The sequence below is a fragment of the Sphaerodactylus townsendi genome, linkage group LG08, assembly GCF_021028975.2.
Source record: "Sphaerodactylus townsendi isolate TG3544 linkage group LG08, MPM_Stown_v2.3, whole genome shotgun sequence".
Lineage (NCBI taxonomy): Eukaryota > Metazoa > Chordata > Lepidosauria > Squamata > Sphaerodactylidae > Sphaerodactylus > Sphaerodactylus townsendi.
Window position 1 is genome coordinate 19,543,702 of NC_059432.1, and position 131,979 is coordinate 19,675,680.

The following is a 131,979-nucleotide window of genomic DNA, read 5'->3' on the forward strand; positions in this document are numbered from 1 at the left end:
ACGCCCCAGGAGAAGGCACCGCGTGCATCTTAGATGAGAAAAGTATCCACCAGAATGATAAATGTAGCGTCAATCCCTATTCATTAATATCAGAGGGCCCAAATACAAGAGGGAGACAGACCATGCCTTAGAGCATAGGTGTCAAATTCGCGGCCCTCCAGATGTTATGGACTACAGTTTCCATCACCCCCTGCCAGCATCATGCTTGCAGGGGATGATGGGAATTGTAGTCCATAACATCTGGAGGGCCACAAATTTGACACCTGTGCCTTAGAGACTGACAAGGTCTGAAAAGCGACCCCGTTCACGTCTTCTTGGATGGCAGCAGGGTGTGAATTCCTCAGGAAAAATGAGCTGCTGTGAGACTCAGGCTCTTGTTTACAGGCCAACTCGCTTTTTGCGAGGCGTGAAGTCAACTTCCTGGAATTAGTGGAGCCTGCGGTTAGGCCTAGAGGCCTCCAGAGTACACTGTGCTGACCATCCCAGCTACTCACTCTCCTGGAGTCTGGTTTGGACAGGAATAGCTTGTTGCAGGTGGTGCCAAGACCGAAAGTCCTGCTTGAATCCAACCAACAAGAGTGGCTCTTCTCTCAACAGGCACAGAGGAAAGCAAGGCTCTTTACCTAAATGCTAATCCAGCTTCACCTCTGAATCCAATGTGCTTTCTACAGAAAAGCCTGCCAGAAATCCCGTGCGAGCCCCAAAAGTAAACAGAAAGAACTTTGGGGCTGATTCAGCAATGCCATTTGAACTGGCTTGTTACCTGGAAGAGGAATCTTGAATTCCCCCCCCCCCCTGCCCCCAAAGGTCGTTTACTGTTCACAGGTAAATTAATTTTTCTTGAGACCTTTCACGAGACTTCCACAAAAGGGTGGGCTGACACTGACCCAAGAACTGAAGAGAGAAAATCTGGGGTTCCCCATTTAAAGGCCTGCACTGTCCTTTCTGTATTTTAAGTACCACTGTAGAAATAACATGAAAAAGAGCCTCACTGGATCAACCCAGAAGTCCATTTATACCCAATCCGCAGCCCGAGGCAGTTGAGGATGGCGCTGTTGCAGTGCCACCCCACCACCACCCGGGGGCTTTCCAGCAGCATGTGGAAGCAACCCCCCCAAAAAAACCCCACCGCTGGAAAGCCCTCCCTAGGGCTTAATTGATTGACGCCACCCCAAAGGATGTTGCATGCTTAAGCCCCAGGCTGTGGCACAACTGCTTGCATATCCAGGGGGAAGGGAGCCAACAAACATTGGTTCCAACTCGGGGAATCCCGCTCCTCCTGCGCAGGCATCCAATTGGACGCCAGTGCAACTCCTCAGTGACCTGGCCTTCTAGGTTTTGCCACTGCAGAACAGAGAGGCAGCAGCTGCTGGCATCTTTACCTCCTCATTGGCAGGGGTGCCCCTTACATTGTTGGACGAGGCAAATACATCATCACAGCCCTGCGGCGCCTCCACGATAGAATCCACCCCCCAATGGGATTGGGCTGTTAGTCCAGTAGCCTGTTTCAAACAGTGGCCAGCCAGTTACCCTGGAGGAACAAGGCACAGAAGCCGAGGCCTCCCCTGCTGCTGCCTCCTGGCACTGTATCCAAAAGTTTGCCATCTCTGAATGTGGAGTTTCCCCCACATTACAAACAGAATGAACTGACAGGATTACAAAGGGGTAAAATGGGCATTACCACTTCAGATGGTAGTTGGTGAGAGTCAAAAAAAATGCATGGGGGAGAACATCTCTAACTTAGTCCTTACCACGGGGTACCTGTTTTCCACATGCAGAGTAGTATTAACATATAGGGAAGTGGGCACAATGTAATCCTTTACCTACAATCTGAAGCGGGGAAGTCCCTTCTATCACCTCAGAGTTCTGCCGCCTCACAAACCCCTCAGTTGCTGCACCTCTAGGCCAGGACACCATTTGCCTTCAGAGAAGAGCGTTGAGTCCAAAGGGTGTTTCCTTAAACTAGCTTCCTGAATTTGCATAAGGCTGCCCGTTTTTGGCTGAGTGTAGGACAGCGCGATGGGTGACAACGCGCAGGTCAGAAGCCAACCTCCCCACCCGCGCCCTCCCACCTGCTCCGACTTCTCTCCTCAGCCGGGGGACAGCGACGTTAATAAAGTGCATCCGAAGTTCGGGCTGTTGTGCCGAAAGAACCAGCCCCACATCGTTTTCGCGATTCTTCCTCCCAACCTGGGAGCTTTTTGCTATTGCAAAACGCCGGCAGCTTCAGATGGTTTTGGAAACGTCGTGCTTGCTGATGAGAACTTCCAGCAGCCGGAGCTTGGCTTTGATGTGCTTGTACTCGGAGTACTCCTCCGACATGGGGATGCGGTCTTCCCTTTGGGGACTCCTAGGGGAGCGGCAAAAAATAAAATCAGTGTCACTGAACAGGCAGGAGGAGCCAGGCTTCACGGAAAGCTATCCAGCCTCTGACAAGCTCAGCCTTCTTTCTTTGACTGGTTCCTTCAAATTAAGAAGTTCCCACAGGCAGCAAAAGAAGAAACATGATAATGCAGCAACAGCATTAGGAGCAGAAATTGAAGTATCGAGCGCAGATGTGGGACCAATTATGTTGGGACAGCCAGTTGTGAGGAACACTCTGATCCACAATGAAGCGCAGTGAAGGAAAGTGTAACACAACATTCAGCCGCCTCAAATGGAATCCCTAAAATAGTTCTCAGACTAGAACAGTGATGGCGAACCCATGGCACAGGTGCCAGAGATGGCACAGAGCCCTCTCTGTGGGCACACGCAAACAGAGTGCCTCCCCACACACACATCTAGGCTGGCCTGGGCCACTGGGCTCGATTATTAGCATTAAACGTAAGACCTAGTTTTGGGGAAGTAGTGTAGGTAACCCTGTTAAGTGCTGTTAAACTAAAGCACAATCCCTTACCTGGGAGTAAGCTCGGTTTCTGGCAATGGGGCTTGCTTCTGAGCAAACCTTCCTAGGGTCATGATTCACCCGTTGAAAGAGTTGCACAGTTGCTTCAAAGCAAAGCCACCGACTACCACCAAGCTTACTCCTGAGTAACGCTCGCCTTGGAGCCAACCGTTTTTTCTAAATAAAAACCTGAGTATTCAGGTTAAATTACCTTGTTGGCACTTTGCAATAAATAAGTGGGTTTTGGGTTGCAATTTTGGCACTCGGTCTCGAAAAAGTTTGCCATCGCTGGATTAGAAGCAGACTATTAAAAACAGCTCTAAAAGATAAGGGCTCCTTACCTAAAAGTCTGAGTAAAAATAAAAGTTTGAGCCTGGTGTCAAAAGGAAAATAAGGTAGGTGCCAGGCAAGCCTGAGCAGCGTTCTAAAGATGAGGTGCCACCACTAAAAATGCCCCGTCTATGAAGCACCCATTCCATTTGCACCATAGCTCTGGTTCACGCATCCACAGACTCTTCATTCCAGGACAACATTAAAGGCTGGCAAGGCCTCATCAATGCTTGAGACCCATGGCCTATCAGGAAGCCCACTACCAACCAGAGAACAGAAATTCAGCCCCAAGGACCCAGCAAAGTCATAGCAGCATGCATGGCTATCGCCAGTGGTGGATCTCCCATTTGGCTGCTGGTACAGCAGAGTGTGGGGCATGGTTTTTTCAGCAACTGTCCTCTCCTCCAAGAGAGTGTGCACAGATGCAGGAAAAAGTATTGCGGGGGGGGTGGTATCAGAAATCATTGGATGGTATACTTCTCAGGCCTCCCAGAAACCAGAGCCAGCCATACTTTAGCCAGCAAACATCCTGAGCTAAATAATTCACTTCTTGTGATGTGTGGGGGTGCACATTCCTGGGGTAACCAAACGTAAACACACCCAGGCAACGGGCTTACCTTCCTGTCTGTTTAAAGAACTGTTCCTCAAACTCTCTCAGCACTTTCCGTAGTCTTTTCTTGTCCGCTCGGGTTTCACGGAGATGCTCCAGCAGCACAGGCCTGCCAAAGGAGAATTGGGATTTGAGAACTATGCGGTATTGAAAATGCTCAATGAAAACAATGGACGGAAGGCAGATTTGAAGTCACAAACTGATCGTTGACAAGTGTTACTGCACCCAGTGCGAGTGTAACTATAGAGTGCCTCAGAGTGCATCAATCTCCCATTGGAATATTTTTCTCTTCAAGTACAGAGTGAGACAGCGTTCCTCACTGTTTTTCTTCTTAAAAATACAGATGAGGAAGTTCTCCCAACCCGAGTGATAACTCATTGTTTTGAGAATTCCCAAATCAATTTGTGCTAATATAGCCACAATGTCATCTATTTCTGGCCCAGCAACTTTCCTAGTCCTAGGCTGCATATTTCAGACACTCATGTTACAAAAGGTTCCTTATAGCTGCACAGTTAAACCAACTATGCTGGTTTAGTTGGCTCAGAACTAGGCTTGGAGATTTGTGTGCACCGAATCTCAGATTCGGCCTGAATCTGGGCGCATTCGGGCATATTCAGGTCAACATTGGCCGAATATGTCCTGTCCGAATATGAACAAATCCGAATGCAAGGCATTCAGGCTTGTTTTGGTATTTTTTGGTGGTTTTAGCATTTTGGCCTGCAGAAGGCACATTTTTTAATCTAGCGGCACCAAAAATTCAGGGTATCATTCATTTTTTAAAAATAAATCTCCCCGGCGTGGGTCCTACGTGCAGGTCTGAAGCTTCAAGCCAGAAATGATACTTTGCTCTTCTTCCATTTGAAAGCAGGGGTGTATCTGCCTTGGGAACATAGGGAGTCAAATGTCCCCAGGCACCCCCCACTTGGTCACGGGGGTGGGGGTGCAAAAATTTCAGGTTCGTTTGTGTGTTTTTTGCAATGTTTGGTGTTTGTTCAGTTTTTGGCCTGCAGGGCTGTTTTTAGGCTAGCAGCACCAAAATTTCGAGGATTTTTCAGGAGACTCTCCTGATGATACCACCCATGTCTGGTGAGGTTTGGTTCAGGGGGTCAAGAGTTATGGACCCCCAAAGGGGGTGTCCCATCCTCATTGTTTCCAATGGGAGCTAACGGGAGATGGGGCTATCCCTTTAAGGGTCCATAACTTTGGACCCCCTGAACCAAACTTCACCAAACTCAGGTGGTATCATCAGGACAGTCTCTGGATGAGACCCTGAAATGTTTGTGCCACTAGCTTTACAAATGCTTCCTTGACAGGCACCCCAGGAAATTTGCCCAGATTCTCTGCTCCACAGTGCCTTGGCTCCATTGTAGTCAATGGGGAATTTCTGTATGTGTAAGTAGGCTGCACATTTTTGAAGATAGAGGTACCAGACTTTCAAGGTGGCTCCAGGAGGCCCTCCTGGTAATAGCATCCAGGCTTGGTGACCTTTGCTTCTGGGGGTTCATTTTATGGGCCCCCAAAAGGCTTATTTTGTTTCCCCACTCCTATACATGAAGTCTGCTGGCTGAGTCCCTCAGAACTCTCTCAACCAGTCCCCCCCCCCACACTGCCCCCAGAAGCAAAGTTCACCAAGGCTGGATGATATTACCAGGAGGGCATCCTGGAGCCACCTTGAAAGTCTGGTACCTCCAGATGATACCCTGAAATGTAGTGCCACTAGCTTTAAAAATGTGCCGCTGCGGGCCAAAATGTGAAAAACCAACAAAAAATACCGTCTCCCATCACCTGCACCATGCATGGAGCTCTTCCTCTGCAGCTCAGCCCACGTGCCTTCAATCCCTGGAAATGCACTGAGTGAATTCAATGACTGTCCTCAGTGGTTTATAGGGATTTAATTCCTCAAGCTTTTCTGTTTTCTTTTGGGAGAATCAAACATATGAGTTTTTATTTTTGTACCACCATGTGCTTCCTTGCCCCACACATGTGCACTTGGGGTGTGTCAGTCACCCAGCATTATACATATATTATATACAGATAGTCTGCATTGTACAGATAACCAGCATGTGTGTATTGTAAAACAAAATCAGCATGCAAATTAATTTACTTGATCAGCAGCAAGAAGCAGAGAGCCAAAACTCTGCACAGGAACGAAAACAAATGTAAGCAAACAGCAAACCCAAACTAGGTAGATTTACTTGTTCCTAATTGCTAGTTATTCACTGTAGATTTGTGGAAGGATTCTGCTGGTTCAATTCATTCTGTTAATTGCTCTTTTGTTGCCAAGGCAATTTCCAGTTCTGGCTACAGTTTAATGTTTTTTTTTAATTGCAAAATTCCATGTCTATGTCTTAAGTTTTTTTTTTTTAAAGTGAGTACGATCCTAAGCAAAGTTGGTGGTGAAAAATTTCATCAAGTCACAGCTGACTTACAGCAATCCTGTAGGGTTGTCAAGGTCAGAAGTGGTGAGAAATGGCTTGCCGTTGCCGGCCTCTGTGTAGCAGCCCTAGATTTCCTTGGTGGTCTCCTCCCATCCAAGTACACACCAGGTCCGACCCCACTTAACTGTGTATGTGTTTCTAAAGTGCCATCAGGTCACCCCCAACTTATGGCAACCCACTATGGTTTTCAAGACAAGAGACAAGCAGAGGTGGTTTGCCACTGCCTTCCTCTTCACAGCAATCCTGGTATTCCATGATGGTCTCCCATCCAAGTACTAACCAGGGACACCCCTGCTTAGCTTCCCAAGCAGCGTTAGACCCTTCTGGATCCATGGAAGTTCATGGGCCTTGAAGGATGCAGCTTTGCTTGGGAAAGTAATATTAGCAGACTTTTGTTAGCTATTTTTTGGATTGCTGATGACAAGGTGAGAGATGAATATTTTTCAGAATACATAAAAAGCTGGAGACTCACATGGTGGCTTCGTGCAGGTTGGACATAGACAAGGCAGGCTGTTTCATTCCCTTTTTCTCATCCAGGGGTGAGACAAAGGCAGGTTCGTTTTCCTCATCCGAGTGGCACAGATGAACATCAGCAGGCAGGTTGAGGGACGAGGTGGCTGAAGACAATTCATAGCTACTCTGGGAATGGTCTTCATCAGAATCTTCTTCCTCCTGCTTATAACAAGGAAGTCAGGTTCTCAAATTAACTGCCTGTTGCAATCTGCTTTGAAAATTAATGGGGAAGACAATGGGGGGCGGGGATTTAGATCGGCACCACAAAGTTATTGATGAAGAGAGCTCCTCAAAGTAGTGTTGTATGAGCCAATTTATTATTATTATTATTATTATTATTATTAATAATAATAATAAGAAGAAGAAGAAGAAGAAGAAGAACATTAACAACAACATTAACAACAACAACAACAACAACAACAACAACAACAATAATAATAATAATAATAATAATAATAATAATAATAATAATAATAAATTTTTGATCTAATATACCGCCCTATCCTCGAAGGGCTCAGGGCGGTGTATAATATAAAACGTCATATATAAAAACATAAATATAGTATAAACAACAGTTATATCCTAAAACAGCGTCCCACGAAACCCTTACGTCACCCTCCCAAGAAAGAACAATGGGTCCCGATGGTGTTAGGGACCCACAGGAAGCAGAGGAAAGGAGGCAGACTGATTAATCTGGACCAATAGAAACTCTGCCCTCAGGGCACAAGTTTCGTATTCTTCATCAAAGATGCAGTGGTCCTTTCCAAGCAGCTTTGCTTTAGAGTCAGTTCTCAAAAGGACAGTAAAATGGGATGCACATTTCCACAGAAAAGAAGTGATTCACCAGAGCAGAGGGCACAAGAAATCCAGCCTGGGGCAAAGTATCTATCTTCTTCTATTCAGATTATTTCTTTCTGAACCCTGACCCCCCAAAAAAGTAATTGTCCCACATATAGTGCAATGCCTATATTTGTGGTAGATACATACTTTCTCAGGGAGGGGGGAGAATGGTACAGAGATTCAGCCCCTACATGGGATACCTACTCCCCAAAGCCAAGATAAAGGCCCACTCGGGATTTAGCAGAAAGGAAAAAGTTAGCTATGGAAAGCAGTGGCGTTACATGGTTGTTTTTCACAATAAATGTTTTTAGAGCGAAGCCAGTCATGGGTATATGTGCAAATTTAAATATCTATGTATCCCCTCTATCAGAACACTGGGTCTATTAACCTTCCCAGAATTCATGATCACTCAGCCACTATGCTTTATGCATCTTCACTGCAGAAAATTCCTGCAGCAATTCTTATGCATCACACTGCTCTCTTTTGTACCATCTGCAGGAAATAGCTGTTGTACACAAAAGCAGGGCTGTTTTATTGTCAATCTGCATTGTCAATTCAGGCTCTAAAAAACCCCCCACAACAATAGGAAGAGCCAAAATTAAGCTTGAATGAACACTACATAGAGCATTCCAATTGCACATTCTAACAATGACCATAGAGTGAGAGCGGGTACAACAACATTAGCCCTTCTGTCTCAATGTAATCCCCAGACTGGGAGGACAGAAAATGCACGTGAGTGAAGCGTACAATCGCACAAATATTCCCCAAAGCATAAGCTAAACAACAGATCGGCAACACAGATGACAAGTCTCAAAACAATAACAAAATCATGTAAAGGCTAAAGTAGGCAGCATGTATCATCCAATTTGTGCCAATTAACTAGTACACAGAAGATGTACACAGAAGATGCCAGCCACAGATGCAGGCGGAATGTCAGGAGAGAATGCTGCTAGAACACGGCCATACAGCCCGGAAACCACACAGCACCCCAGTGATTCCGGCCATGAAAGCCTTCGACAAAACTAGTACACATTTTGTTGTGACACTACTCTTGTATTAAAGATCGTTGAATGGAATTATATATCCTATTATTCATTGAATTTATACAGCAATTAAATATTGCCACAAGCGTGTCATCTTACTTGCCAAATGGACACCTAGCAAACCAATCCAGCAACTATTAGATGCAGCAAACCTATGTTTGCCAAACACATCAAATCAACACGCTCATAACCTGAGACATTTATGGTTCAATCATTAACCCTAACACAAAATCTGCCTAGAAGTCAGAAGTAAACATTTGACAAACAGAGGTTTGCTGCATCCAACAGTTGCTGGATTGGTTATGTTACATGTCCATTTTGCAAGTAAAATTTCATGGTGGTTGTAATATTTAATTATTTTGCATCTGATTTCATTCAATTATCTTTAACACAAGAGCAATGTAACATCAAAATATGTATTGTTTAATTTGCACAAATTGGCTTATACATGCTGTCTTGTTTAGCCTCTATATGGTTTTGTTAGTATTTTGGAGACTTACAAATACTCCCCACCACAGGGCAGAGCCTATGCATGTAAAATTTCCCTTCATGCATAAATGCCATGCTCTTGAGCTGGCAGTCATGTGGATGTGGAAGGGACAGCCCACACACTTATATCTCCTCACCTCCACAAAGGATTCAACCAACACACAATCAGTAGACATGGCATGGATTGTGGTAACATCCCAGAGGACTGCGCTGCAAATGGAACAACAGTTCAGAGAACACAAATGGTGATTTACACCAATCTTCTTTGGACTTACAATGGTGGTGATCAAAGTCGGTGTCGACAGAAGCTGCTTGATAATCCTGTAGCGTTCGTACAGAGGCTTCATCAGACTCCTATCTTGCTTGCTGGCCTGAAAGAAAATGAATCACTGTGTTGACTCGGCAGAAATGAGATGCTCTTAAATGCTCTGTGCCATAGGTGTCAAACTCGTGGCCCTCCAGATGTTATGGACTACAGTCCCCATCATCCCCTGCCAGCGATGGGAACTGTAGTCCATAACATCTGGAGGGCCGTGAGTTTGACATCTGTGCTCTGTGCCAAAGAAGTGCATTTGTCCTCATCCTATTGATGATTTGACTTGCAGTGGGATAAAAAGTAGCATTCATTGTAAAAAAAAACCCCAATGTGATTAATGTTTTAAAAAAACCTTTTAATGCTGCCATTTTTCCTACGGAAATATAAAAACCTTTACATGAACCCTATATAAATAGGTTGTTGCCTAATGGGCCAGATTTGTCTAATCATGACAAAATTGATTTTTGTTGTTGTCTGGTACTGATCGCTATGAAAGAATAGCATTAAAATCACCCATTACCACTACATTTTTGTTTTTGTTGGCCTCTCTAATTTCTTTTTCCATCTCAGAATCCTCTTGTGCACTTTGGTCAGGGGGACGATAATATATTCCTAATATTAAACTGGGGGGGACGATAATATATTCCTAATATTAAACTGTCCTTCACACCTGGTATTGATATCCACAGTGATTCTGTAGGGGAACCAGCTCCCCTTGCATTGTCTATTTTATGTGATACTATGCTCTCTTTGATGTAAAGGGCAACTCCACCCCCAATGCGCCCTGTCCTATCCTTCCTATAGAGCCTGTAGCCTGGTATAACAGCATCCCACTGGTTCTCCTCATTCCACCATGTCTCTGTAATGCCCACTATATCAAAGTCCTCCTTCAAAACTCTGTACTCTAGCTCCCCCATTTTAGGTCGAATGCTTCTACTATTAGCATAGAGACACCTGTATACCCTGTCTCTGTCCTTAACCTGGGATTTATGTGCTTTACCCTCAAGTCTTTTGTAGACACTATCCCTTGTCACATGCACATTGCTATGTTCCTCGCTTGTATGTGGTTGATTTAGAAAAACCTCCCCCTCTGTCTGCATCCCCACAGATACTGTATTCCGAACCGAAGTCACCTCAGCTCCTGTCGGCTTTCCCCCAGTGATCAGTTTAAAAGCTGTTCTGCCACCTTTTTAATGTTGAGCGCCAGCAGCCTGGTTCCTCTTTGGTTAAGATGAAGCCCGTCCCGTTTGTACAGGCCTACCTTGTCCCAAAAGGTTCCCCAGTTCCTGACAAATCTGAAACCCTCTGCCTTACACCACCTTCTCATCCACGCATTGAGACCCTGTATCTCCGCTTGCCTAGCTCACCCTGCGCGTGGAACGGGTAGCATTTCTGAGAATGCCACCTTGGAGGTCCTGGACTTCAACCTATTTCCTAGCAGCCTAAATTTAGCTTCCAGAACCTCCCGGCTACATTTCCCAATGTCATTGGTGCCAATGTGGACCACAACTGCTGACTCCACCCCAGCACTGTCTAAAAGCCTATCTAGACGAAGCATGACATCCGCAACCTTCGCACCAGGCAGGCAAGTCACCATGCGGTCATCACGCCTCTCACAAACCCAACTCTCTACATTTCTAATGATCGAATCACCCACTACAAGGAGCCCCCCACCTCCCCGAGGGGTATCCTCAGTGCGAGAGGATAGCTGATCACCAGTTAAGGAAGGGCTCCCATCTAAGGGAGCATCTTCCTCCACCTCAGACTGGCACCCTCCATCCCCAAGGCCTTCATTCTCCATGACATCTGAAGAGATGTCACCTTGGGAGTGGGACCCGACTGAGTTATAGTTTTAATGTGTTATGTAATGATTGTGAAGGTCAATGGTCAATACAATGATCTAAATCTACATGAGTTTGGGGCGAGGCAGCATCTGAAATATTATGGATAAATGGGAGTGACTGAGCTCCTATGAATTAGGACTACATCCGGACACCGGTCTTTATTGGAATTGTTTGGACTGTTTGGATTCCAGTTTTCCCAGAACTGACCTTCTGCAGCTCCAGAGACTAGGACCAGGAGTAATGGATTCAAGGTACAAGAAAAGAGATTCCACCAAAAATTAGGAAGATTTTTCTGCTGGTAAGGGCTGTTTGACAGTGGAATTCACTGCCTTGGAGAGTGGTGGAGTCTCCTTCTTTGGAGGTTTTTAAACAGAGGCTGGACAGCCATCTATCAGGAGTGCTTTGATTGTGTGTTCCTGCATGGCAGGGGGTTGGACTGGATGGCCCTCATGGTCTCTTTCAACTCTATGATTCTAAGGCTGATTCCACATTGGCCAAAAACAGCGGTGTGAAAACGGTGTGAAAACAGTATAAACCCTTTTACACTGTTTTAAACCCTTTTACACCATTTTCACACCGTTTTCACACTGCTGTTTTTGGCCCATGCAGAATCAGTCTAAGATTTTGGGGGTATAAGCTTCCAAGAGTAAGAGCTCCCACTGTCAGAAACCTAAGGTAATACTGACTAGCTCTTCTACAGGAGGCCGACGCAGCTACCTTCTGAAATACCAAAAAGGAGAGAGAGACAGAATTTGAATACTTAATTGTCGATACATGTTAACACCAATAATCAAGGAGGTAATTAATATGAACATCACTGGATTGCAGAGACATGTGTATAAAGTGAGAGATATTCCAGATTTATTCCATCTGAACTTCTTTTCAGATTTTCATTTCATATTACCACCCTTTTCAGCAAGTACAATTCTGGCATTCCTGTCATATACACCAGGACATCAAGCTGCATGCAATTTTCTCAACACTGTATTCTCACCATTTGGTGCAGACAGGGCAACATCAATCAATCAAACCCTTTTTCTATTTTTTTAAATTTACCAACCAATGTGATAGAAAAGGAAAAGAAGATTAAAAGAATAAGAAAGCAAATGAACATAGACACACATAAGAATAACGTAATTTTATCAGGAGGAGTAAAAAAATAAAATAAAATAACTGGAATAATAGAAAAGGAAAAACAATACTTTAAAAAGTGGGGAGGTTAACTCTCAAAGCTCACGGTTCACACAGACTTGCTGATCCTAGGTTTTCTTTGAACTAACTAACTATTAAGCCCTTTCTTGTCCACCTGTCGAATTTTAGGTCCCCAGTGACTGAGGAGCTGAGAAAAAACTCACTCTACCAGCCAGCAAAATTGCCCTTTCAGCAAGAATGGCCAGAAGCCCCCAGAGGCTCGATGGGAGTGAAGTGCCATTTCCCCGGAGGTCCATCAGCCGATCAAATCTTTATTACAGTCATAGACTTGCATAATGTAAAAAAGGGCAATGTGCATATTTTCCATTTACATGAGAGGATTTTTCATGGCGCACGTTCACATGCACATTGCCGCATTCATGCAAAATGGCAAATACACGCATCTGGAAGATCGTGCATAACTTGGTCTCCCGTTATACAAAGTAGGCGAACCAAAGCTGCAAAAAGTATATACCACTTACAAAAAATGTTAGCGGTCAAAATATAATAAAATAGAACCAAACCAACACATATCTACTTACTCCAAGCCTCAAGCCTATTAAAACTCTTTCTTCAGTGGTTTGCTATCTCCTCTTTCACAGGTTGTCAAAAACTTTTCAGATCTGACTTTCCCTAACCTCCTTACATGCTTGCATATCCAAACTATGTATGAATGCATGTGCAGAGACTGGAGCACGTGCAAAATGGTGAGCACGATCCAGCCCTCTCCCCAACATCTCTCTGATATTTGGCTTCTGCTTGCACAATTGGGGCAGGTGGAAAGACCCAGATTGCCAGGCACTCACAACCAGAATGACGGGATTCTAACTGCAGCTCACATTGAAGACATTAGAAAATGCTCTATGCCACATAATAGCTTCCGTTCAAAATTCAAAGTGCAAAACCACCAATAGCCCAGGTAGATCCTTGGAAATAGGCAGGATGCGAACAAGGTCAGTAACAATGACTAGGAATATTCCTACCATTCATACAGGAACTGTATGTGAATGCAGAAGGAGGGGGAGCGTATTGCAAAGACCCATGAGGGATGCCCCGCATGACACCATCTCATTCAGTAATAGACAGGCAATCCATGGGGAACAGATATGATCAGACCTCTCGGAATACAGCGTTTTACTATTCCTCACGTGAGTGAATGACTACTTACATGGGAGAAGCACACTTAAAGAAACCACTTCTGGGCACTAAACATGATCCCTGCCCCTGGTAATGCTTAGGGATTGGAAATCAAGCTGCCCCCAGTGGTATGTCCTCAATTGTGTTTTTTACAGTGAACTCCTAAGAAATGTTGCACCATTCTAAGTCTAATGTCAACAGGATCTGCTTAGGAGTCTAAGCATGGCACAATGTTACAAACTGGCTTATATATAATTAATACCATGTTTCCCCGAAAATAAGACAGGGTCTTATATTCATTTTTGTTCCAAAAGATGAGTTAGGGCTTATTTTCAGCGGATTTATTTTTTCCCCAAGGTTTGACCAGACCAGTTGTGCCGGGGAATCTGTAACTAGGGCTTATTTTTGGGAGTAGGGCTTATATTTCAAGCATCCTCCAAAAATCCTGAAAAATCATGCTAGGGCTTATTTTTGGGGTAGGTCTTATTTTTGGGGAAACAGGGTAGCCCATTGTTGGCACATCAGGTTTTCAGTTGGAGTCACCAAAGTATTGCTATGAGGCTGGATATCAGTAATCGGCCAGATAATTAACAAAATCCTGTCCCTTGACAGCTAGAGATCTCCATCCCGTGTGTTTTGAAGGGATTGAGAAACAGTCTAAAGCAAGTATGATCTGAGATACATCAGAGAAAATCAAGGAATTTTGGATGGAGTTGGCTAAAACTGAGGCCTATTTAAGGCACGGCTGCTATGCAGGAGAACTATCTGCTGGTATTTATTTATTTATTTATTTATTGTTTAAACTTTTATACCGCCCCATCCCCTAGGGGCTTGCATTCAGTAGGCTCTGCATAGATACTTTAAAATAAGCAAATGTTAAAGATATCCTGCAGAGCTGTCCTGGACTTTTCTCCAACCATGAGGAGTAGCTCATCTATATCATCTATTGTTCCACAATCTGTATAATTTTTTGCATACTTGCAGCATATCTCTGTGTCACACCCTCCCTCTGAGCCACACGACACTGCTCAGTTGTAGATAACAATAATGAAACAGCAAGAAAGGAGACTGATGCCTTAAACTCAATCCATACAGTCTGTTCGTCCAGACCAGCTACATTTTTCCACCTGCCTTTACCAGGTAGCTGAGCTGATCATGCAAATACTGATGCCACTTGCTGAACGTGGCAGGCACCTACACTTGGGACCAATCCCAACAAGTTCAACAGTTGACAGCATGGCCCAATGAAAATCCGCAGCTGTCACAGAACAAAAAAGCTTTCTGAATTTGCCCTGAACCACTAATGACAGTTGAGGACTCATGGCAACCAAGTTCTGGCTTCTTTATGGACTAATGATTGGAAGAACTGGTTCACACAGGCATGGATGCCACTATTTATCACCAATCGATAACCTGCAGCCAGTGTGGTGTAATGGTTAAGAGCAGGTACACTCTAATCTGGAGAACTGGGTTTGATTCCCTGCTCTGCAACTTGAGCTGTGGAGGCTTATCTGGTCAACCAGATTAGCTTGTGCACTCCAGCACATGCCAGCTGGGTGACTTTGGGCTAGTCACAGTTCTTCAGAGTTCTCTCAGCCCCACCCACCTCACAGGGTGTTTGTCGTGGGGGAGGGGGAAGCAGAGGCATAGCTAGGAAAAATGGAGCCCGGTGCAAAATCTGAGTTTTGCAAAAAAAAAACACCCATGGGCAGCCGCTGTGATGCTGGAATCCACCCCCAAACAGCATCACTTTCAATGGTGTTTAAGCTAGGCAGCCCAGATTTGCCTTTTAAATCCACCTTAAAGGGAGAATCTGGGATACCCAGTTAAAACAACATTCTCCAGATTCTCCTTTTAAATCCACCCCCTTCAGCATGGATTTAAAGGGAGAATCTGAGGTCCCCAGTTTAAACATTGAAAGTGATGCTGTTTCAGGGTGGGGGAGAATCAATTTCAGAAACATCTGAAGGCTGTTTCACGTTCCACTCAGAACCTCAAAATGACACTCGGATGTTTAACGAGTCATCTCAGAAGAAAGTGATACAGTAATGGGTAATTTAAGACGTATCTATCTTCTCGTGGCATACTTACAGGTCGTCCATGAATACTTTCAAAATACAGTAGGCTTTTCTGGAGAGTGAGTTTTTCCAAAGCCATTTGCTTTTTGGTCATGGCCTATTTGAAAAAAAACCATTTATTAAAAAAAACCCCTGTGAATCAAATTATCACCTTCTAGAGGTTTATGCATGTACTATATTAGTACAGAAGCATTGTTTCCCCACCACAGTCCTTCCCGGCAAGTGGGAATCCCACTGAAAGCCTCACTCACCACAGTGAAAGCAACATCCAGCTATGCCTTTTTAATCCTATTGGTCTCAACAATAGAGGGATTTAAATAATTATATCTAATGCTGAACATGGTGAACAATGCAGATTAACAAATCCACAAAATAAGGCCATGTACAGATAGGGGGGATTGGGGGGGGACGCCTCCTTCAGCCTGCAGAAATCTATAGAAAGTTTTTAACAATGAAGGAAGGTATGTTAAATTGTACCGGAAAACAAAGAATGTTGACTGAGCTCTCACTAAAGTATGTGAAATCACACTTGGCACTATGGGGTTGCCTAGCAACGGAGGCAGTAGCACCTGGGCCTAGTCAACTTCTACCTGGCTTCAGCTCGGAAGAAAGCAGCAGAGAAAGCGAGGAGGGGATTGCTGGAGGTGTTGAAAGAGAACAAAAACAAAGGTGCTGAAGGCAGAGACAAAGGTGTTGAAAGAGAAAGTAAAACTGGGGCGGGGCTATTAAGAGAGAGGGAGCAGTGTGAAGGGTGTGATATGAATATGCTAAGCTTATAATGTTTTAAGCCATTGTATTTAATCATACAAGTTATATGAGTGTAATTCACAGGGCACCAAGCACTTCAAAAACTTACTTTCGTTGGAAGAAACGAAACTCATAGAGCAGCCTGACACTGAGCTTTGATTTGGGAAAACAGGGCCCCTCAGTAGAGATAAGAAGTTAGCAGAAGCTCACAAATACAGATAAAGATGAAGTAAAATCTTCGTTAGTATAGAAACCAGTAGTTGTTATAGAAACCTTTTACGTAAGGTGTTTTTGACTTAAGTTTCACTAAAAATGGGAGTGGGCAAGGTGTATAAGAGGTGGGATGAAATGACCAGGTCTGTACGTCTTCTTGACTCAAACCAATGAGCAAAAGACAAGGTGGTATGTTTTTACAGCTATAAATTATGTTACACAGACGGCAGCACTCTGAACCTCCTCTCTGTCCTGCTTGACAAAGGAGAGTTCCCTCTTCTGCGCAGAATTGAAAGGAAACAATAAATTTCTGAACACTGAAGAAGCTTTGGGATGGTTATTCATAACCGGCTATTGCCTTGAGGGCAGGGCTTTTGACCAGTGCCTAACAGGTGGGACTGAGTGCAATTTCCCTCCCGTCTTGAGTTTCACATCCCCAATTTTCAGATACTTATTTTATTTATTTTGTTAGTTTTGGTACCCTGCCCATTCCTAGGCAGGGCCAGGTTCAGAGTGGCTCACACGCATAATTGAAAACATAGAATCATTTAAGTATAACAAATACAATTATAAACCTTGGGTCGCCTATAAAAACATTATCAACCCTCTCCACAGAGGTGGGATTCAGCAGGTTCCCACAGGTTCCTGAGAGTAGGTTACTAATTATTTGTGTGTGCCGAGAGGGGGTTACTAATTGGTGGTTTTGCCACGTGATTTTTGCCTTAGTTATGCCCCTCCTCTCAGCAGTAGTGTGCAGAACTTGAAGCAGTCTAGCAGGAGGTGCACCGGCGTGCGTGGCAGCCTGCGCCTGCGTGCATTCGTTTCCCGCCCAAGGACCAGCGCAGTGGCTGCATCCTTGCCACAGCCTCGCCCAGGAATGCCCCACCCCAGAATGCCTGGCCATGCCCCCGTCATGCCCTGCCTAGCCCCATTGGCGCTACGCCACAGTTTGAATCCCACCACCATGGGAACCTGTTACTGAAATTTTTGGATCCCACCACTGCCTGTCCAATTTTATCTCCAGATATTAGCTCTCAGGACTGGGGGCGTGGGGGAGGGTGGGGACAGGGTTGATAGGCCAGCAGATGGATTGGACTCAAAACTGCCTCAACTAAAGGCCTGGTGGAACATCTCTTTTTTGCAGGCCATGCAGAATTGAACCAAATCCTGCTGGGCTGTGCGTGAAGTCAGCTGGAAGAGAGTTCCACTAGGCAGGAGCCAGGGCTGAAAATGCCTTGGCTCTGGTTGAGATTAATCAAATGTCCTTGGAGCCAGCAACCACCAGGAGATTTCCTTCCAGGGGATCAAAGCCACCTTTGTGGGCAATATGGGGAGATGCAGTCCCGAAGATATGCGAATCCCAGGTTGCTCAAGATGCAATAACTTATGATTGTACCATGTTGGGACACTTGGACACATAAAACTTCCTCAAACTGAATTGGTCCATCCAAGTCAGTCACGTCTACTCAGACTGGCAGTGGTGATAGGGATGTTAGCTTATAGATGTTTTTAAGCCATAAGGGAGATATATATTTAATCACACAAGTTACATAAAAGTAATTCACAGGGCACCAAGCACTTCAGAAACTTACTTCAGTTAGAGAAACGAAACTGAAGAGGTTCACCTCAAAGGGATACTGAACTTTTCAGAAAAGGCTGGAATTTGGGTAGGCCAAACAAGGAGGCAGAGTGCACAGAAAACACAGATAAAAACGGAATAGATCTTAGTTGTTATAGCAACCCTTACATAAAATGTTTTTGACTTAAGTTTTAACCAAATACTAGAGGGCCCGGCCACGCATTGCTGTGGCTGAGTCTGGTGAAGTGGAAAAGAAAGAAAAGGGGAAGCGAACGGTTCGAATATGTGTCATTGCACAATGATTGCAAAGGAGGGGAGGGGCAAGGGACCCCTCACTCCCCTCCCTCTCTCCCATTCCCTTGCATGGCAACCCGTCCCATCCCTCCCTAACGTTCCCCTTCCTCTGCTAGGGTGGGTGGGCCATGTGCAGGTGGCTGTCCCTGTCCCTTTCACTCCCTTCCCTTGCAGGCAAATTATCTAGCTTAAAACACGCTGGGAGGCATGAGCTACGTTGTGTCCAAATTTCAGAGCGGTTGGTCCAGCAAGCCCCCGGACCCTCCCTCACCTTCCCCTTCCTCCGCTAGGGTGGGTGGGCCATGTGCAGATGGCAGACCCCATCTTTTTCACTCCAGATGGCAGTGGTTTTCAAGGAAGGCATGGTTGTTTCCTTTGTATCAGAGGGTGTTGCTTTGACGGCCAGGAGATGGCGCTGTTGTGGAACAGAACTGTGGTTCCAACTGTCACAGGTGTGGCATGTACACAATAACGGGCACAGTTGTGACATGTACACAACAGGAGGTGTGGAAACAGTATGGAAACCTGGCTGCACGCAAATGCAACGTTGTGTGAAAATTTCAAAGCAATTGGTCCAGTAGTTTGAGAGATTATCTGTCAGCAGAAAAACGCACTGATAGATTTTTATATAGATAGATAGAGGTCCGCAAGGTGGATGAAGGGTGGGGCGATGAGATGACCAAGTCTGTATGTCCTTTTGACCAGCCAATGGGCAAAGGACAAGGAGGGATGTTTGGAACAGGTATAAAATATGTTACGCAGACAATAGTGCTTTGAACCTCCTCCTTGTCTACTTTCCAGAGGAGCGTTCCCTGAGCTGCCACTTTGACAGAATAATAAATCTTTTGAACACTGAGAAATCTTTTGGATGGTTTATTTTTAACCGGACGGAGCTTTGCAGAAGCTCTGCCATGAGCACAGAATTTTGCTCTGTGCTGATCAACGGCTCTTCAGGATCTTAGGTTGAGGTCTTTCATATCATGAGGAGATGCTGGAGACTGAATCTGGGACCTCCTGCATGCCAAGTAACTGCTCTACCACAGGGCCACAGCCTCTTACAAGATCCTTTTACAAGATCCTTTTCCTGATGTTTATTATTGAAGTTTACAGTGACTATTTTTAAAAAATGGTCATCGTGTAAATTGATCCTCACTGCTTTTCGAAAGGACTCATCCTAATCAGTCTATGGGAGGAAAAACCAAAACAAATCTGTTCTGAGGATGGAAAGAAAGTTTTCCTGATTTCATTTCTGGACTATTTTATTCATTTCTTCATTAGCATTTTCTTCTTCTGCCCCAGGCACAGCTGTATATTGGGTCAGTTTGGGCATCATACAAAACGATTGCTCAACTAACTGTGGTTAGTTTGATTGTCCAGACTAAGCCCTCTCCACTAACTATAATTAGTTAAAGTCCATCAAATTAGGACCGTGGTGGCGAACCTTTGGCACTCCAGATGTCATGGACTACAATTCCCATCAGCCCCTGCCAGCATGGCCAATTGGTCACGCTGGCAGGGGCTGATGGGAATTGTAGTCCATAACATCTGGAGTGCCAAAGGTTCGCCATCACTGGATTAGGATATGAAGTTGGTTCATTAACCTTGGTTAGCCTTAATGATGGTTTTGTGTCATGCACAAATGCAGACATCCTGGTCTGAGAATCAGGGGGCATACATTGAAAATGCTGGGGGAAAGAATTAGAACTAATAAAAGGAAACACTTCTTCACGCAACGTGTGATTGGTGTTTGTAATATGCTGCCACAGGAGGTGGTGATGGCCACTAACCTGGATAGCTTTAAAAGGGGGTTGGACAGATTTATGGAGGAGAAATCGATTTATGGCTACCAATCTTGATCCTCCTTGATCTGAGATTGCAAATGCCTTAACAGACCAGGTGATCGGGAGCAACAGCCGCAGAAGGCCATTGCGTTCACATCCTACATGTGAGCTCCCAAAGGCACCTGGTGGGCCACTGCGAGTAGCAGAGAGCTGGACTAGATGGACTTTGGTCTGATCCAGCTGGCTTGTTCTTATGTTCTTATGTTCTTATGTTCTTATTTAACTTCAGTACAGGTTTCAAACATGGTCTGCTGAGAGAAAGGCTAGGTAGAAGGTGGGATCATACTGATATTGTGCTGTAGAATTGATGAGGCCTGTGTGCTGGCTACTGACACCATTACACGTGCTCTTCTTACATATTTTCCGTCAACAAAAGAGGGATTTGAGCCAATGGGAGAAAAATAAGGATTCCATCAGGAGTGAAGCTAATGAATGCAATAGTTTGCTAAGAACCAGCTATCCCCAATGAACAAGAAACGGAGTGCAAAATAAAGGCCCTTGATTGCTGGATTTTTAAGCTCTGTTAATTCCATCATTGGGTGTATTTCTTCAACATTCCAGACATGCACCAAAATAACTGCTGCCTTTTAAATGAAGTTATAATTCAGTGGCTAAAAGGCAGCTGGACGGCCAATCCCTTTTATAATTACTATTGGAGTAGCTAATTGCCTATTACTTAAAGTCTTGTTGAAATAATTGAAATATTAAGGGCCAGATGCTCCTCTTTTAACAGCCCCTTGGGATCACTTACGATCTAAACTAGGTATCTCAATGAGGAAACGGCAATGATACCACAGTTCAACAAACACCCCTCAAATGCTCCATTTTGAAAATAAATGTGTCTTGAAGGCTTGGATAGGTACTCACTGAACATTGAATTCACAAGCGTAAAATCGTCCAGGCTTAAAACACAACATTATGGGATTTGTTTTTCATTCTCCTCAGATCTGATCAGCCCCAGAATTTATTATGGCCTGGATGAGGAATAGGAAACTTAAACAAGATGGAGTGCTGTGTGGTTTCTGGGCTCTATGGCCGTGTTCTAGCAGCATTCTCTCCTGACGTTTCGCCTGCATCTGTGGCTGGCATCTTCAGAGGATCTGATGTAGGAAAGGAAAGCAAGTGGTCCACTCTGACAACCACTATGTCAGACGACACAGAGAAGCCATTGAAATCCACAAGCACATGGACAATTTCAACAGGAAGGAAGAAACCATGAAAATGAACAGAATTTGGCTGCCAGTGTTGAAAAACACTAGAATCAAGACAGCGACTAATCAGCTCCACACAAACACAGGACAACTATAGATAACAGCAATCAAAGGGAACAAAGGCCAGGTTACTTCTATTCAGATGCATTCACCTATTGACCTCACAGTATATATACTCCACTTGCTTTGCTTTCCTACATCAGATCCTCTGAAGATGCCAGCCACAGATGCAGGTGAAACATCAAGAGAGAACGCTGCTAGAACACGACCATACAGCCCGGAAACCACACAGCACTCCAGTGATTCCGGCCGTGAAAGCCTTCGACAATACAGGCAGCAACGACAGGCAGCAACGGCCCTAGGTGTCAGGTGGAGGTCTTTCACGTCAACTGTATAACGAAACTGGGACTTTCTGCACGCAAAAGAGATCCTCTGCCACTGAGCCACGATCCCTTCCCAGAATGAATAAATGACCTCACCCCTAGTTCAATAAAGTTCTTCCTGTACACATGAGCCTATCTTGTACTGCATCAGATCACTGGTCTATCAAGGTCACCAATGTCTGCTCTGATTCGTTTATTTATTGGCATTTATACCCCACCCTATATGGAGATCTCAGGGCAGCTTACAACATTAAAATTGACTGTAAACACAACAGTGAAAACATTGACATAAAATCAACCTTAAAACCATAGTAATTCCCACCCACATGCCCTCCCGCATCCCAGACTGGCAGCCTCTAGAGGGGGGTTAAAGGCCAAAGGCCTAGGTCAGGGGTCTGCAACCTGTGGCTCTCCTGATGTTCATGGACCACAATTCCCACCAGCCCCATCAGCCCTGGCAGGAGCTGATGGGAATTGTAGTCCATGAACATCTGGAGAGCCACAGGTTGCAGACCCCTGGCCTAGGTGAATAAGAAGGTCTTTTCCAGACGTCAAAACCCATAAAGTGTTAGCACCAGGTGAATTTCCACGGGAAGGCTGTTCCTTAATCTGGGGCCATCCATAAAGAAAGCCCTCTTGTGTACTCTCTCCCCGTGCACCTCAGTGTGGGAAGAGACCACCAAAACAGCCTCACTGCTTGACCTCAATGCTTGGGCAGGTTCACATGGGTGCAGGCGCTCCTTCAGATGGGTGGGACCCAAGCCATTTAGATCTGATTGGCAGCTGCTCCCCACAATCGCTGGCAGAGGTCTTTCACACTGCCTACCGCTTGATCCTTTTTTACCTGGAGATGCTGAGGACTGAACCTGGGACCTTTTGCATGCTAAGCAGCAGCTCCTCCACTGAGCTGCAGCCCTTCCTATTACACATGTGTATTCATGTGATTAAAATGAGGACTGAAAGCTGGCACAACAAAGCACTGCACGGCCAATTTCTGGAGAAAATCAAAGACACGGTGGATAACAAAAAGACCTGGCTGTGGTTAACAACTGGAACTCTGAAAAAGGAAACTGAATCCCTGATTTTAGCCGCTCAAGAGCAAGGCATTAGAACAAATTCGATCAAGGCCAAAATCGAAAAATTCCTCAGATGATGCAAAATGCAGATTGTGCAAAGAAACTGATGAAACTGTAGATCATGTCCTCAGCTGCTGCAAAAAGATTGCCCAGACTGAGTACAAACAGAGACACAACTCAGTGGCCAAGATGATCCACTGGAATTTATGCAAGAATTACAACATAAGAACAGCTAAGGACTGGTGGGAACATTGTCCAGAGAAAGTAATGGAAAATGAGAAGGTTGAGATCCTGTGGGACTTTTGAATCCAAATGGACAAAGTGTTGAAACACAATACACCAGACATCACCGTGATCGAGGACAAGAAAGTGACCATCATCGACATAGCAGTTCCCGGTGACAGCAGGGTCATTACAAAAGAACACAAGAAGGTCACTAGATACCGCGATTTGAAAATCGGGCTTCAGCGTCTATGGCACAAACCAGCTGAGGTTGTCCCAGTGGTAATTGGCACGCTGGGCGCCATCCCAAAAACACTAGGGCAGCACTTGAAACATCTTCGAATTGACAAAATTAACATCTGTCAAATTCAGAAGGCAGCCCTGCTGGGATCCACACGAATACTACGCCGATACATTATAACTTCCTAGGCCTCTGGGTGAGGCTCGAATTGTAATGAAGACCAACAACCAGCTAAAGATCTGGCAGCTGTGAAATCTACCACCACCACCACCACCATCATCATCATCATCATCCTCATCATCATGTGATTTTGTGTGATGTAATACAAAATCCAGCATATTGATCTTGTTTGCTGTGTATAACTGTTTTTGTATCAATATAATAATAATAATAATAATAATAATAATAATAATAATAATAATAATAATAATAATAATAATAATAATAATAATAATAATAATAATAATAATAATAATCTGGGTGCAGTGCCTAAAGATCTTGAACGGCACTTAAAAACAATTGGCGCTGACAAAATCACCATATGTCAGCTGCAAAAGGCCACCCTACTCGGCTCTGCACGCATTATTCGTCGATACATCACACAGTCCTAGATGCTTGGGAAGTGTCCGACGTGTGATGTAATACAAAATCCAGCATATTGATCTTGTTTGCTGTGTATAACTGTTTTGTATAATAATAATAATAATAATAATAATAATAATAATAATAATAATAATAATAATAATAATAATAATAATAATAATAATAATAATAATAGGAACTTCTAGGAACTGCACATATTCTACGCAAATACCTCTAATATCCTAGGTCCTTGGGAAGGACTCGATATTCAGAGATGAATTCCAGACACTTGTGCTGTGTTGTTATGTGTATAGTATTTGGGTTGTGAGACTCCAGCCAGAAAAAGCTGCTTGCCTCAGTCTCATTCATTAGAGTTGATTCTTTAAAAAGCTGTTGACATGCACATACTTCCAGTTGTCCCTTGTCTAAATGTTATTGTCTTTTGATACAACCCTTCCCACTGGCAAGTGCGTAGAGAAATACTGACTGACGCCTACAATTTTTTTCTCAAAGGGTAAATCACTTCCTTTCCTTTCAAGTCTTATTAAGTCAACCAAGAGCACAGGTGTCAAACTCGCGGCCCTCCAGATGTTATGGACTACAGTTCCCATAATCTCCTACCAGCATGATGCTGGCAGGGGATGATGGGAACTGTAGTCCATAACATCTGGAGGGCCGCAAGTTTGACACCTATGACCAAGAGTATTCCGTGATGCCATTTTGGATGCTACGGATACTAAAGGCCCAGCAGTTAAAGAGCTGGACCTTGGTGAGGTGAGCAAACGCAAGCGACGTACCTTGATGTTCTCAGGGATGCTGAGTTGCTGCCGTTTCTCCTTCAGTTGCCTCAACATGGCGTCCATGGTTTCTTCTACGGAAGGACTCATGGGAGCTCCAGCCGCATCTTGCTTCACGGTCTCCTTGGAGCTGTCCTGGTGCAAGTTTCTTTGGGGCGCTTTGAGGGGGCAGCTTTGTTCTTCTGACATTTTGAGCTTCAACTCTGTGAGGGAAAAAAACGCAGGCTAACAATGAGCGGCGGTTAACAAGACTTTCTGTCCAGGTAGGCAGGCAACACTTCACGCAAATCCATCCCACACTGCTCATGATGTCTCTGCCTGCCAAGAGCAGCCCTTGAGGGACCATTTGAAGGTGCAGAAGTAGGGAAGATAAGCTTTTGAACTTTTCCCAAAATCCACTTGTGTTTTTTCCTCGAATAAATAATTGCTACATTTCTTCTGAGCACCCACACACCCCTCAACCTGTTTGACATGGGTACCTCCCGCCTCCTTCAGAGTTTTCTTTACTTGGAGCTGCAAGCCCTTGGCTCCTTGTCCAAGTTACTGCTGAGGGTTAACCAGGTGAGCAGCATCCGCTATCCAAAAATCTGCAGCCAGTAACAACCAAAGGTTCAATTCCATGTTTCTGGTGAGTTTCCAGCCCTTTCCCTTCTGCTATGGCCAGAAGCACTGACTCTCCTGAGGAATAATTATTTGCCCTGAAAATGGGAAACTGAGAACAGTCTGCTGCCACCTTAACTAGAACCCTTCTCCCAAAGAAGAACTTGCTAGACAGAAAGAGATTCTGGCATTCCATCACCATTGACTGCGCTCCAGATGAATAATGCTCTTACAGCTCCATCTTTAACCTGATCAGTGCACAAGCGGAATGCACGCTGAATTGAACGCACTGACGTCAACAGGCCAAATCAGATTTAAAGTGCTCCACCTTTGCTACCCTGCAGGTTAATTCCACCCGCTGTGGATTAGGAACTTGATAACAGGCACTTATGGCAAAGGGAACATGGTAGCACTCTGATTAGATTACAGTTCTTATTACACCAAGGATGTCAAAAAAAAAAAGCCTGCCCTCTCCTTATCTTGTGGAACAAGCAGCATGGTTGGGTGAGGAAAAGTATACGGTGTTCACAATCTCCCACCAGGTAAAGGCACAGATTAAAGCAGAAACAAGGGACCCCCCCCCCCACCCACACCCCCACCCGGCCAGCCTAGTGAAACCTGACACTCACAGTTTACGGAATGGCAAAATAATAAGTTCTTGAACTCGTTTTGTAAAACAGGATCAGACATCTCATTTCATTGTTACCACGTGAAAAGTATCCACATAATAAAACTATTAACTCTGCATTACCTCCATTAGTGGAATTCTATACTGCACAGGGTGAGATCAATGATTCAGTTATTTAATATTTCAGAAGGGGGTGGGGGGAGAATTCAGTGTATTCATGCAAAACGTCATTCATTTCAGTGGAGTCTGCATGATAGCAGCACTTGGACGATGTGCCCATTAGGAATCTCTTTACTATTCATTTCCACTGGTTTAAGATAACTTTTCCCTTTCATCTAGCAAGAGTGGAGGCAGGTAGGGGACCCCTAAAGGAATTCTCAGCACTGTCTTCAAACTACATTTCCCAGAATTCTTTGGTGGCAGTCGTGACTGCTAAATTGGTATTAAGCCTATATATATTTGTCATGTAGAGACAAGGAAAGGGGTTCCCTTTGCTTTGAGGTTTCAAAATAACATTAAAGAGTCAAAGGCCTCTGAGGAAGTGCCCAGGAGAGAAGAGATAAATGATTGGGTAATCCCACCTCCCTCCTCCTTAGCACATGACTCATGACCAATAGAGGATAGACATGTAACCTCCTGACCTTTTTGGACTTAACCTTAGCAGTTCGGCACTGTGATCCAGCTGCCCTACAGTACTGACTGATTCTCAGAACTAGGCGACCTCAGCAGTGCATTATGGGGATGAAAGTATTGCTGACCCCCCTTGGCATTATGGGAGTGCTGAGGACAGGAAATTAGATTCAGCGATGCGTGTCTCTCAGATCACATTCCCCAATCCTACTGTAATCCCTACTAAAGGACGTATCAAGCTTCAAGGTCTCTAACCTCCTTGAAACTGAAAGAGTCCTATGGTTTTCCAATAGTAAAATACCAAAGGAAAACAAAAAATTCTGAAAAGAGGAATGGAAAGCAATGGAAACCCAAATCCCTTTCTTATGTATGTAGCTGTTCAGATGAATTATAATCAATTTAAAGAAACAAAGGAAAAATGACTGGGCCAGTCCACTTATATAATGTACATGATTTGCACAACGGTTTTGTCAAGAATGCTGCATGCATGGACATGTAATTGCAAAGACAGCAGAGACTTCCCATAGACCTTTTCTTTTATCCAGAAACCGGGGGAAGCCCAACCTATCAGTCTCTGTGCCCTGCCCTGTTCCCAGAAGCCAAGTGGCACAAGATGGCTGAGCACGTCCAGCCGCAATCAGATGCCCATGTTGCAAACTTAGTATTGCCACCAGAGGTGGGATCCAGCAGGTTCTCACAGGTTCCCGAGAGTAGGTTACTAATTATTTGTGTGTGCCGAGAGGGGGCTACTAATTGGTGATTTTGCCACGTGATTTTTGCCTTAGTTACGCCCCTCCTCTCAGCAGTAGCGTGCAGAACTTGAAGCAGTCTAGCAGGAGGTGCACCGGCGTGCGTGGCAGCCTGCACCTGCGTGCATTCGTTTCCCGCCCAAGGACTGGCGAATCGGCTCCTTGCCACAGCCCCGCCCAGGAATGCCCCGCCCCCGGAATGCCCAGCCACACCCCTGTCATGCCCCGCCCAGCTCCATTGGCACTACGCCACAGTTTGAATCCCACCACCATGGGAACCTGTTACTAAAATTTTTGGATCCCACCACTGCCACTGTCCCTTTGGCTGTGAGTGGCCCTGTTTCATTGCCTGACTGGCAGCTGCAGCTTGCTGAGTGTGCAGTTAGGAGTGATGGGATCTTCTTTGGAGCACTGCAAGGACCTCGCTGCTGTGTCTTAAGCTGCATTCCTTTCCACTGTTATCCATTAATTTAATGCGACACATTAGTAAAACAGAAACACTGTGATTTTTAAATAAGATATACTCAATGGATACCTTTGAGCTGTTTACGACATTTGGCCAAATCGTTCATCCATTTCATTACTTCGGGACTGGCAATTTTGTCGGCGTGGGAAGGCTGGACAGGAAAGAAGGAGGCACAGTTTTATTTAGTTAGTTAGATAACTTCTAGCCTGCTTTCCTCCCAATGGAACATGAAGCCGCTTCCATTAGTCTCCATTTCAACCTCACAGCTAACCTGAGAGGTGGGCTAGGCGGTGGGTATGACTGGCCCAAGATCACCCAGCAAGCTTCCATAGTAGAATGTAGATTCGAACCTGGATCTCCCAAATCCTACCCTGATGCTCCACCCATTACACCACATGGATCTCAACTTTGCAGCTTGGTTAGGCTGCAACACTGGCTGTTAGCTGTACAGCTCTCGCAATGTTTACTAGGCAGACTACATTAATGGGGTGGTTTGCCATTGCCTTCCCCAGTCATCCACACTTTACTCCCAGCAAGCTGGGTACTCATTTTACCAACCTCAGAAGGATGGAAGGCTGAGTCAACCTTGAGCCGGTTACTTGAAACCAACTTCCATCAGGGTCAAACTCAGGTTGTGATTGATGTACTGCAGCTCACCATTCTGCGCCATTCTGGTATTAATCTACATCAGAGGTGTCCAACTCTGGCGGTTCAGATGTTCATGGACTACAATTCCCATCAGCCCCTGCTGGAATGGCCAATTGGCCATGTTCTACATTAACCAGATTAATTTTGTCCTACATCCCTGTTTCAGTATCTGTATACTTACCACAATGGGGAAAATAGAGAATCCCTGAAGATGTGCTAGATTGTGAGAATGGCAGAGAGGGAGGGTTAAACCCCGCCCTCTCTCCCACAGACACACTTTACAGTCCCAGTCAGAATCAAGCCATCATGGACTGGTTTTAGCTTTTAAAACAACGCAACCCATAAATATCCCAGAATCACATGCATTTGAGCCTTCATACAAGCCGGAAAAAAATGATTTTTAACAGGGGAGAGTCAGAATAGCCGAAAACAAGTAACAGAATGCCAAGTAGTCAACCAATCTGTTGCACAAGGAAGCAAAAAAGGAAAAGCGTGCCCTCTCCTTATCTTCTTCTATTTTATTAAATTGGGAGGGGGATGGTAAGTTGTTCCACCTTTGATTAAGTTTTTTAGTGTCATCTGTATTTTATCAGATTATCTATTTTTTATATTGTTATTTTATCTTTTATATGGCATTTTAAGAAACTGTTCAAGTGAGATGCTCGGAGCCCACTTTGGCGGGAGACAATGGGGTATGAAATAATCAAATAAATAATTAAATAAACAACAACCCCAATAATAAATGCCACAATTTGAAAACAGAGATCCAGCGACTATGGCACGAACCAGCGGAGGTCGTCCCAGTGGTAATCGGCACCCTGGGCACCATTCCAAAAACGTTAGGGTGATACTTAAAACATCTTCAAATTGACAAAATCAACCTAGGTCAGATTCAGAAGGCAGCCCTGCTGGGATCCACATGAATACTATGCAGATTCATTACAATGTCCGGGGCCTGCTCAAATTGTAATGAAAGGCCAACAATTAGCTAAAGAACTGGCAGTTGGGACATTAAACAAAAATTAAGTAGTAGTAGTAGTAGGAGTAGGAGTAGGAGTAGGAGTAGTAGTAGGAGTAGTAGGAGTAGTAGTAGGAGTAGTAGTAGGAGTAGTAGTAGGAGTAGTAGTAGTAATAATAATAATAATAATAATAATAATAATAATAATAATAATAATAATAATAATAATAACCTGGTACGAGCACAAGCCAGAGAAGAAAATGAAGAAGCAAAAATACTCTGGGACTTTAGAATGTGGAACAAGACCAGACTTTACACCCTGGCACACAACACCCTCCAGACACATAACAGTGATAGAGAAAAAACATGTTTGGATCATAGATGTTTGCTGTGCCAGATTGACAACAGCAGGGGTTAGAGGGACAAAGAGCTGGAAAAGATCACAAGAATACAAGGACCCTACAAATTGAAGTTGAACAATTGTGGCAAAAAGAACAACAAGTAATCCCACTAGTAATTGATTGCTCTAGGAGGAATCCCAAGAAATCTCTTGAAAGTACAATCTGGAAAGCCTAAACTTGGACCAAGAACATCAGTCCACATGCTGCAGAAAGCAGCACTTCTAGGAACTGCACATATTCTCACATAATAATACCTCTAATATCCTAGGGTCCTTGGGAAGGACTCGATATTCAGAGATGAATTCCAGACACTTGTGCTGTGTTATGTGTATAATAATAATAATAAAGTGTTGAAACACAATACACACCAGGAACATCACACCAAGTGATCATGAGGACAAAGAAATTTGTGACCATCATGCGACACCTAGCAAGTCCCCGGGTGACAGCAGGGTCGTTGAAAAAAAAAAGAACATGAGAAGGTCACTAGATACAGCTGATTTGAAAATCGAAGGCTTCAAGCGTCTATGGCACAAACCAGCTGAGGTCGTCCCAGTGGTAATCGGCACGCTGGGCGCCATCCCAAAAACACTAGGGCAGCACTTGAAACATCTTTGAATTGACAAAATTAACATCTGTCAAATTCAGAAGGCAGCCCTGCTGGGATCTGCATGAATGCTACGCCGATACATTACAACTTCCTAGGCTTCTGGGTAAGGCTCGAATTGTAATGAAGGCCAATAACCAGCTAAAGATCTGGCAGCTGTGAAATCTACAATAATAATGGAAGAGTACCTTCCCTTCTCTTCATATTTACGTGTATTCATACTAGGTAAGAATAACATCTCTGTGAATACCTGGTTTCCTCTGACTTGCTTTCCTTTAAGTGCATTTAAAACTACCACATGCAATTCCATTCTTACCTACTGGATGAGCTAATGCCTCTCATACATCTTTTCTTTCTCCCTATTTAAGAGGTTAAAAACTAACCGCCCTTCCTTCCTCCCACCTCTGTCATGATCAAATATTGCTGCTCCCTAACTGTGCTAATAGCCAGGCAGTGCCCAAGATCTGGCACTCAAGAGTGGCATCTGTGGTGTCACTGTTTAACTGGCACGTGCCTCTCCAAGGTCACAGGTACTATGAGGTCACTCACTGGCATCAGCACTAGGCGAAGGACATTACTTCTACTTGTGTAGTGGCTAACATGCCTGACTAGAACCTGGGAGACAAAAATTCAAATCCCTTAATAGCCAGGTGGGGAAATTCCTGAAGGGGCCTCAGTCAGATATAATACCACTTTTCAAAGCAGCCATTTTCTCCATGGAGACAGAATTCTTTAGTTTGGAGATCAGCTGTAATTCCAAGAGATCTGCAGGTCCCATCTGGCAGCTGGTAACTCTACTAAACAGCCAATGGCTACTTTGGGGCAAATCACCCAGGGGTGTTACAAGGATAAAATAAGGACAAAGTGGACTGCCAGAGAAACGGCACTTCTGAGCCCTCAAGAGGTCCCTGCCACACCCTACTGAAAGAGATAATCTCACCAACTAGAAGAAGGAGGAGGAGGAGGAGGAGGATGGTTTGGATTTATACCCCACCTTTCCCTCCTGTAAGGAGACTCAAGGTGGCTTACAAGCTCCTTTCCCTTCCTGTCCCCACAACAGACACCTTGCGAGGTAGGTGGGGCTGTGAGAGTTCCGAAAAACTGTGACTAGTTCACGGTCACCCAGCAAGAATGTAGGAGTGTAGAAACACATCTGGTTCACCAGATAAGCCTCTGCCACTCAGGTGGAGGTGTGGTGAATCAAACCCAGTTCTCCAGATTAGAATCCACCTGCTCTTAACTACTACACCACAGTGGCTCGGTTCTTGCCTCGCCAGGATCTGGACACCTGGGGATATTCAATTCAACAGGTGGACTAGCTGAGTTCTATTAATAGACCTACCAGTTCTGAAACCGCTTTGGATCAGTAAGTATGTGCTGCTAGCCTTTGAGCTCTTAGAAGCTACCTTCTCCCCACAACCCCTCTCTTCTCTCTTCTGTCCCAGTCTTCCTTGTGTTTCCTTTTTGGTTTCTTTTTAAAATCTTTTTTTTAACTTGGATCTACATTACATGAAAAAAAAGATAAATTTATAAGACTATAAAGGCAGATCCATGTTATGTTACTTATTTTTCATTTTTCCCTTTTCTGTAATTTTTTGTAAATACAATAAAATATCAATTTAAAAAGGAAAAAGTAAGGACGGGAGAAACATGCTCACTGCCATTAGCTTCTTGGAAGAAGGGCAGAAGAAAAATAGACCAGACAGATGGACAGAAACATCACACCAGGCCCACACAACTTGCCAAACGTTCTTTCATGAACACTCCCCCAACCAACCATCTTCCCTTTTCTAATACACAACATGTATTTTACTTGAGTGCGGTTTGCTGGCCTGTTTGGGTTTCTTACCCGATAATTCTTTTCTTGCTCAAACTTTTCTTCGTATTTCCTGATTTTCCTCTTAAGACTCTGCAGGTGCTTGGTGAGTTGTGCGATCGTCTGTGGCTCTTTGCAGTCATCACAGTTACCCCGAGAAGAACTTCTTGGCCTGGAATTTGAAAAAGCCTATGGGTCACCAGAATCTAAGACCATTTCACACCACCAGCGGGATGGAGGGATTCTGCCAGTCAAAATGATGGAAAGGATTCTGCCAGTCAAAATGGAACTCCAGACCAGAAGTGACTCTAATGATCAGATCCAGATGTACAACTGAATTGCAGAAAGAAGCTGTAGCGTAGCTGATCCCCCCCCCCGCCTGGCTGCGAACCATTTCTCCCAGTCAGATCCGGCCCATCCATGCTGCTTTAAATCCCAAGAAGGAAAAGACACAGGTAATCACTTCCAACTGGAAGCCCAGTTCAACCACAATGCCCTGAGCTAGTCCATTAAAAATAGCAAGGCCAAACATTTTGGATGACTAGAGGGGACACGCAAGGACCCATTGGGGAGAGAAAATATTGATTTCCTCTTTGCTGCCATCTCTGTGTGGAGGTGGACCAGAATGCCTACAAATTATATTTGATTAAGGAATATGGAAGTTTGTATGAACCAAAGATTTCTAAGAATCAAAATGGGGTTTCTGTATAAGAGACCAGCAGGCCTGCATGTTAGCAGATGGTCAAACTGCACGTAGCAGTTATGCAGGCAAGCAAAGGTAAACATCTTTAAGATCTTGTCACTAAAGGTTAGTATGTGACAGAAGACATATACTGTATAACTTTGTTTTTGGTTAGAACTAGCTATAGGGGATAGCTACTTGAATAACAAAATCATAAAATAGATTAGAATAGAAATGAATGTGATTAGTTAAATAGGAGAAAGTGTTTATATATATATATGTTAAATGAACACAGAAATGATGAGAGATTTATATGTACTTGTATTTTACTATAATTCTACTGTATTAGAATCGAAGGTATAATTGTTAGAATCAAAGTTAAATCATTTCAAACTGGGAAAAGGGAAGTTTTATGATCTAAAAGAATGTAGGTAGATCAGCCTGCATACCCTGAGGTGTATCTCTCTTCAGGAGCAAACTTAGAAAAGTAAGAAAACAGGTTATTCTTGGAAACAAGAAAAGGCAGAAGTTAGTTTTATTGCAGCCATTTGCATATGGGTAGAGGGAGATGAGCTAAGAGCATGCAGCATTTGACACGTAGGATAGAGGTTGTCTTAATGTGACAAGGAGACAGAATCATCCAATGGGATTTTAAGGTTCATGCTTATAGCACGTGAAAGGGGTATGGATTATGTATGTGAGTAAGGGGATGAACTGTGACGTATGTATTCTTTGTATCTATAAAGATTAAGGTCTTTCGTATGGTGGGCGTGTCTCTCTTTTGAGAGCACCCAGGGCGTGCCTCTCCCTTGGGAGAGTTCACATTCTGTAACTTTCTATATTCTGTTAAGTAAAAACTGTCCTGTCTGTTTCTGATGTCAGATGTCTGATGCTTTTTGGGAGTTTATTTCTAACCTATCTTTTCTCAAAACAGCTGCGCAGGCCGGACATGAGTTCTGGCCTCACATCTGTTTCCTTCCTCCCCCACCCCCCTGCCTTCCAGCCTGCCTCTTTGCTTCTGTGGTGACCTAAAAATGCCACCTGAACTCCAACAGGATTGGGGGGGAGGGGCGGCAATATCTGTGCATGTGTAAACATTGCAATTAACCTGGGGAGGGAGACCCCCAAATTAGTTTTTCTAAGTCAGATTTTTCAGCAGACACGGTCCTAAATCATACATGTATGTTGTACAGATTCACCTGCCAATGTGGAGACTAGCCTAGTGGTGGGATCCAAAAATTTTAGTAACAGGTTCCCATGGTGATGGGATTCAAACAATGGCGTAGCGCCAGTGGGGCTGGGCGGGGCACGATGGGGGCGTGGCTGGGCATTCCAGGGCGGGGAATTCATAATTTCTCGGTTACTGTAAAAAACTCTTACTGTAAAAAAAAGTTCCTAATTTCCAGCTGGTATCTTTCTGTCCATAATTTAAACTCATTATAGCAAGTCCTATCGTCTACTGCCAACAGAAACAACTACTTCTCTTCTAATTGACTGCCTGTTAAATACTTAATACTTTCAAATACTTAATTTTGTTTCTAGAAATCAAAAGAAGGAAACTTTCCTTAAACAAGGAACTTTACCATATTTCTAAAACATGTTTTTAAAACAGCCCAACAGGGAGAATTATCCCGTTTTCTACCTTCACTAACCAGCCACATAGGAAACAACAGAACTTTGTGATTTTTGGACCTAATGGAATTTCTAACAGAAAAGCAGACCCAATTAGTAACCCCCTCTCGGCACACACAAATAATTAGTAGCCCACTCTCGGGAACTGGTGAGAACCTGCTGGATCCCACCTCTGGACTAGCTCTCGCTATTAGATACTGGGATGTAAAAATTGTATTTCTGCCTGAAGATCAGGAAAGAGGCAGCACAGGGTAGTGGTTAAAGTGTCAGATTAGGATCTGAGAAAGATCCTCACTCTGCCATGGAAATTGCTGAGTGGCAGGTCGACAACACATTCTTCGTCTGGCAAGTATTCGGTGGGGTGAACTCTGAGGAATACCAGGGGCATGGCACAGCAGAAGACAATGGAAACCATCTCTGAAAATCTCTTGCCTGAATAATCCTATACAATCGTTACAGATCAGTCAAGTCTTGGTGGCGAAACAAAAAAGGAGACTCGGCCTTTTGTACCCTGCCGTAAGCCTCCATAAAATCCCTCTTTGCTCAAAACGGGGTAGCAATTTCTTCACAACACCATCAGAAGCTGTGTGGTGCTCCCAACTGGGAGAAGGTCTGACTGAAAAACTATCCAGACTGGAGGCAGCATGAGAGGAGCCCCGCTGTTTGTGGTACAAGGATTCTGTCGCTCGATGGTCTTCAAAAGCTGCAAAGGCTGCCTGACCAGAGACTACCACAGAACAACAAAACAAAATGAATGCTCATAGATTAGGCACCTTGGCCTCTCCATCAGGAGAATTTAGAAATTATAATCTTTGTACAAATCATTATAGAACAGTGGTGGCGAACCTTTGGCACTCCAGATGTTATGGACTACAATTCCCATTAGCCCCTGCCAGCATGGCCAATTGGCCATGCTGGCAAACTGATGAGTGTAGTCCTGTATCTGGAGTGGGATTCTACCCGCAGTTATAGAAGGTCTGCTGAACTTGGTCAAAAACGAATGCAACACACATAATGGCCTATCAGGTATGATCCGTTTCCTGCTTTTGTCACCATCCCCTGAAAAACAAAACTACAAGTAATCTCGGCAGACCCACAAAACAGGACCGTTGGGACAAACAGGGAGGTGAAACAGGGAGGTGAAAACGACTGCGCGGCGGGACAGAAAACAGAGTCCTCTTGCACCTTTCAAAGAGTTTCGTTCTGCTAAACAGTATCAACAAGTGAAGTTTTTTTAACAGCTTAAAGATAAATATTTATCTAATAATCGCACCAGCCTGGTGGCCAGTAGAGAAGCTGGCACTTCTAGCTGCCAGTTGTCACGAGTCTTCCTTCAACATTGGAAGCCAGCCTAGCAAAAGCAGCTTCTCTGCTCTTCCCAAGCATATGTGGTTTTCGAGCATGTGATCAGCAGAACAGGAAGTGGAGTCAGACACCGGTTGGGTGTTTCTGCACCACAGGCTGTGGGTGAGAGCCAGGGAATTTTGGAGGACTGTTACAGGCTTGGATCCTGATCACTGAAGCTCAGGAAATCCTATACTGAACGAGAAACGTTCACGTTTTCCTGTAAGGGCACTTATCCCACTCTGTGGGTCATCGTAACTGTTCACTCAGCCCATCAGAACACAGAGAAAGATAATTCCGCACCTGGCTGAAAGGAGTGGGCAGATGTGTCAGGTGGAAAGTGCCATTTTGGATTCTGGGGAAGTCAAAGAAAAAAGCAGACGAATTCTGCTGAGAATTGGCTGAAGCATCTGGGCATGTGGGATCTTCCTCTTGCTATCTGTCTGGGGACCTGATGTACGGTTGTGGATCTGCTGCCCTGATGTACTACTATGCCTCTGCTTAAACATATGTAAACAAAGCAAATGCTAGCAGAATGTCATAAACCTCTGCTGCGCTCTCCTCCCAAGGAGGACTGCGATGGCAGTAGCCCAGTGGTGTAGCTACCACGGGGAAGGGGGGTGCGTGTTGCCCCGGGCGTGTGCCTGGTGGGGCAGCAAAAATTTATTTTTTGATATTTTTAGTGTTTTTACTTTGTCGGCCGGCAGGGGGCGCAGTTTGTAGGATAGTGGCGCCAAAATTTCAGGATATCGTCCAGCAACACTCCTGATGACACCAGCCAAGTTTGCTGAAGTTTGAAGCCAAGTTTGCTGAAGGTCCAAAGTTATGAACCCCCAAAGAAGGTGCCCCATTCCTCATTGTTTCCAAAGGGAGCTAATAGTAGATGGGGCTACCTTTTGAGGGTCCATAACTTTGGACCCCCTGAACCAAACTTCACTAAACTTAGGTGGTATCATCAGGATAGTCTACTGCTGATACCAGCCAGGTTTGGTGAAGTTTGGTTGGGGGGGGGTCCAAAGTTATGTTTCCATGGGGAGCTAATAATAGATGGAGCTACCCTTTTGAGGGTCCATAACCCCTTTTGAGAGACCCCCTGAACCAAACTTCACCAAACCTGGGAGGTATCATTAGGAGAGTCTCCTAAAGATACCCTGAAATTTTGATGCTGCTAGCCTAAAAACTGCGCCCCCTGCAGGCCAAAAACTGAAAAAAACACTAAAAATACAAAAAACACAAATTAACATGGGGGGGCAGCAAAACTCCAATTTTGCACCGGGCTCCATTTTCCTCTGCAGTAGCCAACTGTGATGGCTACTGAGACTTCTCACTGCTCATAAAAATGAGATCTTTGCAGTTGGAGCCCTTAAAGTTTGCTACAGGGCATCCCAACAACACTGAAAACAGACTTAAAATGTACATGAAAGTATATTAAAGGGACTGTCTGATAGATTATGATGCTACTCCAAGATTCCTGCTTAGTGACTTGTCTGATAATTGCACTGGGATGGAACTTTCCTGGAAACATCCAAAGTGGTCCAAACCAGTCAATTCCTCCTTTTGATAACTGAGGTCTTCACAGAGAGGCTGGGTACAAGAATTCTCAACTCCTGGCCAAACAACAGGGATGTTTCCACTCTTCTGAAAACACTTCAGTTCTGGCTTGTGTAATATTTGAGACCCAAACAAAATGACATTGAGTCAACCACAAAAATTGTTGGGAGATCCCCAGTTAGGAGACCCCAACCATTAAGGATGAGACAGAAGCAGAAATACAATACTTATTAGCTTACATCATGAACAGTTGAGCACTTGGCGGCGAAGGAGCTGACTCCGGGTCTAAATTAAATCTCTGGCTTTGGCTAAAAATGGAGCAGCGAGGAGACAGCAGAGGATTATCTCCATCCGTAATGTGGTACAACAATCGGCTGGTCCCTAAGGAGTGATGGTCTTCATGGCCATTGTCTGCATCAGTCTGAATCTCTTTGTAGCTCTGCCCAGGCTCTGAAATGACAAGATGAATTCAAGCGGTCTTTTACAGAAGGCACGCTCATTTGCTGCGCACATTAAAAAGACGGTTACGGGTTCACCGGTGCTCCCCAGAAGACATGATTATTGGCCATCACATAACAGGAACCAAAGTGTGCTGAGATAAAGTTATGTCAATGTCTAAGGAGAGTGCGTACAGAGGGCACTTTTGCACATGCGGAATATTGCAATTTCGATGCACTTTCACCATTGTTTGCAAGTGGATTTTGCTATTTTGCACAGTAAACTCCAGCTGCAAAGGGCATTGAAAGTGGACTGAAAGTGCATTATTCTGCATGTGCAAAAGTTCCCAGTATGAAACATTTAAGCAAATCCTTTATTTACTGCCAACCTAAGCATGCTTATTGGGAGAGGAAGGGGAACTCACTGCACTTAAGATGTCCTGCTCCTAGATAAACTTGCTTCAGACCAGGCTGTAAGATGGGAAAACAAATTTGAGATCTAACAGCTTGTGAGGAAAAGCAACCCAAGCAGAAAACTAGACTTTGATGATGGAATGGTTTTCATTTTCGAACACATTATTTCTACAAAGACCCATGCCTATTTCCTTCGTTGGCAAGGCAAGAGAATGGAACGGCCGCACTCCTTTTGAAATAAGGAAAGAAGATTCTGATTCTCCAGACTGCACAAAATCATTAACACAAGCCTTTCGAGGACACCAGTGTTATTGAAGATTTTTTTTCCTTTATCCACAGAAACTGGTTATGCAGATATGAAACGGAGATGTAAGCTGAGGACTAATTCATACAATAGCACTGCAAGATGGGTGCTTTACATCAAAGTTTTTCTTACATGGCAAAAGGCATGCACACTTCAGAAGACTTGGAATGAGAACATTTGAACATGGGTTGTTTGTATAACATGGGGATATGATTGAAGTCTATAAAATTATGCATGGGGTAGAAAATGTTGATAGAGAGAAATTTTTCTCTCTTTCTCACAATACTAGAACCAGGGGGCATTCATTGAAAATGCTGGGGAGAAGAATTAGGACTAATAAAAGGAAACACTTCTTCACACAACGTGTGATTGGTGTTTGGAATATGATGCCACAGGAGGTGGTGATGGCCACTAACCTGGATAGCTTTAAAAAGGGCTTGGACAGATTTATGGAGGAGAAGTCGATCTATGGCTACCAATCTTGATCCTCCTTGATCTCAGATTGCAAATGCCTTAGCAGACCAGGTGCTCAGGAGCAGCAGCAGCAGAAGGCCATTGCTTTCACATCCTGCATGTGAGCTCCCAAAGGCACCTGGGGGGCCACTGCGAGTAGCAGAATGCTGGACTAGATGGACTCTGGTCTGATCCAGCAGGCTAGTTCTTATGTTCTTATGTTTGCAAGTAGAAGAGAAGAGTTTGGATTTATACCCTACCTTTCTCTTCTATAAGGAGACTCAAGGCATCTTACAAACTTCTTTCCCTTCCTCTCCCCACAACAGAGTTTTTTTGGGGAGGGGCGCTGAGATCTGACAAGAGCAGGCTAGCCCGGGCCACCTGGGCCATCGGTTACTACCTGATCCTTTGAACAAGAGATGTCTGGGAATGGCCTGGCCATACATCAGAATAAGAATAAACTGAAGTGAGAAAGGTGTGAGTGGAGCCTTCTCCATCTACTTTTGCCCCACCAGCTATTATTACACTGGAATGATGGCGCGTTTCTCATATATAGCAGCTGACATGGATGCAGCTAATCAACTAGCTGGGGCATTCCTTATGCAACACATGAGCTCCTAGACTAGTAGAGGACAAGGTCTGCCCATCCCTTTCCCCAAGGCCACATCCCTGCCCACGCCTGTTCACTAAGGGTTTTCATTGGTGTGGTTAAAATCTTCCTGAACGATTTAGACACCATATCAAATGAAAAGACTCCAGTTCATTATAGGCTCCGGAACCTTTTTGAACCTGTGGGCTCATTTGGAAATCCGACACACCATGGTGGACACGGCAACAAAATGGCTGCCACAAGAGGCAGAGCCAGTGACAAAATTACTGCTGCAGCTTAACTTGAGTCACACAGTGTAAATCCTTGTGCTACGGTGGAAGCTGCTGCCAATGCAACTTAAACAAAAATCTGCACAGCCAATCAAATCTTCAATAGCCAGTCACAAGCCTTGCAGGGCAAAGGTCCTACCTGGCTCCACCTACTTCCTAAAAGCACTTGGCCAGTGCCACAAAGGGTGCTGAGAGGCCCCATGGGGCTCACAGGCACAATGCTGGGAATACCTGTTCTAGTTCAGGTGAATCCCAAGTATCTTCTGGCATCTGTACATGGCCTATCATCAGATAATAGACAAGGCATCTACCAGATGTTAGGCACTGTGGCAGTGATCCAAGGTGATAGAAACACCCAGCTGTATACTTTTCATTTGTTTTCTCTTGCCCTGAACCCAAATTGCAACAGGCTTCTATCCTTCTAACTCCATTGAAGTAAATGGGGTTTGAGGAGTCCAATTCTGTTTAGGCCCGCCCTGCAAATTACAAGGGCTCATTAAAAAAATACAGAGCATTTACATTCAATTTCACAATATTACGCAGCATATCTTTAATATGTAACGTGGCAATTTTGCATTATTATACAGCCCAGACTAAGGACACACTTGTTTTAAATCAGGGGTCTGCAACCTGCGGCTTTCCAGATGTTCATGGACTACAAACCCCATCAGCCCCTGCCAGCATTGGCCAATTGCCCATGCTGGCAGGGGCTGTTGGGATTTGTAGTCCATGAACATCTGGAGAGCCGCAGGTTGCAGACCCCTGGTTTAAATCCTTTGGGTTAAAATGAGACAGTACAACTGAATGGCTTTTGTATTCCTTGCCTCAACCAGAGCATGTCTAACGATACTGTGCTCCTCTATCAAGAGCAGTGGAGTCTACGCACCACTGACTCTAATCTGCGGAATGAATCTTAAAAGCAGAATTGCCAAATTATTCACATTTTTTCCTTAGAGATGGCTTCCTCCTGGCACGCTGGACGGTTCTTGGCATGCACAGCAGAAGGCTGTGGGGTCCACCCCCAGTACAAGGAGCTGTACCTTTAGGGAAAAAACAAAACAGTACTCACCTTGAGGGACCAACGGTCTGACTCAACAAAGGGCAGCTTCATGTGTTCAATGCCCAGAAATTAGCCCTTGCAAAATGACCAGGAATTAGGAAGCTTTTAAAACAAGCTATTCTGCCAGATCCACTTTATCCCTAAAAATTACCTTGGGATTAGGCCGTGTAACACTGACCCATTTGCTTTAGCAGAGGCAACAGAGCATCTCTGCATTTAAGCCTGGCCTGAAACTCATCGGCTTGCTATATTAGTCTTGTTAGCTCTGACCCATTTTCTCTACACAGCGATTCTCCTTCTGCCTGCGCCAGGCAATCAGCTAGTGCCATCTGCGTGATTGCAAAGTTCTATACTGACGGAGAACGCCCAGCCTGGAATCCGTCTATTTCCAAGAAGTGATTTCTAGTGGGTTTTACAGAAAGCTCAAACTATGCTCGATGAAGATCATCAATCCGAACCCAGAGGTTTGTAACACTTTCACGCTCCCTTTGTCACTCTACGGGGCTGATCAATCAAAATCAACAACGGTAGGAAAGAAAGAAGCCAATCAGGGTGCCAGAAATTATTAAAAACAAGGGCAGTTCTTACGGCAATAAAGAAATTCAGAGCACAGCTGTTGGAAACCATCAAAAGAAATTGTGGAAACCCTTTCCACAACAAAATGCTCCTCTTTCCTTGCTATTGAACTATACTTGAGACTGCAGAATGTGTCTGTGTAAATCTTGATGTATCTATGCCTATTAAAGGTTAATAAAGATAAAGATAAAGAACAAAATGCTCCTCTTCCAAATAATTAATATCTGCCGACAATTTTCCAAAGTGGGATGCATTTCTTTTTCATTTACATTTGCAGTTTTTGCATGTTTAAATGCACAGTGTTTGCAGTGTTTAATGCAGACAGCTTCAAAATCCGGGTCAGTCAACTGACCAGCAACGACAAACAAGGACACGGCATCAAACAAAAGCCCCTCTTACCTGCGCAGCTGTCCCCATCCGCTTGTGCCCCAATTTGGACCGAGGGAGCGACTGGATCCTTTGAAGCCAGCAGGTGAGGAGTTTCTTCCTGGGTTGGCAAAAATGCAGAACAGAGGTCAGCCTCAAGGCCTTGCAGCTTCAGCAATGAATTCTGAAGACAACAACAGAACATCAGGCTCGGCCGAAAGAGCCAAAAAGGAAAAGGATATCGATCTTCACTTCCTCGAAGCCCTCAGCAGTGTCCGTGGGAAAGGGTTTCCCTGCTCACCGCTCAGGAAAGGCAAAATTAAACTGCTCAAAACGGGCTTTACGCATGATGCCTGTTACTTATTGAACTGATCTGGATTATTTATGAGGCAAGGGATGGATAATTTCATTAGCCAAAGATTATTTGCTCTAAAAAGCCAGCCTGAGACACAGACAGATTTGCTTTCAGTCTTGGAACAAAAACGCTAGGTAAGGATTTCACCGGGTGTGCTGACATCAGGGGCTGATAGCAATATGCCCCTCCCACTTTACCCATTCATAAAAGAGGGGAACAATCCCCCCTTCCTAGCACATTGTGCGGCTATACACTACTATACACTGCAGCAAGAAAAAGTTTAAATGCTCAGCCACGCTCATAGTTCATTTTTGTTTGTTTGTTTAAAAGGAGTCCTGTTCTGATCGTTGGCTGCGGAAGGCAATTGTTCATCTTTGGAGACGGCTGCAGCTGGTTCCACCCGGACCCCCTTTTCATTTCCCCACCAAGTGTCCGGGCAAAATTAACAGATCTTTGTCGCTCGTGGCAGACAAATCCATGACGGCACGACTGTTTATCTCTTGACGGCTCCTCCAGCAACAGTTTCACGCTTGATCCATTTCTCATTTCTGCCTTGAACATCAAGCGCAATATCCCAGACACAGAGAGAGACAAACATCTCGCCGTGATGCGAATGTCCCCACACCCTTAATCGCTACCTGACCGGGGGGGGGGGGAAAGGGAGGAGTCCATCTGAATGCCGTGAATGATCAATTTGTCACCCTCCCCTACCCCCACAGAAAAGAAGCACAGACTGCCGTGGAGTCCCACACCGACACCATGTATAACAACCCAAGACACGTTAAACAATAAAGCACTCTCTGGGGGAGCTTGAAATTGCTAAAGCCCGGTATATAATTAGCATTGCTAAAAAAAAAAACCCATCTTCACTTCTTTATATAGGTCAAATTCCATCACCAATGACAGGAAAGTCATGGTCAAGACGTGGGTTAGTATTTTTCTTTACCCCCAAAGTAGCTGTCGTTAAAGAATCTGCTGTCATTAAAGAAAAAGACTCCTGCTCTGAAAAATACACTTTTTGGAGTAAAGGCTATCTGCCTTCATAAGATTTCACCAACTGAATTCACGCACAAGGCACTTTTGTAAGAATGCTTCTTCCAAAGGCAAGGAATTTTGCTGTGAGGCCATGTCAGGAGGGAATGAATGATATAGCCACGGTCTATGTATATGTACCACAGAATTACTCAGTCGCAAGGAAAGCAGGGCCAGAGCATTTACTCATACAGAGGCACAGTAGGCAGCCTCTTGTTTGAGTGGTTACTGTAGGCCCAAGTGGTTACTGAGTTGATTGTTACTGTTGTTACTGTTGTTGATCATTACAAAAATAAATTTCGTTGTGGAACAGTTTGCTTATGGCATGCTGTTCTACTCTGGCTGGTCCACACACTTCTTTAGATCAATTAGCAAGCCTGGTTTCTGATCTGAAAGTGAACTCCTTGGTAAGAGACCTAGTCCACAAGTCTAGCTGCTCCTGCAGATCTTCCATTCTGCAATCCTACATAGTCTATAGTCCACGACACAAGGAATCCCAATCATCCAGTCTGGCTTTCCCTTCAACCTTCCACTGAGACGAAGGGAAGAATCATTTCTGCTCTCTGGCTGCACTTACTAGGACAGGCCTCATGTGAAAAAAAAATCTAAAAATCCTCATCCACCTAGTTCCAGTAAAGCTAGGCCACTTACTCGCATGGTCTCTTTCACATTGAGCGAAAATTCCTTTCAGGTTTGATTCTCAATTATACACATATTTTCCCCTCTTCAAAACTCATCACGCTGTCAGATCAGAGAATCCCTGCGGTTTCTGACAGCTGTGAAAGTGTAACTTTTTCTCTCCCTTTGCAAGGAAAGTGAAGGAGATCACTGTGTGTTAAGCTTTCTCCAGGTTTTCTTGCTCCTCCCCACCTTTCTCCACCCACACAACAGCCGTTTCTCTCACTCCTTGGGCCAACATTTCAAAGCAATAAGGGCTTTCTTTTTTAATTTTAATGCTGAAAGTCTAGACTTTGTGAAATTGACATGAAATTGACATGGTCTAGCAAAACTGACCTAGACCAAAGAGGATACAAAAAAAAGAAAGGCTGAAGACAACCATTCCAAATGGAGGTTGCACAAAAAGAATAAGGCAAGCAACATGGGGGATTGGCTCAGCAGGGGCATTTTGCAGGAGGAGAATCTAATGTGTAAACAAAAAACCATGGGGAAACCCTACTGTGAAGCAAATACCCACAGGGTAGGTAGTGCATGTATAAGTGGCAAAAGATTCAGGTGCAATGACAACATATAGATCAACACGATTTTTGAGGCATGAGCTTTCAAAAAGTCAAAGTTCCCTTCATCGAAGTAGAATTGGAGATCACTATGCCTTTAAATCTCTGTCAACAGGTAGGAGAGGTATTGCAAAGACAGGAGTCGGTATGCAAAGGAACAATACAGAAGATAATGAGATTGCTGAGCTTGAGTTCATTGAGTTGCTCTAGTAAATCGAGAATAGGACACCAAACACACTCAACATTCACCTGCAGCTATCAGCTCCTGAAGATGCAGATCCCAATCAAGATACGTTTCAGGGCTTCTTGCCATTTCTTATTTTCTAATTGAAAACTCATGAAAAGCTCCTGAGGAACCCCAGTGCTTCCTCCTGCACAGCATGACAAACCACCGCTCTAGAGAATATCAAGGGAATGAAGAGGGTTGTGACTGCCCAACAGAAGCAATTAACTCCTCCATCAAAAGGAGACACACTGTTTAATTTAGGATCATTACACCCTGATACGCTTGTTTTACAATTAGCCACTAATAAACTACAAGTCAAAATCACTCAAGCCGACGACAGTGCTTAAAGCAGTATTTTTAGCAATTCTGATGCTGTAATATACTATTTTAAAAGTCGTCGTCTGTTAAATGTGTGTGTGTGTGTCTATGTATGTATATATAATTTCCATCTGGTGCAAGTAGGAGGATTTCAGTGACTACTGAAAACTTTCAAATAAAAAAAGATGATAATATGGCTTCCATATGTCAAATTATTTATGTGATTATTCACAAGCAGTGAACAGTCAAATGGCTCATTGTTTGTATGACCAGTATATTTAAAGGGGTGCCAGCGAATTGTTACCAAAGATGGACGGAAAAGTATTTGGGAGGAAAACTTTTGACAGTATGTCAATTCTCCTAGCAGTAACTGGTACAATTCTTCCTCCTGCTCTGATTCTTCGATAGCATTGTAGTTCCAGAACTTGAGCAGGATCCTCCTTTTAAGAATCATGGAAAGATCCACAAGAAAAGATCCACAAGGTGCAAATTCCAGCCTCAGAGCAGCACTGCAATGACAGAAGTTACACACACAAACACATAATTGATTGTGTATTCTTGCATGGCAGGGAGTTGGACTTGATGGCCCTTGTAGACTCTTCCAACTCTATGATTCTTCTCTCAATCTGGTCTAGGGACAAAATGCATGGAAAATGGGGATAACAAGGGAATTTTCTGATTGCAATGGATTGACCATAACCTGGAAAGACACTAAGAACTGCCACAAGGGTGGGTGACGGCTAGGATGATCCAACCAAAAAGGCTGGTGGATCCAGAGAGTTTTCTGATCTCTTGAGATTTTCCAGTGAGCAAGGCTGATGATCGCATCACAACCCTGGTTGACCTACAGAAAACAGGGATTGACTTGGGCAGCTTACAACTGCTCCTGACATCCTCTTACCTTCTGTAGAGTCTGGAGTGCCCCTTGGTTTACTGATGAGCTTGGGACTATGAAATGGCTGAGCAGATTGCTGGAGGGCAAGTGGAGGAAAATTCGAAGCAAATGTGGCCGAACACTGGTGAGAACTTATTATGGTGCTGACTCAGTGGCGGTGACGGTGGCAAAGTAAGCGCACTTCTCTGTCACCCCTGCGTCTGCACAATGTGGTCCAGCAGAGCTTTTCTGTGTTACTAGGGGGCTCTTACCTTAGGCACCTGAAAACGTTGACCTAGAAGTCATACACTGTGGCTCTTCCATGATGACTTCTGCAGGTAGTTCATATCTACTGTAGTTCATATTGTAGTTCACAGTAGTTCATATCTACTGTGACTCTGATGCCCACATTGGTTCATTTAAAATTTCAGGATGACATCAAGAACACATTCAAAATTTCAGGATGACATCAGAACACAGTTCCAGCTGCATGGATGCACTTCACTTGGCTAGTGGCACTTAATGAAGTGGCAGAACTGCTTAGAAGGGTGCAACCCACCACATCTAGGCTGGATCCCTGCCCCTTGGGGCTGATAGTGTCAAGCCAGGCTGAGTTGGTTGAGTGTGTCCCAGAGATAATAAATGCTCTTCAGAGGGAGCGTGTAGTCCTACCTGCTTTGAAAGGGACTATCATGAAGCCTCTCCTAAAGAAGGCATCCCTGGACACAGACAATCTAATTAACTACCACCAGGTGGGCAAAGTTCTATTTTTCAACAAGTTACTAATGTGGAGGGTAGCTACACAATTTCAAGCACTGTTGGATGAGATATATTAGACTCCGTTTAATCCAGATTCAGCTTTGGTTATCCTTGATCAATGATCTTTAGTGGAAGAGACAGGGAGAATGCATCTCTGGAAAGGAGACATATCAGTTTTCAGTGTTTAAAATAAAGTAGATGCACTGTAAGTAGCTGTGTGGCATTAAGGAGGCCAAATTTAATACAGTTCCTCATAGGTTACTTACAGTACAAAGCGACCAGGTTTCCACTCTGTTTCCACAAAAGCCAAAAGATGCGGCTATGCATTCATCCAGAACAGTAACCAATTGACATTTTTGATGGAAAAATCAGAGAGGTTCAGGTTGTACACAAGGACTTTTTCTATTTCTACAAACATCTCTAAAAATTCTTCCAGACCTTTCTCACCTCTGTTTAATAGTGCTTATGCTAAAAGTTGTCAACCAATAAGGAAGTATCTTCTTGTCTACAGTAAAAAGTTCCCTTCTACTTGGTAGGCAAGATTAGTTAGAACTTGGATCAGGGCCTTCTACGTTGTGGCTCCATGGATCAGCTACCTTCTGAGGCCTCACTTTCAGCCCATGTGCAGAAAATATTGTCTCTGTAGGATGAGGTGATGCCAATAAAAAGAAAGGTTTGGAGGGGGGTCAATGAAATAGTCTAAATGAAAACAGGGTCCTCAGGTTGCTAAAGTTTGAGAACCATGATCATAGCTTACTCTTTTCTAAGTTTTCTAGTCACTCAAAAGAACATTTATAGCTCTAAAAAAGGGATCTATGCTTTAATTAAAGAAGGTAATTTGAAACCTAAAAAAAAGAGTTTTGGTCTATTGACTGGCCAAATATCATAAAATGATAACCAAGTATTTATAAAGTAATCCCTGAAGAGTTTGCTACCAACCCTAATTGCAAGACCCGATCGTTTAAAAGGTTAAAAAAATAACAAATATGTTTAACAAATATAGCTCCAGGAATACTAAGAAATCAGGAGGAGAAACTTAGCTGCTATATTTACCCCGAATTGAGCAAAGCAACATGATAAGCAGCTGCTTTCCTTCCCTGGATGACAAACAAAACCACAATTAAATAAAAAAAGGTAAATGCCACCTAGAGAGCAGCATTCTTGGCTTCACAGAAGAGTCGATTACAATCACATCACAGACAATCGATTGACCAGCAGGCCAATCCCAGATTCAATTAGCTCCTGCATTTCGTGTCCATATCATGATATATTACATTTCGAAGGCTACAGCCACAGCGAGGACAACCTCTGGCTTTGCCCGACCTCATCTACTCTAGCCCACCCCTTTGCCACTAAACACGACACTCTTGCTGATGCTGATACGACAGAACAAGCAGGAACGCAGCAAAGGAAGGAAATGCTAAATAACATCAATGGGGAGAAATACAAATACCTGTACGGGGCACGTAATATCTACATTGATTTTCTTTCTCAATTAGGATACCTCAGCGCACAGTTTTGATTTCTATCTACCAGCACAGATTTCCGAGACCCTACAAAAAAGGTTTTCACAGCGTTGCTCTCTTCATTTAGAAATGAAATTAGCGCAGCGACAGATGGTGTGTCCAAGAGCTTGAGGAAAACGAGGCGTCTGCAACAGAGTGCCCGCTGACACTTTCCCGGCACCTGCCAAGTCTTTTTAGCCAGGAACGGCCTTTTGCCCAATAGGCTTTCATTTAGCAAATGGAAATTTAATCGGCTGTGCAGTTTTTTAAAAAGTTACTTTGGCAACAGCTGACACTACAGCGCAAGGATATTCACTGTATGACTGAAGATAAGCTGTGCGTATGCAATAAAATATTCTAAAAATTCATTTTAAAAGGCATTCTGTAAAACAAATGTTCTGCCTGACATGTTGGAAAGTTACTATTCAAGTTATGCCTGATCTTACTCCCTAGCATTTTGAGGTCAGCTCCATGCATTGTGGCAGCCATTTTGTAGCTGGCTCTGTTCCTGTGGAAGCCATTTTTTGGTTAGCTCTGTCTCCTGTGGTGGCCATTTTGTGGTTTGCTCTGTGGCAGCCATTTTGTAGTTGGTTCTGTCTCCTGTAGCAGCCATGCAGTGTCCTGTGCTAGAATTCTGAAGGTACCCAGAGGCTCAAAAGCATGGAGGATCCCTGCCCTAAATTCTTTAATCCATATTAGTATTCTAGACAAATAGCCTTGAAGTGGGGGCAATTATGCAACAAGGTTCTTCCAGGCCACATCACACAAGTCTTGTGAGTTATTATTTCTACCATTTGTTTATGTTGTTGTTGTTGTTATTGTTGTTGTTAATTAAATTTAATAGACCGCTCTACTCTACTCAGGGTGGTGCACAATAAAACCAATAACAAACAATATAACATAATGTAACAATAAAAATCAAAAGTCCATTAAAATCCATTAAAACAGTAGCAACATCATAACATGCAAAAGCCCATGTTTTAAAAGTGGCGTCCGTACCTCAAACTCCCTACTCCATATCCCCTTTTGAGGGGACTAGAAGATTGCCACAGATGGTATGTCCAGATGGTACACGGGGCGTCAGGAGGGGGCAGACAGTCCGTGGCTAGCCTCCCCGAAGGCCCGGTGGAACAGCTCAGTTTTACAGGTCCTGTGGAACTCACCAAGATCCCGCAGGAGGAAAAGCGTTCCACCAGGTGGGGACAAGGGCCGAAAAAGTCCTGGCCTGGGTAGAGGCCAGCCACATCATTGTGAGGCTGAGGACCACTAGTAAGTTTGCCTCTGCAGAGCGCAGAGGCCGAATTGGGACATATGGGGTAACACGGTCTCGACGGTATGAGGGCCCCAGGCCGCGAAGGGCCTTGAAGATGATCTGGAATTCCACTGGGAGCCAATGCAAGAGGCGCAACACGGGAGGTGATATGGTCCTGCGCCAAGCCACCCGTGAGGAGATGAGCTACTGCGTGCTGGACCAGCTTCAGTTTCCGGATCAGCCGCAAGAGAAGGCCTGTATAGAGCGAGTTACAATAGTCTAACCTGAACGTAACCATTGCATGGATCACTATGGCCAGGTCAGTCTGGGAGAGGTAGGGGGAAACCCCCCCGGGCCTGGCGAAGATGGAAAAAAGCAACCTGGGTAACATGGGCCACGTGGGTCTCCATAGAGAAAGATGAATCTAGGTGAACCCACAGGTTGCGAACCGAAGAGGTCGGCACCAAGGAGACCCCTTCCAACACCGGCAACTGGAAATCCCCAATCCCCAACCCCATGACCCAGCCAGAGGATCTCCATTGGATTAAGTTTTAACTTGCTCTGCTTCAACCAACCAGCGACCACCTCCAAACAATGCTGTAGAGCCGCAGGGGCAGAGGCCATCCCCCTCTCCATCAACAGAATGAGCTGAGTGTCATCCGCATATTGATGACAAATCAGCCCAAAACTCTGCACCAGCGGAGCAAGAGGTTGCATATAGATGTTACATAACAGCGGGGACAACAAGGCCCCCTGAGGAACACCACAATTAAGTAAGCACCTCCGGGAAGCCTGATCCCTGTGCCACACTTGCTGACTCCGGCCCTGGAGGAATGAGGCAATCCACTGAAGGACAGTACCCCGTACCTCAGAGACAGCCAGGCGGTGGGTCAAAAGGTCATGGTTGACCACATCAAATGCTGTGGTAAGGTCTAGTAATACCAGCAGTGCCGATCCGCCCTGGTCAAGCTGCATGCGGAGGGTATCTGTGATGGCGACGAGGACGGTCTCCGTCCCATGCCCAGCACGGAAGCCGGACTGGAAGGGATTGAGCGCCAATGTGTCCTCCAGAAAGCCCTGAAGCTGATCCAACACCACTCTCTGAATTACCTTCCCCAGAAACAAAAGATTCGAAACAGGGCGTTAATTGGCGAGATCACTAGGATCTAAGGATGGTCTTTTCAAGAGTGGCGGACCACCGCCTCCTTCAACCCACCAGGAAATACTCCTTGCTCAAGGGAGCAATGGATGATATTCAACAGGTGGGGTCGCAACTCCTCCCAGCATGCTTTGATTAGCCAGGAGGGGCACGGATCCAGAGGACAGGCTGTAGGTCTAACAGCAGCCAGGACTCTGTGTAAACATCAGCCTCAGCGAGCAGGGAAAAGTGGTCCAAACAAGGACCTGAAGACAGCAGTGGGGCCTCCAGTTCGCTGATTGTAGCAAAAGTGGCAGGGAGGTCGTGGCGGAACGACATGACTTCATCTGCAAAGAAACTCATGAATGCCTCACAGCCAATAGCCAATTCAATATTTTTGAACCCTCACTTAATGACCCTTCACTTACTTAATGAACCCTCACTTACTTCATTTATACCCTGCCTTTCTCCTCAATGAGGACCCAAGTCAACCTACATCCTTCTCCTTTCCTCTGTTTTATCCTTGCAACAACCCTGTGGGTTAGATTAGTCTGCGAGAGTGACTAGCCCAAAGTCACCTACCAAGATTTCATGGAAGAGTGGGGATTTGAACCCAGGTCTCCAAGATCCTAGACCCATGGTGGCGAACCTTTGGCACTCCAGTTGTTATGGACTACAATTCCCATCAGCCCCTCCCAGCATGGATAATTGGCCATGCTGGCAGGGGCTGATGGGAATTGTAGTCCAAAACATCTGGAGTGCCAAAGGTTCGCCACCACTGTCCTAGACCAACCTTCTAACCACTACACCACACTCTTTCTTAGTGCTGTATCAAGTTCATAGCAAGGTTCCTGAGGCTCATTCCGCACATGCAGAATAATGCACTTTCAAACTGCTTTCAGTGCTTTTTGAAGCTGTGCGGAATGGCAAAATTCACTTGCAAACAGTTGTGAAAGTGGTTTGAAAGCGCATTATTTTGCGTGTGCGGAAGGGGCCTGAGTAAATATGCTTTTTGTCAGCTTCACGGCACCATGCTCAAATTCAGAGGATCCAAAAACAAGAGGAAGAATTTTTGAGCTAAAACGGTAAGGCTGCAAAATTCAACAACCTCCCCATCAGAAATGTCTACGTTCTTGATGGCATTACCTCTGTGAAGCTGTGTAAAGGTTCAGCAGGGTCCTTTGGTGAAATGAATGCACTCTGATCTGTCCTGCAAAATGAAAATTGGGGGGAAAAAATCAGTCCCAATCAACCATCAACAAATCCTGCACCATCTTGCTTAATTCTAAACAAGTTTAACTGCAACAGCTTCTTCGGAGAAACTGGTCTTATGCTGGTTTACACTGGTCTATGACCGGAATAAAGATTCTGATTCTAGAAATATTTTCGAATATTTTCTCTAGATGCACAGCATAACTTTAGACACATTTAGCCTTCCGCCATGAACCAAACACAGCAGGAGCGGCTTCTGAGAAAGGACTTCCTGACGGGGGAAAATGGGGAATGAAAAACCATTCCAAAATTGGATCTGGCTGTTAGCTGAGGAACAAAAATGTAAAGAAGCAAACTTTGTCCTTCAGCAAGATATAATAGTTCCTTGGAGCACATACTTCTGCATACTCACTAAATACGCCTAACAATAAAGGGTCACCACATTCAGCTTCTCAATGCACAGTTAGATTCCCTAGCACATAACTTTTTTTTTACTTCAGAACAAAGTATGCATAGCCTTATTGCTACCGTGTTTCCCCGAAAATAAGACAGTGTCTTATATTAATTTTTGCTCCCAAAGATGCGCTATGTCTTATTTTCAGGGGATGTCTTATTTTTCTGTGTTCTGTTTGTCGGGCATGCTTCCAAACAAAAACTTTGCTATGTCTTACTTTCGGGGGATGCCTTATATTTCGCACTTCAGCAAAACCTCTACTACGTCTTATTTTCAGGGGATGTCTTATATTGGGGAAACAGGGTAGTAGGGGTGGTAATTCAATAACCAAATCACCAAAAAAAAAACCCACCAAAAATGTGTCAGGTTTTTTCAGGTTTCGTTTTGACTGGGAAAAAATGCGAATAGAGCCAAAAAGCCTGGAAGCCAATAAAATCAAACATGATTTGGCTTTATCTGCTGAAAGAGTTTCGACTGAATGTTGGAGCTCAGCCTTTAGTTGAAGTTCTGCCTCTCAGCCCCACAGACAGATCCCAAGTCCCAAGAGAGCTCCCTTTCCACCAGCCACCATGTGGACTTGGAAAACACCCGGGGGGGGGGGGTGTCTCCCCACCACTGCTTCTCAAGTCAATGTGGAGTTGAGAAGCCGTGTCAAGGAGAACTGAAACTTTGGGGGTCCAGGTTTGTAAACTCCCCCAAGAAATTGGTAAAAAGTCTACAGGTATTGATTTTATTTGGCTTTAGCAAAAAATTCTGGGTTTTAGAAACCCAAAGCACAATTGTTTGGGCTCAGTCCTGGTTGCTAGTAGAGCAGGCCTGCACAACTTCAACCAGCTTCGACCACCATTATTGAGGGATGGTGGCTCGACAGAATTTCAGTAAATTTCCTATTGTTGCCGTATGCCCGGGATTGCCAAAAAACAAGACGGTTAACAAGCAAAACAATGCTGGCTGGCCCATTTGCATTTGCATCTCTCAGGTTGTGCCTGCTTCTAAGGAAAGCAGCAACTACCTCAGCCCCTGTTTACAGTTAAACAGAAGTGAAATGACCATTTCGTCTCCAGATTATACCTGGGCTGAAATTTGATAACTGTTTCCTGGTATCGAAAAGCTGCATTTTCAGAGTAGTCATTAGCCGGTGTCCCCGTTTTCCTTTGACAGTCCGAGAGCCACGGTAATGCATTTCCCATCTCCTGGGGGAAAAAATGGAAATAACAAACACAGTCAAGTAAACAGTGAACTGGCTGATGTTGGCTTTCTATTTTGGGAGGGAAAAAAATGTAAGTGTGTAATCCAAGTCGATTTGGGGGGGGGGGAGGGGGAGGAGGGGAGAAGAGAAGCAAAGCTCTGTGCCAATGTTGGCAACCTGACAGAAAGACAGGGGAATGCAATTTGTAAAAGTAAATTGAAACTATTGTCATTCCTCGTAGCCTCAGAAAAGGTCACCTGAACATAGATTTACCAAGACAATACAATCAAAACTGGCATCCACGGGGGCTGCTAGTTGACCAAACATCCAAAAGCAAAAGCAAAAAGCAGCATCAATAAAGCAGATATTGACAATGAGTCCAGAGGAGAGTGACCAAAATGGTAAAAAGTCTGGATTCCATATCCTATGAGGAGTGGCTTAGGGAGCTAAGTGTCTGTCTGTCTGCCTGCCTGCCTGCCTGCCTGTTGTTTGTTTGTTTGTTTGTCTGTCTGTCTGTCTGTCTGTCTGTCTGTCTGTCTGTCTGTCTGTCTGTCTGTCTGTCTGTCTGTCTGTCTGTCTGTCTGTTTGTTTTATTCCACTTCTAGATGCCCTACCGCCAGAGGGCTCAGGGCGGTGTACATTCACATAAAACAATAAATACAATAAAACCACTTAATATAATTTAGTTCAGATCAATATTTCCTATGTCGCTATGTATTAAATAAAGGCAACATTCCTACCCTATACCCGCCCACAGGAGACCAGGATGGTATGAGGGTCTGGTGGTCACCCCGGCTGGCCAAAAGCCTGGCGGAACAGGTCCATTTTACAGGCCCTGCAGAAACTCTGCAGATCCCGCAGGGCCCTGGTCTCCTTAGGGAGCCTGTTCCACCAGGTAGGGGCCAGGGCTGTAAAAGTCTGGAGTCTGGAGAAGAGAAAGTTAAGGAATGACATGATAGCCATGTTTAAATATTTGAAAGGATGTCATGTTGAAGATGGAGCAAGCTTGTTTCCTGCTGCCCCAGAGACGAGGACAAGGAGTTATGGGTTCAAGGTACTGGAAAAGAGATTTCACCTAAATATTAGGAAGAACTTCCTGACAGTGAGGGCTGTTTAACAGTGGAATACACTGCCTCAAAGGGTGGTGGAGTCTCCTTCTTTGGAGGAATGCTTCGATTGTGTATTCCTGCCTGGCAGACGGTTTGACTCGATGGTCCTTGTGGTCTTTTCTTACTCCACAACACTATTCTATTCCATTCCAGCATGAGTTTAGCTTTCTTCGGGTTTTCACACTCCTCCCCACCTTCTCTCGCCCACGGCACAGAAGTTCTTCCCACTCTTTGGCCCACCATCTCAGAAAGATCAGAAAGGCTTTTGGCAACTGTCACCCCGAAGATCTATCACTGGGACTATAAACCTAGTGAAACTGACAAGAAATTGACATGATCCAGCAAACGAATGCTAGACCAAAGACTGCAGGGAGAAAAAAAGGCGGCAGGAAACCTCCCCCAACGGAGGTTGCATGGAAACAATAGGGAAGCAGAGGCGATGGGCAAAACCAGCTCGTCTAGGACCTCTCTGCAGGAGAAGAATCCCTGTGCAAACAAAAAAAAAAACCCCAGTGGGAACCCACTGAGAAGCAAACAGCCACATACAGTAGTGGATTCACAAATAACCCAAGCATTAATGACCCTTGAATTTGGGAACTTTTTGCTGACCACCCCTGGAAAAAATCCCCATGGAAGCAAGAGTACAAGAGTTCATCCTACCAGAAACATACTAGTGCTTGAGATACCACAAAGCTCTTCCGCAAACTGGCTGGCTAATCTTTTGGAATACAGGGGCGTGGTTAGTTTTACAAACAAGACAGTGCTTCAGCGTTTATAAACTAGCCACACCACTGTATATGTTAGTGTTTGAGATGCTGCCATACAAGGAGTCTATTGTTTCTGCTGTCATAAAGCCAACCCCAGCCACCCTTTCTGGAACGAATCACTGTCATTTTTATTTTCTTAACCTCCTCAGAACAATAAACCTTTAGATTTCGCTACACACAGCAGCCCTTTCTACTGTGTGTTTTAGTATTGTGCTGGTGTTGAAGGGTGAAAGTTCAGCTGCGCCAGCAAACCATCACTGGCAGGGGCAATTCATGCGAGAAGCGCAGCTGAGAAAGTCAGAACAAAATGTTAAGTAAAAACCAGAACAGCAGCAAAACTGGAATTGTTGTAAAGTCTCCACAGAACTAACTACATCATAAGAACATAAGAACAAGCCAGCTGGATCAGACCAGAGTCCATCTAGTCCAGCTCTCTGCTACTCGCAGTGGCCCACCAGGTGCCTTTGGGAGCTCACATGCAGACTGTGAAAGCAATGGCCTTCTGCGGCTGTTGCTCCTGATCACCTGGTCTGTTAAGGCATTTGCAATCTCAGATCAAAGAGGATCAAGATTGGTAGCCATAAATCAACTTCCCCTCCATAAATCTGTCCAAGCCCCTTTTAAAGCTATCCAGATTAGTGGCCATCACCACCTCCTGTGGCAGCATATTCCAAACACCAATCACACATTGCGTGAAGAAGTGTTTCCTTTTATTAGTCCTAATTCTTCCCCCCAGCATTTTCAATGAATGCCCCCTGGTTCTAGTATTGTGAGAAAGAGAGAAAAATTTCTCTCTGTCAACATTTTCTACCCCATGCATAATTTTATAGACTTCAATCATATCCCCCCTCAGACACCTCCTCTCCAAACTAGAGTCCCAAATGCTGCAGCCTGTCCTCATAGGGAAGGTCCTCCATTCTCTCAATCATCCTTGTTGCCCTTCTCTGCACTTTTTCTATCTCCTCAATATCCTTTTTGAGATGCGGCAACCAGAACTGGACACAATACTCCAAGTGCGGTCGCACCACGGCTTTATATAAGGGCATGACAATCTTTGCAGTTTTATTATCAACTCCTTTCATAATTATCCCCAGCATAGAGTTTGCCTTTTTCACAGCTGCCATGCATTGAGTTGACATTCCCATGGAACTATCAACTAAGACACCCAAATCCCTTTCCTGGTTTATGACTGATAGCACTGACCCTTGTAGCTTGTATGTGAAGTGCAGCTGAACATAATGAAGCTCTGAGGTTCCCCGGAAAGCAGGGGAGCGGGGGAAGGGGAAGGGGAAGGGGAAGGGGGAGGGGGAGGGAATCCTTAACCCTTGCTTTGCCAGTCGCTTTCTCCTTGAAGTTTGCCATATGGCACCTCCCACCCTGAACCATGTCTAACTCATGAACACAGGTCTGGAACCCCACAGGGTAGAGACAGTTTCAAGGGGAAATGACTTGGCAAGCAATCCCTTTCCTTTCATTGATTCTCCATAGCCTGTTAACCCACTCCAAGGATATCATGAGGTTCATCAGAGTATTGTGCTGGTGTTGAAGGGTGAAAGTTCAGCTGCACCAGCAAACCATCACTGGCAGGGGCAATTCATGCAAGAAGCGCAAGTGGGAATCCAGTAAGTTTGTCTTAGACCAAACACCTACCATGGCAGGGCTATCTTAACGCATTACCATACTGAACTATAAATATTTGTTATTGGGAAATGCATATTTAGCATATGTTTTACTAAAAATAATGGACAACAGTAACATTAATTTTTATAACAGGTGGACATTGGACATTGACGTTCACCTCTGATTTAGTATCACGGTCACCTCTGCAACCACAAGTGCATGTATGTGCACATACCTCACGCACTGCTTTCCACGGGGGCCTATAGTGCTGTTAAGAGGGGCCCCTACCACGGTCTTTGTCATTCGTTTTTGCTTGCGTAAGAGCTCTAGCACACGCAGACATTTTTGGCTGGAACCCACCCACTGACTACACTCAGAATAAATAATCACTTCATATTCCGGGCCATTTTTCACGTCATATCCACAGAGTTTAAAAATCTTTGCACAGAAAAAAAGTTCCCAATTAATCTGTGAAGCCAAATACCATGCCCTTGAAACAGAAAGGTCAGAACCGGTTTCTCCCTTCTCCAATAACTGATGTTGTATGTGTTGAGCGAATCAATTATGATTAATTCAAGAGGATGTTTGGTTAATATGCAAACTCCAAATCTGCCAGGAATTCCATACAGGGGATACATGAAAGACCGCTGGCATGGATGTTTATGGGCTTGAATGATGAACCCCAATTTCACAAACTAGCCAAGCTTTAAATTAACTCATCATTGTGCATTATGTCAGAATCAAGCCTAAGAGTTTTTGGTACAATGTTTTTGGTCCCATGCAAGGCCTCCACTGACATTTGGACCTCAGAACAAAAGGCTATCAACTCACTGATCCCACTAGCCCGTTGCTGGCTGGCTTCTCTTCCACCACAAAATTCACCCTCCACCATAGTCCAGGAAGGAATACTTGCACAGAGGCATTAATAGTTACTATGGCAAAGATCCAGTGCGGTGTCATGGTTATGGAACTGGATTGGGTTCGGAAAGAACCAGGTTTGAATCCCAACCCTGCCATGGAACCTCACTGGGTGACTTTGGACCAGAAACACACCTTCAACCCAATCTACTTCACAGTGTTCAATTCAGTTTTAATACAGTCAATGACCAGCCACACACATACACACAGGGCGTTTCTCCACTCTAAAAATAACGTGGAGACTTACCGGTTTCGTCTGCTGCGGGACCTTTTCAGTACGGGGTCATGTTCCCCACCACAGCTTCCTCCCCTTCCTAAATGAGCGCTGGCAGCCGTGCAGCAGCCAGGCAGGACTCCCCACGATCCGTTCAGGGGGTTTCCTGATTGGCTGCTGCATTCACGATTTTCCCGCCGCCTGATGATGTGGACCCTCCCGTCCAATCAGGGCATGGTGGGGCATTCACGATGCGGCGGGAATTTTTTTACAATTTTCAACTGGACGAATCCTTGACTATTTGTGGACACATCTTGTTGGCATCTTGGCTCCACATCATCAGGCGGCAGGAAAATGGAAACCGGGGTAACTACCCGGCCTTCCCCACCGCCCCGCGCTCTGCCCGGGGTTATCCAAAAGGCTCTGTTCAAAAGAGGAGCCAAAATGATGCGCGCTGAGGGGGCACGAGAGGGGCAGAATCGGGGCGGCTGCATTGTCGCCGCCCCTGTAGCGGGGAGTGCCACTGGACCCCACGCTAATTGGCAAGAGTAGCGCGCAACAAAAGGTGAGTGGGGAAAGGCCCACAAATGCAGATTGTTACCACTCAATCACAACTCACACGCACGCGCACACACACACACATATACATACATATACGTATACACACACACACACACACACACACACACACAAAGGGCGCTAGACCATATGGTGTTTCCTATATGCACTAACTTAAAAACAAATTTACCATGGCAATTTTTAAAGAATAAAAGCAGACTGAAAACATGTTATAAGTTTCCAAACTTGGGTACAAAAATGTGTGCTGTTTGATGGTTCCTATCAGAAAGCAGATATTTGAGTCTGATTGTATTTGATCTTCCAATAGTCTCTTTACTAATTTTACCGTAAAAAGCACAGTTAAAAAACACATGCTTGATCGCTTTAGTTTCTCTTTGTGGACAGGCACAGAGTCTCCGATCATAAGTGACTTCCTTGTATTTTCCTTCCAATACAGCAGAGGACAACCTCACGGGGGGGTTGTTGTAAGGATAGAACAGAAGGCAAAAGAATTATGTAAGCCACTTTCAGCCTCCACTGGGGAGAAAAGCAAGGAATAAATGAAGTAAATAAAGAAATACAGTAGAAAGGGAAGGGTTCCAGTCTTGCTTCACCATGAACTCGCAGCGACACACTAAAATTAGGGGTTGTTCAGTTAAGTCTCACACACATTCCTACGCAGGATTATAGCCTCAAAAAACATGCGATTGCTAGAAATATACAAATCTCCACAAACACCGCACGAACAAATTTTACTTTTCATCTTATAGACTGGTGGCGACAGTAATGATGTTTGGACAAAACTCATTAGTCTCCATGGAAATATGCAGCCATGTATCTCCGGCACTTGCCTCAACGTCAGACGTTTTCCCGCACAGCTGCTTTGCGCATAGGTTTGTATTTTAAATGTAAAAGAAACATTCTGCGTAAGAAAAAGAATTGTGGGAGGGGCTTTAACACGTGACAATGACACGACAAAATCTAACTATCCTCCTTTCCCTATTCCAATGCTGTCTGTAAACTAAAATAAGCCACCAATTCAGCAACATTTTTCAGCCACCTTATACCTTTTTGACTGAATGTAATTAGATCGTGAGTGATCTAAGGATTCAATTTGTAGGTACTCATCCTGCATTTAAAAACCAAAAAAAAATATCAATTCACCTTCCAATTTTAACTAATACGCATTGTGAGGATATCCGTACTAAAGGTTACTTCAGAGTATACATCCCCTCAGATATTATATTAGATTTGGTGTTCTTTCAGGGCTGATCTCCTACCGTTTAGGCAGTAAACAGCATAAATTGGATCAGCTATTTCCGAAGTACAAGCAGCAGCTTTATCACCTTTGTATCCCAGGTACACAGAAGGAGAGGTCAGAAGTCCAGTAGACATCCTGTTATGTGCTTAAGTTTACAATGGATTCTGGTCCAAAAGGTTTGATGCATGGAGCTGGAACTGTGCATATGTAAACAAGTTCAGCCTTCTACCTTAAACATTTATTAGAACATAATTTATAAATATGCTGCAGTCCCTGCGGTGTAAAAGCACCAACAACAGTCTTGTAGCTTTCTCTTCTGTTTGCGCTTGAAACAAAATGTGCAGGTGAACACACCCAAATGTACTCCAGCCACAAAACCGGAGTCTGGGGGCTTCTTAAAACACAAACTTTATTCCAGCATAAAATTCTGTAAGAGCTCATTTCATCGGATATACCAGGTTCACAACTCTTAGGCTGAAGTGTTTCTTCTCAGTAGAGCTGGGGGATCAGCAAAGTGTCCTCAAAAGAGCTGGCTGCAGAAGATGCATCTCCCACGTTACAGCCAGACAAGAAAGATGGATTGTCTTTGGCCAGCTGCTTTAGATGCTTTACTGAGCACTTTCCTCAGCACAACTCTGAGTATGAATACATCTGCCTAAGGGTAGAATACCTCATGCTTTTGACAAAGTGTGCTGCTGACTCGTGCGTGCTTCTGGAAGAGTACATTGTGATAGCCTTTTAAAGTGTCAGTGGATTTCTGGTTTACTTTGATGCTGTACACTCACAAGGCTACCTATCTGGGGTCGATTCCCCACTTGTGGAATGGACCTAGGTTCGCCCTGGGTCCATGAAAGTACTGACCTAGGTCGATTCCACAGTCACTCCCCACAGCAGCCGAGGTCTTTTTGCTGGAGCCGTGCTCAGAGGTTGAGATCACCTCGGCGCTTCTCCTCTTCGTTCCTGATTGGCTGTTGTTTTATGGCGGGAACGTAACCGTGCGTTCCTTTTTTCCCCCTCTGGCAGCCTTTGAGGGTCCTCTACACCTCATGTTCCCCCCAAATCCCAATGAAATCTTTTGTCTCTTCCTCCCTCCATGACACACCTCTCCCTAGCCCTCTGCTAGCTGAGCTCTCAGAAGAGGCAGCAGTGTCAGAATTAGCCATGATGTCTGCTCTACTCCGCTATCAGATGAAACGTTTTTAAAACATGCCACCAGAAAGGAGGGAGGGAGTGTGATTGATTGACCGTTACCTTGCTAGGCTGGGAAAATGTTGCAATTTCATTGCTATTAGCACCATGTAAACGTGTGTTGCTTGTATATATGGCTGTCACTTCATATACAAGAAGGAAAAAAATTGAAAAGGCAACATGGTTCCCTCTGCTGATAGTTAAATCTGTGGACTGAGGGAGATTTTTTTCTCCAACTTGGGAAACTCCTTGCCCAAGTTTGCAGAAAAATCTAAAAGCCATAGAAGGCAGATTCAAAAAATCTCAAAGCAGACAAAGGTAGTCCTTTTATATGACCTGGAATTTGCAAATAATTGAACCATTATTATGTTACTGTGAATTCTTTTGTTGTATGTATGCAAAAAACTTTTACAGTTAAGTCTTATGATGAAGGGGGTTTATAAAATCAGATTGTGGCTTCCTTAATTTTTGACAACTATATCACAGCTTTAATGTGTTATTGACAGTTCAAAACTTTCTGCTATCATTTGTTAGCCCACAATTCTATTTGGAACAAAGGACAGAATTTCAGACAGAGGTTCTTGGCTCAATAGCTTTGTATCATCTGCCATCTATTTTCTTAACACTTCCAGCTGGTGATAAATTGTTACCCCTAAGGGGGAAAAAATCTGTTTGTTCTCCTCTTTAAACCAGTGAGCTTAATGTCATTTTAGAAATACATCTCCTTGCCAATTAAGGATCTAAGACTGAATCATTTCATAACACACATTCATGGTCATGCATAAAAAACATGAGCAACTGGAGAAAAGAAAGAAGGGAAAAAACAATCTAGTTTCCAAAACATCAATTCTAGGCATCAAGTATCATCTCTAAAAGTCATTGCCCCTCTTTGCAGACTAAAGGTCCAAATGGACACAATCAACAAGGGCCAACCAATACACTTCCACTGAAAACGAAACTCTGTCAGCACAGCAACATGGCTGGACAGAACTATCTTCACCATAGAAATGAAGAAGCCTGTGAACATCACAGCACACAACAGACTCTGGAAAGGGACAATTGTCCAGTTGCTAGATTACCAGAACCAGGCACTGAGAGAGGAATATTATAATGGAAGCATCACATTCATTTGTTTATTTTATTTACTCCATTGGTATCCCCTCGCCTTGACGTGGATGTCCCAGGTTAAAATAACCTTGTCAAATCTTAGAAGCTAAGCAGGGTCAGCCCTGGTTAGCATAGGGGGCCATCAAAAGTCCAGGGTTACTGGGAATGGAAAAACCACCTCTGTTCATCTCTTGCTTTGGAAAATCTACAGGGTCACTGTAAGTCAGCTGTGACTTCACTGCACTGTCCATCACCACCATATTCAATTCCCCCCATGCAAACACATGGTGAAGACCAGAGGTGGGATCCAGCAGGTTCTCACAGGTTCCCGAGAGTAGGTTACTAATTATTTGTGTGTGCCGAGAGGGGGTTACTAATTGGTGATTTTGCCACGTGATTTTTGCCTTAGTTATGCCCTTCCTCCGCTCCTCAGCAGTAGCACGCAGAACTTGAAGCAGTCTAGCAGGAGGTGCACCGGCGTGCGTGGCATAATGTGCCTGCGTGCATTCGTTACCCGCCCAAGTACCGGCACAGCAGCTGTGTCCTTGCCACAGCCCCGCCCAGCGTGCATTCGTTTCCCGCCCAAGTACCGGCACAGCAGCTGTGTCCTTGCCACAGACCCGCCCAGCAATGCCCCGCCCCTGGAATGTCTGGCCACGCCCCATCATGCCCCGCCCAGCCCCATTGGCGCTACGCCACTGTTTGAATCCCACCACCATGGGAACCTTTTACTAAATTTTTTGGATCCCACCACTGGTGAGGACCTATCATTGTTTACAGCATTCTCCCCGCCCCCATTTTATCCCCAACTCTATGAGGTAGATTTGGCTGAGAATGTATGACTGCCCCAAAGTCATCCAGAAAGCTTCCCCACACACAGTGCGGATTCAAACCTGGAGTATTATTATTATTATTATTATTATTATTATTATTATTATTATTATTATTATTATTATTATTATTAATTATATTTATAAATCCAGATCTTAATCGGACATCCAGATCTTAGTCGGATGATCTTAGTCAGTTTTGCCACACTGGATCATCATACAAGAACTGCAGATAACTTGAACTGTTTAACCCATAAGATTAAAATCTAGGGTAGGCAGAACACACTAAACATTTTTTGAGACCAGAACTTAGATAATACAAGCTTCACTTGGATTAGAATTTACAACTCCACAACCATATAACTATGCAAAAGAATGACTTATCTTCATACTCTGAGTAAGTTTATTTTGCGTATGCTAATCGTGAAGAGTGGGGTTATGAACAAAATGACACTGAAGAGCTGTCCTCAAATCATAGGATTCCTGTCCTGCCATCCCCCGAGTTTAGATTTTACCAGGTGTTGCCCGCACATTTCCTCAACGACCAGAAACTGGCTTTCTTAACAATTACCAAGACAAGGTTCTAGAGAAGTTGGATTCTGCCCCTCATGCCGCATTCCTTGCTTCCAGACAATGACAGATTGGGCTCTCTGAATTATAGGCCTTAACAAATCCTAAAGAACATGCTGCCAATCTATCATGTATTCATTAAAGCTGGAATTCACTTATGTCCACTGTTCTAAGAGATGGCCAAGCTGTGTTGAACAACTGGACTGATAGCCTTTTCACGTAGTCAAGTTATCTTGAGCTTGGTACAATGTATTACAAACCACATTCCTTTTAGAAGGTCAAGAATAAGATCACACCTGTCAACTGAGGCAATTCCTTCACAGAATTTTGAGCTATGTTCCTAGAAAGAGTGCCAGCCCACTAAAGGTTGCACCCAGTGGTGGGATCCAAAAATTTTAGTAACAGGTTCCCATGGTGGGGGATTCAAACTGTGGCGTAGCGCCAATGGGGCTGGGCGGGGCATGATGGGGGCGTTGCTGGGCATTCCAGGGGCGGGGCATTAATTATTTCTCTGTTACTGTAAAAAAAAAGTTCCTAATTTCCAGCTGGTATCTTTCTGTCCATAATTTAAACTCATTATAGCAAGTCCTATCGTCTACTGCCAACAGAAACGACTTCTCCTCTAATTGACTGCCTGTCAAATACTTAATACTTTCAAATACTTAATTTTGTTTCTAGAAATCAAAAGAAGGATACTTTCCTTAAACAAGGAACTTTACCATATTTCTAAAACATGTTTTTAAAACAGCCCAACAGGGAGAATTATCCCGTTTTCTACCTTCACTAACCAGCCACATAGGAAACAACAGGACTTCATGATTTTTGGACCTAATGGAATTTCTAACAGAAAAGCAGACCCAATTGGTAACCCCCTCTTGGCACACACAAATAATTAGTAACCCACTCTCGGGAACTGGTGATAACCTGCTGGATCCCTCCTCTGGTTGCACCCCACAGATTCATCTCACTGATAATGGCACTCTCCTCCAGCACAAAAGGCCTTCATGTCAGGAAAAATTAAATGCACTATAGAAAGGTGCTAGCATTAGCAGAACAGTTGCATGGGATCCAACCTAGCATCTATGTTCAGTCACCAGAGATGTTTAGTTACCAGAGAGCTCAGGGAATACGACAACATTTTTGATCTTCATCAGAGACATTAAAACAAACGGTAGGCCCATCCAGCTCCTTTTCACAGCGACTTCAGAGAACTTAATAAATTATTGCCACCATTTTTTTTAAATCTATACTCTGCTCTGGAACAGGAGGGCAAGCAAACTGTCTTCTCTTTAGTCAGAAATACTGTTTTTGTAAAACTAGGGTCTTGCTTGAGCTGAAAAAGCTTAATCTCTACCTGGCTGCAGTGTCCTCAGATTTCAAAAGCCCACCATTAAGCAGTCAGGTAGATCAGCTTTCTTGTGTACACAGTTCTTATCTTGCTATGAGTATGGGGTGAGGAAGGCAGCCACAGGTGTTCCAGGAAATGTGGGGCTTCAAAAAACCATCAGTCTATCACCTGCCCTTTTCCAATAAAGAACAGTAAATATTCAAGCATCCACGGTACTCTGATTTTAATCAGAGGGAACAAACCAACCTAGGATGGAAAGGTACACGCTATGCAAAGCTGTTAAGAGAGATAAACTACAACTACAGCTGTTAACAGAGATAAAGATACGATGTAGCTTGATGGCTTTCTAACGCCTCGTGCCAGATCATGACAACATTCCAGACAATTCCTTACACCACAGGTGTCAAACTCGTGGCACTCCAGATGTTATGGACTACAGTTCCCATCATCCCCTGCCAGCATGATGTTGGCAGAGGATGATGGGAACTGTAGTCCATAACATCTGGAGGGCCACGAGTTTGACACCTATGCCTTACACGGACAGGTCAATAGCTGTTTTGAGAATAAAGACTTAACAACTGGTTAACAGCCTGGGACCAAGCAGAGGTATGGGCCTTTATGGACCACACTAGAGGGGAAATCTGGCTTAGGCCCAGCTAGCAGCTAAGACCAGGATAAGCATAGGGTCCCACACTTTACAGCTGGAAGGGTGGAAGGCCTCAAACGGCCATGCCATAGCTTGGCACACAACTGCATGCCCAATACAGTGAGAACTTCCACATCTTGCCCTGTACGTAGAAAGTGGAGTTGGTTTATTTCATTTGGACACTTTCAACCCACTTCCCCCAGTCAATGCAGGTCTCAAACTGGCTTACAGTACCAAAAACAATCATGACAGTAGACAATCACCAAATACCACCAATATTTAAACCCAGGTTACTTAACAACAAACTTACCTGCTGTCAACAGTCTGATCTGCGGGGGCGGGGGGGGGGAGTGAAAGCAGATAATAACATATCTGTTGATAGAACAGTCTCAGCTCAGAAGTGTCTCCCATGCCCTTTAATCAGGGGAAAGCAGAAATAGTACACTGCTGCATAGAAATTTGGTAATCTGGAAGCAAGCCAGCAAAAACAAAATGGACGCCCCGCTCCGCAAATTTCTTTCAACTAGAATTTTTCTCAGTTTTGCAACAGAAAAATTGGAAATGCCTCTTCAGCATTTTTTCCTCTCAGATTGACGAATGGAACTCTTTTAAAAGCAATTTAATTTAGCTGGTCTCTACACTGTCAGAATGATTTCTCATAACGTCGTAATGATTGAGTAAACCAAGTCTGAATTCTCCTTAGAATCCAAGGTGACTGAATGAAGGCTATCATATCTTAGTCACATCATGAGAAGGCAGGAATCTCTGGAAAGACCATAGTGCTAGCAAAAGTTGAAGACAGCGGGAAAAGTCAAGAGGAAGAGCCAACATGAGGGGGATTAACTGAAAAAAAGAAAGCACGGCCTTCAGTTTGCAAGACCAGAGGAAGACTGCTCACTATAGGACATCCCAGAGGTCATTAATTCATAAGGTCAACATAAGTTAGAAGCACCCTGATGAGACATAACATACAACTGAGTAAAATAATACATTATCTGGGGAGGTGACAATGGGACAAAGGAATTGGGTATACACCATAAAAACCAAACTCTCTCTCAAAACCCTTTCATCTTGCATAAAAACCTCAGCCTTAGATGTAGCAATGTCTATTTTCTGAACTGGTTCAAACGGACTTTCATTTTTATCCCACTTTTGGGGTACCAAAAGAGTTGGGGGTGTTTCATTTAAGCCTGTTACTGAGCATCCCAGAGTCACGGGTTGTCTTGCTAAAGGTGGTGGGTGGTCCCACCTACTTCTCCCTTCCATTAGAGGGCTTGAATTTATTATTCATCTCAACACATTCTAGGTATATTAAACATATCGCACTTTTTCCTACCTGGGGGGTGGGGATTAAAGTTGAAAGCTGAAAGAATCAAAGATGAGGGCACTGCCATTTGTGGTTTCATCTTTAACAATGAATATATTTGTAGCTGTTTGATTTTTTTTAAAGACACATACCATCACATTTCCTAAATACGGTGACTAGAACAATTTTATGTGCTAACCAGGCTAGGCATAATGTATTTTATGTTCTTAAAACAGGCTCTTTTTTGGACATGTATTTCAATTATTTCAGTCTTTCCAGAAGCAGGGGTGGGTGGGGTGGGGTGGGTGGAAGTGTCAAAATGCCTTTCTAAAAATTCACCATCAGCTCCACTTTGCCATAAATCCTCACCAAGCGAACCCAAATTTACACTCACTGTCCTTCTCAAACACACTCCTCACCAAACACAAAATCATGCTGTTCTGAATGAACATTTTAAATGTGTGTGCGCACACAAACACACATCATTCCACATCTACCAGGCTCCTAACATATAGTACATAAAATATAAAGAACATATGTTCCAGGGTGTTGTTGTTTTTCCGGGGTGTATGGCCGTGTTCCAGTAGCATTTTCTCCTCACAGACAGCCGTGTGGGAAAGGAACCCTCCTGACCACTGCCCCCAGCCACAACCTGGAACCCTTCATTTCCACGCGGCTGTCTGTGAGGAGAAAATGCTACTGGAACATGGTCATACAACCCGGAAAAACCACAACACCCTAGTGATCCCGGCTGTGAAAGCCTTTGGCAATACGTATGTGCTCATGATTCATGACATGGTATGCCTGAGATGAGATCAGAGTGGCAAATCCCTGCTATAAGTTTGTACCAGGCCCACAGAAATTATGCTAGAGTCAAGCAGCATTTGGGCAACCATCGAATGAAACTCTCTTGCCTGGGCTACCCCATTTCAGAATACAGACTGATTTAGATATTTATAGTTCACTTGTCTCCTTCATGGGCACTCCAACGGCTATTATATCAATCTCCCTTCCTCCAGTTTATCTCCAGGGGTGAGACAGATGTTCTTCCACATAAAGGTTCTTACCTTATGATAAACTAACACAGCAAAAAGCAGCAGACTAGATCGCCTTTGCCTGTGATAAACTTTCTATGTCAGTGATGGCGAACCTTTTCGAGACCGAGTGCCCAAACTGCAACGCAAAACCCACTTATTTATCGCAAAGTGCCTAACCTGAATATTCAGGTTTTAGTTTAAAAAAAACAGTTGGCGCCAAGGCACGCATTACTCGGCTTTGCTTTGAAGCAACCGTGCAATGCTTTGAATGGGTGAATCACAACCCTAGGAGGGTTTAGAAGCAAGCCCCATTGCCAGCAATTGAGCTGACTCCCAGGTAAAGGATTGCACTTTAGTTCTTCCCATGAAAATCAGTGGGGTTTCACAGCACTTAACAGGGTTACCTACACGTCGTGCCCAGTAGCCCAGGCCAGTCTAGATATGTGTGAGGGGGGGCAATTTTCCACCACCCCCCATGACGAACTCTGTGTGCGCGTGCCCACAGAGAGGGCTCTGAGTGCCACCTCTGGCACCCGTGCCATAGGTTCATCACCACTGTTCTATGTGCAGGGATTATTTTTTTTAAGGGAGCATTCAAAATTGTACAGAAAGGCCTATACAATGTGAAATTTTGGAAGATCACTCCATCAGAATAAAAGAAGGCAAACCAGTCAGGATCAACACATCATTATGTTTGTCATCCCAAAGTGTTTCCATTTTTCACAAGGTGCCTTCTGTGCATCATCATATTACTCAACACTTGGAGAAGAGATAGAGCTTCCTCAAATGAAGGCTGCCCATCTCAACGTGGGACTCTGCAGTGGTGTGAGACATCAAAAGAGTCAGTGGAACGTTAATACTGGTAAGTACAGCCAAGAAATCAGCACATCCATGCTGTCTGCAAGCAACACTGCTTGCTTTTATTATTATTATTTTTAAAATGAACAGCTGTCAAAATCACGCTTGGCCAATAATACTTAAAATCTATCCTAGTTGTCGAACTGCATTAACGCAGAAGCTGGATCATTAGAACAGCTGTTCAGTCTTTCAGAGCTGAAAGAAAAATCCTAAATGCAGCCATTTAGTTAAGGATGTTGCTCTACTGGAGAACCAAGATACATCCTCGTAAATGGGCACGCTACACTGTTCTGATATCATACGATAAAGGGACGGAACAGGAACAACTGCTGGATGCAACACAAAAGAAATGTATATGTACAACGTTAATAAATATATTTCTCAAAAACGTGAATGCTGGAACCCCATGGGATGCAAACCAGGAACTACCAGGAGTGCTTACAGGAACGCTTTTTTCTACATTAATATATTTAGCACATTTAATTATTCATTTAGCATCATCCGAGTAAGACTGCAATACAAAAAGAACTGTTGCCAAATGTGAAGGAGTAACAGTGGCATGGTGCAATATATAACCCATGCACAAATTACTGCTCCGAAGCCTCTGAGATCCCATTCTTTATGGTTAAAGAGGATCCAGGAAGACAATGGAGGAAAACTCCAGGAGAAAAAAATGTTGGAGAAAACTGATCACACAGCAGAACAAGTCCAAGAATGCACTGAAGACAGGGCTGGCGGTCAACCCCTTGCTTGCTCTGGGAATTCTGGATTCCCCATCAGCACAGTGACAAGACTTTCTGTATGTTTCTCTGCTTGAAGGTGCTTCCACACGGACAAGAATCATCCACCACACAGGGATGACCTTGTGAAGCAAAAGTCATGCCAGAGAGATCCACAAATCTCATGTCAAGATGGAAATCAGTAGTTGTTAACAGATGGTTCCAAGGACAATGCAAAAACAGCTCTCACTCACAGCAGATACACAACATTACTGCTTAACTAGCAATAGAGAATTCCTCTGAATATGGAATCTCAATGGCTGCTCTGACTCCAGTTGTTCACATGTCAAACTAGACACTATACTGCCCTTGTGGCTGGTACAAGGATGTCTCCGCCATTTTTAAAGTCGTCTAACAATGTTGTGAGGGTCTAATCCTGACTGAGCCTGCAGCATGCCAGACTGAGCCTTAGGAAATGCTAAAATGCCCCCCCCCCCCCCCGAAAGCTGTTTCAGCTCTTGAAACTCCAATACAGTGGACAAGAGAACTGTATTGCAGGCCCAGTCAAAATCCAGCCCCTGTGGCATTTTAAATTACTTTAAAATGGCAGCAGTGTCTGTAGGGCAGCTAAGGAGACTTCATGGATCCAGTTCGGCCCTAGTGCCTCGGGCAATAGAATGGGCAGAAAAGTCCCGCCTTCATAATTCTAGCACAGCTCGCTACAGCCGCCCTGGAAGACTGCCACCAAGCCCATAAGCCTAGGATCTTCAGCCATAAATCCTAAGTGCTATTTTGATGGGGTTCCATAAAAATATCAGAACAGCTGACCAAGCCATGCAGCAACAGAGCATAATTCTGTTGACTTTTGCACAGTTAGCAAAAGCCCGTAGCAATTTAATACCTGTGGACTGATCTTGAGCTGATCTTCCGTGAAACCAGCCTTTGTAGAATTCACACACACACACACACACACACACATACACACACACCGCAATTAAGTTGAATCCCATCTATGTCTCCCCAGCCATAGTCCATTGTGTTAGCCACTATACATACACTGTTCAGAAGGATATGGATCTCTGAAGGGTTGAGGTCTTTTTCACTTGAGCTGGTCAAAAAAGAGGCAGCCAAGTAAGGACTGATTTTCAAATGAGAAAGCTTTAATGGCTATCAAAAAGGCTTCCAATCAGATGGGACTGGAAGTTCTCTACTAGGAACCTAATCAATTCTGACTGGGACTGCACCACGGAGCGACTGGATGCTTAAACCCGCACACACCGTTTTCCTGACTTTAAATGGTTCCGGGGAACCACTGTCTGTCCTCATACTCCTAGCCACGTGGACACTCGGCCACCGAGGCAAACAGTGGAATCTTGGGCCCAGTTCTGAATCAGGAGTGCTGAAGCAGGGAATTCTCAAACCTCCTGTGATGACAACATGCCCTTTGTGGCCTGTGAATTGGTTCTAAGAAGCGAGGCAAAATGGTAAGTTTGACAGGCAAGCTGAAACCGGTTTCAGAAAAGCAGTCTGGGAAGGCAGAGATACAGAAACAGGTCGTGACATTGGCAGGGCCAAGGAACAAGGGAAGGGAAGCAAAACAGGACTGGTCAAATGAAGAACATGCTCCAAGGTACAAAGACTGCAAACAGGAAGTGCAGTGACCAGTCATGGTGAGGGGAAGGGTGGAGAACCAAAGAAGGTATCTGGGCTCAGAGAGGCCAGCGAAGGTACACAGAGACACAGTGGCGCAAAGAACCAGGTTAGTTCCCAGAAGGTCTGTGGTTTCAGCTGGCCCTTGACTGAGGACCTCAGCGTAGAAGTACACAGTTCTAATCACAACTGAAAGTACATTGCCAAAATGATCAAAAATGCCGCCAATTTGTCTATCAATGGTGTTGTTTTTTTATTGAATTCCATTATACAGTTCCAGAGCAAACAGGAGAGTTTTTGTTGCTTATTACCTGACTTTCTTCACGATTTTTCCCATTTTCTGTTTTTGTAATGGAGGTGGGCTTTCTGGATTTTAAGTTCCCCATTCCAACCCTTAACGTGCCATCACAGGGTGTCTGGGTATCCTGGAGCACTGCCTGGTTTTCGTCTAAGACTACAGCTGCGTCTGGACAGTTTTCTTTGTTTTCATCTCTAGAAGAAAATAAAAGCAAATTTTTAAGGCACTGTGCAAAATTAAAGCCAGTAGAAACGTGAGCAAAAACACGATGTTCCAACCATTATGCTGCTCTGCTTGTGCGTGTGAGAGGCACACCCTCTCTCTCGCATGCTGAGGAGATTAGGGGGTGCCTTGCTATAACCAGCACGTCCACGGCTGCAAGTGATTATAATAGTGGAATGTCAGTGCAATATTCGCAACCTTTCAGCCACATATCAACAATTTGACAAGCTTCCTGGTTTTGACACACGTCGGGGACTGCAACGAACAGGGAGCTGGAAAGCTCCTAGCAGGCATAGTCTATTACTGATGGCTTGTGTCTGATTTGATGGGTCACAAATGACACGGGTCGACCATATCTTGATTACGTACATCCCGCTCTTCCTTCTCAAACCTCAGAATAGCTTGTGCAGGAAGCTCCATCTGGGCACTAACCGGGTTGAGACCTTTTCAACACTAATAATGAAACTTTGCCAGACAGCCTCAAAACATTTCGTGGGAAATCTAAAATGATCCCCTGAGAACTTCCTGTAATGATGTGTGAACCTGACAAACTCAGCATGCAGTCATGACTATACCTCACTCTACTTCTCTGGAAAACTGTGGCAGTAACTATTCTTCCCTTGCCACCACTACCCCACGTCCCGTATTATCCATATCATGTCCAAGAATAATAAAAATCAGTTGGCGGCATTTCCCCTCCAGGGACATATGAAACCCAACTGAGAAATGTCACTAGTCATATCAAAACGTTTAGCTTCTGCCAGAATCCCGCAATCTTGCAGGAGCCTTAAAGTTTGACTTCCTATTTTGTTTTTGACCAAATTCAATAAACGGGGCAGGTAGGGCTATCGTGCTAAATTATTAGATTATAGAACTGTTATAATTTATACTCATCAGTGTGGCATAGTACAGGAGTCCCCAATGCGGTTCCCACAAGTGCCAGAATACACACAGACACCTTTCATGGGGCCTGTCAAGTGCTTTTAGAAAGCACTTCTGATTGGCCATTATAAATGTGTTGAAGAGTTACTCTTAGAGTTATGCATAACCTCACTCTCTGACATTTTGTGATTGGCGCTGATTCCTGCAGCAGCCATTTTGTGGTTGCACCTACCATTCTGTCAGAATTCCAAGGGTGGCCACAGGATCAAAAAGCTGGGGATCCCTGGTCCAGGATGTAGAAAACTGGATCAAATCCATGCTCAGCTAAAAAGTCACTTCTTGACCTTCAATAAGCAGTTATCTCAATTCTAATAATTTACACTAAGCTTACAGTTCCTAACAATGTTTTTCTTATATGGTTCTTTGTAAGAAGAGTGGGAACACCTCCAGCCACCCAGAACTTCCAGCCACCCAGCACCCAGCATTTTCTCCTTATGAGTGTGATCCTCAGATGGAGGAGGTCTGCTAGATACCACCATAAATGTTAATGCAATACAATGACTACCAACATGATGATCATCAATATTTTCCAGGCACTCTTTAGACAAAGCAAAGAGCCTAGTGTGGCTTACGATACCGCAATGGAATGAGAGGTACTTCAAAAGAGACCTTTGTGCTGTTAGAAATGATCCACATGGAAACAGCTGATACAATCATAGGAGGACATTGGCTTCCAGTCCCCCAACATTTGTGATTAGCTCCAATGCTCTATGGCAGCCATTTTGTAACTGCCCCTAAGACCGCCACTTTCCCACTTTCAACATTCTTGATGAGTCTGTGAGAATTACTACATCAGGGACCACTTCTTAACTTCAGAAGAGTAAGAAACATCCACTGACAAAAAACTTCACAGATATCCAGGCCTGCTGTATACTGCAATGGATTCTTAAGAAAATGGGAGTGGAATTGTGCAAGCATATTTTCTTCTTTTAGAATTAACTACTCAGACAGAAATTGACACCCATGAGGCCAGTGGCAAAACCTCCACATCAAAAATAGCCAGCTCCCAAGCAAGTTTTGTGGGGTTCCAACTTAAAGGAAAAGTAGCTGTGGCTACTTCCATTTAAAACTTCCATTAAAAAGATCTGCCCACAGCCAATTCATAGAAGGAGGCGGAGCTTAGCACTGTCCTATATATGGAGCTCTAAGCATTAACATCCGCTTCCTTTTAGCTCTTTAACAACAGGACGGTAGCTCAATGTTGAGGGGAAAGAAGATTGCTGGGCTGCAAGAAGGGGTGCTTGTCAAAGATTTAAGATGTCACCCATTCTGGCTGGAGTTGAACTCCCTTTTAAGGAATGGGTGTGCTCTTGAACCCAGGTTTTCTGGTGGAATAGCAGGTGTGATCAGGAGTGCCTTTACCAGTATGTTAGCATGCTATTGTCTCTCCTGGACAGAAACAATCTGGCCACTGTGCTTTATGCATTCATATTAGAATGCTTAATATGGGGCTGTCCTTGGGAAATATTTGGAAACTTGAATTGGCGTAGAGTGACTCCTGTGGAGTGGGCCATAGAGATTGTATCACTCTAGTCTTGAATATTCTGCACTGGCTCCCAATGTGTTTCTGGACACAAGGTGCTGACTTTTAAAACTCTATATGCCTTGGAACCAAGATATCTGGAGGACTGCCTGCCTGCTCCTCTACAAACCTACCCAACTGGTACAATCATCTCTGGAGGCCCTGTTTCTTCTGATATCTGGTGGGTTAAACTCGGAGAAGGCTTTTTGTAGTAATGGTACCCAATCCCTGCAAGTGTCTCCCCAGGAAGACTCATCTATTGTCACCGTCCACCACTGATTGAACAGTATTTTGTTTCATGTGGTGTAGTGATAACTTCTACTTGTGCAATGTTTAGATTTTTTTAAATATGTATTTGAGCTCAGATTTCAATTGATTTAATGATGTGTTTTTGTTTGTTTTAATGGTTTTTCAAGTGTAATTTTATTTTGTATGTTTTAATTTGTTAGCCTTGGAGTCCCCTGCAAGGGCAAAAAGAAGAGGCATACATTTTGTAAAATAAATAAATTCCCGTGGGGCAGTCCTGTGTCAATACAATGGAGAAGGCGGCAGACGACACGATGTAACTGTGTGGCTCTGTCCTCTTTGTTGCTGCTTCCACAGTGGGAGTGGTTTTTCCAGTCCACATTTAGAACTAGCCTTAATCTCCCTTTACAGGGGGAAGAACCAGATAACCCAACAAATCTATCCGTTTTTTTAAAACGATGAAAACTAACTACATTTTCTAATATTTTAAGTGCTAGCGATGGAGAGCAAACTTATTTATTACAACAAATAAAAAGAGAATGCATCAATACTCTAGTTCCATTCGCTCCTCATGAGTAAAAGGGAGGAAATTATTATTTTTTCTGACTTTGAGTCCCAGAGCTCGCTATGGGAGAGATGTACAATTTTCCGAAAAACCACTTCATGCTATATTATCAACAGTGATGTTAGTGATAAAGGTCAAACAAGTCAACATTTTGAAAACAAATGTGCTTACGCCCTAGGCATGCAAACCAAGTACACAGACATGTATCTGTAACCATTCCGAGTACAAAATCAGTAGGTTAGACAGAGATAGGTACTTTTGAGGAATAAACATATGAGGTCTGCGGAGGTGGGGGTGGATACAACTTTCCCTAAATAGCATCCCCGACGACTCTCCCATTCTCGCCTTACACAGGAAGTGTGAAAAAGAAGCATGACTCATTCACACTTCCTCTCCCCCATCTTGCCTGTAATATATAACACCACCTTTCAGTTCATGTCAGAATATTTTTAACGCTCCCACGCAGAACCTTGCAGGATCTTCACTGGCGCAAGTCCCAAAAGAGCACACGGAACCTGGACATGACATAGAAGTGACAGTCCTGGACCCAGAATTCCTGATCCCCAATACAGACCGGATAGATGCAAGTTCAGTAGAACCTCAGAGCTCGGCAAGGTTTTCAGGGTAGGAGCCTCTGAGAGACAACACTCCCTTCATCATAGCTTTGACTCTTGAAACTTTATACCCTGAAAACACTGTTGGTCTGCAAGGTACTACTGGACTTGACTCTATGGTTTTGTAAGCTTCGGGTGTCTTTGAGCACGCAGTCACGCTCCCCACTACAGGTAGTCGCGCAGGGTTTCCCAAAAGGCACTGTTCCGAACAGGAACAGAAATGACTCGCGCTGAGGGGTCACGAGGGCAGCAGAATCGGGGCGGCTGCGTTGTCGCCGCTCCGGTAGTGGGGAGTGCCGCTGGAACCCACGTTACTTGGAGCGAGTAGCGCGCAACAAAAGGTGAGTGGGGAAACGGCCCAACACGGCTACCCTATGAAAAGATATAAAAGGACTGACTGTAAACTGCTCCCAAGCAATAGAAAGCACATTCTCTGGTGCCCATTTCTTTTTACTGCAACACTGACCCAGAGTGCAATCCTAAGTAGAATTAGACCGCTCTAAATTCACTGAAATCAATGAGCTGAGAAGACAGTAAATCAGTTTAAGAATGCTATGCCGGTAACATTCAACAGGAGGTGCTTCAATACGAACCTTCAACCTTCCAAGTACTTTTCTCATGTTCAAATGCTGACAGCAGAAATACTCAAGGGGGACGGGGTTCTGAAAGGCGGCTATAAAACAGGGGTCTGCCAACGATGGCTCTAGAGCCAAACAGGGCTCTTCAGAAAAGAAAAAGAAGTCTTTCAGTTAGTATTTAAGTTGGGAAGAGCTTTTTAGTGATGCTTTTCAGAAAGGAAACTGACAGAACCGAACAGTTGCCAGGAAACAATCCAAGGCAAACCTTACGGAGATTGATGCCAGTGCACTGAAACAGTTCCACAGGGTGTTTCTGTGTATATTTATACATTGTTGTGAGACCTCATGTGTGCCCCGTTCTAATAAAAGACTCACAACAACCAGTGTTTGGACAGTGGAAATTTTATGGATTAGTAATCAACTTGTCAGTTATGGGTAATGGTGTTGTATGTTTTCAGTTATGCAACTAGGCTTTCTTATGCAGTCGCTTTGACGACCTCCTGCTCTGAATTTTGACATCATTTGGCTTTTTAACTACAAAAAAATTGCTGACCTCAGCTATAAGCGGAATGACAATAGGCTCTGAGACTAAACATTATATCTTAATATGGATAGCATGATGAAGATAAAGATTGAAAAATATGTGGAATTGGAAAGAAAGGTGATACTCAAATGGTATAGAACCCCAATACAGCTAGCCTTTATGATTAAGGGATTAAGCCCAAAATGTTGGCACTGTGGAGAACAGGGAGCATATTATATTCATATGTGGATAGAATGTAAAGTGGTAAAAAAGTTTTGGGAAAACATTTTGAAATATGTAGAACAGTTAATAAAAGTAAAAATCGATGTAAACAATGATTTATTAATAGTGGGGATAATAGATGATATAAGAGTAAATAGAACTTTGGAACCAATGTATAAAATAATGATTAGAGCAGCACATGAAGTGTTAGCGTTGGGCTGGAAAGATAACAAGAAATGGACAGTCTCAAAATGGTTAGAATATATCTGGGAACAAATACAGCTAGAAATTTTTGAGAGACTGGCAAAAAATACACTATGGCAAGAGAAATTAGAAGATATTATGAAATTATGGACATTGTATGAGAAATGGATGGAAGAAGCCGGATTTAATGAAGAACTATGGAACAAGAGAATAAGAAGAATGAACCTTCTGCTGCTTGCTTGAATAACCAATGAAAAGAAGGGGGGAGAAAAAGGAAAAATGTATAGTTTGAATAAACATATTGGATGTAACAAATATAACAATATTCTATACAATAAAAAATTATAAAAAACATTATATCTTAAGAAATAAATGCAAGAGTAATACTTCATGTGATCAAGCAATGACTACAAAATAAGGGATCTTATACATCTACTTCCAAATCAGGCCGCAGAGTGTGAATCAAACAATCCACACAGTGGAGCAAGGAACAGGCATGCAGGATTTCTCTATAAACTTTCGAGAAGCCCTTGATTTGCAAACAAATATGAAATCTTTAAAAAACAAATTCAGTACACCAGGGAATGAAAACACCCCCAAATAATAGAACAATATCTGTCCCTTTGAGAAACAAATGCCCAGAGAGCTCTTGCAAGACTACTTTCTCAGATCTCTCAGTCCTATACATGCCCTGGCTGGTCTTATTCTAGGGAAGTCTCTTTAAACTTAAGTTACAGCATTCAAAACACATCCCATTGCGTAGAGGTGTTTTCAGCCAAAATGGACCTGTCTCCTTCCATACCAAGGGATCTTATCTCCTCTGTCTGCCCATCCTTTCTATGGGTCCAATCTTTTCTTCCTGGGGTGATCAGGAACAACTTATCTAGCCTCCTGCAAACCAAGTCTCTGTCACCTTCTGGATGTCAGATTCCAGTCAAGATGAGAATTGGCCATTTCACTGTCTCCAGCCAGGATGGCCATTTACATTTCTGAGGTTTGATGGCTCATTGCTCACTAGAGCATTAGACAGGATGGGCGATTTTTTTGGAGCAACTGACTGTCCTGCCTGGTCTTTTCACAGATCAAAACTTTTTCAAACCAAGTGCAGAGCCCAAACCTTGAAACAAAATGCATTTCTCCATAAACCTCAGTATTTCTCAGCTAGAAAGCAACAGGCATGCTCAGTCCACAACAGGCCACTTGGGAAATCAACAATATCAGCCTGGAGCAGGTTAAGCCATTCAAATATCTAGGTATCACCTTTGCTTATAACTTCTCCTGGCGCCCACATCGCAATCTGGCTCCAACCATGGCCTCTAACAGCTGCAGAGCGGTGTCCCATTTCTTTTATAATACAGGTAATAGGTACATCCCGGCAGCACAAAGTATTTAATGCCTAAGTTGGGTCACAGCTATTATATGGGTCTCCAATTTGGATAAATGCAATCAATTGATCTATCAGCACCAAATTGTTACATAAAGTAATGGGCCTCTCTAACTGTGTCCCCTTTGCAGCTATTTGCCTAGAAACAGGACAGTCCACACTCAAGACTATGGCATGGTTAAGAACATTCACAAAATTCTGTCATACACTCCTTTTTACAAGACAGTACATCTATGAATTGGTGTAATACCATCAAGAGAAAATTGAATCAATTGGTCTTTCGATGGGATCACTTTATATGCTTACCTCTAACGAGGCTTATAAAACCCTAAAAGCGAAACTTCTTGATTGGATATTCCAATCGCTGACAAATGCAATCAAAAGGACCTGTTCACCCCTAAGCCTAGCAATTCCTCCCATTCAAGGCCAAAAAGTCAAGTATCTGATTATTTTGACTAATCCAAACCAAAGAGGAGCCCTGGCCCTTGCCAGATTTAATGTCACGCTCTCCTCTTTTCTTCTTGGGAGGTTCAACAATCTCAACAAAGCTCATAGATTGCGCCCTTGCAACCAAGACCAGATCAAAATCATAACCCATTCCCTTTTTCATTGCCCAAGAACCAGGGGTGTAACAAGACAAACTGGAGCCCTGGGCAAAACCTGAGTTGGATGCCCCCCCACCCCAAGGGCGGCCACCCCACCACAACCAAAACATTTTTTTGCACCAGGACATTGGTGCCTGCAGGGGGTACATTTTTAGACATATTGGCACCAAAACTTCAGCGTATCATCAGGATACTGTCCTTATGCTACCCACAAGTTTGGTGCAGTTTGGTTCAGGGCGGACAAAGTTAGGGACCCTCAAAAGGGTAGCCCCCATCTCCTTAGCTCCCATTGGAAAGAATGGGAGATGGGGGCTAAGGCAGGTGTGCTAAGGCAGGTGTACTAAGGTGTACTAAGGTGTGCTAAGGCAGGTGTACAGAAGTGTACTAACGCAGGTGTACTAAGTAAGCCCCTTTGAGTCTCCTGTACTAATGTGTACTAAGGTGTGCTAAGGCAGCTGTACTAAGGTGTAATAAGGTGTGCTAAGGCAGCTGTACTAAGGTGTACTAAGGCAGGTGTACTAAGGTGTGCTAAGGCAGGTGTACTAAGGTGTGCTAAGGCAAGTGTGCTAAGGCAAGTGTGCTAAGGCAGATGTACTAAGGTATGCTAAGGCAGGTGTACTAAGGTGTACTAAAGTGTGCTAAGGCAGGTGTACTAAGGTGCACTAAGGCAGGTGTACTAAGGTGTACTAAGGTGTGCTAAGGAAGGTATACTAAGGTGTACTAAGCTGTGCTAAGGCAGGTGTACTAAGGTGTATTAAGGTGTGCTAAGCCAGGTGTACTAAGGTGTACTAAGGTGTGCCAAGACAGGTGTACTAAGGCAGGTGTACTAAGGGGTACTAAGGTGTGCCAAGGCAGGTGTACTAAAATGTACTAAGTTGTGCAAAGGCAGGTATACTAAGGTGTACTAAGGTGTACTAAGGTGTGCTAAGGCAAGTGTGCTAAGGCAAGTGTGCTAAGGTGTGCCAAGGCAGGTGTACTAAGGTGTACTAAGGCAGGTGTACTAAGGTGTACTAAGGAGTGCCAAGGCAGGTGTACTAAAATGTACTAAGTTGTGCAAAGGCAGGTATACTAAGGTGTACTAAGGTGTGCAAAGGCAGGTGTACCTAAGGCGCACTAAAGTGTGCTAAGGCAGTTGTACCAAGGTATACTAAGGCAGGTGTAATAAGGCAGGGGTACTTAAATGCGCTAAGGCAGGTGAACTAATGGCGAACTAACCGCGCTGCCAAGTCAGCTGTACTTAAGCGTACCATGGATGGCGCACTAAGGTACCGGCACATGCGCGAAGGGCGCGCATGTGTAGTAAGGTGTAGTAAGGCAGGTGTGTTAAGGTGTATTCAGGTGTACTAAGGCAGGTGTATCCAGGTGTATTCAGGTGTACTAAGGCAGGTGTATTGAGGTGTATTAAGGTGTACTAAGGCAGGTGTATTAAGGTGTGTTAAGGTGTACTAAGGCAGGTGTAGTAAGGTGTAGTAAGGCAGGTGTATTAAGGTTGTATTAAGGTGTAGTAAGGCAGGTGTATTAAGGTGTATTAAGGTGTACTAAGGCTGGTGTATGAAGGTGTATGAAGGTGTACTAAGGCAGGTGTACTAAGGTGTACTAAGGCTGGTGTATTAAGGTGTATTAAGGCGGGTGTATTAAGGTGTATTAAGGTGTACTAAGGCAGGTGGATTAAGGTGTATTAAGGTGTACTAAGGCAGGTGTATGAAGGTGTATGTAGTGTACTAAGGCAGGTATATTAAGTTGTATTAAAGTGTACTAAGGCAGGGGTATTAAGGTGTATTAAGGTGTACTAAGGCAGGTGTGTTAAGGTGTGTTAAGGTGTAGTAAGACAGGTGTATTAAGGTGTATTAAGGTGCACTAAGGCAGGTGTATTAAGGTGTAGTAAGGTGTAGTAAGGCAGGTGTATTAAGGTGTACTAAGGCTGGTGTATTTAAGGTGTACTAAGGTGTAGTAAGGCAGGTGTATTAAGGTGTACTAAGACAGGTGTATTAAGGTGTATTAAGGTATACTAAGCTGGGTGTATTAAGGTGTATGAAGGTGTACTTAGGCAGGTGTATGAAGGTGTATGAAGGTGTACTAAGGCAGGTGTATTAAGTTGTATTAAAATGTACCAAGGCAGGTGTATTAAGGTGTATTAAAATGTATCAAGGCAGGTGTATTAAGGTGTAGTAAGGTGTAGTAAGGCAGGTGTAGTAAGGTGTAGTAAGGCAGGTGCATTAAGGTGGCGTTATTAAAAAAATACATAAGGCAGGTATATTACAGCATTGCTTTCTCCAAAGGCAGGTGGCGTAGCTTTACGCACTAAGGTAGGTGTATTAAGGTGTATTAAGGTGTACCAAGGCAGGTGTAGTAAGGTGTAGTAAGGTGCGTAGTAAGCAAGGTGCATTAAGGCGCATTGCTGGCCGCATCAAGGCAGGTAATTAATGCGTACCTAAGGCAGGTGCATTGCTGCGTATTAAGGTTGCGTATTAAGGCAAAATTGGCTGCGTAGTAAGGCGTATTAATACAGGTGTACCTAAGGTTACAGGTGTAGTATTAATAACTTATATACCCACCGGAACAAGGCGTACTAAGGCATGCGCATTAAGGCATTAAGCCGCATCAAGGCATGTGTATTAAGCTGCGGCAGCGCTGCGTACTCTGCTGGCTTCAAGTATTACGCGGTTTTGCGCGCATTAAGGCAGGTGTATTAGGCGGCAGTAAGGTGAACTCAAGGCAGGTGCAGGTAAGGTGCAGTAAGGTGTACCGGCGCAGGTGTATTGCTGCGTACCTGGCTGGGGTGTACCAAGGCAGGTGTATTGCTGCGCATTGCTGCGTACCTTTACGCCTGTATTAAGGCAGTAAGGCGTAGTAAGGCAGGTGTATTACAAGTGCATTAAGGCGTAATTGGCTGGCGGCATTGCTACGCATGAAGGTGTACTACGTTAAGGGTGCATTAAGGTGTATTACAGGTGCAACTAACGTGGCGTGCATTGGGCGCACCTTTCAGCAGGCCATGTATGAAGCTGCGTAGGTGTATTAAGGCAGGTGTATTAAGTTGCATTAAAGCGTACCAAGGCAGCTTGCATTAAGGTTTATTAAGTTGCGCAATTTAGTCAGCTGTATTAAGGCGTATTAAGGAGCATTACAAGCGTACCTGGCGAAAGTGCATTAAGATGTATTAAGGGGTGCACTAAGGCAGGCGTATTAAGGCGGTACTAAGGTGTACTTAAGGCTGGGGCATTGCTGCGTTTTAAGGCTGCGTACCGGCCGGTGTAGTAAGTGGCGCGCAGCAGCGGTGTAGCGCGAACTGCTGGGCAGGTGCAGTAAGGCAGTATGCGTACTAAGGCAGGTGTATTAAGGTGTACTAAGGTGTACTAAGGCAGGTGTATTAAGGGATATTAAGCTGTACTAAGGCAGGGCATTAAGGGCATTAAGCCGCACCGGTAAGCAGGCGTATTGCTGCGTATTGCTGCGTACCACAAGCAGGCATTAAGGCTCACTAAAGTAAAATGCATTGCTGCGTACCGGTTGTACTAAGGCAGGTGCATTAACTTGTTAATTACGCGTACTGCTGCGAGGCGTATTGCTGCGTACCTGCTGCGTACTACGGCTGGGCATTACGGCAGTTTTAAGCTGCGCAATTAAGGCAGGCGTATTACGTAAATTCAAGGTGTACTAAGGCCAGTGTATAAAGCGCCTGCTAAGGCCTGCATTATGGTGGTAATAAGGCACGCCAAGGCTGGTGCATTAAGGTGCATTAAGGTGAACTAACGCAGGTGCATTATTAGCTGCGTACTCAAAGCCACCGTATTACAAAATAAAATTTACTAAGCGCAGGCGTATTAAGGAGCATTACGCGTACCAAGGCAGGCGTATTAAGCTGCATTAAGGTACCTGCTGAGGTGTACTAAGGTGTACTAAGGCTGGTGTATTAAGGTGTTTTAAGGTGCACTAAGGCAGGTGTATTAAGGTTATTAAGGTGTACTAAGGCAGGTGTACTAAGGTGTACTAACGCAGGTGTACTAAGGTGTATTAAGGTGTATAAAATTGGCTGGTGCATTAAGCTACATATTAAGGTGCAATTAAGGCGAGGTGCGCTAAGGTGCACCATGCGTACCTAAGGCAAAAGTGCATTACGGTGCATTATGCGCAGTGTTGCAGGTCTACTACAGGTGTACCAGGGCAGCACCGTTAGGCGTATTAAGGTTGCGCACCAAGGCAGGTGTACCATGCGTTTACTCAAGGTGTACTCAAGGCAGGCGTATTAAGGTGCAGACATTGCTGCGCACTTAGGCAAGCGTATTACAGGCATTAAGGCGCACCAACGCAGGTGTATTAAGGTGTACTTTAGGCAGGTAAAATACGCGGAAGGCACGGCTACTAAGGCAGGTGTACTAAGTTGTATTAAAGTGTAATTACGCAGCTGTATTAAGGTTTTATTAAGGCTGCGTACTTAGTCAGGCGTATTAAGGTGCATTAAGGAGCATTGCTGCGTACCCGCTGCATTAAGATGCATTAAGGCGTAATTGCCGCGAGGGTGCATTAAGGCGTACCTTACGCGTACCTGTACTTCTGGGCATTAAGGCGTTTTAAGCTGCGTACTGCTGCTATGCGCATTAAGGCGTAGTAAGGTGTACTACGGTGAACTGCTGCAGGCGTAGGCATGCGGCAGTAAGGTCGGTACGCTATAGTATTGCTGCGTATAAATGTGTACTGCTGCCTTAAGTAATATGGTGCATTAAGCTGTACTGCTGCAGGTGCATTGCTGCGTATTGCTGCGTACTGCTGCAGGTGCATTAAGGTGCACTCAAGGCGTACCACAAGCAGTTGTATTAATGCACCATGCGCAATTCAAGGCGTACCAAGGCAGGTGCATTAAGGTGTACCCGCTGCCGGGGTATTAAGATGCATTGAGGTGCAATTAAGGCAGGTGCGCATTAAGGTGTACCTTGGCACCGTCATATCCATTACAAGTGCATGAATGCGTACCTAAGGCTGCTATAAGTGCTGCAGCGTAGTAAGGCGTACTCACAAGCAGGTGCATTAAGGTGTACCTCGCTGCAGGCGTATTGCTGCATTGCTGCGCACTAAGGCAAGCGTACTCAAGATGCATTACAAGTGTTCTGCTGCAGGCGTATTGCTGCGCATTAAGGCTGCGCACCTCAACGCAGGTGTACTAAGCTGCGCTTGCCGCTATGCGTATTGCTGCGCATTACAGCACTACGGCAGGCGTACTAAGGCAAAATTAACGCAGGTGCGTAAATTTTGCTGCGTAATTACGCGCACTAGGGCTAATATGCGTAGTGCTGCGTATTGCTGCGCAATTCACAAGCAGGTGCGCTAAGGCTGCGCAAATTGCTGCGCTAATTGGCTGTTGCGCATTATTAAGGTGCATTACGGAGCATTAAGGTGCAGTAAGGCAGGTCTACTAAGGTGCACCAGGGCGTACCGTGCCAGGGTGCATTGCTGCGTACCTGGCTGGCAGGTGCAATTCGCTGCGTACCAGCGTTCTACGGCAGGCGTACCAAGCTTCATCACGTTGGCAGGCATACCAAGGTGCGCAAAGGCCGCGAGTACGCATCAAGGTGCACTACTGTACCAACATCAGGTGCACTAACGTGCACTAAGGCGTGCTACGAAATGCGTAATTAAGGCGTACCTAAGGCACGTTGCGTACTGCTGCGTACCTGCTGCGCGCTAAGACAGGTGTAATTAAGGTGTACCAAGGTGTGCAAGGCAAAATAATATAAATCTACAAGCAGGTGCACTATTGCGCACCATTGCGCTGATTGCGGCGTACTCAGGTGTACAAAACTGCTGCGCTGGAGGCAGGTGCGTACCAAGGTGCAATTTTGCTGCACTAAGGTGTACTATGGCAGGTGTGACTTGTGCTGCGCCCTCAAAATGATATCCATAACGCTTTGCCAGGGTTTCATCGTTATGCCCCGTCTGCCTTGTTACATTTATGACGAATAAGGCAAGAAAAGGCCAAAAGATCAGGCTCATGTAATGATGGCCTCGAAGCTGAACTTCAACACCACCACTCTGGCCCACCAACGTCCCCAGATTGAAGGAAATCAGATCTAAGCATGTGAACTTTACTCCTTTATTACTCTACCAGATTCCCCGCTTTAATCATTAGATTTCACACTAATTTGTTGGACAATCCTGATCCTTCTCTGTGGCATGATAGTGGCGAGATCTTTATCTTGGAAATTACTAAACGCTAGTAGATTTCCTTTGACCCAACATTTACTTCCTGTATTTGTATATGCTTTTTAATCCATTTCCTTTTATTATTGTTGCACGTTTGCCCATGCCAATAAAGGCTGGTAATCGGAGCTAATAGGAGAAGGTTGCGCCAGTTTTGAGGGTCCATTAACCTTGGTCTCCTCTGAATCAAACTGCATCTCGAACCTGCTGGGTATCATCAGGGCAGTCTCCTGATGGTTCTCTGAAAGTTTTGAGACTGTATCTTCAGAGAATGGGCTTCCCCCCCAGCGTGCAACCCCCCATTGACAGGAATACAGAAAATTCACCGCAGAATGAGGTTTCTTGGGCAAATTTCTGGGATGTTCCTGAAGGGGGTGCATTTTTTTGATGTATCAGCACCAAAATGTCAAGTATCATCTGGAAACTGTCCTAATGGGACCCCCACAGGTTTGGTGCAGTTTGGTTCAAGGGGGCCAAAGTTATGGACCCTCAAAGGGGGTACCCCATCCCACATTCTTTGCTAAGGAGATGGGGGCTACCCTTTTGAGGGTCCATGACTTTGGACCCCCTGAACCAAACTGCACCAAACCTGGGGGGTGCCATCATGACAGTCTCCAGATGATACCCTGAAAATTTGGTGCTGATATGTCCAAAAATGCCTTCCCTGCAAGAACATCCCGAAATTTGCCCAATAATCTTTGTTCTGCATTGAGTTTTCTGCATTGCTGTCAATGGGGGTTGCAGGCTGGGGGGGCGCATTTCTGAAGGTACAGTCTCAAAACTTTCAGGGTCTCATCAGGAGACTGCCCTAGTGATACCTGCCAGGTTTGGTGCAGTTTGATTCAGGGGGGCCAAAGTTATGGACCCTCAAAACTGTAGCCCCCATCTCCTATTAGCTCCCATTGGAAACAATGGGAGATAGGGGCACCCCCTTTGGGAGTCCATAACTTTGGACTCCCTGAATCAAACCTCACCAAACGTGAGGGGTAGCATAAGGACAGTCTCCTGATGATAAGCTGACATTTTGGTGCCACTAGCCTAAAAACTGCGCCCCTGCAGGCCAAAAATGGAAAACCACTAAAATACCCAAAAACGAAACCAGCATTTTGATGCCCCCCACAAGGTGATGCCCTGGGCAGCTGCCCACCTTGCCCAGTGGGCATTACGCCAGTGCCAAGAACCAAGAGAGCCAAAAACAGATATGCAAATTTCACTCTGTTACTCTCCACGGCTCTGGCAGACTTGGTTGCTATTCCAAGTGTTTTGAATAATCCCGATCCCATATTTAATGAGTTTGTCGCAAAAATTTTCTTCTTGAAATAATTGAAACCAAATGATTTATTGAATGGTCTGCAATTGTATGTACAGAGCAAATGTATTCCTTTTTCTTTTTTCCTTTTTTTCTTATTTTACTTTTATTTCATTTGAAGATTTTATCTTAAATACAGTGATATGCCAACAAGGGCTTTTGAATTTGAACAGGCCACTTGACAGGGGCTGACTGATAGGATTGCTGCTCCTTTTTTAATTGGCAAAACATTGGTTCTCCAGCACCAAGAAGGAATCCCACCACTGTGCAGAAACCCCCTCGTTTGTACGTGGTCTCATTTTGCAGCCCAACGTTCAGCTTTGCTAAATAGTCGATATGGCATTCAACAATAAAGTTTGTTAGTAGAGTGAACAGTTTGGGAAGCTGTGAAGAACGATGTGGAGCATATAAACATTGGGTAAATTCCCCCAAGCGCACTTCTCTCAGTCCAGTTCAGAATATAATAAGCTCTTCCAGGCTTGGGCGTACTAATTGCTCCACCTCCTTCCATTTCCCCATTTTCTTCAACAGAGGCTCAACTGCTTTCAAGAGGGCTCTCAATATTTCTTTGCGAAGAGTAGGAAGTATGCTCTATTTTCATCAAGCCAGTTTCCTTTTTAAAAAAAAAACGTAGGAAGCTGTATTTTTCTGCATACCTGTGGAGGTCCTCAAATACAAAACAAACTTGGTCTTGTCTCTGGGTGGCCCCATTTCAGAAGATAAAGAAGACACCCATAATAATACTATCCATAATACCAGTGGTGGGATCCAAAAATTTTAGTAACAGTTTCTCATGGTGGTGGGATTCAAACTGTGGCGTAGCGCCAATGGGGATGGGCGGGGCATGACGGGGGCGTGGCCGGGCATTCCGGGGGCAGAGCATTCCTGGGCGCGGCTTTGGCAAGGAGGCAGCCGCTGCGCTGGTCCTTGGGCGGGAAATGAATGTACGCAGGCGCAGGCTGCCACGCACGCCGGTGCACCTCCTGCTAGACTGTGCACCTCCTGCTAGACTGCTTCAAGTTCTGCGCGCTACTGCTGAGAGGAGGGGTGTAACTAAGGCAAAAAATCACGTGGCAAAATCACCAATTAGTAACCCCCTCTCAGCACACACAAATAATTAGTAACCTACTCTCGGGAACCTGTGAGAACCTGCTGGATCCCACCTCTGCATAATACTTTAAAAGTCCTCTGTCAATTGCACCAAGAAGGCAGCTTCTCACAAAGCAAAGCAAATCAGTTATTAAAACCTCCAAGTACTGAACCAGCTTGACCTCAGTGCCTAAATGCAAACAAAGAGGGCCCCAGGCAAATTCTCCAGAAGGGTGTTCCATAGATCACCAGACAGAAGGAGCAGCAGTGGCGTAGGAGGTTAAGAGCTCACGTATCTAATCTGGAGGAACCGGGTTTGATTCCCCGCTCTGCCGCCTGAGCTGTGGAGACTTATCTGGGGAATTCAGATTAGCCTGTACACTCCCACACACGCCAGATGGGTGACCTTGGGCTAGTCACAGCTCTTCTGAGCTTTCTCAGCCCCACCCACCTCACAGGGTGTTTGTTGTTTGTTGTGAGGGGGGAAGGGCAAGGAGATTGCAAGCCCCTTTGAGTCTCCTGCAGGGGAGAAAGGGGGGATATAAATCCAAACTCTTCTTCTTCTTCTTCTTCTTCTTCAACTTCAACCGACTTCATACTGGAAAGAGGACCAATTTCCATCAATAGCCAAAGAAGAGTCTATGCTTGTAGAAGGCTAGTTGTACTTCAAGTTATAGAACTATCCATGGCTTGAATTGGGAATTCAGGTTCAAGTAGGCTTGCCATTTGCCCGTCGACGGCAGACAGACCTCCCACCCTCAGCCGCACTCCCTGGATCTCAAGTAACTGAAGTAGCAAGAGAAAAAATGTCTGGAAATGGCCTCTACAGTGACACTCTAGGAATGGCCTCATGTCTCCGTGATCTTTGCCAGAGAGATTAGGAGAAATTCCTAGAGTATCACCCAGAAGTGATGTCACATCCTTCACAAATGCTACCCTGCTCAAGCATGGCGCTCAAACTTCCCACCATTTGCTGAAGTCGTGTTGGCAACACTAGATATGAAGGTAATACAGCTTCATGGATCTTCACAAGCTGTGTATACTCACACATCAAGCAACTTCAGCAGTAGAACAGTGCATTTGTGATGCACAAGAATGGGATGGAGTAAAAGATGGAGGGCCTTGTGCCATTAGAAAGACAAGGAGAAGACAAGCAAAAGATGACAGCAACAATGGGTGAAGAAATAAGATGTGAAGCATCTCGTCAAGACTCACTAAAATACAGAGAAAGTATCAGATGTGAGCTCCGTCTTGGGCAGGTCCATAATAGTCTTGGCTCGCATGTATGGCAGGGCAATGTATTTTTAAAGTAATGCTGCCACTCTTGCTGGCAGCATTGATGATGTGTTTGTCGTTGTGAACAATATACCGACTCAAGAGTGCTAAATGTAGAAAGCATTTTCATTCCACGGAAAATGTGGATGTATAGCTCCTTTCCCACTCACAGTCTTTTGCCAGTGCAAGAACAACCACCACAAAATCAGGGCCAAAAATAGCTTCATGTAGCTTCCATCTATCCCACCTTGTGGGAACAATTTTAAACCTACAGAATGGCAATTCAAGAATTAGAGCTCTTTCAGACCTACTTACAGTTTCCCCCACAAACATTCTCAATGGTGCCAAAAAATACTTCCCACCTTCAGCAAGTGGTTCAGTGCTTCTTGTAAAAATGTTCCCAAGGCCCTCAGTCACCCTGTCAGCTATAGCAATGCTGTCTTGCCACCAACTCCAATTGGCTATATGGTGCTATGAAGTCAGTCTGCTCACTGCATGGCTCCTGATTCGCTGGAGTTCCTCAAGTGACTAACCCAGGAAGGAGGAAGAAGAAGGAGCAAAAGGGGGCAAAGCTGTCAACACCCAGGCCAGATGATCATGAACCTGGGAAGCTTAGCAAATGGCAGTTCACATCGGCCTTTTGTGGTTTTGCAGTCTGCACGCCACCATTACTCCTCTCTCACCGCCCACCATAAAAGACCATCAGTGTTTGGGCAATGATTACAGATGCCGTATTCCAGACTTTTCTTTAATAGTTCACTTTTTTGTTGATATATCAATCTATTCAGTTCATGCGAATATCCCCTTTGTGTATACCCTAGAATCCGTATTATCTTTGATCTGTGCTTTTAGTGTATTTTTGGTACACATATAGTTTATGCTAATGGCACTGTGAAATTGATGGATACTTGTTTTGTTGTACTGGTCGTTGACTGTAAATAAATGATTGATTGATTGATTGATTGATTGATTGATTGATTGATTGATTGATTGACACATCATTCTACTGATATTGATCTATTGATAAAATTAAAGATTACATTAAAAATTAAAGCACCCATGTGTGATAGAGAACCCACGGATGAAAGCAAAAAGTCAACTGATGGGTAATGCCTGCCCCGCTGCAAACATAGCAGTAAGTAACAATATTGAACATGCCCCAAATCAAAGACTCCCCAGCCAATTCTCTTTGAAGTCACTGGAACCTCATTGTGTATAACTAACTAAGTGGCTGCAACCCGGGATTTTTTAAAAGTAGTGCAATTCTCAAAAAAACCCAATTTGGGGGAAATAGCACAGGGCAGACTCATTTTAGGGGTGGGATCTGTGCAAAGTCCCCCACAAAACGTTTTTTACTATCCTACATTTATGTTTATTGGCCCATGCGGATTGAGTCCTCCAGACTGTAAATATCTGAAACAGATTATCGTTGATGTTCAGAAGAAGAACTTGAGCAAACAATAGGCAGCTTAATAATAAATTGCCAGAATCAGATGGAGTTTCTAATGATTTCTTCCCATTATTTAAAGATGACTTGATCCCTTACCTCAGAAAGTTATATGAATTTTTATATGATTTTTTCAGATGGTGGTAATGGCTGAGAACAACTGGGCAGAAGCTAATGCTGAATTACTCTCAAAAGAGAGAAAGGATGTACACAACATTTCTACCCACATACCCATTTCCTTATTAAACATAGATAATAAATCTTGAAAGCTATTCTGGCAAATAAAATAAAATTATGAGGGAGTACATCAAGGAGGATCAAACTGGATTCATAAAGGGGAGACAGCTTGTATCCAATACTAGAAGACTAATAAATGTGTTGGATCTGGTGAATGAAAGAAGGAAGGTTGTGGACTTTTACTTTGTGGATGATGAAAAGGCCTTTGATTGAATCAGGTGGCAATATTTAGACCAAGTACTTTAAAAGTTTGGCTTTCAAAAAAAGTCTCAAGACTGGGTAAATATTTGTTATTTGAAGCCCAAAGCAAGGATTCCGGTCATTGGATTCGAGTCTGAAGTGTTAATGCTAGAACACGTTGTGAGACATAATTGTCCCTTCTCTGCTACTCCAGCCAGACAAAAAGTATCACATACAGGGGATCAGAAACAAAGATTATGCTTTGTGGTGATGATGTGATATCTATATTATCATATCCCCTAGAATCTTTCAAAGAGTTGGTTAATATCTTAGAGCAGTTTGGACAGATATCATGTCAATATCAATATGGTCAATATCAAGACAATATGGTCAATATCAGGTCAATATGGATAAATTGGTCCCGTTGAGGGTAAATGAACAAAAGGAGGAGGTGAAAGCTATAACTAAGCTTATAGGTTCCAGTTCCAGCAATAAAAAAATTATTATCATGCTGCTAGATTTGTGGCAATAAGGTCCTGGTTTATAGAGGGACAACTTACTAAATCATGGAAGTTAGAGCAACTAGGATTAATGTTATCACTCACAGCATGGTTTTGGTTAGATAACAAACATAAATATAACGGCAATGCTAAGCCCAACTTGACATGAGTATTTGAATAACTTTACGATACCATTAGAGTTTGATAAGTCATTAATACCATTTTTTTATAATAAATATTTTTCCCAGGCTAAAGTGACATGATTTTTTTCTAAGTGGGAACAAGCAGGATACAATAGACTCACAGATGCATGCAAAGAAGGGAAATTTTGTACTTGGGAACAAACCAAAGCACATTAGGTGATCATCCATGGGTAAGATTGCAATTTTTGCAAAATTCAGAATTTTATCAGCTGGTAAGCCCAAAGGGAGGATATTTTTTAGAGCTCTAAAAATCTTTCAGACTGTTATGATATACTCAGGGTTTTCTAATGGACCCTTGGCAAAGTTCTATAACATCCTAGTTGAATTGGAGTATAATGATCCAGTTTATAAATCTAAATGAGAAGCAGTCTTGAGGTAGGAGATACCAATGGAAAAATAGGAAAATTACAGAGACATCTTGCACAACTAGATAAAATCAATATTTGAGAAAATGGGTTAAAATTTATGTCAAGATGGAACTGCGCCCCTGTTAGAATTAACAAGATGGTCAATAATACAACAGATCGATGTGCGGAGGACAAAGGATCCCTTATCAATTTATGGAGGAGCTGTCCAGCACTTTCTAGTTCTGGCAAAAGGTTTGTAGAATTTTGAATGACATAATGGGAGAGGAGATAGAATGTACTCCAGTGCTCATTTTGTTTGGTCAAAGGGTCCCAAAGTGGAAGAAAAAACATGGTTATTTTCAAAGGAACTTGATCTCAGCAGCAAGGATGTTGGTGGCCAAGCATTACAATCAAAAGTGGAGGCTATCTGTTGAGACTTGGCTCAGGAGATGTTGGCCCAACAATTAAGCAAACAGAAGAAGAGATTATGCAAGCAGAAATTATTCACACAAAGATGGGTTCTATTAATAAAATATTGGAACAGTATTAGGTAAAGGTAGTCTAACTTGAGCCTTATACCAATGACACACTGTGCTTTTATGTCCTACCATCACAACTTTAAGGATCTTTAACTGCAGTTAGATAATGGATTGCACTCTCTTATGTTTTAAAACCTCCCATTCCTCATAGCAGCCTTTATCATTTGTAATGCTTCAAAGCAGATGTTGATCAAAATATTATTAAGGAGACACAGAAGAATACCACAAAAACCACAGATCCTTGGAATCATCTCAAAAATCCTTCCACCTCATTGCTATACGAAGATCATCCCATGCATAAATTGTGCAAATCAATTAAGGTGGGAACCCAGAAGACACTGACTCAGATCTTATTTTCTGCCATGAAATTGACTTCTAGGTGGCTTTTGGCAAGATATCACCCCGGTCACAGCCCTGCAGAGCTACAGATAAAGAGAATAATATTGTCCTTCGTTACAGGAATGTTAAAAATGTACTCAGATCAAGCATGTGAAAAGGCTTCAGTACTCTAAAGAACTATATATAGATGCTTGGCCTACATGCAGGGCACATCACAATTTTAATGGCCAAAAAAAGTCCCTCAAAACCAATGCACATGCATGGAAACAAAATTAATCATTTGGAGGTTTCGTTAGCATCCTTGAGCAAAGGATTTATAAGACTGAATTACTTTTTAAAGGGTTTTTTTATGGCGGTCAGTAATGGTGATATGAGGAAAGGCATCCTGAAAGGGTCTGCTACCACTAGTCCCCACCACCCCACAGAGGCTGGTTGTGGTTAAGTTAGCTTAATATGGCACAGGTGGGGAGCTGCTGACAGATCTTTCTTTTTTAATTAAAAAAACTTTCAGTACCTTTGTTCTCTGCCTTCAGATGGAGGCAGAGTCACAAGAGTGAAGGCATTAATGCCCAAGACCAGGCTGTGTGAGGGAAGAGATGGCAGGTTAAGGACTAAGGGGGAAAAATCGATGTGAAGAGAAGGGGCCTTCCAGTTCTCCCAGAATTACAGATGATCTCTATACTTCAGAGATCAACTCCTTTGGAGGAAACGGTAGCTCTGGATGGTGGACAATATGGTACACCAGATTATCTAGCAGAAATAAAAGTCCAATATAGAAGACATCACACACACACACGCACGCGTGCGCGCTGTGCAGCCTCTCCCCCTAAAAGTCAGCCTTCCTGAATAACCGCTAGAAATTTCTCAAGTCAGAGTTGGCACATCTTGATTCTAATTATAGCCAGACATTTGCCCCTGGAACTCGTGAAAGGTATTGGCCGTCACCTGCTTTTCAACAGGTGGTCAAAGTATATTGCCTTTTCAGCTATCCTCACAACTGAAAACCACTATCCTCCATAGCCTGTTTCGGAAGGGAGCCATGTTGCTCTGCAGTAGTGCGTTTAGATTCGAGTCCAGCCGAAACCTTAAAGGCCAACAAGAGTTTCGAGGTGTAACATTTCAACAGTCAAAGCTGTCTGGCAAAGGAAGCTTAAACTGTATTGGGGTCCAAAGGGCTACTGGACTCCACAGACGATCCTTTTGAAAGTCATATAAGCTAATGCAGAATTTGTGGGGGGAGCTGAACTCATTTTTTGTGTTTTGTGTTTTGTTTTTGTGGGAAGAGGCCATTATTAATTAATTATTAATTAGATTAGATTTCTTCATTAGATGTTTAATTAGATTTCATAGGCAGTCCCTCCCTTTTTGGGCTTGGGGTGGCATAACTACAAATATGGGGGCAAACATAGGTTGGATGTTTTGTTCAGGTCCAGTAGTCATTATGCACCATCAGCAGAATCACTTCATTCTATTTCCAAGAGAATACATTGATCGCATAATTGCCACAGGCACTCAGTTGGAACTCAACTCAAAAGCTTCACAGTGGCCCAATTCAGCTCAGAGGCCCCCTGCCATGATCCTGTTCCAAACTGACCCCCTGCAAAACATCTGAATTGAGTTCCCAGAGAACTTGCTGGTAGGGTAGAGTAGAAAAGGAAAAGAGTTTTGGATTTATATCCCCCCTTTCTCTCCTGTAGGAGACTCAAAGGGACTTACAATCTCCTTGCCCTTCCCCCCTCACAACAAACACCCTGTGAGGTAGGTGGGGCTGAGAGAGCTCAGAGAAGCTGTGACTAGCCCAAGGTCACCCAGCTGGCGTGTGTGGAAGTGCACAGGCTAATCTGAATTCCCCAGATAAGCCTCCACAGCTCAGGCAGCAGAGCGGGGAATCTAACCCGGTTCCTCCAATTAGATACACGAGCTCTTAACCTCCTACGCCACTGCTGCTCCATATCCCTGTGGTATGGCTCCATATCCCCGTGGTGATCATCTGAAAAGATGTAACATATTGTCTGGAGCTCAGTCAAATGCCTCTGGAAAATCTGAAGGCGGGGCACCAGGACAATGCGTTCCCCTTCGTTTCTCCCCACGTATTGTTTTCAGGGGTATGAGATCTCCATTTAGCTGTCATGGCTGACAGTAGAAGGCTCCACAGAATGATCTGCAGCGGAACAGGAACAAGATTTGGGTAGGTGAAGCTAAGGCATGGTGGGTGGGGCTTAGCAGGTGTGGAGAAATATTTTTCCCCCGCCCTTCCTTTTGTCCCCAACCAGGCACCATAGAGCGGGTGGGCAGAAGTTGCAGTGAGCCTGGTAACAACATCAGGGGGAGCCAAAAAAGGGAGGGAAGAAAAGAAAAAAGGGGTGGAGAGATAAAACCAGCAAAAACCCTGTGGGTGTGCTCTTTTTGTCTGGCTGGGAGTCTCTGGGAGGAGGAAGGCTCTGCCTGGATGCAGCGGCCAGCTCCCTGCAGGCCGCGGTAAGCAGGGCCCAGTGGGATGGGTTTCCTCTTTGCTACAATACCTACTTAATTTATTTATTTATTTATTTATTAAACTTTTATACCGCCCCATCCCCGGAGGGCTCTTAAGCCGAGGACCTACCCTGATGGGCAACAACTAGTAGGCAGGGTATGTGGTAGCGACAGGGCCAGAGGACTTGCGGTTTGCTTTTCTTTCGTTTGTGTTCCTTGTTGTCTTTGGGGTGCTGTGCCGGAAAAGCTCTCTAAATTATTCTTCTGTTCTTAAAGAATTGACTTTGTGTTAAATCTTTACCAGGAGTGGACCGTTCTCTGTACCGCGTGTGCTCCCCCCCGTTTTGGACACGCTAGTGGGAGAGGAGACTGGGAAGTCCTGGTCCTTCCCAGTGGACAATCCAAAAACTGACCTGGTGGTGGCAGCGAAGCCTGGAAATAAGGTAGCCCTCTCCAGGGAAAGGTTGGCAACTCTGGGAGAGGGCAGAGGGCGAAATAGGGCCTGCAAGCCTGTTTCGCCACAGCAGGTATAAAGGAGGAACTTGACATTACTAGTATGTAAGCGAGCCAGCGGGTGTAGCGGTCAAGAACAGGTGGATTCTAATCTGCAAAATCAGGTTCGATTCCTCCCTCCACCTGAAGCCTGTCGGGTGACCGTGGGCTAGTCACAGTTCTCTCAGAACTCTCTCGGATTCGCGGACCTCACAAGGTATCTGTTGTCGGGGTGGGGAGAAGAATGGTGATTGTATGCTGCTTGGAGGCTCCTTACGGTTGAGAAAAGCGGGGTATAAATCCAAGTCCTTCTTCTTCGATGTACAGCAAGTATTATTACTAGGAAAATACACACGGAATCTCTCCTGAAGCATTTCAGTGAAAAGAACATGCACACACATACACACAACCCTTTTTTGTGTGTGTCAATTCCCATTTTGGAACGGAAAATGCGCAGGACACACAAACCACATTATAAATTGCTTCCTTCCGGCTGACCCGGCTGCACCCTCCTATTTTCAAACTCCAGACGCACCCCCAAGCCTGCATCTTCGGATGCTAAGATAAGCCACCCTATTCAGGCACAACAGATGTTCCGGAGAGCATTTTTTTAAAAAAAAAAAAATCAAAAGCCCCACGTGATCCAGGAAATATGCAAAATCAGGGAAAAAAAATAACAACTTGAAAGAACACTTGGATGCCATCCTTTCATTTGTTTGCTTGCTTGCTTTGCAACTCCGACCATGCACTTGCACTTGGAAGGGAAGCACGTTTTTTCCAAGAGCCTGGCACATCAACCACCAAGAGGAAACCGGGATCTACCCAGGTGTGATCAGCCCACTGACATTTCTGCAGAAAACAGGCTTCCATCCCGGGATTCCCCCCTCCCTCCTGCTGACACTTGCGGGAACTATGGAGCACGCCTGTGTCGCTGCTGCTGCTGCTGCAAGAAACCCTACTCGCTTACGATGCCCAGTATCGGTGAAGCGCTGTGTTGTTCACGCAGCGCGCCCTAAAGGTTGCCCCCGCTAAGGGGGCCAAGAAGCACGAACAAGGGGGCAGGGATCCCCGGCACCCACCCGCCCCAAACGCTGCCCGAGATCCCAGCAACCCGCCCGCCCCAAACGCTGCCAGGGCCTGAGATCTCCCCACGGGCAGCGTTGGCACGCGTCAAGTTGCAAGCGGACGAGAAGGGCAGGCAGGCAGGCGGACGCGTGCTTTCCTATGTATATGGTATTGTTGTGTGATATATTGCACAAAAGGCTCGCCCGTTCCCGCTCTGCCGGCGAAGGGGATGATAGCAAGACCGTAATGGAGTACGGTGGAGGTGGAGGGGGAGGGGGGGGGGGGGAGCAAGCACTTACTCCGGCAGCGCAGAGCTGGGGAAGGAGTTCTCCTGGAGGCTGAAGCAGAAGCAAGAAAACATCAGTGGGGGGAGCTCAGCGGCGCCGGCGGGCTGCTCCCGGGATCGCTTGCAGCGGCGGCACCCCCGAAGGCGGCATGGCATGGGGGGTGGGGGGGGAGGAGGCGCAGAGCCGGCGGGGGGCGGGGGGCGGGGGCAGCCCGGCTGGCTGCCTGGCTGGCACACCGAGACGGGCGACGCACCAGCCTGCCGCGCTAGCGGGCCGGTCTGCACATGCTCACAGGCGACGGACCCCCCGGGAGAGCCGGCCGAGGCTGCAAACCACAAAGCCCAGCAGGCCTTGCTGCGCGACGGATCCGGGCAGAGGCGCCCCACACGCGGGCCCCGGGGGATCGCCGCTAGGGCCGTGCAAAAGGGCGGCGGGGGGGGGGGGGTTGTCGCCCCCCGGCGTGAGTCACCCGCCGAGATTCCCTGCGCGGCTTGCGCTTTTCGCGCCCGCCTCCCTTCGGTCTCCTGGGAATGCAGCACCGACGGAGGCGGGTTTGTACGCCTGTGCTCCCCCCCCGCCCTCCCCAGTTGGGGTTGCATGGAAAAAGAACCGCTCCTCCGCCCCATTGACCCGTTTCTGGAAAAGCGGGTCTGCGATCTCGGCTTGTTTATCATTTGGTTTCCAGGCCGCTGTTTGCCTGGATGGGCTCAGCCTCAGAGCACCTTACAGCAGGTAAACAATATCAGGTAGGGACTAGGACTAAGGACAGCGACCGCCCATGGACCCCACGTGGTGACCCCCGTAGGGAATGAATGGTTGCCAATAGGGAATGACGGCAGGCATACTTGTGCATAGGGAATAGTAGAAAACATGCTTGCCCGTAAGGAATAATGGAAAGCAAGCATGCCTGCCATTATTCCCTATGGACAATCGTGTATTTTTTGAGGTCGATCGCTGTCCTTATTCGGTCCCAAATTTCCTAAACTTTTTCCTGTCAAGACTGCCCAATAGTGACCTAAAAATGACACTGGGTAAGGGAATGAAGAAAAATGGGAGAAAGGGAAGGGATATAACAAAAGGGGACGGAAAGATGATGACCTTAGGCCTGGTGGAAGAGCTCTGTCAATACAGCAACCTTTATTAGGCATATTAAAATAGGCTCCAGAGCATTACAGACATTTCTGAAGTACACATCAAAAGTACATTCAAAACACAGACAGATAAGCTGTATTGGACGTTATTTAGAAAATTCTGTCACTGGTAAAAGAAATTTTGCTACTTTTTCCTCTGTGTTATTTAACAAAAGCTCCACAACAGAGTTGTCAGAGTCTCTTTCAGATTTGTCTAAGACCCGCCCAGGAGAGAAATTCCTAATACCCACATATCTCGGACAGTCAAGTATAATGTGAGCAAGAGTCTCCACTTGGTTTTTACAGTGTGGACAGACCCGATCCTGGAGAGGGATAGATAGGTCGCTAATCTCTTGTAATGCCTGAAGCGGAAAAGTACGCATCTGGCCCCTGCCTCGCTAATCCATCTCAGTTGGGGTTCAGTTAATAGTTCAAGATATTTGGCTATGTGCCCCTGTTGAAGAGCTCTGTCTTACAGGCCCTGTGCAGAGAAAGCTTCTGGGATTCAAAACGGAAGGAAACGGGAGCATCGGGACAATCCTATGCTAGCCTAGGCAAGGCGCTGGACCTCAAGAAATGTGCTAGCTTGCCAAACTGATGGCGCGGGGGAAGATCCCCTAAAGTTCCTGCTCCTGACAGCAGGAAAAACTGAGAGGCAAGAGGTTTTTTTGGAAGGATCCTGTGAAGAAGTGGGCGTGGTCAAATGACCGTGGTTCTCTTTTGGCCAAGACATCCATCTCAGCTGTGCTGTACCAGAAATGTGTGGGTTCTATGGATACTGACATGGGTGTGGGGGGAAAGACAGGCACTCCCATCAGTATCCACAGAGCACACATACTCCAGGAAGAGCATGAGAAAAAGCTGGTTGTGGGTTTTCCGTGCTGCGTGGCTGGGGTCTGGTAGATCTTACTCCTAATGTTTCTCCTTCATCTGTTGAATCCGGCCGTGAAAGCCTTCGACAGTACATATTTTCATAGGTTTTCTGGGCTGGCCTGCAGTAGAACAGCGAGATGTGAATCCAGTAGCACCTTACAAACCAACAAGATTTTGCAGGTATAAGCTTCCAAGACCCCCAGTTCCTCTAATCAGGAAAAGGGTTGCTTCCTCCTGCCCCCGTCTCCTGAAAACAGTTTGGAGGCCCAAGCAGGTGCCTGAGGAGTTCTTAACATTATAGGCCAAGAACTCTCCAGTGTCACGTGATGTTTGGCTAAGGTCCGCTTCCAGAATTCCCAGAAATAAGCTCAGGCAGCAACCTGAGCTCCCAGAGGGGCTTTGCAAGATATCACAGCTTGCTCTTAGGACAGTGATGGCGAACCTTTTCGAGGCCGAGTGCCCAAATTGCAACCCCAAACCCATTTATTTATCACAAAGTGCCAACACGGCAATTTAACCCGAATACTGAGGTTTTGGTTTAGAAAAAATGGTTGGCTCCAAGGCGTGCATTACTCAGGAGTAAGCTTGGTGGTAGTCGGTGGCTTTGCTTTGAAGCAACCGTGCAACTCTTCCAACAGGTGATTCACGACCCTAGGAGGGTTTACTCAGAAGCTAATTCTTAATAAGCAGCAACTGAGCTTTACTCCCAGCGACCGCTAATTTAGTTCTTCGTGATGAAAATTCAGAGGGGGTTAAATGGAAAGCTTGTGTGTGTTTCGCTACTTTCCACACTGCTTCAAAAAACTAGGGCTCCAGTTTACTGCTGGCTAATCAAGCCCAGCAGCCTGTACAGCCTTAGATGTCGGGGGGGGGGGGGACTCTATTTGCGCGTGCGGCTCACAGAGGTTTCCCTGAGTGTTGTAAATCAGTACCCGTGCCATAGGTTCACCACCACTGTCTTAGGAGAAAAATCACAAGGGGGGGTGGGTTACAGCATTATTTGGTTCCAGAGAAGAGCCTGTCTTCCGTGACCTTCCCTGCAGAGTCAGAGTGGGTGGCAACTAGATCTAGGAGCTTTTTGGTGGTGACTCCTGTGATTGTATCATGGCATTTTATGACTTGCTTTTAAGATGGATAATTTCAGGATCTGGGGTTTTTATGATGTCACTGAATCGTTTTAAGTTTGTGAGCTGCCTCAAGCAGCTCTCTGGAGAGGGGGCATATACATTTTCTAAATCACAGGTGTCAAACTTGCGGCCCTCCGGATGTTCATGAACTACAATTCCCATCAGCCCTTGCCAGTATAACCAATGCTCATGTTGGGAGGGACTGATGGGAATTGTAGTTCATGAACATCTGGAGGGCCGCGAGTTTGACACCCCTGTTCTAAATGAACTGATGGGAGGGGGGGGTGTCTCCTGGTTGAGAGACAAAGGATCATGAGGCCCCATTCTGGTTCTTGTGACTATGGCCACTTCTGCTGAACCTGGTACTGGTAACTGCAGACATATCTGGGCAGGTACCAGTTATGTCCAACCCTAAACAGAGGAGGAACCAAAAATCATAGAGGTGGAAGAGACCATAAGGGCCATCAAGTCCAATCCCCTGCCATGCAGGAACACACAATCAAAGCACTCCTGACAGATGACCATCCAGTCTCTGTTTGAAAACCTCCAAAGAAGGAGACTCCACCACTCTCCAGGGCAGTGAATTCCCCTGTCAAACAACCCTGACAGTCAGAAAGTTCTTCCTAATGTTTAGGTGGAATCCCTCTTGCTGCACCTGGAATCCATGACTCCGTGTCCTCGTCTCTGAGGCAGCAGAAAACAAGCTTGCTCCCTCTTCGACATGACATCCCTTCAAATATTTAAACATAGCTATCATGTCCCCTGTTAACCTTCACTCCTCCAGATCGCCAGACACTCTTAGTCATAGTCGTATCAAGAGTGGGCGGGAGCCCTGGTGCCACTCACAGGGGTCATGTGGGGGCAACTTGGACGGCCTTGAGGAAAAAGACCCCTTTTAATTTTTTTGCCAAGCAAAATAAAAAAAAACATTTGAGATTCCTTGGTGATCTTAAGAAATGTTAGAGCCCTCTAGTAGCCAATTAATGTTGGGGGGGGGGTGCAATTTTAGAGTGTGGTCCAGGTGCCATTTTCTATAGATACGCCCCTGCCAAGAGTGTCTGGCGATCTGCTCACCGTGACCTATCAGTACACCTGAACCCAAGAAGCTGCCTTATACTGAGTCAGTGTAACATGGTGGTTAGAGTGTCAAACTTAAAATCTGGAAGACCCGAGTTCGAATCCCCACTTGCCATGGAAGCACTCTGAGTCACAACTCTTAGCCTAACAGGGTTATTGTCAGAACCAAGCAGATGGGCCATGTGAGCTACTTAGCGTTTCCATTGAGGACAAATCAGGGTATAAATAAACTGAAACAGAGAGGAGGCACCTGTATCCACTCTTTCCCCAAAAACTTTTCACACCACCTCTTGATATTCCATGGCACTCTGGGACAGCATGAAACTTGCTGGACAGTTCTGATCCTTCTCCTGTTGGTAACCGGCTGGTTTCCTCTACATATGGCCCCGGCCTCTGGTTCTCAGAGCTACCTGCCTCTGGATTTGCGAGTTCTATGAAGCTGTCAAAGCTACCTTCCGTATAGCTCTCCCCCGCAGAAGCTAGGCTGTAGGGAAAGGTGTACAAAAAGAGAACCTCTTCGGCTGGCAGACGTTTTGGCATGGGCTTCCCCTTGCAGGTTATTGCATTAATTGCAGAGGGATTTCGTGCATTAAGAAAAAAAAGTTACAATCTGGTTTGGCTCTTAAATGAGTGGAATACAATACCTGATTGGCACTGCAAGAGTGGAGAGAGCTCAGGATAACCAACCTTAAAGCAAATGGTAAATAAAACACAACAGGGAGCAGCAGTGGCATAGGAGGTTAGGAGCTTGTGTATCTAATCTGGAGGAACCAGGTTTGATTCCCAGCTCTGCCGCCTGAGCTGTGGAGGCTTATCTGGGGAATTCAGATTAGCCTGTGCACTCCCACACGCCAGCTGGGTGACCTTGGGCTAGTCACAACTTCTCGGAGCTCTCTCAGCCCCACCCACCTCACAGGGTGTTTGTTGTGAGGGAGGAAGGGCAAGGAGATTGTAAGCCCTTTTGAGTCTCCTGCAGGAGAGAAAGGGGGGATATAAATCCAAACTCTTCTTCTTCAAACTCTTCATAAAAGGGTCTTGTAATCCACACTAATCGCGCTCTGCCACATTAGCAGACGCACTCACTCTTTCTGTGCGCCAAGGACCTGGATTTCTTCAGGAGCAGGTGTGCATCCTTTGAGCAAGCCGAGCAAATATTTAATTCCCCCAGGTGACAAATGCCATTTGTTCTGTTACTAAAATGGAAGGCTCTGTGCGCTTCATGGTCAGGCTCCCCGCAGATGTACATGATGCCTTTGTTAAACAGCACGACTGTGGCAGGGAAATGAGATCGGTTTTGAATTTTGTTTATCCTTTGAAAAGTTTGGAAGCAAAACTCCCCACCCCCACCCCAGCAATGAGAAGGCAAGGCTCTCCCTAGCACTGTGGGGGCGAACCTGTGGCACTCCAGATGTTCATGGACTACAATTCCCATCAGCCCCTGCCAGCATGGCCAATTGGCCAATTCCCATCAGCCCCTGCCAGCATGGCCAATTGATGGCAGGGGCTGATGGGAATTGCAGTCCATGAACATCTGGAGTGCCATAGGTTCGCCACCACTGCCACTTTGCAGGCTTGCTGGCAAGGGCTGATGGGAATTGCAGTCCATGAACATCTGGAGTGCCACAGGTTCGCCACCACTGCCACTTTGCAGGCTTGCTGGCAGGGGCTGATGGGAATTGCAGTCCATGAACATCTGGAGCGTCATAGGTTCACCACCACTGCCACTTTGCAGGCTTGCTGGCAGGGGCTGATGGGAATTGCAGTCCATGAACATCTGGAGTGCCATAGGTTTGCCACCCCGGTCTAGCATGTTGCGGATGAAGTTGCAATTCTACTTAGTTCTTTTGGTGAAAAGCGCTTGAAAGCAAGGGCAGTTTCTGGCACCTGTCTTATGCGGTAATAAATATCATGTTAAGGAGACACGTTGCTGACCACATGCAAAAGCAATTTTTGCCAGGGGAGAGAATGAGCAGTGACTATATGCTAAGCTTTTTTTTACAAATGGAAGCCCCTGCCTCAAGGAGATGAAAATCTGGATGTTGAGAGGCAGTTAGAGACAGAAGAGGAGGGAGGCCGACCAACCGAGAGAGGCGATGTGTGGGGGAAAGCGTTCCACAAAACCTTCCCCTTCTCTTCACACAAGTAGTCCTTAAACAATGCCAGGATAGTCTCTGAACTCACGCCAAAATCAGGGCACCTCTTATTTATTTAGAATATCTATACGCTGCCTCTCTAGACTGTCTCACAAAAGAAAACCAACACAACAGGCTTGTAAAAATAACATAAGAAGTCTTGTTAAAGAAAAAGAAAAACAAGCCAAGGACATACCAAACAGCAAAACACAACATTCAGCTGTCTAAAACGATATCCTTCAAAGAGTCCTCAGGCTACAAACAGATGGTTTAAAAGCTTTAAAAGACGGAAGCGTATCAGTTTAAAGCCTGGCTAAAAAAGAAATCTGTTTGGCCTGGTGCCTGAAAGGCAGAAAGCGGGGTTCAAGTCTGATGGGGGAGGCATTGCAAAAACGAGGGGCCACCACTGAAAAACCTCTGACCTCTGGTTCCCACCCACCTCATTTCTGCAGGCGGGGGCATAGACAGCAAGAGGTTTTTAACTGACAGGCTGTCAGCCCTGTTACCCACTCTTCACAGCACCTACGACTAGTTCCTTAAAATAAGGAAGTAATTAACCCAAGAGGTGGCCGTTGCTCCAAGCTGAAGTGGCTCTTGTAAGGAATGAGTAAATCTGCAGAGAAGGGGTGGATCAATGATTCATTCCATGACAGTTTGGATAGTAAAGAAATCATGAAACAAACGAAGACATTTTAGTTCCCATGGACACTGTAACGCAGTGGTGGCGAACCTTTGGCACTCCAGATGTTGTGGACTACAATTCCCATCAGCCCCTGCCAGCATGAGTCCACAACATCTGGAGTGCCAAAGGTTCGCCACTACGGCTGTAACGCTTCCAACTGCTAAACGTCAGGAGCTAATATGTATTTGGAAAACTGCAGAGCTGTGCATTGTAACCTTCGGACCAAGGGCGGGCTATTTATAACCTGTTGCATGGGAAAAAAACTTTATCAGAGCAAAGCAGCGACATGTTTTTCAGGGTCACGTGAAGTGACTGTGGAAGGAACAGAAAGGGAAGACAGTGAGTCGTCATAATTTTATCCTGCCTTTCTTACAAAGAGTTCTGCGCCGCGTATATGGTTCTCTTGTACCCATCTTGCCTTCCCAAGACCCTGTAAGGTGGGTTGGGCTGAGAAGAGGTAACTGGTCCAAGGGCACCCGGTAAATTGCATGGCAGACTGGACATTTGAACCCAGATCCTAGTCCTGACACTCAAACCATTATACCGCAAGTGCTTCTCTTATAATATTACTGACATCTTCCGATCAGAAGTGTGTGCTGATGTTCCGGCCCAAGTGGACTGCAGTGCTGGTATATCTGTGTCCGTCATTCAACCACAAATGACCTGAGCATTTACACATGACGCGTCAAAGGGCTGACAACACACAAGGAGGGAATAGACATTGGATTAGCCTCCCCCACTTCCATATGATTGCTGGCCCCTGGAGGTAGAGTTCACTCATGCACCCTCTTCCTGTAAACGGCAGTGTTTGGAAAGCAACAGCCCTGCTCTTGAGAAAGGCAGAATATTTGCAGGCTCTACCCTTGTGTGTAGATGCTGTGCTCACCAGCCAATGATAGGCAGGTCTATCAATTCGCAACCAGCTGCCAATTTGCAACCCATCAAGGGGCTTTCAAGGCAAGTGAGATGCAAAGGTGGTTTGCCATGTCCTTCCTCTGCAGAGTTTTCCTCTGCGATCTCCCATCCAAGCACTGATGCTGCTCAGCTTCTGAGATCTAACAAGATCGGGGCACCTTGGACCATCCAGTTCAGGGCAATAAAGGTCCCTTCCGCACATGCAGAATAACACACTTTCAATCCGCTTTCGATGCACTTTGCGGCTGGATTTTACTGTGCGGAAGAGCAACAACTACTTGCAAACAATTGTGAAAGTGGATTGAAAGTGTATTATTCTGCATGTGCGGAAGGGGCCAAAAATAGGAGGTACAAAAGGTCTTTCAAGTTGCCACTGACTTTTGGCAACCCCAGGAAGGGACTTTCAAAGCATGAGAAGAAGGGGTGGTTTGCTATTGCTTTCCTCTACAGAGACTTCCTCGGCGGTCTCCCATCCAAGTACCGACCGTGTTTAGTTTTCAAGATTGGGCTGTATCAAGCCAGCTTTCTTCCCCCAACAAATCTGTACCCATACCTGAAACTGATAAGTAAATGTAACCTCCAGAGGCCACATAGTTCAGATCCAATTGCAAGATGCTGGTGGCAAGCAGGAAGTGATGATTGTGGCTTTCAAACCCAGCTTGTGATTTCCTGGAGACGTCTGGCTGGCTGCTGCTGTTAAGAAAAGGTTGCTGGCATAGATGGACCCACAGAAGACAGCTGTGACTGTATATAACCTTTAACCATGCCCTGATCACGATTCAAGTACCCCAACGCAAGTGACCTATGGGAATATTTAATGAAAATAACAATTTCTGTTGATTCAATTAAACAGGGCAGTGTGTGTTTTGTGCGTAAGACTGTTTACAGCACCAAGCACAGGGGGGCTGTTCTGATTAAAATCTGAAGAAAAATCCAATTTTCAGACTGTGGTTAATGAACTGATTGCAGAGATTAAGTGATTAATGCTGTCCACTCTGCTGAGAATATTAGGGTTTGTGTGTGTGTATTTGTGCATTTGGGGTTCTGTAGAGCACCACGGAACTTGCTTCCTGTTTGTGAGTAAGGGCTTATGCAAAAATGCAGCTTTTCAAAACGGTTCCTGGTATTTATATATGGAGTTAAGACTGCTGAAGAAAATCCCCAAGGGAAAATAACAAAACTGTAAGTAGCTGTAAAGGTGCAGCGTAGGAGATAAGACTTTTTATTTTTCTTCACATGAAGCCACGTAACTAGAATTTCAGCGGCCCAAACAAACCTCTGGGGACGTCAAATGCTAGAGAAGTTTTTTTAGAAAACAGAAACATTGGTTCCCCTGCATGTTGGAGTTTTGTATTTTGAAATCCTTGACATATAGGTTAAGAGTATTGGGAAGACCCAGATTTGAATACCCTTTTATTCAGTGGTGGGACTCAAATAATTTAACAACCGGTTCCGGTGGTGGGATTCAAATAATTTAACAACCGGTTCCGGTGGTGGGATTCAAATAATTTAACAACTGGTTCCGGTGGTGGGATTCAAATAATTTAACAACTGGTAAGTCCGTTCCGTGGTGGGATTCACATAATTTTAAACAACCGTCTGGACCCATTAACACGAATAACAATCTGGTTCCGTGTGGTGGGGATTCCAAATAATGAATTAACAACTGGTTCCGTGGTGGGGATTCTAAATTAATTTTAACAAACTGGTTCCGGTGGTGGGATTCAAATAATTTAACAACTGGTTCCGGTGGTGGGATTCAAATAATTTAACAACAGGTTCCGGTGGTGGGATTCAAATAATTTAACAACCGGTTCCGGTGGTGGGATTCAAATAATTCTGAATAACCGGTTCAACGTGGTGGTGTGGATTCAAATAATTTGCAACAACTGGTTCCTGTGGTGGGATTCAAAACAATGTAACAACTGGTTGCTTTCATAAGCATGGATTTTAACAAATCGCGGTTCTTGGCCAAGTGAAAGCGTAACCCGGCTGAATCCCACCACTGCTTTTCTGCTATGCAAGCAGGGTGGGTAACCTTAAGCCAATCATACTTTCCTGTCCTCTACTATTTCAAAGGGTTGTTATGAGAATGAATTGGAGGAGAATGATGTAAGTTCCTTCAGGTTCCCATTGGGGAGAAAAGTGGGGAATAAATGAATTAATTTAATAAATAATTATTGCAAATTTCAGGGTCTCCTCACACTCATAGCTCTCAGTTCGGTCCTCTATTCCAGTGATGGCGAACCTTTTTGAGACCGAGTGCCCAAATTGCAACCCCAAACCCACTTATTTATCGCAAAGTGCCAACACAGCAATTTAACCTGAATTACTGAGGTTTTGGTTTAGAAAAAACGGTAGGCTATGAGGCGTGCATTATTCGGGAGTAAGCTTGGTGGTAGCTGGTGGCTTTGCTTTGAAGCAACCATGCAACTCTTCCAACAGGTGAATCACAACCCTAGGAGGGTTTACTCAGAAGCAAGCCCCATTGCCAGCAACCGAGCTTACTCCCAGGTAAAGGATTGCGCTTTCTTTAGTTCTTCCCATGAAAATCTCAAGTGGGGTTTAACAGCGTTTTCACACAGGGTTACCTTCCTATTAACTGCCTCCCCCCCAAAACCTTAGGTTTAGTAGGTCTTAGGGTTTAATCGCTATTAATCGCTTCCCCAGCGGCCCAGGCCAGCCTAGATGTGTGTGGGGGGGGGGACTCTGTTTGCATGTGCCCATGGAGAGGGCTCTGAGTGCCACCTCTGGCACCCGTGCCATAGATTCGCCACCACTGCTCTATTCCATCTCCGGCATCTTCAGTTTAAAAGGAACCCCATGGAAAGGCTGGGAAAGACACCATATTGAGACCGTGTAGAGCTCTTGCTAGTCTACATTTTTTAAAAAAACCACAGGCAGCGTAAAGGACCGTGGTAAAATGGTGTCCTGTAGTGATCGAAGCTGCTGGAGTTCTTGCTGAAAGGGTGACTCTGTGGTCTAATAATGTTCTGTCAACCTAACTTACCTTAGAAAGCCGCTGTGAGGATAAGGAGGAAGAATGATGTATGCCAACCTGAGTTCATTGGGGGATGTGCAGGATACAAAATGTGCTGAATGAAATAAATGAATGTATTAGATGGCTTCACGTGTTCAAAGAAGGATCCAGTCCATATTTCTTCTAATTCAGGGTAGACAGAACAGGTCACCCTTTGTTCTCTCTCTGGCTTGAGGGGTCAAGACGATGGATCCCTGTGTGAGAAACCCCATGGAATGTGCCCAGTTCATTTTAAACCCCTTCCCATACTCAAAACTCTATCAATGTCTGCAGGCTCAATAAAGTTAAGGACTCTGATCGAATGCTTTGATTAAAGTCGGAATACGTTGGCGATGCCTTGAATTATGTGGGTGCCAAATATAAGCTTTCTACTGAGTGTGTAAATAATTTAGTTTAGTTGTGTCTTCATTTTAAGGGAGAAATGTAAAATAGTCTCTTAAAAAACCCAACAACAACTGTCGATTAATCATGGTGTCTTGGAGAATATGTTGCAGATTTCCATGGCTGTGGAAGCACTTAAGACATTTTGTGGTATTCTGGCCCCTTCCGCACACACAGAATAATGCGTTTTCAAACCACTTTCACAACTATTTGCAAGTGGATTTTGCTATTCCGCACAGCTTCAAAGAGCACTGAAAGCAGTTTGAAAGTGCATTATTCTGCATGTGCGGAATGAGCCTCTGTTTTTGGAACCTGTGATGTTGTATTTTACATTATATTATTTAATTGTAGAACAGGTCCCTATGTCTCTGCATTTAGTTTGACTGCCTTTTTCTTAGAATGAGGACATATTGTACCTCAGCACACACAATCACTTTGCTGTTCGTGGAAAAAGTTAGGAAAATTGTGTTCAATTTAATTCACGTCCAATTCATAAACACCCTTTATGTATGCCAGAAGGAAGAAATTCCAATTCACCCTAAAGTAGCAGGAACATGACTCCCAGGCACATACGTAGAAGAAACTAACCAGGACAGAAGACTGAAATAGTCGATTCATTTTTCTCAGTATGCACACAGCGCTTCTGTACCAACAGATTTCCCCATTCACTTCAGTGGCAAGGTGCATCTCTATGGAACATATCCCTTTGCACATCTGGCTAATAGTTACTGCCTCCACATCTGGCTAATAGTTACTGCCTCCACTGAAACAGATAAGAACTGTGTTGCAGGTAATTTTGGTGCACATCAAATTCACCTTACCAAGAAGAAGAAGAAGAAGAAGGAGGAGGAGGAGGAGGAGGAGGAGGAGGAGGAGGAGGAGGAGTTTGGATTTATATCCCCCCTTTCTCTCCTGCAGGAGACTCAAAGGGGCTTACAATCTCCTTGCCCTTCCCCCCTCACAACAAACACCCTGTGAGGTAGGTGGGGCTGAGAGAGCTCCGAGAAGCTGTGACTAGCCCAAGGTCACCCAGCTGGTGTGTGTGGGAGTGTACAGGCTAATCTGAATTCCCCAGATAAGTCTCCACAGCTCAGGCGGCAGAGCTGGGAATCAAACCCGGTTCCTCCAGATTAGATACACGAGCTCTTAACCTCCTACACCACTGCTGCTCCTAGCCACTGCTAGCAAATGGACTTCCCAACACTTCCTCAGCAAATGTTGGGAGACTGGACTGGACAACAGTGCTTGGAGATGGTGGAGTTTGGGAAAGAATGACCATACAGGCTAGGGAATATTCCTAGAATGTCACTGTGGGGAGACCATTTTGTCTCCCACTCCTCAGTTCCTTGGGAGTGAAATGGGGATGGGGGCAAGTGATTCCCTGCCCCCAATGAGAAAACGGGAGGTCTACTGAAAGATGGCTGAATTGGGGTACATTGATACTGCTATGTGGAATTGGTTCATGGTTCTGTTTTGTAAGCTAAGGGCCCCTTCCGCACACGCAAAATAATGCGTTTTCAAACCACTTTCACAACTGTTTGCAAGTGGATTTTGCCATTCCGCACAGCTTCAAAGAGCGCTGAAAGCAGCTTGAAAGTGCATTATTTTGCATGTGCGGAATGAGCCTTAGCCTAAAATGGCACTCTTGCGAAATCATGGCCTGTCACAAAAATAATGGTAACATTTCTGAATAACTTTGGCTATCCCCCCTCAAGGGGCCTTCATGGCTTTGTCTAAGTGCTCCTCAGGGCTTAGAGGATGTGACTGTTCTCTGGGCTGAAGGGACAGGCAGGGGCGGTTGTGTACAGGAGTGAAGTGGGAATGTGTCTTTGGATGCTAGAAGAGACAGATGACGGAGCTTAGAATGGCCTGAAGCACTGGCAGGCAGCACATGGTCTCCCTCCCTCTGGGCATCAGATGCGATTAGCAGATCTACCAGTTGCTTGTACCGTGGATACTGCCCATTCTGAAGAGAAATATTTGGCTCCGTTTTAAATAGTTCCATCTAAATATTCAACAAGACTGAGCCATTTTTTTTACTCAGTCACAATGTTTTCAGATAGGGCTTCACAGACAACCCCCACCCTCCAACTCTCCAATGCAAGCTAGAATTGGAAAGAGTCGTCATTGGGAGAACGTACTGCATATCTGCAGGTGCCAAAAACCAAGCGCATTTCTCTTCAGCCATCAAAAAGTAGTAGAAAGAATGACTTTGATGAATGACTCAACGGCTGTGATTCAGTTCATCGGTCTCTTCTCCCATTCGAGCCTCCTTTCGACTCAGTGCCATTCATGCACAAACGCTATCCGAATCTCTGGTGTATGGGACTAGTAAGCAAAATATATTTTCTCATTGTTTTGAAGGAGGAGGCAGAGAAACAAGCGCGCTGAGATTATGAGCAACTTATTTCTCTCATGGTTAACTCAGCATGTGAAGCACAGCACAGAAGCGTTCGGTTTAACGCCTCCACAGGAGGAGGCAAACACATATGTTTGCTTATTTTTAAAAAAATTATATTCCAGAAAACAGCTCAGCCAGATACATAATTCACAGATCAGCCGTTTAAGCTTATCCCTTGAAATATTTCAATTGTGTATCCAAAACAGGTAAAGTAAAAACATACAAACATGTTTTTGGACCCCTGAGTCATGTGAACATGTTCACTGCCAGGACCAGAGCAAGGGGGAACTGTGCCCCGGGGGGCCGCCCACCCCCGCCTCTCCATGCCCCCTTTACGCCCCCTTTACCCGGTGCATTGTGCACCCCCCTGCCCCTTGGCACTATGCCACTGCTCACTGCCCATGTGACCATGACACTGATGATATATGGATACCTTTTTCGTTGTTGTTTCAAGAATGCTGCCTGTGCTCATATATATGGTAGTACCAATTTCCACCTGTTCCTCCCTCAGGTCTTGAGAGAGCCCCTATGAAATGTGCACTACTCATTACCAGTGAGAACCACCACCAAAAAAAAAGCTCTGAATATGTGCCAGGTTCTCTGGAGATGTAGACAGAGACATAATCAAAATAAATAAATAATGGAGCCGTGATTGGTTCCGGTCCCAGTTAAGAGCCCTTTGGGGATGGGGCGGTATAAAAGTTTAATAAAATAAAATAAAATAATAATAATTCGTAGCTAACCTAACTGGTAGCTATCCTAGGTTTGCCTGTTTGTAATGCTTTGTATGGAAATCAGAAGTATTAAATGCTCCATAAACACCTCATAAACCTGAGGTACTAGCCATTCAATAAAACCAGTTTTATAGATCCAAGTACCATGAATCAGACAACCGCAACCTCAAACTGTATGTCTACGATGACTACCCAGATCGTAATACAAAAACGCGACTGTTCCTGTTAAACGCCCAGAGACACAAAGGAAGAAAAACACGCACACCCTTTCATCCCCCGACACATTTATTATCTACTGGATCAAGCAGTGCTTCCCAACTTATGTAAAGGCACTATGTGAAGCGATGATCAATCACCAAGCGATACCCCTAAGACCAATAAACAGCATAATTGATCATCAATTATTTACAACATGAAAGCATCATGATGCGCCACCAAGCTAGACGTGCTCATATTTCTTTGTGCAAAATGCATTTAGGAGGCAGAGGTTTTTATTTAACTCATCAATGTCTGCACTCTTTTTTACGTTATTTTTTAAATTTAATCATCTTTATTAAGTTTAAAAGAAATAACAATATCTGTAAAACGAAGTAACAATTTTTTGTAGATCCAAAGGATCATGTCTCCAGTACAGATAACATTGTAGTCATCTTTAGTAATACCTAATCTTGTAAATATGACTCCGTATACATGAAGTCTTTCTTATTTTATTTCTCACTCTACCGTGCCATAGCTAATTATCTTATACATACAAAAAGCAAATCATCATATATACGTTAAACTATCTAACCATAGCCTAACTTCTGAGTTTATCGGCTATATAACCTAATATTAGCTTCCGCTCCTTTTCTGCAATGAGAATTAAACCACACTATTACAGACTTTCTATCTTCTATCTGTCTACATCTTATATTTAACAGTTTGAATAGTATTTAATAAAAAAAATTCTTCTCTCTTTTTTTTAACCATGGCCACAATCAGAAGTATCCAGCAAAACGTAGGACCTCGTGTGGTCAGTAGATTTGGCTTACTGAATCAGACAAAAATCCAGTCATGATCACTGAGATACATCAGAGAAGGTCATATGCAGGGAGGATGCAGAGAGCTATTTTTTTGTCCCCACAATTACCGTTCAGAGATACATCACCTCTAAACATGGAGGTTTCATTTAAGTAGCCTTATATCTAGCAGCCAAGGCCTGGCTCCTGCATGAATCAAAGAAATCCACAAACATAAATGGTAAAATTAATTGTATTGCAACGTTTTGGGAATATAAAATATGAGGAAAACTGGCAGCCTTAAATTTAGTAATAGAGCAAGGCATAAAATAGTGTGGACCTCTAGCTACAAATGAATGTATGTCAGCCGACTTTCACACTGAATACTGTTCCATCTGATTAGAATATATGTAATGATCTTAAAATGGATTCTGTAAGATTTTCATTAATAATTTTTTACAAATCAGTCCTCTAAATGGGACCAACCTTACCTACAGTTTAGATCTCTACCAACTTAGGAAAATCTCTTTGTCAAAAAAATCTAAAAAGTTTTTAAAAATGATGGAGAGAAGCTCCCAAAACATTTGCAATGTTGTGTGCGCATGCTCAGGAATTGAAAATATTGCCCAGAGGAAGTGCAGTTGGAAAGAAAGAGAGCTGGAACTGCAGAGAGAAAGAAAGTTGAACCAGTACCAAGATGGGGCACAGAACTGGTATGGGGGGTGGGTGGATGGATGGATGGATGGATGGATGGATGGATGGATGGATGGATGGATGGATGGATGGATGGATGGATGGATGGATGGATGGATGGATGGATGGATGGATGGATGGATGGATGGATGGATGGATGGATGGATGGAAGGATGGATGGATGGATGGATGGATGGATGGATGGATGGATGGATGGATGGATGGATGGATGGATGGATGGATGGATGGATGGATGGATGGATGGATGGATGGATGGATGGATGGATGGATGGATGGATGGATGGATGGATGGATGGATGGATGGAGGACAAAGAAGACCACGGAGTGGAAGCAGAACAAAGATGGAGTGGGAGGATCACAGGTTGCAAAGTGGAAATCAGAAGGTGAGTAGGATTTCCTCACCTGAGTCTTGAAAGTTCACCTCTTGTCATGACTGAAAGCTGTTGCCAACCTTCTTCAGTTGCTCCAGACTAAAAGAATTTCCTTCAGATCTAGTCTTGAGCACCACAAATGCAAGAATTCACAATATAAAGCAACAACGCTGAGCAAAATTGAAAGCACTCACCACTGGGAAAAAAACAGATCTAAAACAGATTTACGCTTACATGATCATATTATGTGGGACTAATACAAAATGTACAACTGATCTCACATAAGCGTTATATGTACTACAGTATATTGCAGTATAATAGGAATCTAATCATCTTTCTGTTTCAAGGCAAACCCTTCTCTCCAGAGAATTTTTGTAATGATACCAGCAGAACTTTTACATCTCTGCATCTTCAACAATGAATTTCATTTCGTATGTCCCTTTGAACAAGCACATGGAGCAGCATTTAGAGAATCCTGTTCTCTTTTCCCTGATGTTGTTATGGGCAACTTTTCCTTGCCTGTTCTGCTTAATTTTTGTGCCAAAACCTTTCTGAGATTTAGCCAAAGAGCCTTTTTCAGGAGCAGGGCTGAGAAAAGAAATGGCAAGCACAGTCCATCTGAGAAATGGCAGTGTCTCAAGTCATTTTATTTACAGTCAGCGAGCAGTAGTACAAAATCAAGGTACATCAGTTTCAAGGTACTGTTACCATAGTATATATAGAGACACAAGAATACTAGAAGCACTATTCAAAATGTTACATAATCTATAATCTATAGCACAGGTGTCAAATTCGCGGCCCTCCAGATGTTATGGACTACAGTTCCCACAGATGATGAGAACTGTAGTCCATAACATCTGGAGGGCCGCGAATTTGACACCTATGATCTATAGTAAGAGTACTAGAAGCACTATACAAAATATTACATAGTCTATGGCATTTACAAGAAGGAATATTTGCGACATTAATATAATTATTATTGTACTTATACACAGTCGGTGACTGTTTACTAAAAGGTCAACTCACGAAAAAAGCAAGCAGTAGGTAAAATACATTTGATTATGATAAAAGATTAAAAAGTTAGTATAGCTACACTTGTAAAGTGCCTGTACAGTCTTGCTAAAACCTATAGTGACATTACTAAAAAAAACCTCCGGCCTCCAACCATATGTTCTAAGGATCACAATTTATTCAGTCTTTCCCTCCCTTAACTATTCAGCCGGCAGTTGTCTCTTATTGTGTTTGCAGATTAAAAAACAAAAACGGGCCATTGCCCGTGTAATTTTCTGGTCCCTACCTGTCAATATGTAGGCCAGTACATCTTTGTAGTTTAGGCCTATTAGACCTATCATGGCCGGGCTGAGGATTTCCTTTCGGGGCTTTTCAAAAGTGGGACATCTAAATAACATGTGTTCTAATGTGTCCATTTCGCCTAGAGGGCAGGGGCAGAGCCTCTTTTCATAAGGGATTTTCTTGTATTTCCCCTCTAACAGTGAGGAGGGAAGAGAATTACATCTCAGAGATACAGAAGCTGTTGCTCTTCCCAAACAGAGAAACCCTAAAAGATTTTAACACTCATGACTGCAAAAAGAAAAATACTCCCTAGACAGCCATGCACCAAGGGCACCGGGCAGGCAGCCGAGCATCCCAGACTGGTGGCTGTCCAGGAAAAGGGAGGAATTGAGGACAGATTGATCAGTGATTGATCTCTGTCTGAACTTATGAAATGCAGAGGCTAGCTGCTTTATTGCCCTTCTGTTGGCCCCTGATCATGTGCTGTTGATGAATGTTCTGTATGTTCTATATTAGGGTTGTCAACTGCCAGGGGAGGCCTGGAGATCTCCCAGAATTACAACAGATTTCCAAACTACAGAGGCCTGGTTGTGGTGGGTTTTCCGGGCTGTGTGGCCATGGTCTGGTGGATCTTGTTCCTCACATTTCGCCTGCATCTGTGGCTGGCATCTTCAGGGTGGACACAGTGTGTAACAGATTTTTCTCTGTGATACACCTCTGAAGATGCCAGCCACAGATGCAGGTGAAACATTAGGAACAAGATCCACCAGACCACGGCCACACAGCCCAGAAAACCCACCACAACCAATTGAATCCGGCCATGAAAGCCTTCGACAATACAGAGATCTGTTTCATTGGGGGAAAATGTCTACTTTAGAAGGTGGACAGTACGGTATTATAACCCACAGAGGTCCTTCCCCTCTTCAATCTCCACCCTCCCCAGGCTCCACCCCCTGGCCTCACCCCCAAATCTTTCCTATTTACCAGAAATGTTATAGAACCTGAAATGCGCTCTGCCTTTCATTCTCCACTTTCCTGATCTACCTGGAATTCAGCAGGCACGATCCTGTGGGGAAAGATATTATTTCACTTCTGACTGGGTGGAAAATAAAACCATTCTAGCGATAAATGTGTTTTCCATTGAAATCAGTGGAAACAAACAATGGACAGAGGAGGGAATGTAATTACAAATAGAAAGAAAACAAATGAAAACATCTGCATGCTAACACAAAAAATATTGTGCACACACTGATGAATTACCAAAGTACCACATTCTGATTTGCAAGTCTTTTCTGCTGATCATGGATGAGTGAGATTTTCCGTAGTTACTCCAGAGCAAGGGAAATGTACTCTGTGCCTGCTCAGGAATGCATTCGTCTAATCTTGTTTCTTGGGTTCCAGCACTGAAAACAGATTTTAATTTTTATTACTATTATTTATTTCAGTTTTTCTTTGCTTAATTTTGGCACAAATTAAAACCCTGTGGGAGGTTCATCAGTACAGGAAGCAAACCCAGAAATAATTCAGTACACTAACAGGTGCTGATCTGGATGCAATCTTAGATCACATTATCAATTGATCTAATATAATATAGAAGAAGAAGAAGAGTTTGGATTTATATCCCCCCTTTCTCTCCTGCAGGAGACTCAAAGGGGCTTACAATCTCCTTGCCCTTCCCCCCTCACAACAAACACCCTGTGAGGTAGGTGGGGCTGAGAGAGCTCCGAGAAGCTGTGACTAGCCCAAGGTCACCCAGCTGGCATGTGTGGGAGTGCACAGGCTAATCTGAATTCCCCAGACAAGCCTCCACAACTCAAGTGGCAAAACTGGGAATCAAACCCGGTTCCTCCAGATCAGAGTGCACCTGCTCTTAGCCACTATGCCACTGCTGCTCCCTATATAGCAGCCTGAATGGCAGATTTGGCTGGTGGGCAAAGGGATAAGAATTTGAAATCAAGTTCCCTGTTCAGCCCTGAGCCACACACTATCCTACAAGAAAGGATTATTGTGAAAAGTGTGAACACAGACAACTTCTTGGAGGATGAGTGGGGCAAAACTTTCATCTATAAATATTATCCCAGACAACAAGGTAACATCTGGAGATCCATCTTGAAATTAGGACCAAGGGAAAAAAAACAGCATTAAGTGTGGGAGAAAGGGGGGAGCTATAAACGTTTTTGATAAATAAACAGACATTTCCCTTTGTGAGAATAGACAAAGAAAACATTCCAGAAAGAGAAAATTATCTGAAATAAATATTTCTTGTAACACCAAGGGGAGAATAAGCAGATTAAGTGGTAGATGGACCATTGTCAGAGACCGAAACTACACTCCTGTTCCTAGTTCTTCTCCTCCTGTATTTAATATTCAGCAAAAACACATTCTGCAGCCTTCACTGAATATTGGGGGGGGGGGGTGTCCTTTTGGAAAAAATGAATTTGTTTTTGTGCTTCGTGCCATATCTGCTGAGACTTTTAAAGATCACAATAAGCTGTTCACAGTTCAAAAGTCCACCACCTAAAGTGGAGAAGGAGTCAAAGTCCAGGAAAAGAGATTCCACCTAATCGGGAAGAACTTCCTGACGGGAAGGGCTGTTCAACAGTCAAATACATTGCCTTGGAGTGTGATGAAGTCTCCTTCTTTGCAGGTTTTAAACAGAGGCTGGATGGCCATCAGTCAGGGTTGCTTTAATTGTGTGCTCCTGTCTGACAGGGGGTTGGACTGGATGGTCTTTGTGGTCTCTTCCAACTCTATGATTCTATGAGTAGGAAATCCTAATCCAAAATTGCATTTTCCAGAGTTAAAAATGGAGGCAAACTTCTCTCTTATACCTGGAACAATGTCAACTTTCAAAGTAGGTACGATTAAGAATCACCTGTCTTCCGATGAGCCTGTGTTTCTGCATGGGTCATTCTTTTGACTGTGGCCATTTCCCCACTCACCTTTTGTTGCGCGCTACTCGCTCCAAGTAACACACTCCCCACTACCGGAGCAGCGACAACGCAGCTGCCCTGATTCTGCCGCCCTCGCAACCCCTCAGCGCGCGTCATTTCTGTTCCTGTCCGGAACAGCGCCTTTTGGGAAACCCCGCGTGACAACCTGCAGTGGGGAGCGTGACTGCGTGCTCAAAAACACCTGAAGCTTACAAAACCGTTTTGCCTCTGCTTTTTTTTTAAGTGAGGAAACGGCCTGTGATGCCTGACCAAGAGGAAGTAGGTCCAGAACACTGAATCACACAGAGACAACATGTAGTTCCTTGATACATTTCAGAGCTGGCCGGAGCTGGCACAATTACACTGATATGCAGGCAGGTTCAGACTGCTCTGCTTGACAACTGCAACATGCTAACCACCGCCTCCACCACAACTCACTCCTTAACAAAGTAAAGAGTCCCATGAGTCCAAAGTACCCCCCGCCCAAAAAAAGTTGCCTTTTGGCCCCTTCCGCACACGCAAAATAATGTGTTTTCAAACCACTTTAACACCTGTTTGCAAGTGGATTTTGCTATTCCGCACAGCTTCAAAGAGCACTGAAAGCAGTTTGAAAGTGCATTATTCAGCATGTGCGGAATGAGCCTTTTGTGTCTCTGGAGGATTTGCTGGTTTGACTTTGTTACCTTTCAGTCAACCCCTGCTGGGTTTGTGAGGGGTGATTAGATTCTATAATTCTAGGTCTGCAACCTGCGGCTCTCCAGATGTTCATGGACTACAAATCTCATCAGCCCCTGCCAGCATGGCCAATTCTGGCAGGGGCTGATGAGATTTGTAGTCCATGAGTCACAGGTTGCAGACCCTAGAGACTCAGTCAAATGCACTGACATTTGAGAGACCATATGCATAGGGTAAGCCGTAGCTCGGTAAGACAATTTTTAAAAATAAATTGTTTTCTTTTTTTAATCTGACAGCAAAGTTAAAATAATGCTGTTTCCACCTTTTTTTTCCCAAGCATTTTCTTTAAAAAGATCTGAAGAGACTGAGAAATGATGCCAATTCCTCTGAGACTTGCAGCTCATATGTGGGAGAAAATTTGTAAGGCACAGAATTTTAGCAGAACAATTTGTGCCTTCCTACACATCTCCGTCACCATTCCAGTTCTGAACAACATCAAGAGACAGGAGTTTTACAGCTATGCCAAAACAGATAGCTCACACTGAACAGAATTCCACAGTGTGGATTAGATAGGAAGTTTGCAGTTCCCTTGGGATTTGGGCGACCGTTAAAACACGTTCTAGTTATTTAGAAACTTTCCTCCTCGACGGGGTACCCAAAGGAGCTTACAACATCATTCTCCACTTCACAGTTTTATCTTTATAGCAACCCATAGATTAAGCTGAAAGAGCGTGACTGACCCAAGATCACCCAGTCAGCCTCATGGCCAAGTGGAGATTTGAACACGGGTCTCCCACTCTTCAAGCTAAGTACTGGAACCTGGAATCAGAGGCGTGGCAGGGGGGACGGTGCCCGGGGCAACACCCCCCCCATCGCCCTGTCCCCCCCACCCCCACTGACCTTAGATAGCCAGAGCCAGCCATGGGCCATCCCTTGAGCAGCCTGGCGGGGCGATTCTCCACCCCCCCCCCCACGTGACCAACTGACGTGACCCCACATGTCCCTGTGAGCACCTTTGCCTGGAATTTCTGGGCATGGCAGTTTTTCACTGCTCATTATTTTAACTTTACTGTAGGCCTCGGTCAGGAGAGTTTTCTTTCAACGCCCCTTCTTCTGACGGAGAAGATTCCCTTTCTCTCATCCTCTCATAGATCAGCTGCCTGCAGCACACCAGTCAGCCCTGAGACAAGAATACCCTCTTCCCCCGTTCCACTTTATTGGAAATGTTGCCTGCCCTTTTTCTTCAAACCAAACTCTCCAAATAGGTCTATAGGTTGTTGACACAGAGGAGCAAACTTTGCAACAGGAGTATCCTGTTGCCATCTATGATTTCCTTTCCCTTCAAAATATTGCCTTGGCCAGCCACCTTGATCACATGTCTATGTTTTATCAGCATTTTCCTTCTAAATAATGTTGATTGCCGTTTCATCATCTCCTGAAACTAAGTATAGGGGTCAGCAGCTGTAGTTCATCTAGAAGAAGAAGAAGAAGAGTTTGGATTTATATCCCCCCTTTCTCTCCTGCAGGAGACTCAAAGGGGCTTACAATCTCCTTGCCCTTCCCCCCTCACAACAAACACCCTGTGAGGTAGGTGGGGCTGAGAGAGCTCCCAAGAAGGTTCGCATTCAGCTCCATGGCTCCACCCAGTTGATTTGTGTGGGAGTAGTAATAGTGTTTAATCTAAGGGAATTCCGTCAGATAAAACCCTCCACAGCCTCAGTATGGTGCAGAGCGGGAATCAAACCCGGTTCCTCCAGATTAGATACACGAGCTCTTAACCTCCTACGCCACTGCTGCTCTAATTGCCCATGAATTGCTGTATCCAATACTGAACTGGACCCTACACCGTGGATCAAAAAAAAATCACACAGTGGGTCAGAGATGGAGAATTTTTCTACAAAATTTGAGGGAAGCTCAGGTTTGCAGAAAAACCTGAAATGTAATGTTCAAAGATTAATTTTGAAAAAAGAATAAGGGAATTAACATTTTGGTTGATACTGTGGACATTTTGGATTATGGCCAATTATGCAAGCAGTACTTACCCCACAGCTTCTTTTGCTTCACAGTGGGTTTTTCCACAGTTTATTACTCACGCAGGGATTCTCTCCTTGTAAAGTGCCAGGTCAATTCACCATTTTGTCTGCCCACCTTTTCTTTGTTCATTCTGTGCAAGTTCCAGTTAGAGCCGAGAAGCGGTTTACAGTAGGAACTTGAATATTATAAAAGTCAGCAATTTTAAGCTGTTTGGCTGTTGGGGGAGTATTTTCCTCTGCATCTCTCTGGCGCTTCCTACGCCCCATATTCAGCCACTTTCCCTTCTTATCTGCTGCAATTCGTATCTGGGAAGTTGATTATTTTTGTTTATGGGCTTTAACAGCTTTGAGTTAAAATCTATTAAAAAGATTATTAAAAGTTATAAAAAAGCTTATCTGGCCTTGGACGGAGCTCTTCACTTAAACAGCCTCTCATTTCAAGTTCCAGTTGGGGAAGTTGCCTGCCACATGTGTGTGTGTGTGCGCGCACGTGCGTGAGTTTGCGTTTGTGTGTGTGTGCGCTCGCATGTGTGTGTGTGTGTTTGTGAGAGAGAGAGAGAGAGAGAGAGAGAGAGAGATTTGGCTTAGTGTTCCTCTGCTAGACCATGTCAATTTCATGTCAATTTCAAGGGTCTATTGCTCCAACAGTAGACCTTCAGGGTTAATTTGAAAAAAGAAAAAGAAAGAAATCCCTTCTTGTCATTTTGAACTGGTGGCTTGAATAGTGGGAGAAACTGCTATTTGTGTGTGGAGAAAGGTGGGGAGGAGCGAGAAAAAAGTTTATTAATACCTTCTTACCCACTTCATGACGATTTTCATTGTAATTTCATTACAATTTAGCATCAAATCTAGTGAGTAGACTTGTGGATGCTTGAAAAGTGGGGGGGGGGAGAGAGATGTGGTTGAAAAAAGATGGTATTTTTTTAACATGGGAAGATTAAAGCATTAACCAGTTCTGACTTGTGCATACCAAACGTTGACTTCAGTGGCGGCAGTTCTGAGTAGCCTTTTGAACTACTGAGGAAAAGCAGCCAATTCCTTAGAGCTTTCCCTGAAATTTGCTAATCCCTTTCACAGTTGGCTCTCTCTGTTTTTCTTTTTTTAAAAAACACCCCCATTAAGATCGCACTGTGCATAAATTTGCTTCCCAGGGCCCCCAAGATGTTAAATCTGTTTGTTTTTCTGCACTTACTGGGGAGAGACACAAACTCAAACCCAATCAGCTACTCAGTGTTGTTACCCAGCTACTCAGTGTTGTCACCCAGAGCAAACAAACAAGATGTTGTGGATTTAATAACACCAAGCCCGACTGCTGAAAAACAGCAACTGATTCTGGGTGCAATTTTCATTTACTTTTCAAAGCGTTCCACCTGGCGGCTATTTCTGGGCAATGCCTGGCAGGAGAAAGTTCAAAGCAAAAGTTAAGTGGGAAACAGAAAGGGATAACCAGTTTCGGCAGCCATGGGGGATCTACAGACAGCATAAGTAGGTACAGAAATTTTCGGTTTGCATTTTTTCAAAAATTGTCCTTATCTATTTGGGTAGCTAAGAAATGTACCTCACAAACTTTTAGATGAGAGAATAAAAAAGGTCTCCGATATATAAAATCCAGTCAAAGCAACAGTCTGCTAATAAAACTAGCAGAAGCTCTTCACCGCAGCAGTAATAACATAACTAGCTACTGAGGGAACCCAGCAGATGGGTCAGTTAGCCGCAAGCCAAACCTAAAAGATCCTAGCCTCACATCTAAACAACAGGTACTAGCCTAAGACATAGGGGAGCATGTAAACCTCTGACTTCCCAACTGAAAAGACCGTACCTCAGATCGCCACCCACCTCACTCCGGCAGTGGTGGGGATGCAGAAAAGGCCTCTGGGAAAAATCACAATGTATGGGATGTTAGATTTCGTTTAGAGTCATGGATATGCCCAGTAGTGTGTGTGACTGCAGTTTATAGAAAGTTCTCCAGAGACATAAATGTAAAAGGTAAAACTTACATTTATTCAATCATCTTCAGTTCACAACTTTGTTCCAAGAAAAGGTAGATAGAAAGAACCCTAGTCTAAAGAGATTACTTTCCCTATGACAAGTGGGCACAACTAACACGCCATCACGTGTGTGGATGTGAGAGGATGCTGCAGTGGGAAAGGCCCCACTGAGCAGGCTGCCATTGACCATGCGCCCGGGTCAAAGGCTAGAGCAGAAGTGAGGCTAGCATGGGAAAGAAAGGAAGTTAGTGGGCGGTCTCCTGGCCCAGACAAGGAGGGCAAACAAGAGAGGCAACATCACAGTTAGAGTGAGATACACAGCACCCCCCAGTGTCCAGGCATGCAGAAGTCGCTTATTCCAACACTCTCCTCTCAGTACTGCATAAGCTTTCCAGGTATACAATGTTCAGTTTGTCACGCAGGCTTTGGAACTTGTCTCTTGGCAGTGGTTTGGTCAAGATGTCTGCTGTCATCATATCAGTAGGTGGGACAGTGTTTTAAGCTTCACAGTTCCTTCCTGCCTGTAAGAGTCTTTACATATTGATCCTTAAATTCCAACGTGTTTAGTACGTGCAACTGTTCTTTATCTGAAAGAGAAAGAGCTATACAACTCTGGCTATCTCCTAGCAATTGTCCAGGTAAAGGTTCATCAATACTAAACTCTTCTAACAACATTAAACGCCCTTGTAATTCTCTACATGCCCCAGAAACTGATACTACTTCTGATTCAGTAGATGAGTGAGCAACAACACTTTGTTTACGGCTCGCCTAACCTACAGCACTTCCTCCATAGAAAAAAAAACACATAGCTAATTGGTAGATCTTAGATTCGTTCTTTTCTCCAGCTCCAATCTGCATCAGCATATCCCACAGTGTGGAATCTTTAGTTGCTGGTGCAGTTTCAGTTTAAAGTCTAAAGTACCTCTTAAGTACCCTCAACATTCTCGTTTAACAGCAGTCCAGTCTCTTGTGGTGGGTGTGCTAACCCTTCTGGACAATATATACTTCACGGCTGTAGTAAATGTCAGGTCTGGTTGTCATTGCTAAGTACATGCTTGCCTACTGCAGTCCTGTAATCATTGTTGTCAGGTAGCAAGTCATCCAGGTAGTATGCCTTGTTCTCTGTAGAAATCAGGAGACCTTCCATTGGGAGTAGGCATTGGATTGACACCTTCCAGGTTCAGACTCCTGTAGCAGTTCCAATATTTTCCTGCTTCTGGCTAAGAAGATAGCTTCCATCTGGTTCCACGTTCGATTTGGATCCCCAAGTAGAAGCTGGCATCTCCCAGGTGCTTGACTTACTACCTTCCTTGTTGGAGTTAGGAGATATAATCTCAGCACAGTCAGTTTCCCTATTTTCATGGCAAATAATCTAGATTCATCAACATATATCCCAGGATAAATGTCCATCTCCCATTTCTGTGTCTGCTATAAAGACAGGGGTCATGCATTGCCTTGTTTGAAGTCCTGACTTAGTAGCATCTTGGCTAGCTTATCTGACCAAGTTTTACAGCTGCTTGTTTCAATCCATAAAGTCCTTTCTTGAAGTTTACAGACTAAATGTTTATTCTTTTCATCTATGAACCCTGGTGGTTGCTTCCATATAAAGCTCCTGTTCCTTCAATTCTCGGCCATGCAAAAGCCAGCGGTTTTAACGTCCAAAATGCTCAGTTCTCATTTTTTCTAGATGCAGCAATGCTTAAGAGCAAATTCTAGATTGTGAGATATATTTTACAACAGGTGCAAAAGTCTGATCATAATCTGTTTCCATAGGGATCTGAGAGGAATCCTTTAGCAACAAAGTCTGGCCTTATATCTCTCAATCTGACCTTCTGCATCCTTGTTTTAGCTTTAAAAACCACATTTACAAACCGATAACGTTCTTACCCTTAGGTGGTTCTGTGAGGAGTCCATGTTTGGTTCTTATGTAGTGCAGCCGATTTTCTTCATGTGCTGCCTCTTTCCACTTCTTTGCTTCCTTGGTTCAGGCATTCGCTGTAACTCAGCCCATGAAGCTGGTTCATGCAGTGACGGCGCGCCTTACCCAAGGTAGAGTAAGTTTCTCGGCTGCAACTCCCTTGTTAGGCCGCTGATGAGCGCCTGGAGGGCCAAAGGTCTGTCTGCCTCCGCAGTAGTCATAGCGACTCCTCTCCCTCACCTATCAGTGTCCTACCAGGATTTCACCCAGCTGCTCCCTCTTTAGGTTGAGCATTTGCTGGTATCTGCACGGGTGATGTCATCCTGGGACTCTAGAGGCGATGTAGGATCAGCTGGTAAGCTATGGTCCGCCATCTCCCTCTGAATGGTCATCCATCACAGCAGGCTTGCCATCTCTCTGGTAGCTTCGTCAAAGCTACACAACTCTGCATATAGTAATTTGGATTTAGTTTCTGGATCAAAGAAATCCTGTATCCCTTACTTTCTGGAGAGATAGCCCAAAATATGCCTCGCTTCTGTGTAGTAGAGGGTCTAGCTTGGATCTCTTTTCTTTTGCTATGTGAGCATAAACTTTACATCCAAAGACTCTGATGTGTTCTGACATTTGGTTTCCTGCCAATACCATAACTATATGGGAGTTGCTTCCTGTGGCTTTGCCAGTTGGCAATCTATTTTGTAGGTAAAACTGCAGTCATTGCTGCCTCTCCCCAGTGCTTGAGGGGAAGGCCTGAATCAATGAGCATGCGCCGAATCATGTCATCCATTATATAACGATTTCTTCTTTCAGCAATTCCATTTTGTTCCATGGCGGAATGGGCTACAGTAAAGTCTGTGTTGGATCCCATGTAATCCCTCAAGAAATTGTTTATATGATATGGAATTGTATTCCACCTCCCATGTCCTGTTTGAAAACACTTTGGGTTTCCTATTAAACTTATTAGATACCATAGCAACATAGTCTCTTAATTTCTGTTCAGTCTGAGACTTTTTTCTTTTAGCAAATAACACACAATTATTATCTCGAGTAGTCATCAATGAAAGACAACAGATAGGTGTTATTACCAGGATTGATGCTGGTTTGATTGGTCCCACACATATGGATCAAGAGTGAATTAAGTCAAGAGGCTTGCTTAGAGCATCTTTTGGAAAACTTTGCTTTGGGAATGAAGGCCTAGTTCCCTTTCCCTCTTAAAACAACAATCACACAATTGAGTTATCATTGTTAGGATGATCTTTTATAGAAATACCCCTGTTCCACCAAGTCCTTGCTTTTCAGCTTTTTCAGGATGGCCTCTTTATCACGGTGGAGCAACGACCTCCCTATGCGCCAGAGCCTCCCTAAAGACTGCTGGGTAGAAGTTACCTTGAAAACTGTGCAGGCTTAGTGGTTCCTCACAGTCCCGTTTAAAGACTCCATTTCTTAGACATGTGGAATATAGCTCACCACCTTCAGCGTGAGATGGAGTGCACACATTATTCTCAAAGTGAACAGCAAATCCTTTTTCTGGATAGTGTAGGGACGTACTGATCAGATTAGCGCCAAGGTCTGCAATGTACAGGACATTTTTCAGCCCTACAATCTCAGTTCCATTACTATCCAGTTGGCAATGATATAAAGTGTAATCCTTTGCCCTTTCCATTCACTGGAATCTGGTTTTTCCATTGGCTAAATACACATACTGCATCCAGCATCTCGCCCTAATTACCCCATTGAACAGAAGCAACATCCCTGAAGCCATGTTACGCCTAGAAGCTACCGCTATCAATAATCCAAGGCTTATATATTTTCATTAGATTTTGTATCATGCATGGGTTGTGCAAAAGTTGAACCGTGAATTTCTTTAGGAGTAAGAATCCGCTTTGTCTGTGTGAATAAGCAGTGTGAGATGGCTTGCCGCCAGTCTCAGCATTCTTATTATGTCATTAAACCTCCCTCTGGAGGTGACCAGGTTTATTACACGCTTGAAACAGATGGAGTGGAAGCTCTTCCCTTTCCCTGTGGGATTGTATTTTCTGTATTCAAAATGATTTAGTTCCCTCACTCTTGCCTCCTGGCTTCTTGGGCAATGTAACTTGAGGCATTGGCCCTTCCCTCTGCTCTCCAGAGAGATACTCTTGCTGCTTGCGTAAATTCATAGACCTAGTTAGTCCCCTAGAATTTCCTCAAATGTGCCAGTTCTTTGCCATTTACAGCGAAGTAGACAAAAGCTTAAATATTTCTCAGGCAATGAGCTTAGGCAAAGCAGTCCAATTTTCAGTTCTTCCTCCAGACACTGTGCCAGTGGTTGCTAACTTACTTCAATCAGATTCAGCAATTTCCTCTATACCTGGCAATCAGCATCTCCATTTTCTTGTAATTTGCTTGAAAATAGTTGTTTGAATAAACTCACTTTGCTATATTTCTGTCTTGCTCTCCAAAGACCCTTTTTAATGCTTCTAGCATGTCTTTGGCAGAATCTTGTCGCCTTTAACATACACCAGTTGTGAGTTTGTGAGGGTACTAGCTGAAGAACCTACATTTCTATGGCCTTTTCATCTGCTCTTTGCCATCTGGTCTCTTCATTTCCCACTGTTTGGTTTTGGTGTAGTTAAAAAAACAAACCATATGCCCTCAACCTTCCTTTACTTGAGGATTGGAATCTGTAGAGCCATGAGTTAAAATTCAGGCTATGTAAGCTTCTCAAGAAATTAAGCCTTTAAAAGCTGGAGCTTCATTTTTAATGCAAAAGGCTTTCTCTGCAAATCTCAATGAGTCAATAATAATAACAAGAAAGAGGAAGCTGAAGTGCCTTCAGGCTATACGTAACGCTTACATTGTTACTCAGCTGACATCTGTTAGAGCCAGGTGAGCAAGAAAACACAAATAACCAAGGCAATGGCTGCCAAGCTACGCAAGGAAAAAAAAATCTGGTCTAACTTTTAAAACAACTGGGCTTCAAAAAGCATAACCATCAATCTCTGCTACCATGTTAGATTTCGTTTTAGAGTCATGGATATGCCCAGTAGTGTGTGTGCACTGCAGATTTTATAGAAAGTTCTCCAGGAGACACATAAATGCTAAAAGAGTAAAACTTACGTTTATTCAATCATCTTCAGTTCACAACTTTGTTTCCAAGAAAAGTAAATAGAAAGAACCCTAGAGCTCAAAAGAGATTTACTTTCCCTATGACAAGTGCATGGGCACAACTAACGCTGGCCATCACGTGTGTGGATGTGAGAGGATGCTGCAGTGGGAAAGGCCCCACTGAGCAGGCTGCCATTGACCATGCGCTCTGTTCAAAGGCTAGAGCAGAAGTGAAGCTAGCATGGGGAAGAAAGGAAGTTAGTGGGCGGTCTCCTGGCCCAGACAAGGAGGGGAAACAAGAGAGGCAACATCACAGAGTGAGATACACAGCACCCCCCAGTGTCCAGGCATGCAGAAGTCGCTTATTCCAACATGGGAGAGGCTCCACTAGGAGATGCTGGTCCTTTACATGATGACTTGACACCAGTGATACTCTGTGGCTCTTTGACATGTCACCTATGGCTCTGCTCAGCCCCATTCCCCAATATAGCCCCTTCCCATGTTTCAAGAAAGTGGGCGAGAGCTTTGGCTGACGGGGCTTTTGGCTGGTGGTTGGCGCCCACTTTGAAACAGCTGGTGCCAGAGGAACGGGCATGCTACCCGCTTTTGCTGACACAGGGAACTGCGAACAATTGCACAAAAGCACTTAGCGGTCCAATGGACCGAACATTTTCACACTTTTAGTATGTTTTATTTTTTAGAATATTTTCGCACTTTTTGTAGGGCATTGCAAAACGGACCGCAAAAGACGGAGTGAGAGAAGTGCTGTCCCATCTGAATCACGTAGTTTATTATTAGGACATTTGAGTCACAGTGAAATAGAAGACACAGGTCTCTGAAGATGTATACGGAGCCAGAGACAATACCGGAAACTGGCCAGCTTGTGGATTTTCTATGTCATGTGGAGTTAGACTCAACAACAACAACAACAACAACAACCTTTATTTGGCATTTAAAAATAGGTTCTAGAGCGTTGCCAGACATTTTTGAAATACAAATCAAGAGTACATTCAAAGCGCAGACAGGAAGACTGTATATAGCAGTATACGTTACTTAGAAAGTTCTGTCACTTGTAAAAGAAATTTTGCTACTTTTTCCAAGAGCATGACATCTGTGTTGTTTAACAGAAGCTCCACAACAGAACAGTCAGAGTCACTTTCAGATTTGTCTAGGGCCAGCCTGGGAGAGAAATTCCTAATGCCCACATATCTCGGACAGTCAAGAATAATGTGAGCAAGAGTCTCCACTTGATTTTTACAGTGTGGACAAACCCGATCCTGGAGAGGGATGGATAAGTAACGACCCTTTGTAATGGCCGATGGGGAGTTAGACTCTATATTATCCTAAGGCAAATAATTCAGATTGTTGGGGTGTTGTGGAGTTTCCAGGCTATATGGCCGTGTTCCAGTAGCATTTTCTCCTGATGTTTCGCCTGCACCTGAATCCTCTGAAGATGCCAGCCACAAAAGCAGGCGAAATGTCAGGAGAAAATGCTACTGGAACAGAGCCCAGAAACCACACAGCACCCCAGTGATTCTGGCCATGAAAGCCTTTGCCAATAAATTCAGATTGTGTTTGTGCTGCCAGCAGGCAGGGGTGTGGCTGGGTCTGACCCCGCAGGGCAAAGTGGGCAGACAGCACAAGCGTGGTCAGGTCACATTAGTTGCACCCAGGCAGAAGCAATCTCACAGCAAGGCTTATGTAGAGAGCCTTGTTCAGGGGGCTGGGATTCTGCAAGGAGTTAGTCCTCATCAGATGCAGAGACTTCTAATCTCCCATACCTTGCTGCCAAATGAGCACTCCTTCTGTGCTTCTGCAGTAGCAGCCTCTGCTTCTGCCTCCTATGCACAGTTGGCTCATCACTGGGTTCCCTAGGAGGATCTGCAGGCTCCTCCACCTGTATGTCATCAGGCAGGGAAGGACTGAGTGTTGGCTCTGCTGTCTAGTCTTCCCCAGGAGCAGCCAACTCTGGCTGTACTCAAGTTCTGCCTCAGAGTCCTCTGTGTCCTGATAAGTACCCAGGGGCTGGCTCATGACAGTGTTTCTCTAAGTGCAGACTTGGTTTTTGGAATGAACAACTAGTCTAAGAGAATTGTCACTGTGGAATTTGAATGAAACTCACATGTTGAGCCCTATTGTACATGTTGTAAGTATTAGTAGTTCAGGAAAACTCTGAAAATATTTAATCTATTGGACTGCTAGACACTTTTGTGCAATCGTTGGCCGTTCCATATTCAGTTGAACAACACACATACACATGCATATGTTTTGTGTTTGATAATGCTTTCCTAACCTGCCGGGGATGGAAGTAAATGAGGGCAATTGTCAATGTGGCGCTCAACATTGGGATGCCAAAACCATGTTGGGAAATTCCTGGAAATTTGAGAGGCAGAGCCTGAGGTGTGAAGGGTTTGGGGAGGGAAAGGAGCTCAGCAGGATATAATGTCACAGAGTCCACCCTCCAAAGCAGCCATTTTCTCCAGGGGAATCGATTTCTGTCATCTGCAGAAGAGTTATAATTCCAGGTGGTCTCCAGGCTTCACCTGCAGGTTGGCAACCCTATCTCCACAAGCTGTGGACTGTGGTCTTGGCCTAGGGTTGCCAACTCAGAGTTAGGAAATTCCTGGAGATTTCGGAGTTGAGCCTGGGAAGCAGGAAGGGGGAGCTCAGCAGTGATGTGATGCCACAGAGTCCAACCTCTGAAGGAGCCATTTTCTCCAAAGGAACTGTGTCTTATTAAGATGAGTTGTAATTCAGGAAGATCTCCAAGACTGTTTGGAGGTTGGAAACTCGATCTAGACCATTTAGGCCTAGGGCTGTCACTTGTCAGGCCCAGCTGAGCCTGGCAACCAGAAGTAGACTAGGGGAAAGGACATGACTGGTGGTTACTGAGCAACAGCATGATGTCACTTCCAGAAAAAACTCTTCCAGGTCACGCCATGTGCCAACGGCTTTGTGTGACAGCAGGAAACACTAGGTTGGGATGAGAGCCTGGCAAACATACACTAAAAAACTGAATTGTACATCAAAACATGGTGGAAACCAATTCAGATTCTGCAACACAGAAGAAATAGGCTTGTATGGAGTCAAATCCTTGGTTTATTGAACCCAATATTGTCCCCTACTAGACATTTTTAGCCTCAAGCCAGACAATTTTTTCTAGCCCTACTACCTGGGATCCTTTTCACTGACAAGAACTGGACCTTCTATACATAATGGATGTGATTAATAAATGTATGAACCAGGGCCAGTTTGATATACTGAGGTTCTAAGCTATGCCAAGTTTAAGAGGCCCTACAGCATTACACCCCAAAATGGTAATTTAGTCATTTTCAATAATTTGTTTATATTTAGAGGCCCTCATCTTCTGAGAGTCGAAGTCAGGGGTCCCCAGTATGGTGCTCATGCCCCAACACCTTTCTTGGTGACTAACAAGTGTTTTCAGAAAGTGGGTGGTGGGTTCAGGTGATGCTTTTGCCCCACAAGCTTTCTGATTGGCTGTTCAGATTTTTGAAACTTGACTTTGGCTGCCACCACAGCACAAGGGTCTTTGCTGTGTGAATGAAGATAAGCTGCGGCGCCTGTTTTGTGATTGCACTAAGGTTGCCAGCAGTAGGTTGGGAAATACCGAAAGTGGGGTTGGAGGAAGGATGGGGTCAGGTATTAGTGGTCAGATGACTCCCATGTTAAGGGGCAGTCATGAAAATGTTTACACCCCTCTATGTGTGTGTCTAAGGAAGGCTTGGTTCAAATATGGCTCCAGCAGGGACAAAATGGAGTCCAGGCAGAAGATAGTTGCCATTTGAGGAGAGCTCACTCAAACATTAACCTAGTCATGCCTCCCCACACACTTAATGAAATGCAGGCTGTAGAACAATGGGTCTCCTGCCAGAAACTACTAATCTCATCAGGATATATATCATTTTCCCCTCTGAAAATACTCCTTGTATAGAGCTGTTACTAACGCACCAATTCCTCAGTAGAGAAGACTATCAATATTTTGCCTCACTTTGGACCCATTTCTGAAGGAATTTAATTCACACCCAGCTGCTTAATGTGTTCCCATTCAGGCATCTCTGGGAACACACTCTGATAACATCATCAAGACATTGTTCTCATAAGGCACAATCATCATCATTGGCTCGGGATACATTTTGCCCTATCAATTAGGAAGTAAACCACATCCATGTTTGTCTGGTTCGTCCACACACCTGATGTCATTCT

General features: G+C 44.5%; 1 protein-coding gene across 1 annotated transcript; it reads right to left on the reverse strand.

Annotated features, from left to right (window-relative positions):
- Nucleotides 1–271: 271 nt before the first annotated feature.
- Nucleotides 272–97,411, reverse strand: FAM13C (family with sequence similarity 13 member C). Its single transcript, XM_048506867.1, has 14 exons — nt 97,269–97,411; nt 71,667–71,847; nt 53,532–53,653; nt 51,941–52,004; nt 42,134–42,221; nt 37,851–38,061; nt 32,436–32,574; nt 28,042–28,123; nt 24,900–25,102; nt 15,727–15,810; nt 9,423–9,518; nt 6,735–6,934; nt 3,832–3,933; nt 272–2,350 (listed from the first exon to the last, which is right to left on the reverse strand). Exons 1-14 carry the CDS (start codon nt 97,409–97,411, stop codon nt 2,227–2,229), a joined length of 1,839 nt encoding a protein of 612 aa, XP_048362824.1. The 3' UTR covers nt 272–2,226.
- Nucleotides 97,412–131,979: the final 34,568 nt, after the last annotated feature.

Bases quoted from the DNA above. Each gene is read 5' to 3' on its own strand.
- FAM13C (XM_048506867.1), bottom strand. From the start codon at position 97,411: ATGCCATGCCGCCTTCGGGGGTGCCGCCGCTGCAAGCGATCCCGGGAG. The intron at 53,654-71,666 runs GTAATAAGCAAC...TTTTTCCCCCAG, and splicing joins AAAATCGTGAAGAAAGTCAG to GAGATGGGAAATGCATTACC. The intron at 28,124-32,435 runs GTAAGAAACCCA...TTTCCTGTCCAG, and splicing joins AGCAAGAAAAGAATTATCGG to CCTTCCCACGCCGACAAAAT.